Raw genomic sequence first — 144,179 nt, 5'->3', positions numbered from 1 at the left:
ATTGGATTACGGGGATAGGGTGGAAGTGAGGGCTTAAGTGGGTCGGTGCAGACTCAATGGGCCGAATGGCCTCCTTCGGCACTGTATGTTCTATGTTCCCCCGCCAAGATGCCTATAATTATCTCAGCGGTTGGTGGAATGGCTAAATTTGTAATACGAGTCTGCACCATTTCCTCAACAGATGAAGCTCTCGGAGCTCCCGAGTCTGACCACAAATCTTTTCTTGCCTGGTTTTGTACTTATTGGGCATTCCTTTTATGTGGGACTCTTATCCCATCAAACTAACTAAGTCCCTCCCCAAATCACCCCCCGGAAACCAGAAGGAAAGGGCCAGAATCAAGGTACTCTAGCAAGAGCCACTTCGTGTCCAACTGCTCTCTACATGTCACCACCGGAAGTCTTCATTTTTGTGAGATTTGATGTATCTAAATTTTGTCACTGAGCAGAGGTGAAATTTTATTTGAACCTGAACAAGTTTTTGAGGCAGTTGCAGAGGAGTTGTCCAGTTACTGTATGTTTCCCTCCAGAGATGTCAGAGCCATCGGGATGAGGGGAGAGGAAGGAGAGAAGGGCCAAACCAGCCCCTTGATCTAATGGTGACTCCCTGAGAGCTCTGTCCTACATGCAGCCTCTAACCAATGTGATCAGTTCATGCCATCCGGTGGGAAGAAGAGAAACCCGACAAAGCATTTGCTGCCTGGGAGGAGGTATCCGCAGAGGTCATCAGCATTGGGCTGGTCAGGCAAACATGGCCTCGCTGTCAGAAGAGGCTCAATGAGCTCATGAGGATGGAAAGGGTGCGTTTTTGTCATCTTGTATCAGTGTGCTACAGGGTGCTGTCACAAACGCAGGGGGAATGTGAGGTTGGCTGGAGCTCCAAACCAGCATGATGCAGCAAAGGCATTGCTGTTTTTTTTATACATTTAGAGTATCCAATTCTTTTTTTTCCCAATTAAGAGGCAATTTAGCATGGCCAATTCACCTACCCTGCACATCTCTTTGGAGGCACGGGAAGAATTTGCAAACTCCACTCGGCCAGTGCCCCCGGGCCGGGATTGAATCTGGGTCCTCAGCGCCATGAGGCAGCAGTGGTAACTACTGCACCACCGTCCTGCCCTTGCAAAGGAATTGCTGTCGGCGCCAATATCAGTGTGCTCTTCTAGCTTTGGTCCAATTGGCGTTGGGTGCTGTTGGCAGACTGCAGAGATGAGGGATGTGCACCGTACCTAGGTTAGCAAGTACTCTGCTAATAATGTGTCGGTGGCATGCCATCAGGTAAGCTGACAGTGCTAATGATTCTTATACAGCAATGTTATACAGGCAGTCCTCAGACTTACAACACATTGGTTCCTGTAAACCACATTGTAAGTCAAAACGTCGTAGGTTGGAACCGATTTTCCGATAGTAAAAGTGTTATAAATGGAGGATTGGTTCCTGAACCAAGTCTGGAAATCACTCAACTCTCACCCTGTCAATTTGCTGAAGCTACTGCTGATCCCTGCACACCTTAGCACAAGTTTCTCGGTTAATGTGGGGGATATAATTAAGCTATCAATCACTGTCAATTCCCTGTTTCACCTTGAATGTTTGTGAGTCCGAACACAATTAAATACATTTTCGTTGTTCAATAAACATTTTATTTTTTGTGGTAAAAGTTCATCAGCCGATTCCTGTGAATTTGCTCAGTAACTGCCTTCCACAGTTTCCAAAAAAATAAAGCTAGGATCTATAAAGACGGGTTTCACTCTGTAATCTGACTTGTCCAGCATTAATATCAGCTGAAATTATATCACTTCTCCTAAAGAGATATACAGGCAGTCCTCAAATTTACAACATTCGAGTCACAATGAACAGCATTTACAATGGTTATAAATTGACACCACATTTCAACTTTACAACGTAGGTTTTGACTTTACGATGCCACACCAGCATATTTATATTGTGTATTCTCTTTCTGCGCCATCCATCTGTACGACTGGATAGGTCAAACTGTCTTTAATAGGTTGGAAACAAGTATTTTATTCAGTTATATTACTCCTGTTCTTATCCCTTAACTGGACTGTCATTTGGGACCGCTTTCTGACCCACTCCCTGGTTTGCGATCTTTTCCCATTCCCCTCCCATGTCCTGCTTCTTGGAATACAGTCTCCTCAAGGGCACTCCTCTTGAAGATCTCCTGACCTCCTTAACATGCCGCTTCACTGATCTTCTTTTTTCCCCCTTCTGCGCAGGTGAATTACTGGTTTCCGATCGAAACGTTTGAAAGAAACAAACTGCACATGTACAGCCTGAAGATGCGAAATGAAACAAATGAGCCTGTGGGGCCATTCTCCAGCTGGTGCATGCACAGAAACTGGAAGATAGTTAAAAAACAATAACAGCGCATGTGGGGCCATTCTACAGCCAATGCATGCACAGAAATCCTGAGACCCACTGGGATATGGAATTCCAGTCTCTAAACACCCAATATAAGGTTTCGTTTTTTTCTTTCTCTTTGGGGTTTTGTCACAGAAATGTGTCCACAATGCCAAAACTGGCCGGGGGGGGGGGGGGGGGGGGGGGGGGGGGGGGGGGAGATCTAACTTTGTAGTGCTGACTCCATTTGAGGAGGAGCTTTTGATGTTGTTGAAGACATCCAAGACCTTTGGAAGAGGTGAGATTGGAGGAGCGAATGTGTCTGGTGAAATGGCAACAGTCACAGACTGATAGAAAAGTGGAAAGGGCAAATGGGAGGTGTATGGAGGTTTAGCATGATGCAACTAAACATGAAAATATCGAACTGAAAATAAAATGGAGGGAAGCTTCATACTGGGAAGTTTCATCTGTTGGTAAGTGTATATTGTGTTTACACAGGCTCATCGCTCATGTTGGACATGACTAATGTTGAAGTGCTTAGTGACATAGCGCAGATGTAGGAAGGTTTGCAATGAGCACTAACTCCCGTACTCCTGTCTCTCTGTCATAGGTGAAGCCTTTTTTGACAGGCCACCACTTCCTTATGAGGAGAAGGAAAACCCCTCAGAGGATGATTCCTTGGAGGATGCAGCATCACATCCTCTCTCTGTCCCAAGCATCAGTGCAGATACTGGCACCTTGATGGAGAAATGTGTCAGAATGGGGGCATGCACAATCTGGTGAGGGCATTTCACAGTCACATATGCAGCTGCTGGAGCATGCGATGGAGCATGCCTTGGCCTTGAGGAGTGTCCAGGGTGATCTAGAGTCTGATCCTGATTCAGATGATGAGCCCCTGGAGCCGCCTGTAAGGTAGCAGATGCTGGAGGTCCAACTTGGGTAAAGTGAAGATTCGATGTATATACCAGAGGGGTAACGTGCTCTGGCCTGGACTGTGGAGGTCTCCATCCAGCCCATGAACACTGTGATCTCCCACTGTTTAGAGTAGCGTTTTCAATCTTTTTCTCCGGGGACCCATTTTTGTCAACCTTCACGACTCATGCCGGTCGAATTTTCCAACCCACGCCAAACTGAGTCATGGCGCTGATGTCAGGAGGTGGTGGTGTTACTCTCTGGGCTCCGGGCATGTACACTGATGAGATGGCATGCATGCGCAGCGCGTCTGCATTTTTATAGTCGGTCGCGGCTGTCATTTTTAAAGCTGCTCGCAGCCGACATTTTTAAAAACCATCTGCTGCGGTCATTGCTTGTTAATTCCCGCAATCAGGAACGTCGCAAAGGATAGCTCCACGACCCTCCTGACACCACGACACTGACTTTGAAAATGACTGCTTTAGAGTCCCAAACTTCCTTCATGGACAGATAGACAGACGGCTGTTCTGGAGCGGGCAAAACGAATGGAGTGGAGACGCAATCATCGGTGTGCACTCCGACCTGCACACCATCACCCTTGCTCTGAGCTCATGGGCCGAGAACCAGGATGAAAGGGGGACTGGGAGCATAGGCACAGATCCGGGGACTGAATCAAACCCTGCGTCTCAGCACCGTTGGCAACAGTACCACCGTGCTGCCCATGAACCTCTTTCCCAAGGGACGGTGAATTGCTCAACGATGGCCTTGGTGCTTCCGTGGCCATCATAAAAAATCTCCTCTTTGCTTCTGTTTTGGCCACCATCATGATGTACCATCAATTCAACTCAAGACACATTTAGGATCCGAACTGTGGCTTTAATCAGCTAGTTGTTAGCCCGGTGGTCGACTACAGAGAATGGCTGACCGCCGGGAACTCTGGGTACTTATACCCCGCCTCGGAGGTGGGGCCTACTTGCCGCTCGACCAATTGGAGAGTAGTCACATGACTAGTCCCAACCAATCGGGTGAGAGGCACATGACCAGCCAGAGCCAATGGGAAGCCAGTGCTCTGCACCAATGGCAGTGCTCATATCCATACCACCACACATCATAGTCATCATGAGCCCCCTCTTCAATGGTAGGGCGGTACAGTAGCACAGTGGTTCGCACTGTTGCTTCACAGCTTTGGGATCCCAGGTTCGATTCCTGGCTTGGGTCACTGTCTGTGCGGAGTCTGCACGTTCTCCCAGTGTCTGCGTGGGTTTCCTCCGGGTGCTCCGGTTTCCTCCCACAAGTCCCGAAAGACATGCTTGTTAAGTGAATTGTACATTCTGAATTCTCCCTTTGTGTACCCGAACAGGTGCTGGAATGTGGCGACTAGGAGCTTTTCACAGTAACTTCATTGCAGTGTTAATGTAAGCCTACTTGTGACAATAATAAAGTTTATTATTATAACACTTGCCAAATATGAGCCATCCCACCAAAGAATCAGGGTTGCCGAATTGGCCTGGCATCTGTGAGTGTGAAGGGTGAAAGAGTCGTAGCCACTACCCAGGCACCTAGCACATACCTGCATGGTCCTCCAATAATGATCACAGACCAGCTGATTGTTCAATCAGTGGGGCCCTTCCTGCTGATGAAGGTGCAGGGCTCTCCAACAGGAGCCTTTATAATGATGTAAGTACAGTCAATGGCTCCCTTTACCCTAGGCAAACTATCATCACAAAACCTCTGGCTCTATCCAGTTGACTCTGCTCAACCAGTGTGTAGGAGATGTACTCCCTGCCCTTCAGAACATTGAAACAGTGAAGATATTGATGTAGTGGTGTGGAGGAAACTGCATTATGCCATGAGGTCTCCACAGGCTGCCTGAAAGGAGCCTGGCACGAGAATGATAAGTGCTACAGTGACCTTCAGAACTACAGGCACTGGGTGACCCTCAATATAGTTGGAGGAGATCTCCCCAGTGAGCATGTAATAGAATGACGAGACTGTGGGTCTTGAAAGCCTGAGCCTTCTCTTGCACTGTGTCTTCAATATCTGCAGATAGCTCAGTCTCTGCCTGTGTCCCCAAGGGGAAGGAGAAGCCCATCCCATGGTATCAGTAGATGAGAGTTTAGCTAAATTAAGGAGGAACTCAATATTCTCAAAATTAGATGCTAACAGTGGATGCAGTCAAATAGCCTCCAGAAGAGAAGTCCACGTTTCTCTTAATTGTCATAACACCGTTTGGAAGAATTTGTTTTTGGAATAACATTAGCACCAGGAATCTTTCAACGAAAAATGTCAAATCTTTTGGCCGGCTTACATTGTGTTGTTTACCACATGAATGAGTTGTTGATACGTAGATTCACTCAAGGTGAGCTTGACATGAGAGCAAGAGCAGTACTGAGAAGATTACAAGAGACAGAATTAACAATCAACAGTAAGTGTGGGTTTCACAGCCAACAATCAGGTTAGTGCATTGGGAATAAATATTGATCCACTGAAGACCAGAATCATTAAAGAATTTCCAGCTTCAAGCGACATCACAGAGTTCTAAAAGTTCATGGGAATAGTGAATCAAGTGGCAATATTTCTTTAAAAAATCTTAACAGAGCTCAACGAGCCACTATATTTGTTCTGCCGAGACAATGAATTGTGTCGGGAAGAAACACATCAGAAATCATTTGAAAAAACCAAGGGGACATTAGCACACTATGATCTGGAGTTATCTACACTAACAATGTACGCAGCCTCTACAGAATTGGTCACAATATTTTTCAGATACAAGCAGATGGAAAACAGATCATTCCATTATGCATCATGATCATTATCAGATACAGAGAAGAGATGCGCACAGAAAAGGAAGCATTAGCAATCATGTGGCTGTGCATGAATTGTGCTGATTATGTCTTAGACCTTCACATTACAATAGAAATAGATCATGGGCGGAATTCTCTGACAATGGGGCTATGTCCCCACACCAGCGAGAAAACGGACGCAAATCACTCTGGACTTTCGTGGAGAAAGTCCAGAGTGATTCTCCTTTTTGAAGGGGAGCAGCAAGGCCCCAGAGTCGTCCTCGCAGCTCCGGTTGCCAATACGGGGCCCTGCACTTCCGGCCGCGGGTCCGTGCAACATGGCAGACCCACACAGCGGGCCGGCTCCGACAATATAGGCCCTCCCCAGATCGCGCACCCGCCGATCAGTGGCCCCCGATCGCGAGCCTGGCCGTCCTGGAGGTCACCCTGGTATTGGATTCCTCCGGCCCCCACCAGGGCAGCCGTGGACTGGGTCCGTAGCCGCCACCATGAGCCCCAACAGGTGGAACCATGAGTGAACCACACCGACGGCAACTCGGCCAGTTGACAGCAGAGAATAACCGTGGGAGGGCAGCACGGTGGCGCAGTGGTTAGTGCTGCTGCCTCACGGCACCGAGGTCCCAGTTTCGATCCCGGCTCTGGGTCACTGTCTGTGTGGAGTTTGCACATTCTCCCCGTGCTTGCGTGGGTTTCACCCCCACAACCCAAAAGATGTGCAGGTTAGGTGGATCGGCCATGCTAAAATGCCACTTAATTGGACAAAATGAATTGGATAATCTAAATTTAAAAAAAAAAAGCGAATCACCAGGTGGACCTCTTTCAAGAGCCCCAACCGGCTGTGCGTCGACCACGCGTGCGTGACTGGCAGTGATTTTCCGGTCTTCGGAAGGCGTCGGACCCGATCATGGGTCTGACGCCCCATTCTACGCCCCCTCGCTGAGCGCGATTTCAGCACGGAGGCTCGGAGAATCCCACCCCATGACTTTCAGTCATGTTATTGAATTGAAAGAGCTTGAAGTGATGCTATCAAGAGTTCAAAATTTAAATGATGAATTAGGGGACGCAGTAGCATTGTGGGATTGTCACTAGATTAGTAATCCAGAGACCCAGGATAATGCTCTGGGGTCCTGGGTTCAAATCCCAACATGGCAGATGGTGAAATTTGAAATCAATAAAAATCTGGAACTAAAAGTATAATGATGATCATGAAACCATTGCTGATTGTCGTAAAATCCATTTGGTTCACTAATGTCCATCAGGGAGGAAATCTGGTGTCCTTACCTGGCCTACATGTGACTCCAGACCCACACAGTGATGCAGTTAACTCTTAGCTGCCCTATTTTGAAATGACCTAACCACTCAATTCAAGGGCAATTAGGAATGGGTAACAAATGCTGGCCCAGCCAGCGACACCCACATCCGAACAATTTCATAGTAAGTATAGTGGCACGGTAGCATAGTGGTTAGCACTGTTGCTTCATTGCACCAGCGACCTGGGTTTCATTCACGGCTTGGGTCACTTTCTGTGCGGAGTCTGCATGCGCGTGTCTGCGTGGGTTTCCTCCGGGCGCTCCGGTTCCCTTCCACAAGTCCCCAAAGTCGCGCTTGTTAGGTGAATTGGACATTCTGAATTCTCCCTCCGTGTACCCAAACAGGTGCCGGAGTGTGGCGACTGTGACATTATGATAAATTTAAAGAACTATGAGGATTAATGTTATGCCCAAATCAATCACTAGAGGGAGCTAGAGGCAGAACTATGTAAAACATCAATGCTATGCCTTCTGGGAGAGAGTGTTGAGGAGAAGGCTAGATGCCACGAATTTACAGTGCAGAAGGAGGCCATTCGGCCCATCGAGTCTGCACTGACCCTTGGAAAGAGCACCCTACATAAGCCCACACCTCCATCCCAACCCATTAACCCAGAAACCCCATCTAAACCTTTTGGACACTAAGGGCAATATTTAGCATGGCCAATCCACCTAACCTGCACATCTTTAGATTGTGGGAAGAAACCGGAGCACCCGGAGGAAACCCACGCAGAGACGGGGAGAACGTGCAGACTCTGCACAGACAGTGACCCAAGCCGGGAATCAAACCTGGGACCTTGGAGCTGTGAAGCAACTGTGCTAACCACTGTACTACCGGATCGAAGACAGACTGTATGAAAGATATTGTGAGTGAGAGCAGATCATAGTTATTGTATTAGTGTAGAGATTAGTAGTAGATGAGTGTCGATTGTATGTTTATTATCACCTGTTTATTATATAGGAGTAAGTGTTGAATCCAATTAAGTAGTGTAAATAAATCTTTAGCTTTGTTTAATATAAAAGCTAGTTCTGGTCTTTGTGAACACTACACCAACCATGATCGGATCAAAACCACAAATAACACTACAGCGTCTAGGGGATTTGCACAGTAACTTCATTGCAGTGTTAATGTAAGTCTAATGTAAGCCACACTGATAAAGATTATTATTATTATACATGAATGGTTTCAGGGATGACAAATTTCAGTTTTGAGGATAGATAGGAGAGTTTGGGACTGTTCTCCTTGGAGAGGAGATGGCTAAGAGGAGATTTGATAGAGGTGTTTCATATCACGAGGGACCTGGACTGAGTAGATAAAGAAAAACTGGTCCTGTTCGTAAAACAATTAAGAATGCAAGGGAACAGATTCAAAGTGATTTGCAAAAGAAGCAACTGAGGTGTGAGCAAAAACGTATTCACACAGCGAGTAGTTCGGATCTGGAATGCACTGCCAGGAAGAGGAAAGTTCAATCTAGGCATTCAAGGGGGCAGACATTAGGTGATTTTTTTTGAAGAGAAACAATGTGAAAGATTTATGGGGAAAAGGCAGGGGAATGGCACTAAGTCATGATGCTCATTTAGAGAGCCGATGCAGACACAATGCACCAAATGGCCTCCTTCTGCACCGTAACAATGCTGTGATTCTGTGATGGTCGAGGAAAACAACAGAGCACAACAGATGCATTATCACACAGAGAGACAGAGAATCCAGAAAAATGTGATGTTGAATTTATGGAAGACATCGAGGAGTTTGCTAAAATGACAGCCCATATATTACCAGCAACTACACAAAGATTGAGTGAAATCAAAGAGGCTCAAATAGCAGATGAGGAATGTCAGCAGATCAGAGAGCTTTGCATTAGAGAATGGCCAATATTTATACCACATAGTGCTGCCTGGAGACCATATTTCAAACAGTGAGTACTTCTGAAAGGGATTGATGATTTACTGGAATACGATGATAGAATAGTAATCCCAAGGGCACTGAGACTTGAAATCTTACAAAACCAACCACAGAGCCAGAGCATGATATTTGGTTTGGTGGCCGGGTCTCTCTAGGTCATTGGAAGAAACTATATCCAGATGGACCACATGTACAACTCACAGGCAGGAATCAAAAGAACCATTACTGTCATCTTTTCTTCCTAAAATAGCAACCTAGGAGTTATTTGAGCATAGAGGGAAATTTTTCATAATAATAATAAGAGGTTACTATTCAAGGTGGGCTGAAATGAAACAGTTACAGTGTCACACATCAGAGGCGATGATAGAGTCATTGAAATTGTTGTAGTCTCTGGGATTCTCGAGCACAGTGGTTAGCACTGTTGCTTCACAGCGCCAGGGTCCCCAGTTTGATCCCCGCATTGGGTCACTGTCTGCGCGGAGTTGCACGTTTTCCCCGTGTCTGCATCGATTTCCTCCGGGTGCTCCGGTTTCCTTCCAGAAGTCCTGAAAGATGAGCAGTGAGGTAATTTTTAAAAAAAATTTTAGTGTACCCAATTCATTTTTTCCAATTAAGAGGCAATTTTTAGTGTGGCCAGTCCACCTATCCTGCACATCTTTGGATTGTGGGGGTGAAATCCACGCAAACACGGGGAGAATGTGCAAACTCCACACGGACAGTGACCCAGAGCCGGGATCGAACCTGGGATTTCAGCACTGTGAGGCAGCAGTGCTAACCACTACACCTCCGTGCTGCCCTGCTGTGAGGTAATTTGGACATTCTGAATTCTCCCTCAGTGTACCCAAACAGGTGCCGGAATGTGGCGACTAGGGGATTTTCACAGTAACTTCATTGCAGTCTTAATATAACCCAACTTGTGATAATAATAAAGATTATTTCTTTAAAAATAATTTTTATTCAAGTTTTCACAAAGTTTTACCAACAAGAACAGAAAGAAATAAGAACAGTAACCCCCCCCCCCCCCCCCCACTATACACAGATAATAAATTAACAGAAATAATTAACATGAAAGCAAATATTCACACCCAATAAAGAAAAACAAACGAACGCCTGAAGAACCCTTGCACCGACCTCCTTAAGGCAAATTTGATCCTCTCTAGTTTGATAAACCCGGCCATATCGTTGACCCAGGCCTCCACGCCCGGGGGCCTCGCATCCTTCCACTGTAGAAGAGTCCTCCGCCGGGCTACCAGGAACACAAAGGCCAGAATACTGGCCTCTTTCGCCTCCTGCACTCCCGGCTCCACTGCTACCCCAAATACTGCGAGCCCCCAGCCCGGCTCAACCCTGGAACCAACCACCCTTGACAGCGTCTCCGCAACGCCCCTCCAAAAACCCTCCAGCGCAGGGCATGCCCAGAACATGTGGGTATGGTTTGCTGGGGTCCCTGAACACCTGACACACCTGTCCTCTCTCCCAAAGAACCGGCTCAGCCTTGCCCCAGTCATGTGCGCCCTATGCAGCAATTAAGCTGAGCCTTGCGCAAGAGGAGGAGGAATTCACCCTCCCCAGGGCATCCGCCCACGTCCCCTCGTCGATCTCCTCTCCTAGCTCCTCCTCCCACTTACCTTTCAGCTCTTCCAATGAGGCCTCCTCCCCCTCCTGCATCACTTGATAGGTTGCCGAGATCCTCCCCTCTCCAACCCACGTCCCTGAGAGCACCCTGTCCCGAACCCCTCTTGACGGCAACAGTGGAAACTCCGCCACCTGCCGCCTGACAAACGCCCTTACCTGCATGTATCTGAAGGTGTTCCCCGGGGGGGAGGCCAAACCTCCCATCCAACTCCCCCAGGGTTGCAAACTTCCCATACACAAATAGGTCCCCCAGCCGCCTAATACCTGCCCTGTGCAAGCTCAGAAACCCTCCGTCCATTCTCCCTGGGACAAACTGGTGGTTCCCCCGTATCGGGGACCACACTGAAGCCCTCACCTCCCCCATGCTGCCTCCATTGCCCCCAAATTTTGAGGGTAGCCGCCACCACCGGGCTCGTAGTATACCTCGTTGGGGTAAGTTATAGCGGCGCCGTCACCAGCGCCTCTAGACTCGTGCCTACACAGGTTGACACCTCCAATCTCTGCCATGCCGCCCCCTCGCCCTCCATTACCCACCTACGTATCATCGCCACGTTGGCGGCCCAGTAGTACCCACAGAGGTTAGGCAGCGCCAACCCCCCCCCCCCCATCCCTACCCCGCTCCAGGACCACCCTTCTCACCCTCAGGGTCTTCTGCGCCCACACAAACCCCATAACGCTCCTATTGACCTGCCTGAAAAAAGCCTTAGGAATCAGGATAGGGAGGCACTGGAACAAGAACAAAAACCTTGGGAGCACCGTCATTTTGACTGACTGGACCCTACCCGCTAGGGAGAGCGGCAGCGCATCCCACCTCTTAAACTCCTCCTCCATCTGCCCCACCAGCCTCGTGAAGTTAAGCCTATGTAAGGCCCCCCAGCTCCTAGCTACCTGCACCCCCAGCCACCCAAAACTCCCCCCCGCCCTCCTCAGCGGGAGCTCCCCAATTCCTCTCTCCTGGTCCCCTGGGTGTACTACAAACAGCTCACTCTTCCCCACATTGAGCTTATACCCGGAGAAATCCCCGAACTCCCTAAGGATCCTCATCACCTCCGGCATTCCCCCCCACTGTGTGGGCTACGTACAACAGTAGGTCATCCCCGTATAACGACAGCCGATGGCCCCCCCTCCCCCGCACTATCCCCCTCCAGTTCCTCGACTCGCTTAACCCCTGCCTCGTCCCCCGGTACAGTCGGAAATTCTCCGACCTCCTTCCATTCGTAGCCACACTCGCCACCACGGCCTCGTACAGCAGCCTCACCCACCTAACGAACCCCTCTCCAAACCCGAAACTTTTCAACACCTCCCATAGGTATCTCCATTCCACCCTATCAAAGGGCTTCTCCGCATCCATCACCGCCACTATCTCCGCCTCCCCTTCCACTGCCGGCATCATTATAACATTTAAGAGCCTCCGTACATTAGCATTCAACTGCCTCCCTTTCACAAAACCCGTTTGATCCTTGTGTATGACCTGCGTCACGGTGTCCTCAATCCTCATGGCCAATATCTTTGCCAGCAACTTGGCATCTACATTTAGGAGTGAAATCAGTCTATATGACCGACACTGTAGGGGATCCTTATCCCGCTTCAGGATCAAGGAGATCAGCGCCCTAGACATCGTCGGGAGCAGAGCCCCCCCCCCCCCCCCTTTCCCTTGCCTCGTTGAAGGTCCTAACTAGCAGCAGGCCCAGCAGGTCTGAATACTTCTTGTAGAATTCAACTGGGAACCCGTCAGGCCCCGGTGCCTTCCCCGTCTGCATGTTCCCTATCGCTTTGACCAGCTCCTCCAGTCCAACTGGCACCCCCAACCCCCCCCCCCCCCCCCCCCCCACCTGCTCCTCCTCCACTCTCGGAAACCCCAGCTTGTTAGGAAGCGACCCATCCCTCCCTCCTCCACTGCGGGCTCTGACTGGTACAGTTCCTCGTAAAAGCTCCTGAACACCCCGTTGATGCCCATCGCGCTTCGTACCATGCTCCCTCTTCCGTCCCTAACTCCCCCAATCTCCATAGCTGCCTCCCGCCTCCAGAACTGGTGCGCCAGCATCCGACTCACCTTTTCTCCGTATTCATATACCACCCCCTCCGCCCTCCTCCACTGCGTCTCCACTTTCCTGGCGGTCAATAAATCAAACTCAGCCTGGAGGCTACGCCGCTTCCTCAGCAATCCCTCCTCCGGGGCCTCCGCGTACCTCCTATCTACCCTCACCATCTCCCCCACCAACCTATCCCCCTCTCTCCTCTCCCCCTTTCCTTGTGCACCCTAATGGAGATCAGCTCTTCTCTGACTAACGCCTTCAGCACCTCCCAGACCACTCCTACTTGCACCTCCCCATTATCATTAGTCTCCAGGTACCTCTCTATACACCTCCGGACCTGCCTGCTCGCCTCCTCGTCCGCTAGCAACCCCACCTCTAGACGCCACAGCGGACGTTGGTCCCTGTCCTCCCCCAACTCAAGGTCCACCCAATGTGGAGCGTGGTCTGAAATGGCTATCGCCGAGTATTCCGCGTCCTCCACGCTCGGAATCAACGCCCTGCCCTAGACAAAAAAGTCAATCCGGGAGTAGGCCTTTGGACATGGGAGAAGAACGAGAATTCCCTAACCCCCGGCCTCATAAATCTCCAGGGGTCCACCCCTCCCATCTGGTCCATGAACCCCCTCAACACCTTGGCCGCCGCCAGCCTCCTACCCGTCCTGGACCTGGAGCGATCAAGTGCCGGGTCCAGCACCGTGTTGAAATCCCCTCCCATTATTAGACCACCTGTCTCAAGGTCTGGAATCCGGCCCAACATGCGCCGCACGAAGCCCGCATCATCCCAATTCAGGGCGATCACATTGACCAGCACCACCCGCTCCCCCTGGAGCTTACCACTTACCATCACATATCTGCCGCCACCACGCTCGATGCCACGAACGATACTCTCTTCCCCACCAAAATCGCCACCCCCCCGGTTCTTCGCATCTAAGCCCGAATGGAACACTTGCCCTACCCACCCCTTTCTCAACCTTACCTGATCCACCACCCTTAGCATCTCCTGGAGCATGGCCACATCCGCCCTCAGCCCCTTCAGATGCGCGAATACCCGGCCCCGTTTGACCGGCCCATTCAGTCCCCTCACATTCCAGGTTATCAGCCGGATCCGGGGGCTATTCACCCATCCCCCCCCCCCCCCCCCCCCCCCCCCCCCCCCCCCCCCCCCCCGCCGATCAGCTACAGCCCTTCTTAGACCAGCCACGTGCCCGTGTCCCCCGCACGGCCCATTCCCCACAGCGGCAGATCCCTGTCCCGACCCCCCCTGACAGCTCCAGTTCCCCCCTGGCCCTTTCAGCAGCAACCCGGTACACCCCCCCCCCCCCCTCCCCCCCCCCCCTAGCTAGGTCCCCCCTAGCTGCGTTGCTCCCGCCATTGTACACCCGTGAGTCAGCTGACTCCTGCTGACCCCGGCCACTCTCGCCGCACCAACGACCTCCCCCCCCCCCCCCCCCCCAAGTGTAACACTGCCCCTCCCCTCCCTGCCCACAAACAGGCTCATCTCCTTCCCCTTCCGGTCCCAGCACGGGAAGAAGCCTGCGCTTCCAACTTCAGCCCCACCCCTTTCAGCCCCGCTCGGCCGGCCCCGCCTCCTCTGGCGCTGCTCCCTTTTCAGGCCCAATCTCACTAGGGGCTGGTTTAGCTCACTGAGCTAAATCGCTGGCTTTTCAAGCAGACCAAGTCAGGCCAGCAGCACGGTTCGATTCCCGTACCAGCCTCCCCAAACAGGTGCCGGAATGTGGCGACTAGGGGCTTTTCACAGTAACTTCATTGAAGCCTACTCGTGACAATAAGCGATTTTCATTTTTTCATTTCACTAGCCCCCATCCCAGGCCACCCCACCCCCCATGAGGCCCCATCAACCCCTACTGACCATCAACCCCCCAGGCTAAGCGCCTACCCCCCCTTCACGAGCCCATCTGGCGGGCCTGAACAACACCCCATCAACTCCCCAAAGAACAAAGGAACAAAGTGTGGTGAATCACATTCCTAGTAATTCACACTGTTATATTGTATGTGTTGTGTTCTTGTAAGCTCGGTATATGAGCAGTTGCGCGACTCTGCCCATAGAACATAGAACAGTACAGCACAGAACAGGCCCTTCGGCCCTCGATGTTGTGCCGAGCAATGATCACCCTACTCAAACCCACGTATCCACCCTATACCCGTAACCCAACAACCCCCCCCTAACCTTACTTTTTAAGACACTACGGGCAATTTAGCATGGCCAATCCACCTAACCCGCACATCTTTTGGACTGTGGGAGGAAATCGGAGCACCCGGAGGAAACCCACGCACACACGGGGAGGACGTGCAGACTCCACACAGACAGTGACCCAGCCGGGAATCGAACCTGGGACCCTGGAGCTGTGAAGCTCCATAGGGGGAGATGAGGAGTTTGTACTGGGCTCCACCCTTGGCTCCGCCCATGGTTCCGCCCATAGCTCCTCCCACTTACTGGAAGTATAAAGATCTGCGGTTGTGAGCCTGCTGCCAGTTCATCTCGTCGCAGGCAGGCTCAGTTGTAAGACTATTAAAATCACTGTTCACTTCCAATCTCGTGTCTTGTGAATTGATGGTCACATCAATTTAATAGTCTTAGGAAACTTGAAGAAAATGACTATGGAATCAGCCCTCAAACCTGATGGACTAGAACTCGACCTGCAGGCTGCAGAGGCGAGAGAAATCTATCAACACTGGCCTACCTGGCTGAATCAAGCACTTCAGAAACTACGGAGGAGCAGAAACTCAGTCTACTGCATGCAAGGGTGAGCCACTCAACTCAACTCTATTCAACTGAACAGTACTAACTCGTATACGGGGGCCCTAGCCATGCTAGATTGAATGTACGTGAGGCCCATCAACGAGGTCTACGCTCGCCACATTTTTAAGACCCGCTGCCAGCAGCCCGCGGAGTCGTTGGAATAATTCCTGCGGGAATTAAAGACTTTAGCTCGGGACTGTAATTACCAAGCTGTATCAGCCGAACAGCATATGGAGCTTGCCGTCAGAGATGTGTACGTGGCAGGGCTCAGGTCAAACTATGTGCGCCAGCGGTTGCTTGAAAAAGGGGCCCAGAATTTGGAGGACACTGTTGAATTGGCTACTACCATGGAGGTCTCGTTCCGCAGCCTCACCTCATTCCCCGCGGACAAAGAGACCCCATCCTGGGCCCCCGACTAGCGACTGCCCCAGGCCTGCGCCGCGCGGCCACCCACCCACTACTCAGCTCCAGTGTGCCATTTTTGTTGACAGCCCCAGCACCCACGGCACTACTGCCCGGCCCGTAGCGCGACCTGCAGAAGCTGCGGTCGCAAAGGACACTATGCCCGGGTCTGCCTGGTGAAGAGATCCCCCTCTCCAAACTCTCCTGCAGCCCAGAGCACTCGTTTTCAAAATTCACAGGCCCCGAAATGCTGCGGCCTGTACTCCGAATCCGCCCCCAACCGACACGTGCGACTCATGGGGGCCACCATCTTGGCAAACCCCCTCCACGCGGCCGGCCACGTGTGACTCATGGGGGCCGCCATCTTGGGCGCCATCTTCCTCGCCGCCGCCACGTGCGATCCACGGGGCGGCCATCTTGGGATCTATCCTCTTCAAACTCAGGGATTCATCGCGAAGATTATGAACTCAGAGGGCAGTCATCATGGGGCCACTCCAGCATAGCTGATCGAGCCGCCGACTACCCGTAACTCAGCGCGGTTACGTTGGACCAGTCGCGTCCAAAACCCTCCGCAACTCAATGATGACCGTTCAAATCAATGGGTATAAGACACCGTGCCTCTTTGACTCCGGGAGCACCGAGAGCTTCATACACCCAGATCTGGTAAGACGCTGTTCGCTCCCTATCTTCCCTGCACGGTAAACTATCTCCCTCGCTTCGGGCTCTCACTCTGTTCACCTCCAACGGCGCACCGTCGCAACCCTAACAATCCAGGGCACTAGCTACTCGAACTTCCAGCTATATGTACTCCCCGAACTCTGCGCCCCACTCCTACTGGGACTTGATTTCTAGTGCAGCCTGAAAAGCTTTCCACTCAGCTTTGGCGGGCCCTTGCCCCCACTCACTATTTGCAGCCTCACTATGCTAAAAATCGACCTCCCTCTGCTTTTTGCCAATCTCACCCCGGACTGCAGACCCGTAGCCACTCGCAGCAGGCGGTACAGCCTGCAGGACAGGGTGTTTATCAGAACCGAGGTCCATAGGCTTCTACGTGAGGGGATCATAGAGGCCAGTAATAGCCCCTGGAGAGCTCAGGTGGTGGTCGTCAAGACCGGAGAAAAATCCTCGAATGGTAGTGGACTATAGCCAAACCATTAATCGGTTCACGCTCCTCGACGCGTACCCCCTCCCCCGGATTGCAGACATGGTGAATCAGATCGCCCACTATCGCGTCTTCTCCACGGTGGATCTGAAGTCTGCATACCACCAGCTCCCAATCCGCCCGGAGGACCGCCACTACACGGCGTTTGAGGCCGACGGCCGCCTCTTCCACTTCCTCCGGGTTACCTTTGGCGTCATGAATGGGGTCTCGGTGTTTCAACGAGCAATGGACCGAATGGTGGACCAGTGCGGGCTGCGGGCCACGTTTCCGTACTTGGATAACGTCACCATCTGCAGCCATGACCAGCAGGACCACGACGCCAACCTCAACCGATTTCTCCAGACTGCCCAGAAACTCAACCTCACGTATAACACGGAGAAATGCGTTTTCTGCATGACCAGGCTAGCCATCCTCGGCTATGTCGTGGAGAATGGAGTCCTAGGCCCCGACCCGGACCGTATGCGCCCCCTCTTACAACTCCCTCTTCCTCATTGTCCCAGGGCCCTCAAGAGGTGCCTGGGGTTTTTCTCATATTATGCCCAGTGGGTCCCTCAGTATGCGGACAAAGCCCGCCCACTCTTTAAGGCCACACTCTTTCCTCTATCAGATGACACTCGTCAGGGCTTCACCTGCATCAAGGAGGACATCGCCAAAGTGGCCATGCGGGCGGTGGATGAATCCGTCCCTTTTCAGGTAGAGAGCGATGCCTCTGAGGTAGCTCTCGCAGCCACACTAAATCAGGCAGGGAGACCAGTCGCCTTTTTCTCCCGGACCCCCTCCACTTCGGAACTTCGACACTCCTCGGTCGAAAAGGAAGCACAAGCCATCGTGGAAGCTATACGTCACTGGAGGCACTACCTCGCAGGTAGGAGGTTCACACTCATCACCGACCAAAGATCGGTTGCCTTTATGTTTGACAACTCACATAGGGGCAAAATTAAAAACGATAAGATCCTATGGTGGAGGATCGAACTCTCCACCTACAAGTACGATATTATGTACCGACCGGGGAAGCTCAATGAGCCCCCAGATGCCCTGTCCCGCGGCACGTGCGCCAGCGAGCAGGACGACCGTCTGAAAGCTATCCACAATAACCTCTGCCACCGGGGGGTCACCCGGCTCGCCCACTACGTCAAAGCCCGAAATCTGCCTTTCTCCACCGAGGAGGTAAAAGCGGTCACCAGGGATTTCCCGACCTGTGCGGAGTGCAAACTGCACTTCTATAGACCAGACAGGGCCCACCTGGTAAAGGCCTCCCGGCCCTTTGAGCATCGATTTCAAAGGGCCACTCCCCTCGACCAATCGGAATGTGTACTTCCTAAACATAATAGACGAGTTCTCCTGCTTCCCCTTTGCTATCCCGTGTCCCGATATGACCTCCCACACAGTCATTAGGGCCCTGCATAGTGTCTTCATCCTGTTCGGTTTCCCCAGCTACGTGCACAGCGACCGGGGTTCGTCCTTTATGAGTGACGAGCTGCGTCAGTACCTGCTCGACAAGGGCATTGCCTCGAGCAGGACTACCAGCTGTAACCCCAGGGGGAACGGACAGGTGGAGAGGGAGAACGCAACGGTCCGGAAGACCGTCCTACTGACACTTCGGTCCAGGAATCTCCCGACCTCTCACTGGCAGGAGGTCCTCCCCGACGCGCTCCATGCTATTAGGTCCCTCCTATGCACAGCCACCAACCAGACCCCTCACGAGCGGCTATTTTATTTTTCCAGGGGCACTACCACGGGGGTTTCGCTCCCAGCATAGGTGAAGACACCGGGCCCGGTTCTCCTCCGGACGCACGTCCGGACCCACAAAACTGACCCACTCGTGGAGAGAGTGCTCCTGCTCCATTCAAACCCCCAATACGCGTTCATTGAATACTCTGATGGCCGTCAGGACATTGTTTCCCTCCGGGACCTGGCACCTGCAGGATCCAACTCCGACATTACTACTGCCGAGGTACCCTTCAGACTATACCCCACCCACCCCCCCACGCCTACAGGTTCGTTGCCCGTGCTCCGCGCCCCCGGGTTTCCGGCGCTCCCCGTCACCAGTCGAACCAGTCGGATACGAAGCTCTGACCAAATCACCCCGGAGACCGCCATGGTACCCCCGCCGACCGCCACCACCCAGCCACCAGAAGAGGCTGCAACCCCAGTGCTTCGTAGATCTCAGAGGACGACTCGACCGCTGGACCGACTCAATTTGTAATTTGTAGACCCATCACCCCCCACTGGACTTGATTTTTTTTACAGGGGGTGAATGTGGTGAATCACATTCCTAGTAATTCACACTGTGTTATATTGTATGTGTTGTGTCTCTGTAAGCTCGGCATACGAGCAGTTGCGCGGCTCTGCCCATAGGGAGAGATGAGGAGTTTGTACTGGGCTCCACCTTTGGTTCCCCCCATGGTTCCTCCCACTAACTGGAAGTATAAAGATCTGCGGTTGTGAGCTGCTGCCAGTTCATCTCGTCGCAGGCAGGCTCAGTTGTAAGACTATTTAAACCACTGTTCACTTCCAATCTCGTGTCTTGTGAATCGAAGCACAACACAATCATCCCCGACCATCCCCCAAACCTCAGTCTAAGTCCAGTTTTTCGGCCTGAACAAAGGCCCATGCCTCCTCCGGGGACTCAAAATAGTGATGACGGTCTTTGTGGGTGACCCACAGGCGCGCCAGCTGTAGCATGCCAAACTTCACCCCTCTCCTGTGCAGCTCTGCTTTCGTACGATTATAAACTGCCCTCTTCCTCGCCACCTCCGCACTCCAATCTTGGTAGATTCGGACCTTCGCATTCTCCAATCTGCTGCTCCGCTCCTTCTTGGCCCACCTAAGCACCTACTCTCGATCAGCGAACCGGTGGAACCGCACCAGCACCGCCCTCGGCGGCTCGCTGGGCTTGGGCTTCCTCGCCAGCACCCAGTGGGCCCCCTCCAGCTCCAAGGGCCCATGGAAGGACCCCGCTTCCATCAGCGAATTCAATATGGTGACCACATAGGCCTCCATGTCCGATCACTCCAGCCCCACCAGGAGGCCCAGCATCCGCAGATTCTTCCGCCTTGACCGGTTCTCCATCACCTTGAACCTCGCCAGCCACTTCTTGTGGAGCACCTCGTGCGCCTCCACCTTCACCGCCAGGCCTAGGATCTCATCCTCGTTTTCCGAGACCTTTTGCCGGACCTCCCGGATCACCGCCCCTTGGGCCGTCTGGGTCTCCAGGAGCTTGTCAAATGAGGCCTTTAGAGGTTCCTGCAGCTCTGCCTTAAGCTCCCTAAAGCAGCGTTGGAGCCTGGTCCCCGCCCGCCGCCATCTTGGTCTTCCTCCCTCGCACCTTTCTCTGCTCCAATGCCACTTTTTTAATCGCCCCGCTCCTGGTCCAATCCATACACCAGCAGGGAAATTTTGCTGTTCCCTTTCCACACCGGGAAAAGTCAAACAAGCGCCGTAGCGGGCCCTAAAAAGAGCGCAAAATTCCTATGCTAGCGGGAGCTGCCGAATGTGCGACTTAGCTCTGCATAGCCGCAACCGGAAGCCAATAATAAAGATTATTGTTATTAATAAAGATTATCTTGATATTGTGATTTCAGATGACGGTCCTCAATTCACAAGTATAGAATTTCAAGAATTTACAGAATCATTTGATCGAAGTGTACAAGATTATGAGGGACATGTACAGTTGGATACAGAGCAGCTGTCCCCGTTAGTTAAAGGGTCAGTCATGAGGGAACATAAGAACATAAGAACTAGGAGCAGGAGTAGGCCATCTGGCCCCTCGAGCCTGCTCCGCCATTCAATGAGATCATGGCTGATCTTTTGTGGACTCAGCTCCACTTTCCGGCCCGAACACCATAACCCTTAATCCCTTTTTTCTTCAAAAAACTATCTCTCTTTACCTTAAAAACATTTAATGAAGGAGCCTCAACTGCTTCACTGGGCAAGGAATTCCATAGATTCACAACCCTTTGGGTGAAGAGGTTGCTCCTAAACTCAGTCCTAAATCTACTTCCCCTTATTTTGAGGCTATGTCCCCTAGTTCTGCTTTCATCTGCCAGTGGAAACAACCTGCCCGCATCTATCCTATCTAGTCCCTTCATAATTTTAAATGTTTCGATAAGATCCCCCCTCATCCTTCTAAATTCCAACGAGTACAGTCCCAGTCTACTCAACCTCTCCTCGTAATCCAACCCCTTCAACTCTGGGATTAACCTCGTGAATCTCCTCTGCACACCCTCCAGTGCCAGTACGTCCTTTCTCAAGTAAGGAGACCAAAACTGAACACAATACTCCAGGTGTGGCCTCACTAACACCTTATACAATTGCAGCATAACCTCCCTACTCTTAAACTCCATCCCTCTAGCAATGAAGGACAAAATTCCATTTGCTTTCTTAATCACCTGTTGCACCTGTAAACCAACTTTCTGTGACTCATGCACTAGCACACCCAAGTCTCTCTGAACAGCGGCATGCTTTAATATTTTATTGTTTAAATAATAATCCCGTTTGCTGTTATTCCTACCAAAATGGATAACCTCACATTTGTCAACATTGTATTCCATTTGCCAGATCCTAGCCCATTCACTTAACCTATCCAAATCCCTCTGCAGACTTCCAGTATCCTCTGCACTTTTCGCTTTACCACTCATCTTAGTGTCATCTCCAAACTTGGACACATTGCCCTTGTTCCCCAACTCCAAATCATCTATGTAGATTGTGAACAATTGTGGGCCCAACACGGATCCCTGAGGGACACCACTATCTACTGATCACCAACCAGAGAAGCACCCATTAATCCCCGCTCTTTGCTTTCTATTAATTAACCAATCCTCTATCCATGCTACTACTTTACCCTAATGCCATGCATTTTTTCTTATGCAGCAGCCTTTTGTGTGGCACCTTGTCAAAAGCTTTCTGGAAATCCAGATATACCACATCCATTGGCTCCCCGTTATCCACTGCACTGGTAATGTCCTCAAAAAATTCAACTAAATTAGTTAGGCACGACCTGCCCTTTATGAACCCATGCTGCGTATGCCCAATGGGACAATTTCTATCCAGATGCCTCGCTATTTCTTCCTTGATGATAAATTCCAGCATCTTCCCTACTACCGACGTTAAGCTCACTGGCCTATAATTTCCTGCTCTCTGCCTACCTCCTTTTTTAAACAGTGGCGTCACGTTTGCTAATTTCCAATCCACCCCAGAGTCTAGTGAATTTTGGTAAATCATCACTAGTGCATCTGCAATTTCCCTAGCCATCTCTTTTAGCACTCTGGGATGCATTCCATCAGGGCCAGGAGACTTGTCTACCTTTAGCTTGCCCATCACTACCTCCTTAGTGATAACAATCCTCTCAAGGTCATCACCTGTCATAACCTCATTTCTATCAGTCACTGGCATGTTATTTGTGTCTTCCACTGTGAAGACCGACCCAAAAAACCTGTTCAGTTCCTCAGCCATTTCCTCATCTCCCATTATTAAAACTCCCTTCTCAGTCTAAAGGACCAATATTTACCTTAGCCACTCTTTTTTGCTTTATATATTTGTAAAAACTTTTGCTATCTGCTATCTGCTTTTATATTCTGAGCAAGTTTACTCTCATACTCTATCTTACTCTTCTTTATAGCTTTTTAGTAGCTTTCTGTTGCACCTTAAATATTTCCCAGTCCTCTAGTCTCCCACCAATCTTTGCCACTTTGTATGCTCTTTCCTTCAATTTGATACTCTCCCTTATTTCCTTAGATATCCACGGTCGATTTTCCCTCTTTCTACCGTCTTTCCTTTTTGTGGGTATAAACCTTTGCTGAGCACTGAAAAATCGCTTGGAAGGTTCTCCACTGTTCCTCAACTGTTCCACCATAAAGTCTTTGCTCCCAGTCTACCTTAGCTAGTTCTTCTCTCATCCCATTGTAATCTCCTTTGTTTAAACACAAAACACTAGTATTTGATTTTACCTTCTCACCCTCCATCTGTATTTTAAATTCCACCATATTGTGATCGCTCCTTCTGAGAGGATCCCTAACTATGAGATCATGAATCAATCCTGTCTCATTACACAGGACAAGATCTAGGACCGCTTGTTCCCTCGTAGGTTCCATTACATACTGTTCTAGGAAACTATCGCGGATACATTCTATAAACTCCTCCTCAAGGTTGCCTTGGCCGATCTGGTTAAACCAATCGACATGTAGATTAAAATCCCCCATGATAATCGCTGTACCATTTCTACATGCATCAGTTATCTCTTTGTTTATTGTCTGCCCCACCATAATGTTACTATTTGGTGGCCGATAGACTACTCCTATCAGTGACTTTTTCGCCTTACTATTGCTGATTTCCACCCAAATGGATTCAACCTTATCCTCCATAGCCCCGATATCATCCCTAACTATTGCCCGGATGTCATCCTTAAATAACAGAGCTACACCACATCCCTTACCATCCACTCTGTCCTTCCGAATAGTTTGATACCCTCGGATATTTAACTCCCAGTCGTGACCATCCTTTAACCATGTTTCAGTAATGGCCACTAAATCATAGTCATTCACGATGATTTGCGCCATCAACTCATTTACTTTATTCCGAATACTACGAGCATTCAGGGAAAGTACACTTATGTTGATTTGTTTACTTCTGTTTTGAATCTTAACATCTCCAGTTTTACTCCTTCTAGTATTACTGGGCCTATTCACTGAGCTCCCCTCAGTCACTGTACCTTGTACTGTCGCCCTTTTTGATTTTTGACTATGTCTTCTCTGTCTTGCACTTTCCCCCTTACTTCCTTTTGCTTCTGTCCCTGTTTTACTACCTTGCAACTTCCTGCATCGGTTCCCATCCCCCTGCCACATTAGTTTAAACCCTCCCCAACAGCTCTAGCAAACACCCCCCCCTCGGACATCAGTTCCAGTCCTGCCCAGGTGCAGACCGTCCGGTTTGTACTGGTCCCACCTCCCCCAGAACCGGTCCCAATGCCCCAGGAATTTGAACCCCTCCCTCTTGCACCATCTCTCGAGCCACGCATTCATCCTATCTATCCTGACATTCCTACTCTGACTAGCTCGTGGCACTGGTAGCAATCCTGAGATTACTACCTTTGAGGTCCTACTTTTTAGATTAACTCCTAACTCCCTGAATTCAGCTTGTAGGACCTCATCCCGTTTTTTACCTATATCGTTGGTGCCTATGTGCACCACGACAGCTGGCTGTTCACCCTACCCCCCAGAATGTCCTGCAGCCGCTCCGAGACATCCTTGACCCTTGCACCAGGGAGGCAACATACCATCCTGGAGTCTCGATTGCGTCCACAGAACCGCCTGTCTATTCCCCTTATGATCGAGTCCCCTATCACTATAGCCCTGCCATTTTTCCTCCTGCCCTGCTGCGCAGCAGAGCCAGCCACGGTGCCATGAACCTGGCTTAAAACCACACAGATCGGGAGAAAGTGCAAACTCCAGTCACCCAAGGTCAGAGTCAAGCCCGGGAACATAAGTTCAAGGTGAGGAGGTTTACATAGAACATAGAGTGCAGAAGGAGGCCAGTCGGCCCATCGAGTCTGCACCGACCCACTTAAGCCCTCACTTCCACCCTATCCCCGTAACCCAATAACCCCTCCTAACTTTTTGGTCACTAAGGGCAATTTAGCATGGCCAATCCACCTAACCTGCACATCTTTGGACTGTGGGAGGAAACCGGAGCATCCGGAGGAAACCAACGCAGACACGGGGAGAGCGTGCAGACTCCGCACAGACAGTGACCCAGCGGGGAATCGAACCTGGGACCCTGGCGCTGTTAAGCCACAGTGCTATCCACTTATGCTACCGTGCTGCCCATCAAGGGTATGTGAGGAAAAACTTTTTCACCCAGAGGTTGGTGATGGTCTGGAACATACGGCCTGGGAGAGTGATAGAGGCAGTGTGCATCACATCCTTTTAAAAAGTAGGTGGATGAACACTTGGCACATCATAACATTCAAGACAAGTGTTGGCAAATATGATTAGGTCGGTAGGTCAGGTATTTTTCATGTGTCGATGGTAACTTGATGGGCCGAAGGACCTCTTTTGCACTTGTGTATTTCTGTTCAATGGGGTTTCCTCAGACTAATGGGGAGGCTGAGAGAGGGATCAGAACTGGAAGAATGAGGATTTTCAGCTGGCACGCTTGAGTTACCAATCCTCACCCTTGCAGATTGGATTGGTTCTATGTGAATTACACATGAGGAGAAGTTTGCGGACATAGATTCCTACTCGTCCACATATATTGATGCAACAGGCCATAGACACAGACTTAGAGATAGAACATAGAACATACAGTGCAGAAGGAGGCTATTCGGCCCATCGAGTCTGCACCGACCCACTTAAGCCCTCACTTCCATCCTATCCCCGTAACCCGATACCCAATAACCCTTCCTAACCTTTTTGGTCACTAAGGGCAATTTAGCATGGCCAATCCACCTAACTTGCACATCTTTGGACTGTGGGAGGAAACCGGAGCACCCGGAGGAAACCCACGCAGACACGGGGAGAACGTGCAGACTCCGCACAGGCAGTGACCCTGCGGGGTATCGAACCTGGGACGCTGGCGCTGGCCACAGTGCTAACCACTTGTGCTGCCCATAGATAGGATGAGGAAGAGAGGAAACTTACCAAAATAAACAGATGGAATGCCATGACATTTGGTACAGAGCAAGAATGTCATCAGATCGTGACAGGGCGATTAGGTTTGGATCAGAAGTCAATTGCGATTTGAAGAAATGGTGGAGAAATCATCACACCTGAGATCTTACAGTGTCCTGAGGAAACAATGCATCGTAAAAAAAACAGAAGAACTTTGATTGCGGTTGAACACCAGTGTGAAAATCGGAGAACAGGTTGCAATCATCACAAATGAAAGAAGACACTGAAGCAGGTGACCCACAAACATGGACTAGTTTGAATTCTGTTCAGCAGCTTCCAGAAGAACAACAGCAGAATGATGGAATGCCTTATTCCCTACAAACAAGAGGAGAATGAGGTCTAGTAGATTAGTCAAGGCACCACAATGCTTATCTGTGTAAGAGAGGTGAGAATCTCAGAAAAGCAGGAGAGAGAAGAAAGAACAAGGGAACATGGAGAGAGAAAAAAAAACATTTACCTAAAATTCTACCCTTGGTATAACATAAAGGCAAGGTAAATTTGCCATTGTCTCAGATGACCATAAGCTGCTTTCTCCTTTGAGGGGAGAGCTGACCAGTGGTAATTTAACCTGAGGATCACCACACCTCAGGCGAGGGTTGAGAAGGCACGGCCTTTATGAATATCCTCAGCTGATATGTAAATTGAACCCATGCTGCTGGCTTTTCACTGTATTATGAACCAGCTGTCTAGCCACCTGCGGTAAACCAGCCCCGGGTATAACAAAGTATGTTAGACTAAGTCCCATAAAGGATTAACTGTAATAGTCTGTGACTTTGTAGAAGGAAGTGATACAATCTCCTGATCTGAGAGTCGAGGAGAAAGCAGTATGGAGAGAATCTAGTGTAAGGGGGTGTTTTCATAACTATAAATATGTTACAATTAAGTTAGTGTTTGCAGCTAACAATCTTATTGATGTTTCTTAAATCCAAGCACACAAACAACCTCACTTCCATTACACGATGGGGCTATTCCTCATCTTCTGGCTCCACTCAGTCCCACCTTCCTGATCTTTGGCCACCCATGCAGTCCAGGGGTTGGTGAGCAAGTTTTTGTTGGTCTACTGTTTGTCTGACCAATTGGCAACCACCTACAGGTTTAGTTGGACGCAGCCTGTGTGAATGGTTACTCTAGCCGCCTACAGATTTGTCAGTGAATGACCCTGGAGAGGGAGCACATTGAGAGGGTGGCACAGTGGCAAAGTGGTTTGCACTGGTACTTCTTACTCCAGGGACCCAAGTTCAATTCAGGCCTTGGTGACTGTATGGTGTCTGCACTTCCTACCTGTGTCTGCATGGGTTTCATCCGGGTGCTACGGTTTCCTCCCACAATCCAAAGATGTGCAGGATAGGTGGATTCACCATGCTAAATTGCAACTTAATGCCCAAAAAGGTTAGGTGGGTTATAGGGATAGGGTGGAGGCGTGGGCCAAAGTAGGGTGCTCTTTCTGAGGGTCAGTGCAGATTTGATGGGCCAAATAGTTCCTTCTGCACTGTAGAGATTCTACGTGTCAGCCAGTTCGTTTACTGCAGTGCCTGATAACCAACCCGGGACTGGAGTGGACATTAGTTACATTACTATTTAAATATATAGATTCATTTTCTATGGTTTTGTTATTTATTAGTTATGGCCCTTTTTCTGTTTACTGACACTATAGGCCTACCCAGTGTCTCCTTACTGACTTATTTTGAAAACTAACCCACCCAAATCCTCATGATGCAACTTTTGGCTGAACAAGCCTATTCACTGCCCAGATGCATCACTTGGAATTCCCCTCATATTGTTCAGATGTGAGGATAACAACATGATTGACTTCTTGCAGAACTTATCCGCAAATGCAAACTCGCACTAAATAAACCAATCTAGAGGGAGCAGAGGCGGGATTTCCAGCAATGGTGCAAAGCTGCAGGAAGGCAGTAGGTTGATGTGGCAGAGGGCGGTCAGGCGCCTGTTGCTGAGCGCTGTAGTTCCCCGGCTCCGGTTTGATGTGTAGCAGAGAGCAGAAGGAGGGCTGCAGGAACTACACTACCCAGGGGAGGCACTGCACCTCCCGCAGTTCCGGTTACCTGATGTCATTTTTGCCCAGTTGGAATCTGTTGCCGGAGAGAAACATCCCCGTCGGAGAGCAGAGCAGGTCGGACAGCCAGGACCCAGGGTAAGACAACAGAGCCAGGACCCAGGGTAAGATAACAGAGCCAGGACCCAGGGTAAGACAGCACGGCCAGGACCCGGGGTAAGACAGTACAGCCAGGACCCAGGGTAAGACAACAGAGCCGGGACCCAGGGTAAGACAGAGCCAGGACCCAGGGTAAGACAGTACAGCCAGGACCCAGGGTAAGATAGCACAGTCAGGACCCAGGGTAAGACAGTACAGCCAGGACCCAGGGTAAGACAGCACAGCCAGGACCCAGGGTAAGACAGTACAGCCAGGATCCAGGGTAAGACAGTACAGCCAGGACCCAGGGTAAGGCAGTACAGCCAGGACCCAGGGTAAGGCAGCACAGCCAGGACCCAGGGTAAGACAGTACAGCCAGGACCCAGGGTAAGACAGTACAGCCAGGACCCAGGGTAAGACAGTACAGCCAGGACCCAGGGTAAGACAGTACAGCCAGGACCCAGGGTAAGGCAGCACCGCCAGGACCAGGACCCAGGGTAAGACAGCATGGCCAGGACCCAGGGTAAGGCAGCACCGCCAGGACCCAGGGTAAGACAGCACAGCCAGGACCCATGGTAAGACAACAGAGCAAGGACCCAGGGTAAGACAGCATGGCCAGGACCCATGGTAAGAGCACGGCCAGGACCCAGGGTAATGCAGCACAGCCAGGACCCAGGGTAAGACAGCACGGCCAGGACCCAGGGTAAGACAGCACATCAGGACCCAGGGTAAGACAACAGAGCCAGGACCCAGGGTAAGACAACACAGCCGGGACCCAGGGTAAGACAACAGAGCCAGGACCCAGGGTAAGACAACAGAGCCAGGACCCAGGGTAAGACAACAGAGCCAGGACCCAGGGTAAGACAGCACAGCCAGGACCCAGGGTAAGACAGCACAGCCAGGACCCAGGGTAAGACAACAGAGCCAGGACCCAGGGTAAGACAACACAGCCAGGACCCAGGGTAAGACAGTACGGCCAGGACCCAGGGTAAGACAACAGAGCCAGGACCCAGGGTAAGACAGCACAGCCAGGACCCAGGGTAAGACAACAGAGCCAGGACCCAGGGTAAGACAACACAGCCAGGACCCAGGGTAAGACAGTACGGCCAGGACCCAGGGTAAGACAACAGAGCCAGGACCCAGGGTAAGACAACACAGCCAGGACCCAGGGTAAGACAGCACAGCCAGGACCCAGGGTAAGACAACAGAGCCAGGACCCAGGGTAAGGCAGCACAGCCAGGACCCAGGGTAAGACAACAGAGCCAGGACCCAGGGTAAGACAACACAGCCAGGACCCAGGGTAAGACAGTACGGCCAGGACCCAGGGTAAGGCAGCACAGCCAGGACCCAGGGTAAGACAACAGAGCCAGGACCCAGGGTAAGACAGCACAGCCAGGACCCAGGGTAAGACAACACAGCCAGGACCCTGGGTAAGGCAGCACCGCCAGGACCCAGGGTAAGACAGCATGACCAGGACCCAGGGTAAGACAGCACAGCCAGGACCCAGGGTAAGACAACAGAGCCAGGACCCAGGGTAAGACAGCTCGGCCAGGACCCAGGGTAAGGCCGTACAGCCAGGACCCAGGGTAAGGCAGCACATCAGGACCCAGGGTAAGACAACAGAGCCAGGACCCAGGATAAGACAGCACAGCCAGGACCCAGGGTAAGACAACAGAGCCAGGACCCAGGGTAAGACAGCACAGCCAGGACCCAGGGTAAGACAGCACAGCCAGGACCCAGGGTAAGAGCACAGCCAGGACCCAGGGTAAGACAACACAGCCAGGACCCAGGGTAAGACAACACAGCCAGGACCCAGGGTAAGGCAGCACAGCCAGGACCCAGGGTAAGACAACAGAGCCAGGACCCAGGGTAAGACAACAGAGCCAGGACCCAGGGTAAGACAGCACGGCCAGGACCCAGGGTAAGACAGCACAGCCAGGACCCAGGGTAAGACAGCACAGCCAGGACCCAGGGTAAGGCAACACAGCCAGGACCCAGGGTAAGACAGCACAGCCAGGACCCAGGGTAAGAGCACAGCCAGGACCCAGGGTAAGAGCACAGCCAGGACCCAGGGTAAGACAGTACAGCCAGGACCCAGGGTAAGACAGCACGGCCAGGACCCAGGGTAAGGCCGTACAGCCAGGACCCAGGGTAAGACAACAGAGCCAGGACCCAGGGTAAGACAGCACGGCCAGGACCCAGGGTAAGACAACAGAGCCAGGACCCAGGGTAAGACAGCACGGCCAGGACCCAGGGTAAGACAACAGAGCCAGGACCCAGGGTAAGACAACACAGCCAGGACCCAGGGTATGACAGCATGGCCAGGACCCAGGGTAAGACAGCATGGCCAGGACCCAGGGTAAGACAGTACAGCAAAGACCCAGGGTAAGACAACAGAGCCAGGACCCAGGGTAAGACAGCACAGCCAGGACCCAGGGTAAGACAGCACAGCCAGGACCCAGGGTAAGACAGCACAGCCAGGACCCAGGGTAAGACAACAGAGCCAGGACCCAGGGTAAGGCAGCACAGCCAGGACCCAGGGTAAGACAACAGAGCCAGGACCCAGGGTAAGGCATCACAGCCAGGACCCAGGGTAAGACAGCACAGCCAGGACCCAGGGTAAGACAACAGAGTCAGGACCCAGGGTAAGGCAGCACCTTCAGGACCCAGCGTAAGACAGTACAGCCAGGACTCATGGTAAGACAGTACAGCCAGGACCCAGGGTAAGACAGTACAGCCAGGACCCAGGGTAAGACAGTACAGCCAGGACCCAGGGTAAGAGCACAGCCAGGACCCAGGGTAAGGCAGCACAGCCAGGACCCAGGGTAAGGCAGTACAGCCAGGACCCAGGGTAAGACAGCTCGGCCAGGACTCAGGGTAAGAGCACAGCCAGGACCCAGGGTAAGACAGTACAGCCAGGACCCAGGGTAAGACAGCACAGCCAGAACCCAGGGTAAGACAGTACAGCCAGGACCCAGGGTAAGGCAGTACAGCCAGGACCCAGGGTAAGGCAGCACAGCCAGGACCCAGGGTACGACAACAGAGCCAGGACCCAGGGTAAGACAGTACAGCCAGGACCCAGGGTAAGACAGTACAGCCAGGACCCAGGGTAAGACAGTACAGCCAGGACCCAGGGTAAGACAGTACAGCCAGGACCCAGGGTAAGACAGCGCAGCCAGGACCCAGGGTACGACAACAGAGCCAGGATCCAGGGTAAGACAGTACAGCCAGGACCCAGGGTAAGACAGCACAGGCAGGACCCAGGGTAAGACAGCACAGGCAGGACCCAGGGTAAGGCAGCACAGCCAGGACCCAGGGTAAGGCAGCACAGCCAGGACCCAGGGTAAGACAGCACAGCCATGATCCAGGGTAAGATAGCATGGCCAGGACCCAGGGTAAGACAACAGAGCCAGGACCCAGGGTAAGACAGCACAGCCAGGACCCAGGGTAAGACAGCACAGCCAGGACCCAGGGTAAGGCAGCACAGCCAGGACCCAGGGTAAGGCAGCACAGCCAGGACCCAGGGTAAGGCAGTACAGCCAGGACCCAGGGTAAGGCAGCACAGCCAGGACCCAGGGTAAGACAGCACAGCCAGGACCAGGACCCAGGGTAAGACAGTACAGCCAGGACCCAGGGTAAGACAGTACAGCCAGGACCCAGGGTAAGGCAGCACAGGCAGGACCCAGGGTAAGACAACAGAGTCAGGACCCAGGGTAAGATAGCACAGCCAGGACCCAGGGTAAGACAGCACATCAGGACCCATGGTAAGACAGCACATCAGGACCCATGGGGGATATCTTCTCACTGCTGTTGCCTGTTTGAAATGGGAGCTGCACTGAATCATGCTCATGGTGTTAGGTGCTGAGGGTGGAGAGGGAAATGTGCAGTCGCAGCAGTTGTCATTCGTTTGGTTCTTAATATATAAAAAAAACAAATTGATACGCGTCTCCTTTTCAGGATGCGTATTAAAAGCAGAGTCGTTGATTGGGCTTCCAATCTCTGTTCAGCTCAATAAACACTTCAGTAGCTTTGGTAATTTCAAGTTTAAAACTTGATCTTCCTGCAGGAGATTGTGCGGTGCTGATTCCAGGAAGCAATCCTGCTCGAAATTCTTGAAGGAATGAGAAGTTTCTCCTTTGCTTTCAAATGGAGTTTTAATCTATTCAGAGTATTTTGAAATCCGAACTCTGCTGTGTAATTTGATAAAAGGGTTTGCAGCGTTGAAATACTTGCAGGTGAACCATACTCTGATGGACCTGTAATATTTGGGTTATAGGTTGCTTCACATCCTTGCAAAAGGAATGGCAATGAAATCTATTTGGTTCTGCGGTCATTGAACACATAATTATTTTTCACTCGTAATTAACATTTGGTTCCACAGTTGTGTAATAGTGTGGTCTGCGACTCTATCAATGAAACACCATTGTCAAAGTAATTGTAAGGTAATTAAATTGTGTACAATACAAATTTACAATGTTTCACCATCTCTTGGGTTTTCATTGAGTCGAACCTGTTTCTGCAATAGAGTACTGCATGCTTTGAGGGATGGAATCCTGCCTTGTGACAGAAGATTGCCTCTGCAATCCCCTCCTGGTTTTTAAACATTGTACTGCCCTGTTTCATAACTTTGGGATCTTTTAAATAAAGGAGAAGGTATTTGTAGAATGCTGCATGGAAGACTTAGTTTATTAAAAAGGATTAGCTTCAAAGCATTTTTCCAGCATAGATGGTGGGGCCTAACATTACAACTGTATTTGTTCAGCTGTTATGCTTTCTTGTTGCTGTACTTAGTTTTTAAAAAGTGTTATTTTTTTCTTTGTTCAAAGTAAATTCCTACCAACTCGAGGATCGTCTTAGCAATGTCAGGCAAAAAAGCATCAGCATGTCCTATAGAATATTAGAATCATAGAACGCAGTGGGGGCATCAGGACATGTCCTTTGCACAGTGGACTTCTCCATGCAAGAGGAGTTGTTGGGTAACAATCATAGTGTGGGTCCTCTGCATGGTTCTACAATAACAGAAACAAATTTGACCTTCCAGCTGTAACTAATAACCCAGCTCAAACGTCAAGACATGCTTCCTAATTCCTTTTACCCCTTCTTTCCCCTTCTACTCCCTCATGCCCTCTACTCCCCCATGCCTTCCTTGGCTGAGGAGGAGCAAAAGTCTGTTGTAAAATTGCAGATAGCTCCATCCACAGTAACGGCATTCACTGCTACCTCTAACAGATCTACCCAGATCTCTTTGGCATTCAAATGGCAGCAAAAGAATTGCAGCGATTTGAGAATGGCAGTAGCTGGAGCTTGAAGGAAGGCTGGGACTCCCACAAAGAGGTTAAGGCAGCTCAGCCTCTGGTGCATGAAGTTACAGCCCTTCAGCTTCAAGGAAGTAGTCATGTGTTTGTCAAGCTGCTTATTTCTAAGAATCAACTAATAGTTCAGATTACTCACTTCAGAAAAGGGGCACAGCAGTTGCTTCTTATGGTTTGCATATATTCAGGTGCAAGAACATAGAACAGTACAGCACAGAACAGGCCCTTCGGCCCTCGATGTTGTGCGGAGCCTTGTCCGAAACCAAGATCAAGCTGTCCTACTCCCTGTCATTAGTTCCGGATTATTTGATTATTTTATATCTTCACACCCAAAGATTTTTGTTTATGTGCCATATCTGTTAATATGCAGCAATTAATTATAAGTCGAGTTTTGCATAAACAAGTGTAGGTACCTCCCTTGAAAGTAAAACTGGTTGCGGCAAGTGTTATCTAAGGTGACGGATGTATTCTGGTCTATGCAAATGTTCTGCATATTTCTCATTAGCCTTGTAATCTTAATATTTGTGTGATACACATAAGGTCATGGGTCTTATTATAGTAGAACTGCATTTATGAACAGTTTAAATTTCTTGTTAAAGTATATCCTTCTTCTCTCTTCCCCCTCCCCTTAGATGTCTCTTAGCAATGCCCTTGACCTTGATAATGAGCTGCTAGAGTTGCTGTTGCAGCAGCAACAGTCTGGACCACTTCCACATGAGGAGTTTGGTGATGGCACCAATTTCATGAAGGAGTGGGGACTGTGTGAACATGATGTAAGTGTTTAGTCATTATCTCCTTTTTTTTTCCCCGTCCTCTTCATTTGAAGGTGTTTTTGTATAGTTCCTCAGGTGTACTGGTTGTCCTTCAGTTCATAAATGCCAGTTCTTTGTGTGTGTCATATTGAACTACTAACCCTCCTAAGAACTACTGAGATTGTAGCACACGCTAACTGAGAGCAGATAATGGGGGAGACGGCGGTGTGGTGGTAATACCACTGAACACCCAGTGTGGATGGGGGCGGGGGAAGGAGTAGGACCTGCTCAAGAACCTACTCCTGGGCCTGGCCGAATTAGCCATCAACAAGTCCAGGCAGCAGGCAACCAAGGGGGGGGGGGGGGGGGTGTCCAGCCTGACTGTCTGCCCCTCTACCGCAGCTACATTCATTGCTGGGTGTCCTTGAAGAGGGAGCATGTGGTGTCCACCAGCACCGCTGTGGCACTCCATGCCCAAAAGGAACCTCGGGGATTAAGGTGCGTTATCGACTCTCTAAATTATGTTTTGGTTTGATGCTTTAAGTTTCATTTGTGATTTGTTTATGGCAGCATCACTTTAAGGGGCTGTCCCTTTGATTTGTCCCTCAGTTTATTTGATTTATTTTAATTGGTTAGTTGGGTAATACCATTGGACTACTCGTAACCCAGAGGCCCCAGGCTAAGGATTTGGGGACACAGGTTCACATCCCACCATGGCAGCTGGTGGAATTTAAATGTAATTAATAAAATAAATCTGGAATTAAAAGCCAACGGTACTTGATCCTGACTCCAGACCCACAACATTGTGGTTGACATTTAACTGTCTTCTGAAACGGCCCAGCAAATCACTCAGTTCTAAGGCAATTAGGGATGGCCAACAAATGCTGGCCTTGCCTGTGATGCTCACATCCCATAAAAGAATAAATAAAAACAACAATATACAAACATAATGGGTTTGTATTCTCTTCCAAAAGGAGAAGCTTTGTATTAGCAAAAAGGGGCAGCACGGTAGCATGGTGGTTAGCACAATGGCTGCACGGCGCCAGGGTCCCAGGTTCGATTTGCGGCTTGGGTCATTGTCTGTGCGGAGTCTTCACATTCTCTCCGCGTCGACGTGGGTTTCCTCCGGGTGCTCCGGTTTCCTCCCACAGTCCAGATTTGTGCAGGAGTAGGTGGATTGACCATGCTAAATTGCCTTTAGTGTCCAAAAAAATAAAAGGTAAGGTGGGGTTACGGGGATAGGGTGGAAGTGTGGGGATAGGGTGGAGGTGTGGGCTTAGGTAGGGTGATCTTTCCAAGGGCCGGTGCAGACTCAATGGGCCGAATGGCCTCCTTCTGCACTGTAAATTTGTGTGAAATTCTGTGTGTGAAGTGGTTCATTTATCTAGGCCAGGATTTTAGGGTTCCACCACTATCTGTCTCCAGCCAGCAGATGGAGTAGGCCATTTAAATTGCCATTTTGTTCGGAAGGGACTGTATTTTGCAATCAGGTGGGAGGGGCTGGAAAATCCTGGCCCAAGAGGTAATAGGTATTCAGGATAGTAATCACAATTAATTAATTTCACACACTAAAGCAAAGTACAGGCAATTTTTAAAAAGGAAACGGGTTGTGGCCAATTGTTAAGACTGCCAGCCATGCTTCATTGCAGAAAGCTCAGACATGCTACAGCCATTCTGCACCTCCTGTTCCCATGCTGGCTCCTTGAAACGTGATGGGAATGCTTCTGGGAGCCCACTGACAATGTTTACATGACCATTTTCTTTGGGAAATCAGCCATGGGTTGGACTATTGGGATGGGCAGCACTCCCTGCCTGCCAAAGCTGTGGTAGAAATTTGCAAAGCTCGAATATTCAAAAGCTTAATGTCTAAATTTGTTTGGTCACATGCTTCCTTTGGTTCAAATATCAGTTTGCCATCATTGGAACTAAAACTTGCACAAGCTGGTCTGGAACAAAACAGCAGTAAAGATCCAATTATGGATAATGTGGAAAAGCAATGGGCGGAATTTTCTGGCCCTGTCTCGGCAGGGGTGGGGCCAGAAAATGTGGCGAGCTGTTTAAAAATTCATTGCCTTCACCACGACTGGAAATCCCATCCCATCTGCCCAATGTTTTCTTTTTCTCTCCAGCTAGTCCTAATGATCTGTCAGAATTTATCCAAAGGGCGGTTTATATTTATCCAATGGGATGTTATTTTGTCAGCATTTATCCAGTGGGCTGTCTGTAGTTATCCAATGGGCAGTTAGTATTTATCCATGCTCTACCAATTGTCTTTTTGGTACAAACTTAAATTCCCTGCACCTCCCTATTGCATTTACAGATGTTGAATGACCACGACACTGAGGATTTCTTCAACTCTATCATCGGTCCTTTTGAGGATGAGGCCCCTAACACAATGTCCTGGTCTCCATTGGGCAGTGACAGTGGAATATCAGAAGACAACAACAACTGCAGCCAGGAAGATAGTCCATCAGGCAATGACGTTGCACCGTCTGATAGCCCATCCTTTTTTGAAGTCATACATTCAGATCATAATTATTCACTTCATCAGAACTCTCAGAATGAAGACGATTGTTTGTACAGTGTAAGGACTGAGAACCCTTCAGTAGAAGCAGACATCTCGATTGATTTAGGTTGGTGTCTACAGTTTTTATATTGTAAATATCTAGCCGTGCATTGCTGTGGGCTTGTCTTTTTGTTTACAGATCATCGAGGAACATACAAGATTGTGGTGAGTGGTTGGACGAACGTTGCTTTGAACCAAATGCTTTAACATGTATGATAACAGTTGGTGCTGACTCCACTTCTTTTGCGTCTTTTTATTCTTCTGTCTCCTTTCTAATCCACCAGCTCATCTCTCTGAGGTTGCGGTGATATTGGCAACTTTACACTATGCAATTTGACTAGGTGTTACAACATACTGTGCTGCCCCAGTATGCTATAGTTTCTCATAACTTTTATTTGTGGTAATGATACTATGTGCGGAATTCAAGGTGTCAGGCTCTGACAGGCGTGTCGCTCTCCAGCTGCACAGACCACTTTTCACTCCAGACCTCGAGACTCTCTGAAGCAAAAGAATGAGTGGGTGAGGGTTTCGCATGGTGGGGCCATATGGAGGCAGCAAGCTCGGCTCCACACAAATCACTCTTCCACCACCCCCCCCCCCCCCCCCCCCCCCCCCCACACACACACACACGCACAGGCCCGCCGCTGCCAGGACCAGCCCCTGGCATTGCCCTGCCACAGGTTAGCACAATGCCAGCCTGTGACAGGGGGCAATGCCAGGGCTTTTCCCTTGCATGTTCCCTTTCCTCTGGGAGCTATGTTACTTTAGCGGTCACAGAAGAGTCCAAATAGGAAGCGTAGTGAAGAAAACTGTTTTATTATGAAGTAAGCTATATTCGCACAGTACACTTCGGGTCCCAGCCGGGATTCCTCATGCTCGGTTCCCGTCTGGGCTGGCTTTTATGCAAGAGTCCATTCACCCCGCTGATGAGTGCCGACCCCTCTGCAGGGAAGCTCGTATTCACCGAGCGTCGAGGGGAGGCTAATTGGTCCATCTCCGTAGATTTCGTGCTACTTATGACACTTAGAATTGCGCCTCTAGCGGGATCCCCTCGAATTAATCTTGTTTTTAAAAGGCTGTTGTCAGTCACGTTGGTGAGGTTTGAATATTCAGTAAGGGGCGAATCATGTTGAGCTGGGGGAAGCAAGGTAATGATATTAAAATCTATTGAAGTGAGGGCTTAAGTGGGTCGGTGCTGACTCAATGGACCGAGTGGCCTCCTTCAACACTGTATGTTCTATGTTCTGTATGAAATCCATTAAAGTGAGGCTCTCTTCCTTTGTGGGTGTGAATCTCGCGATGTCACCGGCGAGGGGTGGGGAAAATCGGGGAATGCAATCTCTCCTGCAAATCGCTTCTATATGTTAACCCTCAAAAAGAGCTAACTGTTGAACTTGTATACTAACTTCAAGAGGAGCCTGTCATTCATTAAACAGGTGTAAAGGCATGCATTATTACGTATAGAATTACATAAAATCTACACCATAGAAACAGGCTGTTTGGCCCAACTGTTCTGTACCAGGCTCTCTCTTGTTTATATCAGATCGCCTCACAATCTTTTACTTTTGTGATGATAAAAGTCCTAGTTTGTTCAAATTTTCCTAATACTTCTAGACTCTCTGTCCTGGTATTATCTTTACAATTTTTTTATGCGTCCTCTCCTGTTCGTCTATTTCCTTGTGGTAATATGGAGGCCAGAACTGTACACTGTATTCTAAGTGTGGCTCTATAAATGTATCTATTAGTTTAACATAGCTTTTTTGCTTTTTTAATTTTATTCCTTTTGGTCTTTTCATTTTTTGTTATAAATTTAGAGTACCCAATAATTTTTTTGTAATGAAGGGGCAATTTAGCATGGCCAATTCATCCACCCTGCACATCTTTTTGGGTTGTGGGGTGAGACCCACGCAGACACAGGGAGAATGTGCAAATTCCACACGGACAGTGCCCCAGGGCCAGGATCATGCTGGGTTCTCAACGCAGTGAGGCGGCAGTGCTAACCACTGCGCCGCCATGTCGCCCTTGGTCTTTTCACTTTCACTGCCTTTGTTAATCTGTATTGCTGCGCTGAATGTTTTGTCAAGCTATAAATTTTGATCCCTATGCAACCTTTAGACCGCTAATTTCCAAGGAGTAGGTGGTTTTAAAAAATTCCTCCTACCAATGCACAGCCACAAATATATATGACCAGGCCTGTCAATTTGTTAGGCACTATAGAACCTGAAATTGCTCAATGGATTTCAAATGGAATAGTAAAGATTCTATTATAGCTATTGTGAGTGATCCAACAGGTTTTCTGCTATTTTAAAGGTATGCTTCCTGCTTAATTGTTTACTCAGTTTCTTTCAGGGGAACAGTTTATTTAATTTCTCCTTCCAAGTCCCAAATTGGAATAGCGGCAAATCCCTTTCCTAACCTCAAAAATATCCAAATTCTCATTTCAGTAAAGACAGTATTTGTCTTTTAAATGCATAAACATGTTTTATTAATGAGCTGTGCTTCACGTCTTTTTGATGGTCCATGACGAACAACACGGGACCAGTATTATCTAAATTTTGAAAGGAGCAGTGAGGAAGAGTAGGTTAAAGTGTTTCCTTCTCAGTGAAAGTTAATTGTCGAAGTCTAAACAAAATGAATTACCACTTGCTACAGAGGGCATTTGCAAAGATTTTATTTTGTCACCACCTCCAACTTTATTTTATAAATTTCAGTTATGCAGGTTTTGAAGATTATATTTTTTAAATTAAGTTGTGAAATGGAAAAGGTGTATTTTGAAAGCTTTAGCACAAGCCCCATAAGACAGCTGAAGGGGTAAAATGGCAAATATATGGTTATTGGTTTGGTGTTTTCAGCATTCGCTTTGTAATATTGGCTACCACATAACTTCTCTTCATCATAAGGTCAGAAGTGAGGGTGGTCGCTGATCATTTCACAATGTTCAGTGCCATTCACCACTCCTCGGATTCTCAAGCAGCCTGTACAAACACAGCAAGAGCTGGCCAACATTCAAGCTTGGCATGATAGGTGGCAGAAATTATTACTTGCTGGCTCAGTGATGGGCAATGGCCATCTCTAGCAGGAGAGAATATAACCATTTCCCATGACATTTAGCAGCATCACCAGCATGGAATCCCCCATTATCAACATTCTGGGGCTTGCCATTGACCAGAAACTAAATTAGACTAGCTATGTAAATACTGGAGCAGCCAGAGCAAGCCAGAGGCTGAGAATTCAGTAAGCAATACATTTCCTGACTTCCCAAAGTTCGTCCGTCCACCATTTACAAGGAATATGAAGGAATATACTCCCCTTTCCTGGGTGAGTGCTGCTCCAACAACACTGAAAATGCTCAATACCTTGCAGAACAAAACCGCACACTTGATCAACACCCCATCCACCAACTTAAGCATTCACTCCCTCCATCTCTGATGCACAGTGCTAGCGGTGTGTACCATCTACAAGATTCACTGAGGCCCCTTCAACATCACCTTCCAAGCCCACGACCTCTACCACCTAGAAGGACAAGGGCATCAGATGCATGGGAAGACCCATCACCTGCAAGTTCCCCTCCAAACCACACACCGTCTTGACTTGGAGCTATATTGCCATTCCTTCACTGTCACCGGATCAAAATCTCCACTCCTAACAGCACTGTGGAAATACCCACACCAGATGAACTGCAGAGGTTCAAGAAAGCTGCTCATTGCCACCTTCTTGAGAGAAATTAAGGATGAGCAACAAATTCTGGCCAGACCGTGATGTTCACATTTCATGAAAGAATGAAAAAAAAGGCGAACCTGTTACGTGTTAGCAATCTATGTTCAGTCTGGTCAAGTAGTGAATGGTCTCACTTCCTCCTTGGAGAGAAGGGTCCAAGTAATGGGCAGCCCATGGGTCCAAAATGGCAAAATCTTCCTGTCTGCTCCCCATGCAACCCTTCACCCGTGCAAAATATCTATTGTTTTTTCCACCGAAGTTTTGAAGTTTGTCAAATTGTCCTTCCATTTGTCAAGTTATTTAATTGGTGTTTATTTAGTGTGTAACAATTATTTGAACACAACATATATCATTATTTTTCACAATAGAAGACTGGGAACCTGACTTTCTGGCTGAAAACCCACAAGTAATTCCTGCAGAAGAAAGCACTGGCCTTGTAACCCTCACCATTGAAGATCTGCAGCAAAACCATAACACAAGTCAAGTAAGGGAATATTGAAATTAATTTTCACAAACACTTACTTTGAATTGAGGTTTGTGTAAAAAAAAAAAAAAGTAATTTATTTGGTGGGAGTAGAGAAGTGTGGGCCCTTACAGGATTGAGCTACATGGTTTTCCTCTCCCACTTCCAGATGACATCAATAAGGTGCTCATCAATAAGGTGCTCATCAATAAGGTGCTCATCAATAAGGTGCTCATCAATAAGGTGCTCATCAATAAGGTGCTCATCAATAAGGTGCTCATCAATAAGGTGCTCATCAATAAGGTGCTCATCAATAAGGTGCTCATCAATAAGGTGCTCATCAATAAGGTGCTCATCAATAAGGTGCTCATCAATAAGGTGCTCATCAATAAGGTGCTCATCAATAAGGTGCTCATCAATAAGGTGCTCATCAATAAGGTGCTCATCAATAAGGTGCTCATCAATAAGGTGGGTCAAGTCCCTCTGTAAAGAGGTGAAGGCGGCATCATGTGACTACAGGGTATTATTGAAAGTTACACACTTTGCTCGTCCTGGTGTTTTAATTCAATTTACTCCACTCCTCGAAGAAATATTGGGCGGGATTTTCCTGTGGCGGAGGCAGCTTGCTATTGGCTGCCGGCGGGATCTTCCGGTCCTGCCCAATGTCTGCGGCATTTTGCATGGCTCGCCTGTCCTGTTGCCGGGGAACCCACCGTGTGGGGTTCGCCTTTGGAGAGACCAGAAGATCCCACCGGTGGGAACATCTGGAAGATCCCGCCCATTGTTTCAAGTGAATATTCACCTCCACCCTCAGTCCAGATGAGATGCAAACTATCCCCTGTATTCTTTTATTAGTGCAACCCAGTGTATTACATTGGTATGTGAATGGGGCAACAGGGGCACTTTTCACCAGTTAGAACATAGAACAGTACAGCACAGAACAGGCCCTTCGGCCCTCGATGTTGTGCCGAGCAATGATCACCCTACTCAAACCCACGTATCCACCCTATACCCGTAACCCAACAACCCCCCCCCCCCCTTAACCTTACGTTTTAGGACACTACGGGCAATTTAGCATGGCCAATCCACCTAACCCGCACATCTTTGGATTGTGGGAGGAAACCGGAGCACCCGGAGGAAACCCACGCACACACGGGGAGGACGTGCAGACTCCACACAGACAGTGACCCAGCCGGGAATCGAACCTGGGACCCTGGAGCTGTGAAGCATTTATGCTAACCACCATGCTACCGTGCTGCCTATTGTGCCTGTTGTGTAGGCACATGCGTGCGCGCGCACACACACAAATGAAGTAGCACCACAAGCAGTTTGGAAACAAGCTGTCGTCTTTATTGGATGATGGCAGCGCACAGCCTGGAAGTCTTGGTAGCTATTTCAAGAGTGGTGTTGACTTAGGCCTGGGAACAAGCTTCCTGGCCAACTCTACGTACATGACATAGTCTGAGAGTTGCATGGTGTAGATTAAAACTAAAAATGAATTCAGCCAAGAGACAATCGAGTAGCAGAAACTTTCTTTGGAATAAAATGATCCTCTTTCTCACTGCAATGTGGAATTTTCTGAATTGTGCAAAGTTGACGGGGATCAGCTTGAAGCTGATATTAGTAAATTTTTGCAATTCAACCCAAACTAGCTACAAATTAGCCTAACGTACAGTTTAACCGTATGGGTGAGCAAATTACATTTAAATAAGACTTGTTGCTTGGATTTTTGGAGCCATTTAAATTGAATTAAAATGAGCCTGAGGTCCTGCTGCGAACCTTGGCAGCACCTCTTGTTCCTGGCTGCTCTGCAGATAAGGCAGAAGTTTGGGAAACACAAACTTTGCAGTGTCTACGTCCTGGAAATTATCCTGTGATATATTTGTAAATTGTCAGAAACATGTTTTCACTTATCAAAAACATTTGATTGAAGTGTGTGTCAGACATGGTCTCTTAATATTTTCCTATTCTTTATCCAGTTTTGCTTTGATGAATTGGTTCTGACTGATGAGGAAAAAAGACTTTTAGCCAAAGATGGTGTGGATTTACCTTCAAACCTACCCCTCACAAAGGTCAGAGCAACTTTATTGTGGTTTACCTACTCAGAGAGAATTTGATTTTTTTGTTGCATTAATCTTCCATCTAAGGCGTTCCCTCTGGATCAAGAATAACTTGTTTGCCCTCTGGTGCGATGGGTTCTGAGATTGCCGATAAGTCCAATTTTGTTTTTTTAATAATTTTTATTGTCACAAGTAGGCTTACATTAACACTACAATGAAGTTACTGTGAAAATCCCCTAGTCACCACATTCCGCTGCCTGTTCGGGTACACTGAGGGGGAATTCAGAATGTCCAAATTACCTAATAGCATGTCTTTTGGGAATTGTGTGAGGAAACCGGAGCACCCGGAGGAAATCCACACAGACATGGGGAGAACGTGCAGACTCCACACAGACAGTGACCCAAGCCAGGAATCACACCTGGGACCCTGGCACTGTGAAGCCATAGTGGTACCACAATGCTACCGTATTCTCGCCCTGCAGAATTTGCTACATAATAATAATAAACTTTATTATTGTCACAAGTCGGCTTACATTAACACTGCAATGAAGTTACTGTGAAAATCCCACATTCTGGCACCTGTTTGGGTACACTGAGGGAGAATTCTGAATGTCCAATGCCAGGCAGCTGCTATTTGAAGTGTCGGGTAAATGGGTAGTTTGGGGATTTGCGTGCTCCCTCTGATGTCTCGACTTCACCTCTGCACGTTCCCACTAAAATTCCCACTAAAATCTCTTGATGTCTTTGGTGCCTTCCCAAATGAGCCTTGTCTATTTTGCTCGGTCACAAGCTAGGGTCTCCTGTGAGTTGGCATGGGTTTGTGACCTCTTGAAGGATGCTTTGAGGACCAAACTTCCTGCTGTTGGGGGGGGGGCATTGATGTAGCTGCCACTGGATTTGGAGGTTCTTTGCAAAGGCCCCACTTTGCTGCAACCATATACTGCAGGGATGAACAATGAAACCCTTAACAATCCACTCACCACTGATTGGTCCAACACATTTGAGCCACTTGGCGTAGATTTGAAATGGGAAGGCACTGTCTGTCAGTTTGGTGGATGAGAGACAGTGTCTTGAATTGTTTCATGGAAAGTATAATTCTGAAAATGAGACGATCTAAATTGGTGGATAAAACAAACAATGTAGTCCCTCAGTAATTTAGGTGGCTTTTATTTCACAAACTTTCATTCAATTGCAGTCAGAGGAACGAGCTTTAAAAAGAATCAGAAGGAAGATTAGAAACAAACAGTCAGCGCAGGAGAGTCGCAAAAAGAAAAAGAATTATATTGATGGTCTGGAGAGCAGGTACGATTGAATAAATAATTTTTTAAACAAATATTTGTATTGAATTTTATATTTGTATCAGGACTCTCCCTTCAACTGTGGATATTCTAATACAATGATTGTGTTTCTTTGTATTATAGAGTTGTGGCATGCACCATCCAAAACCAGGAACTGCAGAGGAAGGTGCAGCATCTTGAAAACCAAAACATGTATGTAGCGCCATGCAGATAAGATTAAGATATTGATATACTGGGGAATGCAATGTTTACTTCTGCTGTACCTACTATAGGAGTGCCTGAAACTGACATGAGGTTGCTGCCAACAATTGTAAAAATGAGTAATTCACTGCATGAGTACTCGTTACCTTGACCAGAGAAATTTGGCTTTTGTGAAAAGAAACTTAGAAGGAGATGGTAATTGGCATCGAGGGGATTACATGGCAAACCGGTGGAGTGAAGTCGTGAGTGAATCTAAGAGCAGCTGAACTCCTTCATAAACTGCTGGAAATTACCTCCAGAGAGCATTTTTATCCTGGCTTCTGTTTCGATTTTAGTTCTCTCTACATAATGCCTATATGAGAAATGTAGGTCCATAACGAGTGTCTTAAATGTAAACATGGGCCTGAAGACAGAGTTAACTAAAGTAACTGGTAAATGGATTAAAACTAAGGTGGTGGAGATGCAGTGGGAGACATGTAAGAAGATATTTTGTAACTCGTAACAAAGATATATTCCATTGAGGAAGAAAGACTGCACTAGAAGAATGCACCATCTATAGATAACTAAGGAAGTTAAGGATGGTATCAAATTGAATCAAAAGTGTACAACGCAGCAACATTTAGTGATAAGGCAGAAGTTTGGGAAAGGTTTAGAAATCAACAAAGAATTACTTAAAAAAAAACAAAAAGGGAGAAATTGGAATAAGAGAGAAAATTAACAAGAAATATAAAAACAGGCAGTATGGTGTCGGAGGGGGGGGGGGGGGGGGGGAAAGATAAACTAGGTGTTTAGGGATTATTATAAGTAGCTGTCCAGGGCGGACCTGAAGAAGGGGATGTAGAGCGGTTCTTAGATGAACTGGAGTTTCCACAGTTGGAGGAGGCGAAGAGGCAGGTGCTAGAAGAGCCCCTGGGGCTGAGGGAGATATTGGACAATATAAGGGGTACAAAGTCGGGGAAGCCCCGGGACCCGATGGTTACCCGGCGGAATTCTATAAGGAGTTGAAGACCTAGCACCACATCTCCTGGAGGCGTTTAATGAGGCTTTGGAGAAGAGGGAGCTGCGGGAGACACAGGCAACGGGTTTAGGTACCTGCAGGTAAGGGACTTCACGTGGAAGGTTTGGAAAGAGTTCCCCAGGTTGCTGAGGTACACCATATTGGAGTGACTGCTACTTCCGGATGTTGAAGGGGAGGGCAGGATTCGAGACATATACAGGTGGCTGGGAGAACAGGGAGGTGAGCAGGTGATGAAGATTAAGGAGAAGTGGGGGTAGGGGGATGGGTGGGTTGTTGGGAAGGGAGATAAACTGGCGAGTATGGAGTGAAGCGCTACGAAGGGTAAATGCGACCTAATGCGCAAAGGTGAGCCTGATACAGTTCAAGGTGGTTCACCGGGTACACATGACTCGGACAAGAATGAGTTGGTTCTTCCAGGGAGTGAAAGATGAGTGTGAGAAGTGTGGGCGAGGACCAACAAATTATGTCCATATGTTCTGGGGCTGCGAAAGGTTGAGGAGATTTTGGGTGTGAGTGTTCATGGCGCTAACAACGATAGTGGGGGTGGAGGTTGAGCCAGACCCATTGTTGGCGATATTTGGGATATCGGAGAAGCCGGAGCTGATGGAGGGCAGGAAGGCCGATGCTGTGGCCTTCGCCTCTCTGATTGCCCGGCGAAGAATTTTGCTGGCGTGGAGGTCGGCAACGCCCCCAGGGTGGCGACTTGCCTGGGGGACTTGTATGACTTTCTTTGGTTGGAAAATATTAAGTCTGAATTAAGGGATTCAGCGGAGGGCTTCGGGGTAAGTTGGGAGATGTTAATTGCTGTGTTTGAGGAGCTGTTTGTAACGGGAGGGTGAGGGGGGCCGGAGGAGGGGGTAAAAAACGGGAGAATTTGTACAAACTGTATAGTGTGTTGGGGAGTTTGTTCTCCGAATTGTTTATGTTTTGTAACCTTTTATACATGTGTGGAATAAAATGCATTAAAAAAAAAAGACAGTAAAAGGTTTTACAATTACATAAGCAAAAGAGTAGCGAAGGTGAGCATTCGTTAAGGCAGTGTTTGGTGGGGGTCGCGGGTATAAAATGGGTGCATGGTGTAAAATGGGTTGCCTAAAGGTCAGCAAAATACCGTACCAGCCTCCCCGACCAGGTGCCGGAATGTGGCGACTAGGGGCTTTTCACAGTAACTTTATTGAGGCCTACTCGTGACAATAAGCGATTTTCATTTTTCATTTTTTTTCAAATGATCCCCAAAGGTGGCCAGCGATTTTTTTTTTTTTTTTTTTTTTTTTTTTTTTTTTTTTTTTTTTTTTTTTTCTCTCTGGATAAATTCTCACTGCAATACAGTGTATGGCCACATAAGGCTGATGTACCAGCTGGTGCCATGGCCCCTCTGGGCCACAGTGTAGTTGGGGGAGTTTGCAGTCAGAGACCTGGAAAATTCTCTTTGGGTGGCATTTCTTGCTATGTGTTCAGCGTCAGGATCTGTATTATTTCTGAGTTCAGTGCGTCACTAAAAAAACCCTGCTGTCCCTTATCGTTCTCTTGGTTAACCCTGAGGTAGAGCCTCCTCCACCCTACAAGTCCCAATGTCCTCTCCCTCCACACCGGCGCTTCCTGTCCTTCAAGAACAATTCTCTTTTTCATCACTTCCCCACCACTATTCACCCGTCGTCCCCAAGCATCCATCACTGCCGTGGACCCAATCAGCTTAATTGGTTCCGGTACCTCAAAACCTTTGCATCTACCTTTATTGGGTCTTCAATTGTACATAAAGGATGACATTAGCTGGTGAGTAAACTACACTCATGTATACAGGAGCCAGTAAAATGTTGCAGGTATATGAAATGGAATGTGTCTACAAATTGCATATTGGTCGGCTGAGTTGTGCCCAGCAATGTTTTTTTTTCAGCATGTTTTCTGTCTTTTACCTATTTACCTGGGAATTGGTGCTGACTGGCGCCCAGAGGCATTCTCTCTGACCGTGTTACTGGTTCAGCAGTTAGGGCTCCTTTTTCTGAAGTGGAGGTTTTGAATTTCCTATCCAGGTCGTGTTAGATTTTGAAAAAATGAATATGACGTTGTTGAGCCTCTTAATCTTTCCAGCGCTTGCACGCAATTATCCAAACGCTAACAATGGTTGTGAAGATATAAAATAATCAAATAATCCGGAACTAATGACAGGGAGTAGGATAGCTTGATCTTGGTTTCGGACAAGGCTCCGCACAACATCGAGGGCCGAAGGGCCTGTTCTGTGCTGTAATGTTCTATGTACATTCTTCAGCAAGGTGTCAGAATAGAGCTTTCCTTTCAGATGAAACAGCAGCTCCATTTACAATTTTTACATTTAATAATACAAAAGTGCCAACAATGAATGTGACATCTTTATAAGTAACTATAAAGAATCTATTGTGAGTCGCGAGAGTCAGCCATTTTGTAAAAGTGGATTGCCGGGAAAAAGGTTTGAAAAACACTGTGTTAGGGAATTAATAATGGGAAACAAGGAAAGGACAGAGACTTTGAACAAGTATTCTGTATCCGCCTTCAAAGTAGAGGACATAAGAATAGTGAAAATCAAGATACAAAGGAGGGAACGATCACTAGACAAAAAAATACTGGGAATACTGGATAAAAGTTAGCATCTCATCTTCCGGTTAGGCACGCTATAGCCTTCCGGTCTCAGCATCGAATTCAACAACTTCAGATGATTAGCTCAACCCCACCTCGATCCCTTATTTTCATTCCATTTCATTTTAACTGTCTTTTACCTTTTATTTCTTTCTTGTCTTCCATTATTTATATATATATATTAGAACATAGAACATACAGTGCAGAAGGAGGCCATTTGGCCCATCGCGTCTGCACCGACCCACTTAAGCCCTCACTTCCACCCTATCCCCGTAACCTAATAACCCCTCCTAACCTTTTTGGACACTAAGAGCAATTTAGCATAGCCAATCCCCCTAACCTGCACGTCTTTGGACTGTGGGAGGAAACCGGAGCACCCGGAGGATACCCACGCAGACACGGGGAGAATATGCAAACTCTACACACAGTAACCCAGCGGGGAATCAAACCTGGGACCCTGGCGCTGTGAAGCCACAGTGCTAGCCACTTGTGCTACCGTGCTGCCCACTGTATTATCCCCCCTTTTCTTATCTTTTCTCTCCTTTGCTTCCCCCTTTCCCCCTCTTTACCTCTCTCCCACCCATTCCCCCCCCCCCCCCCCCCCCACGTCTACATCAGTCACAGCTTACCCTCTGATTTTAGTTTCTCTGCGGTTTGGCCTTTCACACCTTTTATTCTCTCTGGTACTGCCATTAGCACTCTTTTCCGTTGGTTTCTGTGGTTATGACTCGTCTTTCATTCCCTCACCCTAGAGTATAAATATTTCCCACTTTCTATGTCTTTTAGCTTTGACAAAGGCTCACCTGGACTCGAAAAGTTAGCTCTTTTATCTCCCTACAGATGCTACCAGACCTGCTGAGATTTTCCAGCATTTTCTCTCTTTGGGCACTGGGAATACTACTAAGACTTAAGCCCCCTGGACCTGATGGATGGCCTTCATAATAATAATAATCTTTAGTAGCCTCACAAGTAGGCTCACATTGCAATGAAGTTACTACGAAAATCCTAGGGTCTTAAAAGAAGTGGCTGCAGAGAAAGTGGGCGCTTTGGTTGAAATCTTCCAAAGTTGCAAATGCAACACCTTGGATTAAGAGGGAGGAAGAAAGCAGGAAACTATAGGCCAGTTAGCCAAACATCTATCATTGGGAAAATGCTCGAATCCATTATTAAAGAGGTAGCAACAGGACATTTAGAACATCGTAATACCAAGAGGCAGAGTCAGCATGGTTTTGTGAAAAGGAAATCATGTTTGACAAATTTATTGAAGCTCTTTGAGGATGTGGCAGGCTGGATAAAGGGGAACCAGTAGTTGTCGGACAGAATTTTGTGTTTCCCCCAATGGCTTTCCTCAGGTGGCCTTCCCACCAAGCTCAATCTTTTACTGTGGGATAGGCAAGGCCTAGACCAGCTGCCCACCCTTCCCCAACTGAGGCCCTTGAGACCTCTTGAGGGCCATTTCCTGCCCAGCCTCAATTTTCAGGCTGACTGGAGGAGCACAGGGGCAGTAGGGAGGCTCTGAAAGTGACTGCGCTCAGTCCTCGGGCAAGAATGAGGTGGGCACCTCCATCAACAGTCTCCTTTCAACATCAGGAATGCCCCCACCTCCCTCTCTGCCAAATCTCCAGGCCTCTCCACCCGTACCCACTCTGCGCTCCCAGACTGGCCTGATCCTGGGCTCCCATGGCTTGAAGGCTGAGGTCTACTTCTCCTTCCACTGCAGGTTCTGGCACTGCTGGGACAATCAGATTGGCTAGCAACTCTCAGAGGTGGAACTTCTCACCAGTGAGGGACAGAAATCCCACCTATTGCCAATTAATGCTCATTGGAATTTTAAATGGCAGGGGGAACAGCCAGTGTTGGTGGGGATGCGTTCTCCGCTGACTCTTCAGAAGAGAAACCCCGCCATCTTGGAAGTCCTGGTCATATGTATTCAGATTTTCAAAAGGCATTCAATAAGATGTAACGTGAAAAGTTACAACACCAGACAAAAGCTTATTGTGATGGGGTAATATACTAGCATGGATAGGGGATTGGCTAACTAACAAGAAACGAAAGAGTCGGGGAAAATGGGTCATTTTCAGGTTAACGACTTACGAAGTGTTGCAGCGACTCAATTATTTATGATCCATATAAATGACTTGGTTGAAGGGGCGAACTGTATTGTCAGATTTGCTGATGATTTGAATATAGGTAGGCGAGCGAGTTGTGAGGAAGATACAAAGAGTCTGCACAGGGATTTAGATAGATTAAATGAGTGGGCAAAAATTGACATTGGGAGTATAACTTTGAAAAATGTGAACTAATCCACTTTTAGCAGGAAGAATAGAAAAGTAGAATGATATTTAAGTGGAGAGAGACTGCAGGCTGCGACAGTACAGAGAGACCAGGATATCCTTGTATATGAATCACAAAGTCAGCACGTAGGTGCAGCAAGCAATTAAGAAGTCAAATTGAGTGTTGACCTTTATTGCATAGGGACTGGAGTATAAAAGAATTGAAGTCTCGCTACAACTGTACTCAGTACCAGTGAGACCACACCCGAGTACTCTATACAGGTTTGGTCACTTTACTTCAGGAGAGATATTCTTGCTTTGGAGGCAGATCAGAGAAGATTCATTAGGCTGATTCCTGGGATAAGAGATTTGTCTTATGAGGAAAGGTTGAGTAGGTTAGGCCTATACAATGGGAGATTAGAAGATGGCAAGATGATCTGATTGACAGATATAAAATTCTGAGGGGGCTTGATAGGTTGGAAGCTGAGAGGCTGTTTCCTCTCATGGGGGACGGAGTGTAAAATAAGGGATCTCCCATTTAAGACACAGAGGAGGAGGATTTTTTTCCTCCGGGCCGTTAGTATTTGGAATTCCCTCCCCCAGCAGCTGTGGAGGCTGGATCACGGAATATGTTCAAGGCTGAGTTAGACAGATTTTTGATTTGAGAAGGGAGTTGGGTGTTATGGGGGAACAGGCAGGGAGGTGGAGTTAAGGCCACATCAGATCAGCCAGGAGCTTATTAACTGGTGGAGCAGGCCGGAGGGGCCAAATGGGCAGCTGGGGTTCCAGTGTACATTAGTTAGAAATCTCTGTGTGGCTGGTTGACTGCACTACCCCATTGTTAATTGCAGTCTTGTTATAATCCATGGCAGGTTCCAGACTAGCGATCAACAGTTGATTGTTGGGAAATAACATTTTAGGTACTTTGTTTGGCTTATAAACCCATTGCAAAACTGTTTGTTTTATCTTGTGTATATTTTTAATAGAAATATTCAAGCCGTGTATTAATGAAGATGAATGAAATGAAATGAAAATCGCTTATTGTCACGAGTAGGCTTCAATGAAGTTACTGTGAAAAGCCCTTAGTCGCCATGTTCCGGCGCCTGTCCGGGGAGGCTGGTACGGGAATCGAACCGTGCTGCTGGCCTGCCTTGGTCTGCTTTAAAAGCCAGCGATTTAGCCAAGTGAGCTAAACCAATGTACATAACATTAAGATGATCAAATAAAGCAGAAATACAGTATAAAAGATAGATAAAGCAACATCTATTTTATCACCCACCTAGAATCTTATGGTATGTTAATGAGGAACTTAATTTTTAATTTATTTTATGATAGGTCCCTAATTGAACAGTTAAGGAAGCTGCAAGCATTGGTCAAGCAAACCACCACCAAAAGTGCTAACATCAGCACTTGCATAATGGTAAGAATAAGCTATCAAACAGTCAGACTCTGTGTCGTGTGTGTCTAGGGTGTGATTTGCTGTGCTATTTGCTCTCTGGGTGGCTTAAAATAAATGCAAGGTAAAGGTTAATACTTGCAATGCCATGCCGTTTAAAGGCATCAAAATCTCTGCAAAGGTTTTGCACAATGGGGAGATGTTTGCAGGCCCCCAGTGGTGGGGTTTGCAGGTGTGAGGTGGGGGTGCTGTACAATTCCTGGGTAGCCTTCCTGCTGCCTACTCGCCCGCCCACCCCTTGTGTGTGTGTGTGCGTGAGAATAGTCAAGTCTTGAGGTAACAGAGGCATGAATGAGGGTTTCAGCAGAAGATAAGCTGAGAAGAAAGAGGTTTGTGATGTGATAGAGGTGGAAATAGTGATGACGCAAATGTGTGATCAGAAGGGAACGCCCCGCCGAGGTCGTACTTAGTCCCAGTTCCTGCACTGAAGAGTTCCGGCGAGCAGAACGCGGAGATTTTTAAATGGTGTCCCGATCTTTGACAGGTGATTTGATGGAGGGAGGGACAACACCTGAAGCGAGAAAACTGTTAACGTCATTGGCTAACGTGAGGACCAGGAGGGGAATTTGAGTGGTTGGCAGTTTAGCGGGAGTAGGAAGCGCTTGGACAAGCTGAGCTTGGAGAGGGCATGAGGGGAGATAGGAGAGAAACTAGAACAAGGTGTGAATCCAGGGCCAGGACAACAGGGAATTTTGGAGAAGGTTTGGCCAGGTGGGCTAGTGGAAAAGAGGGATGCAGGAGTGGCAACTGATAGAAGGTCTTGGTCACAAAGGAGTCCATGAACTCCAGTGGAGGGGACAGGGGAAAGGGATTTAAAAGATTGTTTGTAGTAAAGAAGCTGGAGGGGGATTTCATTGCATTCCAGGATGAGAGAGGAAATGGCTGGGGTGAGGGAAAGTAATGGTTTTAATGGGGACTAAGATATCAAAGCTCCATTGCGATTGAGCAGATCAATAGCTGCAGGCAGAAGTATTGCAGGAAATGGAGAGGCAAAGGTTGACAACTGGGATTTTGAAACTGCATAAGCTATGTAAATTGGTGGTGGCGGGTTGTTTTTTGGGTGGAGACAAGAGGAGGGTGGGGGTGTGTAAGCGAGACGCGAGTGGAAAGTTACATGTGGAAGTGATCAGATGGCGCAATCTGTGGTTGATACAATGGGAATAAAAAAGCCATGTTAGATGACAAGGTTGATCGCAATAAGGGAGTTGCAGGTGTTTTCTTGACTAGGATAAGGATCAGACAGCTCATGTCTCTGTGCAGAGATCTGATAATGACAGAATCAGTACAGCTGTGATACTGGCTGTACAATCATGGATATTTTCCCACGTGAAGTATGGCACTGGGATGAAGTTCTGGATGACAGCTGGAATTGTGGAACTAACTTAATCAGGATTCAGTGTCAAAAGAGAGGACAAAAAATTGAAATGGGAAATAATTCTGTATTTTAAAGTGCGATCTGTTCAACAATTTCTTGCTGACCATTTTATTTTAAACATACCCAGCTGTTGTCAATATTGGGCTATGCTGGAGGATATATTCAGAGGACTTTAAAATATTTTTTCAGTTTCATTCATCTATCTTTCCATGTTATTCTCCACCCATTGATTAAACAGGGCATTGTGGGTTCCTCGTGGATGTCTCCTCATGGTGCCCTTAGGCATGTGCAAGCTATCACTGAAGCATGTTTTCATTTGTTAATAACCAGTAAAGTTAATTGCCAATTTTTTTTCTAGGTGTTCCTGTTGTCGTTTACACTTATCATTTTCCCAAGTATCAACCCTTTTGGTGCAAAGCTGGGGGCCCAGGATGAGTCATACAGTGGTGAGAAAATATTTTTAAAAATACATATAAAAAGCATCAACCGTGGATCTAAAATCCGAGGCAAGATCAATGCTTTCCTGCTTAAATATTCCCATACATACCTTTCCTGGTTTTTAAGGTACAGAGTAAAATAAATGTTAAGCTTCAAAAAAAGATAAATTTTAAGAATTGGGAGCAGCAAAGTTGCACTTCATACAGATATAAATTGCTATGTATGTGATATTAAATTGTATATATGAGCTAGTAATTTGCTGATGAACACCTTGCAGTTTCACAATACATTTCATTTGATTCATGCCTTTTGAGTTGGACATTAGAATCGAAGAACAGTTTCAACAGCAACATCTCCCATTTTATAAAGCCCTGTCAATGCCGAATAAAACATCTTGAGGTGCTTCAGAGACTTGAGGAGAAAATTGCCTTCCGAGCCAGAGAAGGGCTTATTAAGTGGGATGGCCAAAAGAGACTGGGTTTAAAAAAAAATACATTTAGAGTACTCAATTCATTTTTTTCAACTAAAGGGGCAATTTAACGTGGCCAATCCACCTACTCTGCACATCTTTGGGTTGTGGGGGCGAAACCCACGCAAACACGGGGAGAATGTGCAAACTCCGCACTGACAGTGACCCAGAGCCAGGATCGAACCTGAGACCTCGCTGCCGTGAGGCAGAAGTGCTAACCATTGCACCACCCTGCTGTCCAGAGACTGGGTTTTAAGGAAGATCGCCAAAGAGGATAGAAGTATATGGATTAAGTTCCAAAGAGTTGTTTGAGATAATGAATCAGAAGCAGGAGTAGGCTATTCGGTTTCTCGCGCCTGCGCCATTTGTTAAGACCATACTGATCTGATTGTGGCCTCTACTTTTCTGCCTACCCCCAATACCCATTGACTGCCTTGTCAGTTAGGAGTCTATCTAACTCAGCCGTACAAATATTCAATGACCCTACCTCCACTGCACTCTGGGGATGAGAATTCCACAGACCACCAATGCTTTTGAGAGAATAAAACCTCTGCTCATTTCCATCTTAAGTGGGAGTCCCCTTATTTTAATAAGTGTCCCCTAGTCTAGTCTCTCCCACAGGGGAAATATCCATTCAGCATCCACCCTGCCAGGTTCCCTCAGAATCTGATACATTTCAATAAGATCTCCTCTCTTCTAAACTCTCGTGGATACTGGGCCAACACTCCGATTGAAATTTCCTAGTTTGGAAATGATGAATAGGAAGTACCCACAAACCAATCACCTACCCGCTTTCCTGTTGCACCATGATTTTTGTTTCCAAACGCAGGCTCTGAATCTACAGATAGGCAGTAGCGGCAGCTAACGCCACTCTGCTCTTGATGTTTCCTGAAATAAAGTCTTCCTCGCTCTGCTGTTCGTTATGCCCTGCTCTACCCATGCTGTTTCCCCCCCAGTCTCAGTGGCTGAAGGCCTGAGGGGTGAAAGGAGAGTGGAGGGTGCTATTGAACAGGTATCACAAGTGGCTGAAGTTAGAGGATTGGACAGCATGGGGATCTGGCACTGGAGAGATACAAAGTATGGAATGGGTGAGGCCATGCAGGGATTTGAACACAGGCAGGGGAATTTTGGATTAGATGCATTCACTTGTTGCAACCCTTCCACCTCTGAACTGCACTAATTCTGCTACAAACCAAAAAGTTTTTTTTTACCCCCACCCCCGATATGTGTCCAGAAAAACCCCAGATATTTAGATGTCCAAATAGTTTCTTTAATTTGAAAAGTATGAGTTTGAAAGACTTTAATTCTGTTTATAACAAACTGCTTGAGTAGTACTTTTTCTGCTAACATCATAAACAATTTAAATTGTAATATTGTAGTTTCGTAAACATAGTTTACAACCTTTTTTAAAAAAAAGTCTATGGCGCTTATAGCTATTCTGTAAGAATGATTCTGTTCGTATTTTCACAATCTACAAAACTAAATTTAGTGCACAAGTATTTTTTCTCAAAGGTACATACATAGAGTGTAGTACATAGAACAGACAGTGCAGAAGGAGGCCATTCGGCCCATCGAGTCTGCACCGTCCCACTTAAGCCCTCACTTCCGCCCTATCCCCGTAACCCAATAACCCCTCCTGACCTTTTTGGTCGCTAAGGACAATTTATCATGGCCAATTCACCTAAGGTAAGTGAGAAGCAATTTGTTTTAGGATTAATCTGCTAAGGAATGGATATTTTAGATGCTCTAGTGAATTGCTCAAGGAAGACATTTGGAATTTCAGTAACTAATTAGCTGTAGTATAGAAAAATAGCAGATAAGACGCATTGCTGACTTTGTGTTGACAAGGGATTGGAGTACGAATATATCTCGAATAACGAGTACGAATTTAAAGTTAAATTTAAAGGTGAAACACAAAGAAATGTGGACTCCTTTTACTTGGAAAAGTAACTACTCCAATTGAAGTATTCAAAATTATGAATGGAATTGTCACAGTTGATGCAGGCAAATTACTGATAATGGGTTCAAAGTTTTAATAATAAGAGAAACGTTCTATGGATGCTAACAATCTTAAATAAAATCAGAAAATTTTGTAAAATTTCAACAGCTCGGGCAGCATCTGTGGAGAAATTAGAATTAGAACAGTACAGCACAGAACAGGCCCTTCGGCCCTCGATGTTGTGCCGAGCAATGATCACCCTACTCAAACCCACGTATCCACCCTATACCCGTAACCCAACAACCCCCCCCCAACCTTACTTTTTAAGGACACTAAGGGCAATTTAGCATGCCAATCCACCTAACCCGCACATCTTTGGACTGTGGGAGGAAACCGGAGCACCCGGAGGAAACCCATGCACACACGGGGAGGATGTGCAGACTGCGCACAGACAGTGACCCAGCCGGGAATCGAACCTGGGACCCTGGGGCTGTGAAGCATTTATGCTAACCACCATGCTACCGTGCTGCCCTCAAAATAAACAATAGCGGGCTGAATTTTTAATCCGTGCCAGAGGCAGACAGGCCTAGAACTTTCTGTAGGTGCCGACACGCCACCGGACCACTTTCCAGGAGACTGGTCAAGGGTAAGGCAGCTATCTACCTGAAAGCAGCAGGTAAATACATCAGCCAATTAAGGGGCTTATTAAAGCTTCTCCTCTGCACTGACTCGAAGTGGTCAAAGTACAGACAAAGGAGGCAGTCCCTTGGCAGCAGACAGCCAGCGCTCCCTTCCACTATTCACTCCCGCAGTCAACGTACAAATGGCTGCAGGCCTCACTGCGGAGGCTGTCTCTCTTCCCCCCACAAGGAGAGTTTGACAGCTGTGACCATTTTAAAGTTACAATTAAAAGTGCTGCATGGGCAACTCTAGCTTCTGGCCCCTCTCTGTCCCTTACCTGTAATTGCAGGCTGAAGCAAGCATGCCCACTTTCAAAATTGGAACGTGCAGGACCTAGAAGTTATCTCAACGTCACGGACCCGACCCCAGAACAAAAATTCTTCCAATATTTCAGATCAATAAAAGGTCATAAACTTGAAATGTTCACTCACTTTATCTCTCCACACATGCTGCCAGGCATGCTGAGTTTTCCTGCAATTTTCAACTTTCATTAACACTTAGGGAGTCAGAATTAAGATTGGGAATTGTTCTTTCAGCATTGTAATTCACTGAAATAATTCCCAAGTTATCATCAACTGTGTCAGAGGAGCTCTTTTCAGATCTGAGCCCTCGTTTGCAATTTGTTAATGTCAGCCACAGTCATTGATTCTCCTTTGATGAATCAGAAGGGATTGCTATACTTTTATAGAAGCTACTCTATGACTGAGCGCTATATGTTCATCATAGGAGGAGGAGTAGACCATTCAGCCCATCAAGCCTGCTCTGCCATTCAATATGATCATGGCTGATCATCCATTTCATTGCCTTCTTCCCACACTGTCCCCATATCCCTTTATGTATTTAGAAATCTGTCAATCGATGCTTTAAACATGCTCAATGACTGAGCTTCCACAGCCTTCTGGGGTGGAGAATCCCAAAGATTTACAACCCTCTGAATGGATAAAAATATTTCTCCTCATCTCGGTCCTAAGTGGATTCGAAGATCCCCTGCTTCTAGACTCCCCAACCAGGGTAAACATCTTACCTCCAACTACCCTGTCTATCTCTTAGTTTTGAATTAAATCACCTCCTTCTTTGAAACTGTAGGGAATACAGGCCCAGTTTCCCCAATCTCTCTCGATTGGACAGTCCTGCCATCCCCAGAACAAGTCTGGTTGCAGTCCCTCTATGGCAATAATATCCTTCCTGGGGTAAGAGGAACAAAACTGCACACAGTATTCCAACTGTAGTCTAACCAAGCTTTTATACAATTGAAGCAAGTTTTCGTGCCTCCTGTACTCAAGTCCTCTCGCAGTTGAGGCCCACATTCCATCAGCCTTCTTGAGAGTTTCAAAGTTGGTCTCAGAAGATGCACTATTATCCCAAATAAGAAATTTGCTTTAAACTGGCTGTTGCTCATTGTGTTATGGATTGTGACGCTAGTTCCTTTGTTCTTTTGCAGTACTTTCCCGGACTCTGCTTGACAGAGATTCATCCCATGTACGCTTGGTGGTAAACACCCACAATCCGGAGGCTGATCCAGAGATAATGGAAAAGGATCATGGGCTGGATCAAGAAACTCCTCGAGCATTATTGTCAGGAAATCTGAACAGCACACCGGAAGCTTCAGACTTGGAAAAGGCAGAATCCACGTCAATGCTAAACACAAATTCCTCTTCAGACATGGATGGAATAGTGAAGGCTCCTGTCTCAGAGGATACAAGCCTGGGAAGAGCACCTTCAGGAAATGACAAGGGGGGCTATGGCATTTCCACTTCACCAGTCAACAAGTCAAACTGGACTGAACACACTGCAACAGTAATAATAAAAGCACATCCACGGTCAGACGAAATGTAACTGGTGTTTGGGGCATTTTCTAGCAGTGAATTATAAATTGTACGTCATTTGTTTTTGAGACTTAAGAGCAAAATAAGCATATGTTTTTCAAATACACAGATACCATAGGGCTGTTCTTTGAATTATTTATCCAGTAATATAAACTCGGCATCATTTGTGGGAGTGGGCTGGCATAAAGAAATTTGATTACTTTTTAAATTGTTATAGTCTCATTTTTGTGAAAACCTCACCGTTACCAAAATCAAGTATTTTAAACCAGCACAAATTATTGGAACTCTGAAATATCATGTAATGAGTTTATATGTTTGGCCAATCGGTTTAGAAACACAACTCCATATTTTGCATATATTGCTCCCAATTGCTTCCCTCCTTGGGTTCCTCATAAAAGTACCCTCTCCAGTCCTGGTTCTGTTGAATCACCTTGTTCCATTAATCTAGTTAAGTGTAGAGTATATTAAAGATGTTTCTTTAGCATTAGATTGTGCAGCTGGAACTGCATTTGGTTAAAGGAGTCAGATTTCTCAACCAAACCTCCTTGCCTTTGTTACTTTTCTCTTTGTCTATTTGTCTCTTTTGCTTCAGAAGCTCGACACCATCCAGGACAAAGCAGCCCACTTGATTACTCCCCTTCCACAAACACTCAAACCCTCCACCACCGACAAACACTGACAACCGTGTGTACCGTCTACAAGTTGCACTGCAGTAACTCACCACGGTTCCTTAGACAACACCTTTCAAACCCACAACCGTTACCATCTAGAAGGACAAGAACAGCAGTTAGGGAGGTGGTGGCGTAGTGGTATTGTCACTGGACCAGTAAATCAGAAACCTCTGGGGACCCGGGTTCGAATCCCGTCACTGCAGTTGGTGAAATTAAAAGTCTAATGATGACCATGAAACCATTGCTGATTGTCATAAAAACTCATCTGGTTCACTAATGTCCTTTAGGGAAGGAAATCTGCCATACTTACCCGGCCTGGCCTACATGTGACCACAATGTGGTTGACTCTTGACTGCTGGCCCAGCCAGTGATGGCCACATCTCATGAACAAAAAAAAAGCAGATACCTGGAACACCCCCATCACCTGGAGGCTACCTGCCAAGTCACTCACCACTCTGACCTGGAAATATGTCACTGTTCCTTCACTGTTGCTGGAGCAAAATCCTGGAACTCCCCCTCTTACAGCACTGTGGGCGTACCTCAGTAACTGCAGCAGTTGAAGAAGGCAACTCACCACCACCTTCTGTTGGGTAATATAAACTGGCCTAACCAGCGACACCCACTTCCCGTAAATTATTTTTTTTAAAGTTATAAACACAGGGCTTTGTGAAGCATGTCCCTATAAAACATTATTCTTCTCCTTTTATTCTGACAAAGATTTTTATTCTGTCATATTTTCATTCCTGTTCATCATCTGGCTCGTGTGATGGCTGGTGCTGGAGAAGGCAAGCTTGTTGTCTGTTATTGATAGTTTTAACCAAGCCTCTTGTAATTATTAATACATTGCGCCAGACATTACCAAGACATAACTCCTGTCTGTTTTCCTCTTTCACCTACTGGGATCAGCTTTGTATCTTATGTTTGAGGTGGCTCAAACCTCAATTCCTGTCTCTCCATATCAGTTTGCTTACCAGTGCCCCCTTTTTATTGTTAAGCGTGCTGTGTTGTAGAACAGTCCAGCATACAACTTGATGGCTGTTCACATGGTTAGTTAACTGTTGAGAAATGTGACAGTTGGCCAACTGGCTGCTAGAAAGAGGAGTTGACCATTCAGCCCCTCAAGCCCTTAGGCACCACTCAGTTAGATCAAATCTGGCCCATGTTTTGACGGCATTTACCCACCTTGGTTTCATAATCCTCAGCACCCTGACCTAACAAAAATATATCCATTTCAATTTTGAAATTCCTCATTCATCTAGTCTCCCAGCTGTTTAAGGAAAAGTGTTCTAGCGAACCACAATCCATGGTGACTAATGACTCAAATGTGGTGTTGAGGGATGGATGAGTCACAAGTAATTTTAAAACATTTTGAAATAGACTTTTTGAGACAACAGGGTCCATACCGACCTTCAAATCCCACTTTCTCATTTTGGTTGCCCTTCAGCTTTTCCGTTGCATACGACTGGAGACTCTGCTCGATGTTCCCAACCTCTGGTAACTGCCAACCTCTGGTAACTAGCAACTGCCAGATGGGTAAGATTGCAGCAACTAATGTCTCCATTTTGCAGTTAATGATGAATGTACTCTTGGTTACACCCATTTTAAGATTGCACCCATGGCAAACATGCAATACAAAGCTTCTGGTTTTCTAGAAAAATGAATTTGGTGCTGGTAGTAAAACTGCCTCTCGAGGTGGTTTTGGGCCACTAAAATTACAGTTCACGCTACCAACTTTAATATTTTTAGATTAAGCTACCTACTGCTCCTCATTAGATTTCTTCATGAAAGAGATGATTATCCTGTAATTCTTTTTTGGTCTTTAGGAATTTTAAGGGGCTGGTTTAGCGCAGTGGGCTAAACAGCTGGTTTGTAATGCAGATGCCGCGGGTTCAATCCACGTACCGGCTTCCCCGAACAGGTGCCGGAATGTGGCGACTAGGGGTATTACACAGTAACTTCATTGAAGCCTATTTGTGACATTAAGCGATTATTATTATTATTTGAAGTCCGAGGTAAGTATTCAGCACCCCCTGTCTCCTGGCGCCCCCGTCCCTCAGTGTTCTTGAAATCTCTTGGGCAATAAACCACATTTCCCAGTTTGTGGCTTCCCTTTTGTTTTAAGATCTTTTCCTGGCTAGTGTGGTTTAATTTGAAACATTTGTCCCTTGCTGAATGTTTCCTTGACCCACCTCAAAGATGCTGATTGTTATTTTCCTGTGAGATTCCCATTTTTCATTACATTGAACTGGCAATTTGATTTTGTAATTTAAGACTTGCATGCTCCCACTCCCAGGCCAAATCATTTCCTCCCCGAGGCGGCACACCCACCTCATGTCGGAACCCACATTCCTCCTCCTCCTTTTTCTCCCTCATGCCCCGCCAACACGCTGTTTGCCATCAAACTGTAGTCCAATCTCATCAATTCCCCACTTCATTCTTGCATCATGTAACCTTGCCCCTTAACAAGCCACATTCCAGCCTCCGTGCCCTCTTGAACTACTGCCCCACCTTTCTGCTTGGTTCCTGCTATGAAGTACCACGGGATGCTTTGTTCTGCTAAAAGCACTATATAAATATTAGTTGCTCTGGACGTGTATGTAGGAGAAGTATCACGTGGATGGTTCTAGAGCACACTGGATAAACGTTCAGTGGAGAAGTATTCAGAATCATTAGGTATCAGGACTTGATGACTGGCAATGCCCATGATTGAGTTCTGATTAACCTGTGCCCCTAAAACAATTATTTTGTTGCGGATTTATCTTGATTACACAAGGAAGGGTGATTAGGTGTAGGTGAATGGGAGATAAACATCTCAAAGTTTCACTCCTTGCTTGCTGGCAGCTATTTAGCATGTAAATATATTGTGCATCTGTAAATAACTTTTACACTTTGTGAAAAGCACTGGATAGAAATGCAGCATACAGTTAGTTAAAGGCACACGAGAAGTGCGCAAGTTGAAAATCTAAATAAATAAACTGTTACAGCCATATATTTATTTACGATCTGTTATAGCTGTCTCAATTGAAATATCTGAACGTTTTTAAAGAAAGTTTAAAGTTTTACACACACAACTCTTTCAGTTAGCTTTCATTATGTATAGACATGTCATGCCGCTGACCACTTCCCACTCCATCATATTGGATATTGTGGAATGTTAAAATGCTTTAAAAACTGCATAACAATAGTTACTAATTACTTCAAACTCAATGAATGAAATGCAGCACTTAAAATGTTATTCTCAGTTTTTAAACCTAGTTTACTTGTTCAAAGGTGTATTGTAACTGCAGGGATTATTTCTGTAATTTTGTAGTCCTGCTGCACTGATGTCTTTCCTACAATTGCAATAATTCCTGCCAGAAGCTTTTGCTCAGCCTATTGAATATGCAGTAGTTTTAGATTCTATTAGCATTGTTGTTCTCAGATGATGAGAACTCTGTATATATTAGAATGTAGTAATTTTAAGTAACTCTCTTGTGTTATTAAATATTTGAATTGCTTTATAATTTGTACTGTTCACATACAATGAACTATTTCCCAAAAAAAAGCATCACGTGTTGTGGTTTCCTATTAGTATTATTCTGAATTGCAGCTTTCATCATTGGCTACTGCCCATTCTGTGATCACCAAAACAGCCTTGCTTCAAGTTGGTGTCATTCTCCACATATAGAACTGATCCTACAGTGCATCACTACGTTTTATCAAAATAAACACTAACTTGCAGAAATAATATGAATGCCATAATTGGCCATAGCACCTTGGGAAATATCAGCCAGGCTCCTATTTCTAACTGTTATCCAATGACCCTTGATTGAAATTAATGCTTATGAATATTAAGTGGGGTGGGATTGGATTCAGCTGTAAAGCGCTACAATAACAACATGTTGTCATTTCTTATTTCAGATCTATCTCTATTCTGATTACCCTTCAATTATGCTCTCTGATTAACAGAACACCCGATCAATTTCCGCTCGTGATTTCCTCCCAGATTATTCCCTCCTGCTTTTTGAAAAATATTTCTATTCAATTTTTTTTACATATATACACAAAATATCAGAAGAGCCACACATCAATCTAACTTCTGTTTCTTTTTAAATATAAAATATCATGGACTTTTTTTTCCCTTACTTTAATCTTTTATTTAAACAATGTCTGCCTGAAATTAGGCAAGGGGAAGTGGAATTCCAGTCAGAAAAGCAATAGGATCTGTACAAGTCAGGAATGTGATTGAATATTCTCCACTTGCCTGGATGAGTGCAACTCCAACAACACTCAAGAATCTGGCTCCAAAGGCCAAGAAGGAAGCTGTCCCTCCCAAGACGGAGGCTTAATCCAGTGCTTTAAAAGCAAAGAAGTCAATTTTGAAGGGAGTTCATAGTCACAGGCAGACGAAAATAAGGGCAACACCTACCTTCAGAATACCAAAGACACTCTTAACTGAGGAAGCAACCCAAGTATCCCAGAATAAGTACAGGATGAACAAATTGGCCCGTTGTGCTATCATTAAATTCCCTCTGATCGGGCAGCACGGTGGCACAGTGGTTAGCATTGCTGCCTACGGCGCTGAGGACCCGGGTTCGAATCCCGGCCCTGGGTCACTGTCCGTGAGGAGTTTGCACATTCTCCCCGTGTCTGCGTGGGTTTCACCCCCACAACCCAAAGCTGTGTAGGATAGGTGGATTGGCCACGCTAAATTGCCCCTTAATTGGAAAAAATAATTGGGTACTCTAAATTTAAAAAAAAAAATTCCCTCTGATCAACTTCTTGTGACGGTCATGTGCTGAGCGGATGCATGTCAGATGGCTCTCCTCTGAACGAGAACAAAAAAAGGCACTTTTCGTTGAATTTTGTCCAAATTTCAAAGAAACAAAATCCCTCAACAATTAAAGGAGAGTAACCAAGAAAAGATGCCAGCAAATGAGAGTTTGAGGGGCCGAAGAGATGGCAGAAAGAGCCACGACCAGCAGGTGGACGACACAGCGGACCCACGAGGCGAAGGGGCTCCGGCCACCCAGGAGAGGGTGGCACATCCCCCCCCCCCCCCACCTACATCACTTGGAGACAGATGGAAGAGCTTCCTGATGAAGGAGCTGACTGCCATGAAGAGATGATCAGGATAGAGATCCAAGTGTCGGTCTAATTGGCGGGTGGCGGTGGTCACCATGCAGAAGGCAATCGACAGGCTGGGGTAAAAAGTGGCAACTCAGGAGAAGGACGATCGTTGACCTGGAAAAGGCCTCGATGGACCAGATCGACAGAATCGTCACCCTGGAGGCGGAGGTAAAAAGGTTGTTGGCAACCGAGGGGAACCTAAGGGGAAAAGTTAAGGACTGGGAGAACAGGACTCGACGACAAAACATCAGGATTGTGGGCCTGCCAGAAGGCATTGTGGATAACTTAGTCGGGAGAGACAGCTTCCCCAAACCCCCCAGAGCTCGACGGAGTGCACAGGTCATTCAGACTGAAACCTAAGGCCGGGGAACAGCTGAGGGTGATTATCGAAAAGTTCCACCGATACCAGGACCATGAGAGGATCCTGCGGTGGGCACGGCAGACAAAAGCAAGCACTTGGGAAGGACATCAAATCAGAATTTAACAGGACATTGGGGTAAAGCTAGCAAAATGCAGGGCCAAGTTCAATCAGGCGAAATCAGCCTGTACAAGAACGGGGTATGTTTCGGTCTGCTGTTCCCAGCTAGGCACTGGGTCACATACTTTAAAAAAAGCATTATTTTAACTCCCCAGCGGAAGCGAATGAGTTTGTCAGAACCAAAGGCCTGGTCAAGGGACGGGCATGGCAACGATGAGAGTTGTACAAAGAAAGACTGAAAGATAGCAGAGGCAGACTGGTAATCAAGTAAAGGGCGGTCACCTGAACGTTTGAGACCTTCTACTGAACACTGTCCAAACCCCCGATGGGTGCACGGAGGTGAAACGGTTCTCGATGGACTGGACATGCCAGTTGTAGGGGATGATAGGCGGTTGGAGCTGGAAGCACCAATAGGTCTGGCAGAAATCATGGAGAGTATCAGCTCCATGCAGGTGGGGAAGGCACTGGGGCCGATGGGTTCCTGGGGGACTTCTAGAAGAAATTCACACCAGCCCTGACCCTGCACCTATGGGACATGTTCGCAGAGGGGCACCCTGCCTCCTACGCTAACACAGGCCACGATATCGGTAATATCCAAAAAAGACAAGGACCCGATGGAATGTGAATCATATAGCTGAATCACTGCTGAATGTAGACGCAAAGATACTCGCAAACGTCCTGGCCAAAAGACTGGAGAACTGCATACCAGAGGTGGTCGTGGAGGACCAGACGGGCTTTGTCAAGGGTAGGCAGCTAACTGCGAACATCAGGCGGCTGCTGAATTTAATAATGACCCTCCCCCAGGGAGAGAACACCTGAGGTGATTGTCTCCCTGGACACAGAAAGGGCCTTCGACCGAGTCGAGTGGAATTACCCCATCGATGTGCTGGAGCGGTTTGAGCTGGGAACAGTATTCACCTTGTGGATGAAACTCTTGTACAACACCCCGAAGGTGAGCGTTCGGACCAAATGCCCACTATCCGCACTCTTATTCGCTCTAGCAATTTAACCACTGGTAATCGCTCTGTGAGATGCAGAAAGCTGGAAGGGTATACAAAGAAGGGGCAGAGAGCAGAGTTTCACTTTATGCGGCCTGCATGAATGGCCTGAAAGCAATCAAGCAGCTCCTGGAAGAGTTCAGAACCTTCTCGTGCCGCAAACCCAGCCTGTGCAAGAGCGAGGCTTTCCCGGTGAACCCAAATGGGGGAGGGACAGAGCTGGAAGGACAACATTCAAACGAGCTCAAAGCAAATTCCCACTATCTGGGGATCCAGATAACCCATAACTGGACACAGGTCCACAAGTGGAACCTGACCAGTCTGGCGGAGGAAGTGAAAAAGGACCTACACCATCCGAGGGTGGGACGAGGGCTTCCACAAAATTTAGGGGCCATTCATCAGCCTGTTCCAAAACCTGTTTGAGGCAAACAATGGCGAGGACACTACCTTGGTTTTCATTGTTGACATTGAAGCCAATAAACAGTTGACATTAAAGCCAATAAACATCAGATAAAATGGGTTATCAAGAAACTATATGATTTTGATGTAGCTAAAGTTCACACTCTTATCAGGCCTGATGGTGAGAAGAAAGGCTATGTCTGGTTGGTCCCAGACTATGATGCATTGGATATTGCTGATAAGATTGGTATCATCTAAACTGGTTTCAAGAATATTTGGATAAATATTTAACCACCACCTGGAGATTCCTTTCCAAGTCACTCACCACCCTAACTTGAAATATATCGCCGTTCTTTCACTGTCGCTGAGGTCAGAATCCTGGATTTCCTTCCCTAACTGCATTGTAGGTGTAGCTACACCTCAGGAACTGCAATGGTTCAAGAAGATGACAACCATCTTTTGAAGGACAACCATGGATGGACAATAAATGCTGAAGTAGCCGTGACACTCACATCCCATTAAATTATTTTTTTAAAAGCTGGAGTGCTGATTTGGCTGCAGTTGAGTGCTTAAGTTGGAGTTTGGTAACTGAAGGAATTTAAGGGCTAAATTAAGTGGTTAATTTCTATCTTAAGTCTAGTGGGCGCGATTCTCCCAAACAGGGAGAAATCGTAAGGCTGGCGTCAAAAACGGGCGGGTTTGACGCCAGCCTCCCCCCTCCCGACCGGGAACCGATTCTGGTCCCCGGTCGGGGCTAGCATGCCGCGGCCGTAAACTCCGGCATCGCGGGCTTACCGAATTTCGTTAAGCCCGCTTGCCAGAGTTTGCGACGGCTGACGCGTCACATGACGTCAGCCGCGCATGCGCGGATTGGAAGACTCCAACCCGCGCATGCGCGGATGACGTCATCGCGCATTTGCGCGAAACCCGCGCATGCGCGGGCCGGGATGCCCCTCAGCCGCCCCGCGAATTGATACAGCGGGGCGGCGGAAGGACAAAGAGTGCGCGGGAATCGGACCCGCTGCCCGCGATCGGTGGGCACCGATCGCGGGCCCATGGCACCCTTGGCACAGCCATGGTACTGCCGTGCCAATCGGTGCCATGGTTGCCAAGATCGGAACTTTACGGCCGTTTTTACAAACGGTCAGACCAGGTGTGTTTGCCGTTCGTAAAAACGGCCGTAAAGGGCTTGGACTTCGGCCCATCGGCCAGCTGAGAATCGCTGCTCGCCATAAAAAACGGCGGCAGCGATTCGTGTCGGGAGTCGGGCGTGGGGGGGGGGAGAATAGCAGGAGGGCGTCAGACTAGCGTGGCCATAAAAATTTACGACCCCCGCTATTCTCCGCACCGTCGTGAGTGCGGAGAATTGCGTGTTACTTTAGTTTACAATTAACTAAAGACTGCTGTTTAGGTTGGAAGAATGTGAGTATTAGTCCAGCTTTAAAACAGGGTTCATACAGTCTCTGCATGCAGCTGCAACTAATTAATTAGACAACTGGCTTCAACAGGTTTTTGGATAATGGATTCATAGCAGACCATCTCACAGTGCTGACTTTTTCTGCACTGGAGTGCTCTTTAGGCTGCGATAGAGTGCTTATGTTGGAGGTTGGTGGCTGAGAGGTGAAGAAGGAATGAGTTGATCCTTTCAGTTTCAACCATTCCGCCAGAGGAAGAGGAGAGGGGGGGGGGGAGGAGGAAGAGTGAGAGAACAATAACATTTAAAAAAATAAAATTTAGAGTACCCAATTTATTTTTCCAATTAAGGGGCAATTTAGCAAAACCCACGCAAACACGGGGAGAATGTGCAAACACCACATGGACAACGACCCAGAGCCGGGATCAAACCTGGGACCTCGGCGCCGTGAGACTGCAGGGCTAACCCACTGCGCCACTGTGTTGCCCTGAGAGAACAATAATGATAGGGTACTGCCCAGGCATGGCCCTCCTCCCGCCCCCCCGGGGCTGTATTTGCCTGTGCGCGCCTGACCGGTTCTGTCTGCCTTTCCCCATTTTTCAAAACCTGTTGTAAATCCCACCAATGTAACTTCACACCAGCGGGGAGGGGAGCATTTCCTCTGTGACAGGATATACAGCAGGGACGCCCACCAACTATATGGCAAGGTATTGTAATGAAGTTCCCAGCATTGCATGGTAGGAACTCTGTTCCATCATGGGTGGGACAATCGAGCAGGGAAATTCTGTCATTTTGGGACTTCCCCTCGATTCTCTGAAAATGGGATGGAAAATCCCCCCCCCCCCCATTAGATCCAAAGTGGAGTCATATAAAGTTGTTAGAAAAAGTAGCAAGCCAGAGAATTGGGAGCAGTTTCGAATTCACCAAAGGAGGACCTAGAGATTGATTAAAAGGGGGAAAATAGAATATGAGAGTAAACTTGCAAGGAACATAAAAGCGGACTGTAATAGCTTCTGTAAATCTGTAAAAAGAAAGAAATTAAAGAAGACAAATGAATATGCCTTACAGTCTGAAATGAGAGAATTTATAATGGAGAATAAGGAAATGACAGAGCACTTAAATAATTACTTTAGTTCTGTCTTCACGGTGGAAGACAGCATTACTAAAAAATAGTGATTGGGGAGATCACATGATGTGAGAGTGGGAGCAACTATTTCTGCGAGTTCTCGTTTTGTTCATCTTTCAATCTTTGTTTATACTTGTGCACATCTTTTATGTCTTTTCTCGGTTTACCTTGTACCAAAATTTGATGGTCAATGTTTCAGCACTTCTCAATCAAGACAATGTGCTTTAATCCTTGTTGATTCGTGGCAGCTGGAGGGAGTTGGAGTGGGGCCTTGTTTTTACTGGCACAGCTGCCTTTGATAGATTTCCCACCCTGATGATGGCTGTTAGCGAGGAAGATGATCCACCTGATGGTCTTGGCTCTGAGGTATAGGACTTAAAAGTCCGATTTCAAGAGTTGCAAAGCGCCTTTATGGAGGTGGTGGCAGTGCATGAGGAGGTTTGGGCTAGCAGAGGGAAGACTGTATTTGGTAGAAGCCCTCCTCTGCACGGTCGATTCCCATTGCTTGGCCTGTTGTCCATCCCGAGGAATTCGGGTGAGGCCAAAGGGGAACCGGTGAGGAGCTCGGTGGTGCCTGGAGTCTCTGCTGAGGGGCCCGGTGTCTCCGCTGAAGAGCCCGGTGGTGCCTGGCGTCTCCGGTGAGGGGCCCGGTGGTGCCTGGCGTCTCCGCTGAGGGGCCCGGTGGTGCCTGGTGTCTCCGGTGAGGGGCCCGGTGGTGCCTGGCGTCTCCGGTGAAGAGCCCGCTCGTGTCTGGCGTCTCCGGTGAGGGGCCCGCTCGTGCCTGGCGTCTCAGGTGAAGGGCCCGCTCGTGCCTGGCATCTGCGGTGAGGAGCCCGGTGGTGCCTGGCATCTCCGGTGAGGGGCCCGGTGGTGCCTGGCGTCTCCGCTGAGGGGCCCGGTGGTGCCTGGCATCTGCGGTGAGGAGCCCGGTGGTGCCTGGCGTTTCCGCGGAAGAGCCCGGTGGTGCCTGGCGTCTCCGCTGAGGGGCCCGGTGGTGCCTGGCGTCTCCGGTGAGGGGCCCGGTGGTGCCTGGCGTCTCCGGTGAGGGGCCCGGTGGTGCCTGGCGTCTCCGGTGAGGGGCCCGGTGGTGCCTGGTGTCTCAGGTGAGGTGCCTGGTAGTGCCTGGCGTCTCCGGTGAGGGGCCCACTCGTGCCTGGCATCTGCGGTGAGGAGCCCGGTGGTGCCTGGCGTCTCCAGTGAGGGGCCCGGTGGTGCCTGGCGTCTCCAGTGAGGGGCCCGGTGGTGCCTGGCATCTCCGGTGAGGGGCCCGGTGGTGCCTGGCGTCCCCAGTGAGGGGCCCGGTGGTGCCTGGTGTCTCAGGTGAGGAGCCCGGTGGTGCCTGGCGTCTCCGGTGAGGAGCCCGGTGGTGCCTGGTGTCTCAGGTGAGGAGCCCGGTGGTGCCTGGCGTCTCCGGTGAGGGGCCCGGTGGTGCCTGGCGTCGCTGCTGAGGGGCCCGGTGGTGCCTGGTGTCGCTGCTGAGGGGCCCGCTCGTGCCTGGCATCTCCAGTGAGGGCCCCTTGGTGCCTGGCGTCGCTGCTGAGCGGCCCGGTGGTGCCTGGTGTCTCCGGTGAGGGGCCCGGTGGTGCCTGGCGTCGCTGCTGAGGGGCCCGCTCGTGCCTGGCATCTCCAGTGAGGGGCCCGGTGGTGCCTGGCATCTCCGGTGAGGGGCCCGGTGGTGCCTGGCGTCCCCAGTGAGGGGCCCGGTGGTGCCTGGTGTCTCAGGTGAGGAGCCCGGTGGTGCCTGGCGTCTCCGGTGAGGGGCCCGGTGGTGCCTGGCGTCGCTGCTGAGGGGCCCGGTGGTGCCTGGCGTCGCTGCTGAGGGGCCCGCTCGTGCCTGGCATCTCCAGTGAGGGCCCCTTGGTGCCTGGCGTCGCTGCTGAGCGGCCCGGTGGTGCCTGGTGTCTCCGGTGAGGGGCCCGGTGGTGCCTGGCGTCGCTGCTGAGGGGCCCGCTCGTGCCTGGCATCTCCAGTGAGGGGCCCGGTGGTGCCTGGCATCTCCGGTGAGGGGCCCGGTGGTGCCTGGCGTCTCCGGTGAGGGGCCCGGTGGTGCCCGGTGTCTCCGGTGAGGGGCCCGGTGGTGTCTGGCGTCTCCGGTGAGGAGCCCGCTCACGCCTGGCGTCTCCGCTGAGGAGCCCGGTGGTGCCTGGCGTCTCCGGTGAGGGGCCCGGTGGTGCCTGGCGTCACCCCTGAGGAGCCCACTCATGCCTGGCGTCTCCGGTTAGGTGGTGAAGTTCCCTCCCGAGTTTGAGAAATGGCTGTCATGTTTCAGAAATTTCTACCTGGCGGCTGAGTACCTCAACTTCAATGGAACACATTTAATCCAGTCTCTGAATCTCGGGGTTGAGTTGGCCTTCCAACCTCTGGATCTGTGTGGTTTTGATCCTGTTGTTGGTTGAGGGGGGTTGCCTGATCCGGCTGGTCCGGAGCTCGGTCGAGTCAGCATTCTGGAAGTAAAAGATCCTGAGAAGTAATCTCCCTTTCAGATGCTGTGTTATCCTCAATGTCTACCGTCTTCATGAGCCAGTGGACTGGTCTTTATCCTGATGACTGCCTCATTCCTCAGTTGTTATCCTGGACTTTACTCCCTGATAATCATGCTGTTGTCGGTTAAACTTGCCAATTTATGTGTTCATGGAGTAGTAAATATTTTGGGTGTGTTGTCCTGCACTGTTGGGTATCCTGATTTAATAAGGTTTTATCATGTTTGGCTGAATATTGATTTCCTCCCTTGGGGGAGGATGAACAGAGTTGGTGCGGGTGGAGGGTTGGGTGATAAGGTTAGTTCTGTCCTCCCTACATCTGACGAATGTCCCTCACAGTCAGAGGCAGAGTTATAGATTTTTTTTGCTGCACCTTTTTCTTCTTCATGCCCAGACGGACTGTGTGTTATCCTGTTGAGGACTGGGATTTGGTTGGATTGCCCTTTAAGGGGAAGTCAGTCATTTCCCCTGATGTGGGTCTCCTTCTTTGACTGTTTTAACTGCTGTCACAGCTCTTGTAAGTGAGACGGTCTGAATATCATTTATTTGGTAGTAGGTGGTGTGTCTAGTGATGTTGTCCTCCCAAGAGGGTTTGGCTTTTCTCTTGTTGGGACTTGGGGTATTGGTCCTGTGGTTGGAAAGTGTATTGGAATGTTTTGAGGGGTGTGGGGGGAGGAGAGGCGTTGTGTCCTGTACACAACCAAACTGGCTTAGCTTCAGTGGGATGCAGGGACTGGGGTGTCATGGGAGTCCTTAGAACCAGTTCTGCGATCGTTCTTTTTTCTTTGTGGTGGTGCTGGGCGAGGCCAGGCTCGGTATCGCAGTCAATATCCTGTTGCTCTTTGGACAGCGGGACCTCCCTTGGGGGTGCCGTGGGGGAGTCTGATGTGGCTAGGTCCACATCTGGAGAGGTAAGATAGGAGAAGGGTCCGAAGGTTGTGTCCAGTAATTATCCTTATTCATTTCGCCTTCAGAGTTGGAAGGGGCCCACTTGGCGGTTGTTTGGCCTTGCTCGAGAGGATCTTATTCTGCTCTGGTTTGGAGGTAGCCAACACATTGTGTATATACCAGCGGATAGTGGGGGAGGAGACATGCTCTGCTGAAGGTGTGAAGGCAAAGTGGGCGGAGGAGCTGGAAGGGTGAACTCGACCTCGTCCTGTGCGGGGCTGAATCACATCCAGTGGTGTCCCAAGCACACCTCATGAAGGCTACAATGAGTCGGTGTTTTGAAGAGGTGGATGAGGCGATCGGTGTTTAGGGGGAGTGGTGCTTCATGCGCTCATGTTCTGGCCATTCTCAAAGCTGGAGGACTTCTGGAGGTCCTTTATTGAGAATGTGTTGGCAATCCTGAACATTGGGTACAACAACCATGCCCATTAATAGGTTTCGGTGTGCAGGCACTTTGGACAAGGGCGGGGGCAGATGTCCTGGTGTTTGCTTCACTGGTGGCAAGGAGGCGGATCCTCCTGGGCTGAAGGTTGACTACACCACCAAGTGCCTCGGTGTGGCTGGGTGACTTGGTGGAGCTTTTACATCTCAAGAAGGTTAAGTTTACCGTGAGAAGGTCAGCGGAAGGGTGTTACCATCGATGGCGCCTGTTCATATTGTTCTTTTAAAGAGCCATGCTCGCTGTTAGGAGGGGAGATAGGTGGGAAGCGGGGATCTTAGTAACTAGGTTTTACTGTTGTAAGGGAATTTGGGAGATGGGAGAGGAGGCTTTTACTATTTAATTGTTATTCTGTGCTTTTGTATGTTTTGTATTAAAATTGTTAAAAATTATAATAAAAATATTTCTAGAAAGGGCAAGAACCTGATGAATCGACTTTGCATTCATTTTAATATCATTAGCGAGATTAAAGTTGAATACGGCAGCTTCCCACGAGTCACCTGCCAAGGGATTAACCTTGTTAGTTGTGTTAGCAATTCACAGTCCCTGAACTCACAAGTGCTTCCTCAAAAGATCAGGTTGCCTGTCTGAGACGATGGTTTGGATTGGATTGGATTTGTTTATTGTCGCGTGTATCGAGGTACAGTGAAAAGTATTGTTCTGCGTACAGTCCAGACAAATCGTTCCATACATGAAAAAACCATAGGGCTTACATAAATATACAACGTAAATGCAGACACAGGCATCGAGTGAAGTACTACTCAATAGAGAAGATGTGTGAAGAGATCAGATCAGTCCATAAGAGGGTCATTTAGGAGTCTGGTAACAGCGGGGAAGAAGCTGTTAGTGTGTGTTCTCATCTCTGCCCGATGGAAGACGTTGGAAGAGTGAATAAGGGTGTTGGTTGGGGTCTTTGATTATGCTGCCCGCTTTCCCCAGGCAGCGGGAGGTGTAGATGGAGTCAATGGATGGGAGGCAGGTTCACGAGATGGACTGGGCTGTGTTCACGACTCTCTGTAGGTCCTTGCGTCTTGCACCGAGCAGCTGCCATACCAGGCTGTGATGCAGCAAAATAGGGTGGTTTGTATGGTGCATGTGGACATGCCGAATTTCCTTAGTTTCCTGAGGAAGTATAGACGCTGTTGTGCTTTCTTGGTTGTAGGGCTGACGTGGATGGACCAGGACAGATTGTTGGTGATGTGCAGACCTAGGGATTTGAAGCTGTCAACCGTCTCCACCTCGGCCCCGTTGATGCAGACAGGGGTGTGTACAGTACTTTGCTTCCTGATCAATGACCAGCTCTTTGATCTTGCTGACATTGAGGGAGAGATTGTTATTGTTGCACCATGCCACTAAGTTCTCGATCTCCCTCTTGCATTCTGACTCATTGGTGTTTGACATCCGATCCACTACGATCGTGTCATTAGCAAACGTGTAAATGGAGTTGGAGCCAAATTTTGCCACACAGTCCTGTGTGTATAGGGAGTATAGGAGGGGGCCACATACGCAGCCTTGTGGGACCCCGGTATTGAGGACTATCTTGGAGGAGGTGTTGTTGTTTATTCTTACTGATTGAGGTCTGTGGGTCAGAAAGTTGACGATCAGGTTACAGAGGGAGGAGCCGAGTCTAAGGTTTTGTAGCTTTGATATGAGCTTGGCTGGGATTATGGTGTTGAAGGCGGAGCTGTAGTCAATGAATAGGAGTCTGATGCAGGAGTCCTTTTTGTTGAGATGCTCCAGGGATGAGTGTAGAGCCAGGGAGATAACGTCTGCTGTGGACTGGTTGTGGCGATATGCAAATTGCAGTGGATCAAGGCATTCTGGAAATATAGAGCTGATGTGTCTCATGACAAAACTCTCGAAACAGTTTATGATAATCGATATCAAGGCAGCCATTGAGGCAGGTTGCCTGGTTCTTCTTTGGCACTGACCTGATGGTGGTCTTCTTGAAGCAGGTGGGAACCTCAGGATGGAGTAGGGAGAGGTTGAAGATGTCCGCGAACACATCTGCCAGTTTGGCCGTGCAGGATCTGAGTGCATGTCCAGGGATCCCGTCAGGACCCATCACTTTCCGAGGGTTCACTTTCAAGAAGGCCGATCTGACTTCGGAAGCTGTGATGGTGGGTATGGGTGCATCCAGGGCTGCTGGGTCAGTTGACAACAGTTTGATAGTTTCCTGCTCGAACCGAGCTTAGAATGCATTGAGTTCATCAGGGAGGGTTGTGCTGCAAGGCGATTCTATTCGGCTTCGCTTTGTAGCCTGCTATGTTATTTAAGCCTTGCAACAACTGACGAGAGTCCGTGATGTTAGTCTGTCACTCTAGTTTAGTCTGATATTATGTCTTGGCAACCCTGAAGACTTTGCGGAGGTCGTACCTGGATTTCCTGTATAGGGAAGGGTTGCCTGTCTTGAACTCCGCAGACCTATCTTCTGTAGGGAGTCAATCTCCCGATTTAAGCCACTGTGGACTAGTTGTCCTGCAATCTTTGATGCCTGAACAGAGTGCCTGTACTCCAGGTGCATCAGCACCCTGGAGGCAGCTGCCAACAACCAAACAGTAAAGAGCGAGGGCTCACCACTGAGAAGCCCCTCCAGGCCAAAGGATAACTATCTGGATGAGCAGATGTCAGCTGAGCACGACCTCCCTAATGTTGCTGGTAGAGATTTGAGGTCTCGGTGCTCCTGATCTAGCCGGGAGTGAGTGTGCAGAGCAAAGGTTGCCAGCACAACTGGCTCGCTGGATGGCACTGTGGGAGAAGGCGGAACAGTCATGGCAAGAAGGCTTGGGGGATTTGAGGATCCTGGGATGGAAGACCTAACTGATTGTTGGTCACTCTCCTCCTCCAAATCTTTCCAGGTACAAAGATGAATGTTGGCGTTTATCCTGCGGTATTTGCCCTTTACTGACTGTTGCAGCTGAGGCAGGCAGACCTCGCCAATCTGGAGCCTGCACCACATCTGCAGGTGGTGGTCGCACAGGCTTAAGACCCGGCCACCCATCTGCCTGAGGAAGAGGCCAGAAGGGAAGACCACAAGTGATGTGTTGGGTGCTCTGGATCCGTAAAACACATACAGGCTACCAACACTTAAAATAGTACACTATTTTATTAAACTATAACCTGCTGAACATACTATAACTGTGGGCTAACACGATGTTAGATTAACTAAAGACCTGTGCCTATCCTAACCAGTCAAATCACTCAGCACATGGTGAGGATCTGTGCTGCAAGCTGTGAGCTCTGTCCTTCTGAGCGGCTGCATCCCGAATGAGCGGGAAAACTGATGCCCTCTGTCTTTATAGTGAGTGTGCTCTAACTGGTGATTGGCTGCGGTGTAATGCATGTTGATTGGTCCTATTGTATGTCCATTAGTGTGTGCCTGCACCATGATATACTGGTGTATATTATGACATTCCCCCCCCTTTTTAAAAAAAAATTGTATGTATGTGTCAATAAATAGTGTGAGCGTGTGGACAATGTTCCTAACTATATGTATGGTGCGAAGACATTTTTACAGGACTATGTACAGGAAAACTAAGCTATATACAAGGGAAGGTGCCTGGTGCAGAGAAGCAGGCAGCATAATCAAGGATCCCTCCCACCGGGCTTACTCACTTTTCCAACTTCTTCCATCGGGCAGGAGATACAGAAGTCTGAGAACACGGACGAACAGACTCAAAAACAGCTTCTTCCCCACTGTCACCAGACTCCTAAATGACCCTCTTATGGACTGACCTCATTAACACTACACCCATGTCTGCTTCATCCGATGCCGATGCTTATGTAGTACATTGTATATATTGTGTTGCCCTATTATGTATTCTCATGTATTTTCTTGAATTCTGTTTAATTCCCTTTTCTTCCCATGTACTGAATGATCTGTTGAGCTGCTTGCAGAAAAATACTTTTCACTGTACCTCGGTACACGTGACAATAAACAAACAAATCCAAATCCAAATCCAACTAGTATGCAACAAAATGAGCGAGAATAATACTATATACAAACCAAGAAAACGATCAAACAAGGCAGGGAAACAACTCAGAGAGTCCATAAATTTGTAAAGTTCATAAATCCAGTCTCTGAGGTGGGCGACGAATTCTGGCTGATCGCCTCAAGGGTGGGTCGAGAGCCACATAGTCAGGAGCAGGTTGGCCTGCATCACAGTCAGGAGGAGGCAGAGTGACCGGAGGCTCTGCACAGTCCATGGCAGGGTCAGCAGGAGGGCGAGGCAACACCGGAGGATCACCTGGCGATCGTGGAACAAGGCGAAGGGCACGTCGATTGCGGAACAGAATGGATCCATCTGGTAGCCAAACCAGGAATGAGCAGGGGGCCACCTGCCTGAGGACAACAGCAGTTGCAGACCAGCCACCATCCGGGAGATGGACGCGAACATTGTCGTCCGGAGTGAGAGCGGGGAGATCAGCAGCACGGGAATCATGTGTCGCCTTGTGCTGCGCCTGAGACATCTGCATTTTGCGAAGAACTGGAACATGGTCGAGATTTGGTACATGGATAGACGGCACCGTCGTCCTCGGGGTGCGATTCATTAACAACTGTGCGGGCGACAGACCAGTGGACAGCAGGGCAGAGCGATAGGCCAGCAAGGCAAGATAGAAGTCTGACCCGGCATCGGCAGCCTTGCATCGTAGCCTCTTGACTATGTGAACCCCCTTTTCTGCTTTGCCATTGGGCTGAGGGTACAGGGGACTGGATGTCACATGGGTGAAATTGTAAGGCCGGGCGAAGCTGGCCCATTCCTGGCTGGTGAAGCAGGGGCCATTGTCCGACATCACCACGAGTGGGATGCTGGGCCGAGCAAATGTTTCTTTGCACGCGCGAATGGCTGCGGACGAAGTGAGGTCGTGCAATCTTATCACCTCCAGGTAGTTTGAAAAGTAGTCGACATAGTCCCTACCCAATGCGCGGAACAGGTCGATGCCCATCTTGGTCCAAGGCGACGTGACCAACTCATGGGGGCAGCAGAGTCTCCCGTGATTGGGCCGGCTTAAAGCGCTGGCAGATGGGGCAGTTGAGTACTGTGTTGGCAATGTCGTCATTGATACCGGGCCAGTACACAGCCTCACGGGTCCATCGGCGACACTTTTCAACGCCCAGATGGCCCTCGTGTAATTGTTCCAGGACAAGCTGGCGCATGCTATGCGGGATGAGAATGCGGTCTAGTTTGAGAAGAACCCCGTCTACTACCGCCAGATCGTCTCTTACGTTACAGAACTGCGGGTATTGGCCCTTGAGCCACCCGTCCGTCATGTGGCGCATGACACGCTGTAGCAGGGGGTCAGCCGCCGTTTTGTGCCGAATTTGGATCAGGCATTCATCCGATGCAGGTAGATGGGAGGCTGCGAACTCAACCTGGGCGTCGACCTGGCAAACGAACCCCTCTGGGTCACACGGAGTGGTGACTGACCTGGAGAGGGTGTCCGCAACGATGAGGTCCTTGCCTGGGGTGTACATCAGTTGGAAAACATATCGCCGGAGCTTGAGCAGGATGCGCTGGAGGCGAGGCGTCATGTTGTTCAAGTCCTTCTGTATTATATTGACGAGCGGGCGATGGTCGGTCTCGACACTGAATTGGGGAAGCCCATAGACATCGTCGTGAAACTTCACAACACTTGTCAGAAGGCCCAGGCACTCCTTTTCTATCTGTGCGCAGCGCTGCTCTGTGGGGGTCATTGCCCATGACGCATACGCAACGGGGGCCCATGACGAGGCCTCATCACGTTGCAGAAGCACGGCTCCAATGCCAGACTGACTGGAGTCCGTAGAGATTTTTATCAATTTGCCGGATCAAAGAAGGCCAGAACTGGGGCCATGGTTAGTTTAGCCTTGAGCTCACTCCATTCGAGCTCGTGGGCAGGGAGCCACTGGATGTCCGTCGTCTTCCTGACCATGTTCCTGAGAGCCGTGGTATGCGAGGCGAGGTTAGGGATGAACATCCCGAAAAAATTTACCATCCCCAAGAACCGGAGGACCGCTTTCTTATCTTCTGGCGTTTTCATGGCTGTGATTGCAGCAACTTTGTCCTCATCCAGCCACACACCCAAATGGGAGATGTGGTCCCCTAGGAATTTGATAACTGTCTGACCGAAAGAGCATTTAGCTCTATTGAGGCGGAGGTCATGTTCGTGTATGCGTCTGAAAACGAGCTTGAGGTGATTGATATGCTCCTGCGGGGTGGTGGATCAGATTATTAAGTCATCGACATAGACGCGAACACCTTCAATTCCCTCCATCATTTGTTCCATGATCCTATGAAACGCTTCGGACACCGAGATGATGCTAAATGACATTCTGTTGTAGCAATGTCTTCCTAAGGGGGTATTGAATGTGCATAGCTTTCTGCTAGATTCATCTAGCTGGATTTGCCAGAAGCCTTTTGAGGCGTCAAGCTTTGTGAAGAGCTTGGCGTGAGCCATTTCACATGTGAGTTCTTCACGCTTAGGAATTGGGTAGTGCTCCCTCATGATATTGCGATTAAGATCCTTGGGATCGATACAAATTTTTTATTTGCCCGTCGGCTTCTTTACACATACCATGGAACTGACCCAGTCGGTTGGTTCCGTGACCCTGGAGATCACTCCTTCGTCCTGGAGGCTTGAGGCGGTCCTTAAGGGGCGCTGGGACCCTGCGAGGTGCGTGTACCACAGGCATGGCGTTCGGCTTTAGTAGAATCTTGTATGTATACGGGAGCGTGCCCATGCCCTCGAAGACGTTGTGGAACTGTCGGATAATGGCGTTGAGTTGCACCCTGAAGTCGGTGTTTGGATAGGCAGACGCATCAATAGGAGAGAGAGAGCGAACCCTCTGCACTAGGTTCAACAGCTTGCATGCCTGCGCGCCAAGCAAGGAGGCTTTCGAGGAACCTACGATTTCAAATGACAAGATGGCTCTGTGTGCACGATGCGTCACTTCCAGGTGGCATGAGCCGCTGGCAGCAATGGCATTTCCATTGTAATCAAGTAATTGGCAGGATGGCAGGTTTGACACGAAGGCTTTGGATGTCAGACCACACAATGAGATTGGCGGAGACACCGGTGTCCAGGCGGAATCGTACTTGGGACCGGTTGGCTGTAAGGGTGGCACAGCACTCATCACCCGGATCGATGCTGTGTCTCGGAAAGGGCTTGGTGCTGTGCTTTGGAGACATCCTGTTCTTTGTTATGATGCCGACTTGAAAAGGCGCCTTTGGGTCGTTGCTGTCAAAATCGGAGGACAGGTCTGGATCAGGCTCGTTGACTGTGGGTTGAATGACCCGGACATCCCTGCGAGGCTGGCTGGAGCGACGAAGGCTAGCAGGCTGAGTTGTTCTGCATAAGGCAGCATAGTGGCCAAGTTTGCCACACTGCAAACATCGTCAGGATTTGGCAGGACACTGCCGCTTTAAATGGGCGGAGCCACAGTTGCCGCGCGCCGTTGCGTCAGTGCGTTCGTTGTGCCACCGCGCATGCGCGGTGTGATCCGGCGTGGTGCATGCCTGTGCATTACGTTCGTCGACGTTTCCGTCCCCTCGTTCGGTGCGCCAAAGCGTGGGAGCCCGCGAAAAGCACGCAAAATGGCTGCCCTCATCCAGGCTGAGGCCCTGGAGTGGTTTGATGACTTGGACCCGTTCTGCATCATGGGAAGCTTGCCGTTTCAGCCGCCTGTATGTAGGAATACCGACTGGTGGCGTGTTCGTGGAGCACGCAGGTTTCAATGGCAATCGCTAGGGTGAACTGCTTGACCCTAAGAAACTGCTGGCGAAGGGGGTCCGTCTGAACACTGAAAACGATCTGGTCGCATATCATGGAGTCGGAGGTGGACCTATAGTTGCAGGACTGCGCAAGGATACGGAGGTGGGTGATAAAGGACTGGAAAGGTTTGTCCTTACCCTGTAAGCGCTGCTGGAAGATATAGCGCTCGAAGCTTTCATTCACCTCGATGCCGCAGTGACTGTCAAACTTGAGGAGGACCGTCTTGAATTTAGATTTATCTTCACCATCGGTGAAGATGAGAGAATTGAAGATGTGGTTGGCATGGTCGCCGGCTGTGGAGAGGAAGAGAGCAATCTTCCTGGCGTCTGAAGCAGCTTCCAGGTCTGTGGCTTCAAGGTAGAGCTGGAAGTGCTGTTTGAAGATCTTCCAGTTGGCCCCTAGGTTACCGGTGATGCGGAGCGGCGGCGGCGGGCGGGCGCTCTCCATTTTGCAGGATGGCTGTCGACTGGTGGAAGGCAGATCACCTGCAGGTAGGTCTAAGAAGTTCTAACATCAACTACGGTACCATGATGTATTGGGTGCTCTGGATCCGTGAAACACATACAGGCTACCAACACTTAAAATAGTACAACACTATTTTATTAAATTATAAACTGCTAAACATACTATTACTGTGGGTTAACACGATTTTAGATTAACTAAAGACCTGTGCCTATCCTAACCAGTCTAATCACTCAGCACATGGTGAGGATCTGTGCTGTAAACTATAAGCTGTTGTGCTTCTGAGAGGCTGCATCCCGAATGAGCGGGAAAACTGATGCCCTCTGTCTTTATAGTGAGTGTGCTCTAACTGGTGATTGGCTGCGGTGTTTGTGCATGTTGATTGGTCCTATTTTATGTCCATCAGTGTGTGTGTCTGCACCATGATATACTGGTGTATATTATGACAACTAGTATGTTAAGGTGGACAGTATTCAGTGGTCCTACGATGAGCTGAAGAGCATCATGTGCCGCAGAAGACTGGATCTCAGCAGGCACCTGTGCCAAATCCTTGCAGACATGACACCCAGTGGAGGAGGAGGACACCTGCTCCTGGTGGCCGTGAAGGTCATGGCAGTCCTCAATTTTTATGCCATTGTGTCATTTCAGGGCTCGAGCAGGGGTCTGTGTTACATCTTGATGCGCTATCAATTGCACTTAAAAGACTCGAATCGGTACAAGAGAGGCTTTATTACAGTGAGATGTTAATGCTTCGACTGCAGCTGGTAGAATGGCAGCTCAGTAGATCTCATACATATTTATACGGCTCCCTGTGGGCAGAGCTAGCCGGCAGGGGCTACCGACGAACCTGTAATACAGGTACTACTGTACATCCCCTAATATAGGCACACACACACGTACACAGTGGATCACCACACATCTCACAGTTGTCAGCCCACATGTGCATCCTGGATGGATGCTCTATATCCCCGGCATCCAGCTATATTACCGTTGACCTGGACCAGGCCCACCAAGATGCCCGGCTGCAGGATTTGCCAGCATCGCCGGGATTCTCCAGATCCAGGGAGCCATTGGTGGCACACATGTTGCCCTGTTAGCACCGGGTATCAGGGAGTGTCCGATATTAACAGGAAGGAGTTCCACTCCCTGAATGTACATATCCTGTGCGACCACCACCTCCGGATCATGCACGTGTGTGCATGCTATCATTGGAGAGTGCATGGCAGCTACATCTTGGGGCACTTAGAGATCCCCAGCAACCTGAAGGACCACCTCAGGATGATGAGTTGGCTTGTGGGGGACAACCCCTTGAGGCTATGATTGAGGACGCCAGAGTGGAGGCCTGCGACCGAGGCGGAGACCCAAAATAATGAGACCCACGATGCCACCCATTCTGTCATTGAACAGTGCATCGGGCTGCTGCAAATGTGACTCCACTGCCTGGACTGCTCTGGTGGTGTGTTGCAGTACAGCCCCTAGAGGGTGTCCCACTTTCTGGTGGTCTGTTGTGCCCTCCGCAGTAAGAATTCGACTGGCCAGGAGGACCAGGGAGGCCCTCATTGTCTTCAGATTTGCAGGAGCCAAAGCTGTGTATCCATCAGCTCTACACCCTGCCCCCACCCATCACGCCACACCTTCCCCATTCTCCCCCACCCCCCAAGGGTATTTGTTACATGACACCAGGGTGATGGGCCTGTGTTGGAACTGTCAGCGGGTCACTATTTAAGGCAGGACGGTCATGATCGCTCGCTGTGAGGAAAGTGTCATAATATACATCTATGTATATAATGGAGTGCAGACAGGCAGTGATTGACACACAGGATGACCAGTAAGCACACAGAACAGAGCAGCCAATCACCAGACAGGACACTACCACTATAAAGACAGAGGGCACCAGTTTTCCCGCGCTCTCTGGACCCAGCCACTGAGACAGTCAGAGTTCGTGAGCTAGCCAGTGCAAACACCATGTGGTAGCTAATAATTCTGGTCAGGCTAGTACTAGGTCTCCAGTCAAGTCAGCATAGTGTCAACCCACAGTTGAACATGTATAGTAGTTAAGACGTTAAATAAAATCGTGTTACATCTTATCAAGTGTTGGAGGTCTGTCTCTTGCTACACTGCATCAAGTGCAGTCCACATCGACCCAGCCTGCCCAACACATCATGGTACGAGTGAGTGATGCTGCAATTTGATGGACCTACCTTGAGTGAATCAGCGTTGACCAGCAAACAGCCATCCGGTGACATGGAAAACGTCCGCCCTCCTCTGCAGGCCCACATCACCGGCAACCTCGGTGCAAATTGGAAGATCTTCAAACAAAAGTTCCAGCTCTATCTCGAAGCCACCGACCTTGAGGCCGCATCGGACGCCAGGAAGATCGCACTTTTCCTCTCCACAGCCGGGGACCACACCATCCACATCTACAACTCCCTTGCTGAAGGTGAAGACAAGACGAAATTTAAAACAGTCCTGCTGAAGTTCGACAGCCATTGTGACATTGAGGTGAATGAGAGCTTTGAAGGGTACATTTTCCAACAGAGGTTTCAGGGTAAGGATGAACCTTTTCAGTCCTTTTTGACCCATCTCCGCATCCTCGCGCAGTCATGTAACTATAACTCGACAACTGATTCCATGATCCGGGATCAGATCGTTTTCGGGGTCCACTCCGATTCCCTTTGCCAGCAGCTACTGAAAGTCAAGCAGCTCATCCTCACCATTGCCATCGAAACGTGCGTTCTCCACGAGCATGCTAACAATCGGTACTCCCACATCAGGGCGAAACTACAAAGCTAGCCTCCCACGAGGCGGAACGGGTGCAGGCTATCTCACAAATGCAGGGCCTAAATATCAATGAGAGTGGCCATTTCGCGCGCTTTTCCCGGGCCCCTGCGCATGCGCGGCAAGACCGAGGGGACGGCGAGGCAGACGACCAGCCTGCGCAGATGCGTGCATCGTTCGACCGCACTGTGCATGCGCGATGGCGCACGGAACGCGCTGACGTTGGCGTCATGACGTGTCCGAATTGTGGCTCCGCCCATTTAAAGTGGCAATGTCCGGCAAAATCACGACGGTGTCTACAGTGTGGCAAGCTTGGCCACTACGCAGCCCTTTGCAGATCTGCTCCACTGCCCAGCATCCAGCGATCCCAGCCACGGCGCAGAAGTGTCTGTTCAATACAGCAGGGCATGCCAGATTCTGATCCCGACAGCCCAACAGATCCTGATGCTGAGTGCCTCAAATCCCCATTCCGGGTGGGCATCATTACAAAGCATGCGCTGCCTCTCTCCAAGATAGTGAAGCACCTCCCGATCTTCAGCGTGGATCCCGACGACGAGTGGTGTGCTGTCCTCACAGTCAACAAGGTTCGCATCCGGTTCAAACTGGACACCGGTGCATCGGCAAACCTCATCTCGAAATCCAATCTCGACACCATCCGCGTCAGACCAAGCATTCTTCCACTGGCCTGCCAGCTACTTGACTACAATGGCAATGCCATAGCTGCCAGTGGCCCATGCCAACTTGGAGTGTCCAATAAGTCGATTAAAGCGACGCTGCGGTTTGAGATTGTAGGACCTGACAGAGCATCCCTGCTCGGTTCTCGGGCCTGCAAACTCCTGAACCTGGTTTAGCGAGTCCACACCATGTCATCCTCACAGGCGACGTCCTCACCTGATGAAAACTTCCAGGCTGAAATTGATGACATCGTAGCGCAGTACCATAGCGTGTTCGACGGAATGGGCACGCTCCCATACCGATACAAAATTCTGCTCAAACCAAACACCACCCCTGTAATTCACGCACCACGCCGGTGCCGGCACCCCTCAAGGATCGCCTCAAGCAGCAATAACAGGACCTCCAGGACCAGGGCATCATATCAACGGTCACAGAACCCACGGACTGGGTCAGCTCCATGGTCTGCACCAAGAAGCCGTCAGGGGAGCTTCGGATCTGCATCTACCCCAAGGATCTAAACCGCAACATCATGCGGGAGCATTATCCGATACTAAAACGTGAAGAGTTGACCAGTGAGATGACTCATGCCAAATTCTTTACAAAGCTGGACGCCTCCAAGGGGTTCTGGCAAATACAGCTGGACGCATCCAGTTGCAAGCTGTGCACATTCAATACCCCGTTCGGTCGCTACTGCTACAACCGGATGCCTTTTGGCATCATCTCTGCCTCAGAGATATTTCACCACATCATTGAACAGATGTGGTGAAATCATTGGAGGATATCGAGGGGGTGCGAGTGTATGTTGACGATGTCATAATCTGGTCCACAACTCCTCAAGAACACATCGCTCGCCTCAAGCAGGTATTCCACAGAATCCATGAGCATGGTTTCCAGCTCAACAGGGCCAAGTGCTCGTTCGGTCAATCAGACATCAAATTCCTTGGTGACCACATCTCGCAGCAAGGCGTGCGGCCAGATGCTGACAAGGTTTTGGCGATCAACGCCATGAAGACGCCAGAGGACAAGAAGGCGGTCCTCCGCTTTCTCAGGATGGTCAACTTCCTCGGGAAGTTCATTCCAAACATGGCGTCCCACACCAGAGCCCTCCGCCATCTCGTCAGAAAGTCGACGGAATTCCAGTGGCTGCCCGCCCATGAAAAAGAATGGCGTGAGCTGAGGGCAAAGGTCACCACAGCCCCAGTTTCTGGCGTTTTTCGACCCAACCAAGGAGACCAAGATTTCCACTGATGCAAGCCAGGACGGCATTGGGGTGGTGCTCCTCCAAAGGGATGACTCCTCGTCCTGGGCTCCAGTGGCGTATGCCTCCAGAGCCATGACGCCCACTGAGCAACGGTACGCTCAGATTGAGAAGGAATGTCTGGTCCTCCTCACGGGAATCGACAAGTTTCACGACTATGTTTATGGCCTCCCAAAATTCATGGTAGAGACGGACCACAGACCACTAGTCCACATAATCCAGAAGGATTTAAATGGCATGACGCCTCGGTTACAGTGAATCCTTCTCAAGCTACACCACTATGATTTTGAACTTGTCTACACGCCAGGCAAAGAACTAATTGTTGCAGATGCCCTTTCCAGGCCTATCACCACACCCTGTGAACAAACGGACTTCGTCTGCCAAATCGACGCGCAGATACAATTGTGTGCTTCCAACCTTCCGGCCTCTGATGAGAGGGTCATCCAAATTCGTGAGGAAACGGCCAAGGATCCTCTGCTACAGCGTGTGATGCAGCACCTTAGAAATGGCTGGCGGAAAGGACAGTGTCCCCAGTTCTACGTCATCAAGGACGACATGACGGTGGTGGACGGCATCCTCATGAAGCTTGACAGAATCGTGATTCCTCAGAGCATGCGAGCTATGGTGCTCGGCCAGCTCCATGAGGATCACCTGGGGGTTGAGAAATGCCGACGCAGAGCTCTGGAGGCAGTCTATTGGCTGGGCATCAGCCAGGACATTGCCAACACGATCTTCAACTGCCCTACATGTGAGAAATTTCAGCCAACTCAACCTAAAGAAACTCTGCAGCAACATGAGATAGTGACCTCCCCATGGTCCAAAGTCGGTGTCGACCTTTTCCACGCCAAGGGGCGTGATTATGTCCTCCTGGTCGACTACTTTTCCAATTACCCCGAAGCGGTGAGACTGTCCGACCTCACGTTGGTGGCGGTGATTAAGGCATGCAAAGAAACATTTGCCAGACATGGGATACCACTCACGGTGATGAGTGACAACGGCCCCTGTTTTTCCAGCCAGGTGTGGTCTGATTTTGCCCGGCTTTACAACTTTCGTCATGTCACATCCAGACCCCACTTGGGCAACATCTTCCTTGGTAAAGATAGATGTAGTGTATCCATTTGCTACCACAGCCATGCCTGCTACCTCCTTTTTGGTCCATATTCGGTCTCACTTCTCCGATTACCTCCTTTTTAGTATTTATATGCCGATAGAGGACTTTGGGATCCCCTTTTATGTTAACTGTCAATCTCTTCACATAATCTGTTTACTTCTCTTACTTGTTTTTTCAATTCCCCTCTGAACCTTCTATATTGTGCCTACTTCTCAATTATTTTATCCACCTGACACCTGTCATATGCACCCTTTTTCTGTTTCATTTTACTCTCTCTCCTTTGTTGTCCAGGAAGCTCTGCAGTTGTTTGTTCTACCCTACCCCTCGTGGGAATGTACCTTGACTGGACCCAGTTACAGTGTTGTCCGCCAATCTTTGATTCCAATTTACCTGGGTCAGATTTGGTCTCACTCCATTGAGGGTTTCTCACCTCCAATTAACTATTCATATCCTGGATTGCTCCTTGACCTTTTCCATAGCCAACTTAAACCTTAAGGTAAAAATGATCACTGTCCCCTAAATACCCCAGCACTGATAATTGATCCACTTGTCCCATTGAAACCAATAGTCCTTGAACTGAACCTTGGGGAATGCCACTGTCATCCTCTGCTCTGAAAAAACAACCATTCAGCCTAATTCGCTGTTTTCTATCCTTAAGCCAATTTCTTATCCAAGCTGACAAGGGCCATCTTATTTCATAAACCTCCGTTTTGTTGATCAACTTTTTACTTGTTAGGCATTTATATCAAAGGTTATGGATCAAAGATGATGCACATGGAGTTGAGGTACAGGGAAACCATAATCTATTTGAATGGTGGGACAGGACTACTCCGAGACAAAAATGATAAATTCCAGTTGCAGAAAAGAAGCCAGTTCCTGATTTGATTTTTCTGTCAGCAGCACCTAACAGTCCCGGTACAGTCTGTGGTGGTGAGATTATTAACTTGGCAGCAATCTGCTGGTATGTAATTACTGCCCCCATTCCCAATGGCTGCAGTCAAAAGTTTCTGAAGCAGGATGCAGGCAGGGAGTGGATGGGCTAGCAGTGGTGCTGAGTTTTTATCTGATTTTCCTGGCTGACTTCCAGTAATATTTTGCTTTCGTCCCTTTTTGTCTATGCTCCTCCCCCTCACCCCTTCCCCCCCATCTTCCCTACTTTACTGAACATGCTGACTTCAGTGGTACAGCTCCAAAAGTGGTATCTTGATTAGCCATTCTTCATGTCTGAATCATGGCGGTGAACGCTGGTGGGTCTTTCAGCTAAGGAAGGCATTATAACTGATGTTATCAAGCATATTTTCCAGGAAGAATTATTGGGTAGTGATGAGCTGCAGGGATACTGGCTAATTTGTTTCCCTCTGTAGCCTGAGAGAATGCTTACTCTATTGTGGAAGAGCATAACGAGAGGCTGTCAACATAATAGTCACTAAGCTTGTCAAGCATTTGAGGGAGAAGGCAATAGATGGTTACGATGGTAGATTTAGACAAGAAAAAGTGGGAAGAGGCTTAAGTGGACCATAAACACTAGCATGGACTGGTTGGGCTGAATGGCCTAATTCTGTGCCACATAACCGATGTAATGTAATTCCGGGAAAGCTAAAGTTGCTTTTATTCCCCATTGAAGTGAAAACTCTCCAGAACACCTTAATGGTTGAGATGCATTTGTTTAATCATCAATGTCCTTGAGCAATTTAAACTGGGATGAGCATGTTGAATGCCATAGCAAACTAGGCTATGGACCAAAGTGCTGGAAAGTGGGTTTAGACTTGGTTCTAGATAGGTTGATGGCCAGTGCAGATTCGATGGACCGAAGGGCCTCCTTTTGTGCTGTAAAACTCCATGACTAATACAAATTACATAGTGAAATAATCCACACGATGGCATGCTCAAAGCATAAGGAATGTGATTTTAAAATTATTTGGTCTTTTATATATGTTTTAAAGCAACTTTGAAATTACTTTCACCATCTTTGCATCAGAAATAATAACTGTACAATCTTTCAATTCGAGTTAAATGATTGTGATTGGTAAACATGATATTGCTCTCTAAATATTGATTATATTTTGGACAACTTTGATTTTCAATCTGATGGAAATCTGTTCGTTCAGATTTTCAATCCATAGCTTGTTTCTGGATGGTGCTCATTCCTAATGCATCATGTGTAAGGTGTCCAAAAGTGTGGCCAAACTGATACTTGTGTCCTGGAAGTCAAATCAGAACAGGACAGAATTTACATTACACTCATTAAATCTATTAAATCTTTGTTAAGAAATGCATTAAACTGTTCAACCAAAATTGCAATGATAAAATGCTACAATTGCTTCAAACCTTCAACTTCGTCTCAATAGCAAAGCCCAATGGGCAACACAAATATATACTTTTACTTTAGAGTTCTGCAATACTCTCTATTCAGCATTTATATAGATGGGGGCAGTGTGACACATTTAGAAAATTAAAACATGGCGATACTGGAAGTCTGAAACCAAAACCGGAAATGCTGGAAATACCCAGCAGGTCTGACAGCCTGTGGAGAGAGAAACAGAGTTTGGGTGGGATTCTCTATCCAGCGACACTGGAATTGCGAAGCATGATCAGGCGGAGAATCGCCTGTCAGCTGAAAATAGAGACTGGTGTGGGGCGCCAAACAAAATGCCATGCGCTGGTACCTCGACAGCGGCATGAATGTGTTCTACGCTGCACGCCGGCATGGGCATGCAAATTGTATTGCATATCATTAATGGGCCCGACCCAGCATTCTCCGGGCCTCCGCGATGCTCCGCTTCCGCCAGGAGGAATTCCCGATGGCGAGGTTCACTTGTGGTATTTAAAATTGGAGAACAGGCGGGGAGGAGGTATGAACAGTGTCCAACAGCACACATAGTGTGCTGACAGTTGTGCCGGTGGCAGGGGGGCGGCTAGGAGGTGGGCCGTGGGAGCCGGGACTACCATTGCTGAAACCTGCAAGGCGGCCATCCATCTGCACACGCTGACTGCCCAACGTGAACTACGCACCACAGGTCGTATGGGTGCCTCCCCAGGCCACTTCCCCCACCCCAGGTACCATCTGGCCCCAGCCGACCCATCAATGGGATGGACGTGCACTTCTTGGCTGGGATGACGGTGTGTGGGGAGTGGAGTGGAGCGCTTAAATGCAGGTCCTGTTTGTCAGGCTCTCCAGCGCTGATCTCGACCCCGTTGTACCACACGGCGGCGTTTGTTGGAATTACACTAGTTCCATGTGGTGCTAGTGCTAGCACATTACCGTGGCCTGCATTGCTCCGGGACCAGCTCTGCTTTTGGGGCCGTAGAATACTCGCGATTCAGTCTCGGCATCTGCACTCTCAAAAAGAGAATTCTGCTGATTTTTGTTTCTGGTTATGACCCTTTCAAGCATTTTCTGTTCGAAGTTGGCTATTGAGTCAGCCCAGACAACTGCTTAGTGGTCCTGTGAGTACAAGAATGACAATAAAAATTCTCACAAGTTCTGCCGTAAGTCAAAGTGGGCACAAGAGTGCAAAGGTCATGTCAAAACTGGGGACAGTCATGGTGGCAACTCTGGAGTTGGAGATTTGAGGGAGAAGAAGAGCAAATGGAGCTGTAATTTGTGTTTAGAACATACAGTGCAGAATGAGGCCATTCGGCCCATCGAGTCTGCACCGACCCACTTAAGCCCTCACTTCCACATTATCCCTGTAACCCAAAAACCCCTCCTAATCTTTTTAGTCATTAAGGAAAATTTATCATGGCCAATCCACCTAACCTGCACTTCTTTGGACTGTGGGAGGAAACTGGAGCACCCGGAGGAAACCCACACAGACACGGGGAGAACGTGCAGACTCCGCACAGACAGTGACCCATGGGGAATCGAACCTGGGACCCTGGCACTGTGAAGCCACAGTGCTATCCACTTGTGCTGCCCTAAATATCTGACCTTAGCAACAGAGTGGCTTCATTATACTTCGCCTTGATGGATTTAGGTTACAACAATTTAACTGGAGCAGTTGACTTGGAATACAGGAAAGTGAATGTTGTCACCAAGAGACTAATGGATAAAGTTATTTAGGGACAGAGTCACTGTGTGGTGTACATTGACGATTTAATGGTATTTAGTCGAAGTTCTGAAGAACATCGGCAACATCTAAAAGAACTGTTTGAACGCTTAAAAGAAGCTGATCTAGTCATAAATTTGGCAAAAAGTGAATTTGCTAAAGCTGAAGTTTCATATTTAGGACATAGTTGAGCATGGTCTGATGGTTCTATCAGATGTAAAAATACAGGCAGCATGGTGGCACGGTGGTTAGCATTGCTGCCTCACAGCACCAGGTACCCAGGTTTGCTTCCGGCCTTGGGCGACTGCGTGGAGTTTGCACGTTCTCACCATGTCTGCATGGGTTTCCATCGGGGGCTCCGGGTTCCTCCCACAGTCCAAAGTTGAGCAAGTTACATGGATTGGCCATGTTAAAAAAATTACCCCTTAGTTTTCAAAGGTTAGATTGGTTATAGGGATTGCGGGAGAGGTGGAGTGGGCCTATGGAGGGTGCTCTTTCAGAGGGTCGATGCCAGAACCTACAACAAGAAAATAGATTTAAGATTTCTGATTGGAACAGATTTTAAGATTTCTGGGACTGAGTGGATTTTATCATAAGTTTGTGCCAACATTTAGCAGTATGGTAGCACCACTAACAGAACTCTTAAAGAAGAAGAAATTAACTTGACTGAGGACTGCCAAACTACATTCCAACATTTAGAAACTGTGTTGACAATAGCTCCAGTGTTCCCGCACCAAATTATGACAGTTTAAACTGGCTGTGGATGCTAGCGATATTGGATGGGGCTGTGTTGTTACTGGAAGATGAACTTGGAATTGAGAAATCTGTGATGTATTGCTCAAGAAAATTAAATCCTCATCAATAGAAGTATCCTACAATTGAAATAGAGACTTTGGCTGTTCGAGGGGGTGGGGGATGACTGTTAGGGATGTGGGAGGGGCCCTTCAAACCAAACCATGTTCAAATGTTTTGGTCCTGCCCAAAGCTGTAAAGGTTTTGGAGGATGGTGTTGAGTACAATCTCAGGGGGTATTGCATGTGGAGCCAGGTCCCCTAGAAGCCATATTCAGGGTGTCAGACCAGCCGGAGCTGCAGGCGGGTGCGGAGGCAGATGTCTTAGCCTTCGCCTCGCTGATCTCCCATAGGCAGGTGTTGTTGGGGTGGAGGTCAGCTTCTCCATCCAGTGCCTCGGCGTGGTGGGGGGACCTGCTAGAGTCTTTGACCCTGGAGGAGGTGAAGTTTGAGCTGAGGGGGCTGAAGGAGGGGTTCTACAATTGTTGGAGTTTGTTCATCAGGCACCTTCGGGAATTGGTTTCCGTTGATTGATGAAGCGGGGTTCGGGAGTCGAAGGGGCTTTTTTGTTTGGTTGGGTTGTTTTGTGTTATGAAAATGGTGAAAATCTGTTGAATAAAAATACTTAAAAACAAAAAGAGACTTTAAGTTTGGTATTGACATTACAACATTTTGAAATTTATGTTGCCAGTAATTCAGAAGAAACAACCATTTAAACAGACCATAATCCCCCAAAATATCTGGAGAGGTGTTTAAATTGGAACATTTAGATGGAGTTTTGTTACTACAACCATTTAATTTGTAAATCATTCATGTGACTGACTGGGTGATAAAACATAATTGCTGATGCATTGTCATGACTGCAAAAAAAGAGACTAGTGGGAACCTTGTGTATAAATATTTTGGGGTATATTTTATGTTAATGCATTATTTAAATTTTTGTAATGTTAGAAAAGGTAGAACTTGACTTCCGGTGGCGGCAATGTCCGAGTGAGCCGCACATTCGGCGGGCTCTCACTCCGGCGGGCGTTTAGGGGCTGATTCCCCGCGATAGCGGGACCACGGAGCTGAAGGAAGGCGGCAGTGAAACTGCGGAGGAGCGGCCTGCGGCACATGGAACAGCGGGAGTCCAGGAGGCAGAAGAAAAGAGAGAAAAAGGGACAGAGACAAGGACCTGAAGAAACTTACCTGGAACCTAAGATGGCGGACACACGGACCCCGGACTCAGCAATCCAGCAGGCGCTGGATAACATGCTCCAGGTAATGAAGTCCAGTTTTGAAGCGCTGAAGCGGGACAGCTTGGACCCAATCCAGAAAGCGGTGGATCAGCTGAACCAGAGGCTGAATGCGCAAGATGTTAAAGTTAAGGAGCTGGGAGAGGCGGTGGAGGAGCAGGTGGATGTGCAGACGGTTGCGGCGCTAGAAGTTGTCGGGCTGAAGGAGCGGCAGAGAAGACTGCTAGACAGAGTGGAGGAGCTGGAGAATAGAACCCGCAGGAACAATCTGAGGATGGTCGGCCTCCCGGAGGGGGCTGAGGGAGCTGATGCCGTAGCGTTTGTAGCAGACCTATTGATGCAGCTGATGGGGGCCAAAGCCTTTCCGCGACCGCCGGAGCTGGAGGGGGCCTACAGAGTGCAGGCGAGGCAGGGGCGCGCCCCCCCCCCCCCCCCCCACCCGATGGTGATTAGGTTCCACAGGTTCGTGGACAAGGAGCGGGGGTGGGCAAAGAACGCCAGGAGCAGCACGTGGAACAACAGTGTCCTCTGCATTTACCAGGACCTAAGCCAGGAGGTGGCTTGGCGGCGAGCAGCCTTTAAGAATGTCAAGGAGGTGCCGTTCAAGAAGCGCATGAAGTTTGGTCTGCTGTTCCCGGCTCGTTTATGGGTCACGCACCAGGGTCAACACCACTACCTCTCCGAGCCTGAAGAAGCGATGGACTTTGCGAGGGATCAGGGGCTGGTCCCGAAAAGAGGCCCCACGGAGGCCCGAGGACTACCATAGGAAGGTACGCCGAATGGGCCTGGACTGCTGGTCAACGGTTTGCTGGGTCAAAGGTGCCAAGCGGAACATTTGGGACTCTTTCCTTTGTTCATGGACATTGGTTTGGGGTTTTTTTTGTTGTTGTTTGTTTTGTTTTTTCTCTTATGTTTTTGTTTTTTCCTCTTTTTTCTGTTTTTTCCTTTTTGGGCGGATTTGTACTTTTTGTGCAGCTCGCGGAGGACACTGGAACCGGCACGGCAACAAAGGGGGGCCGGTCAGCAAGGGGGGCCAAGGACGTGGGTTGGGGTTTTTTTTTTGTTTTGTTGATGTCCATGCCTTCCTGTGCCAGTGAGTTTGCTCCAGTGGGTTGGAGAGGGGGATGGGGCGCTGGGGAGTGGGGAGGAGGACAGGGAAACAATGGGAATGAGACAGGAAGGCGCCAGAGTATTGAGTCACCGGGCTAGCAGATTGGCTAGTCAGGGAGTCAGGTGGGGGGGGGGAGGAGATCACAGCCAGTGGATGGCAGGGGTGGGGGTATCGGGGGATGTTGTTAGGTGGGGGGGGGGGGGGGGGTTGTTCTGCTGATGTGGGAGGGACTTGAAATAGGCACTGGAAAGGAGGGGCACTATCCACGAGTAGGGCCGTGGAACAGCTTAGGAAGGCGAGGGGCGTGGTGTACGAGCATGGGGAAAAGGCTAGCAGACTGTTAGCGCAGCAACTTAGGAAGAGGGAGGCGGCCAGGGAAATAAGTAGAGTGATGGATGGGGAGGGGCGCAAAGTGGAGGACCCGGCAGGATTGAATAAGGTATTCCGGGACTTCTATCGCAAGCTGTATACTCCGGAGCCGCCGGAAGAACCGGAGGAGATGAAAAGGCTTCTGGACGGGTTAACATTCCCAACAGTAGATGGGGGGCGAGTGGATGAGCTGGGGCCCCCGATTAGAGTGGAGGAGGTATTGGGGGCCTAAAGGCCATGCAGTCGGGGAAAGCCCCAGGGCCGGATGGATACCTAGTAGAGTTCTATAGGAAGTTTTCTGAGCTGGTGGGCCCGGTCTTGGCGAGGGTTTTCAACGAGGCAAGGGACAGAGGGACCCTGCCGCCGACAATGTCGCAAGCCACTATATCACTGATATTGAAGCAGGGTAAAGACCCGGAGGCGTGCGGGTCCTACAGGCCAATCTCACTGATTAATGTTGACGCCAAGCTCCTGGCAACGGTACTGCCGGTTAGAATGGAGGACTGCGTACCGGAGGTGATTGGGGAGGACCAAACTGGGTTCGTGAAAGGTAGGCAGCTGGCGGCCAACCTGAGAAGATTACTTAATGTGATAATGATGCCCCCGGCGGGCAGGGAGGTGGAGGTAGTGGTGGCGATGGACGCCGAGAAGTCTTTGACCGGGTGGAGTGGGACTATCTGTGGGAGGTGCTCGGACGGTTTGGGTTCGGGGAGGGACTGGTGGATTGGATCAAATTATTATATCAGGCCCCGAAGGCCAGCGTCAGGACTAACAGAGAAGTGTCGGAGTACTTTAGGCTGTACAGAGGGACCAGACAGGGCTGCCTGCTCTCCCCGCTGCTGTTTGCGCTGGCCATAGAGCCGCTGGCGATTGCGCTGAGAGCCGCAGAGGGATGGAAGGGGATGGTGAGGGGCGGGGTAGAACATAGGGTCTCTCTTTACGCAGACGACCTGCTCCTGTACGTGTCGGACCCAGTGGCTGGGATGGGAAGTATACTGGGAATGTTGAGGAAGTTCGGCCAGTTTTCAGGATACAAATTAAATACGGCCAAGAATGAAACATTTGTGGTACAGGCAAGGGGCCAGCAGAACAGATTGAGAGGGCTACCATTTACGCTGGTTGAGGAAAATTTCCTGTATTTGGGAATCCAGGTGGCACGAGACTGGGGCAGGCTGTACAAGTTAAATTTAGCCAGGGTGGTGGAGCAAATGAAGGGAGAGTTTCGGAGATGGGATGCACTCCTGCTGTCGCTGGCAGGGAGGGTGCAGACTGTAAAGATGACAATCCTCCCTAGATTTCTGTTTGTTTTTCAGTGCCTCCCAATCTTTGTCCCACAGTCCTTCTTCAAAAGAGTTAACAGGATGATCATGAACTTTGTCTGGGCGGGAAAATCCCCGCGGGTGAAGAAGGCGATGCTGGAGAGGAACCGTAGCGAGGGGGGGCTGGCTTTGCCGAGTCTGATTAATTATTACTGGGCGGCCAACATCGCTATGATAAGGAAGTGGATGGTGGGTACGGGGTCTATCTGGGAGCGGGTGGAGGCGGCTTCGTGCAGGGGCTCCAGCTTGGCAGCCCTGGTCACGGCTCCTCTACCGCTGCCGCCGGCCAGGTACTCAACCAGCCTGGTAGTGGTGGCGACCCTGCGGATATGGGGCCAGTGGAGGAGGCATGTAGGGGAGACGGGGGCATCGGTTTGGGAGCCAATCTGCGACAACCATCGGTTTGCCCCCGGGAGTATGGATGGGGGGTTCCGAGTATGGCGGCGGGCGGGGCTGGGAAGGGTGGGCGATATGTTCCTGGAAAGGAGCTTTGCGAGTTTGAGGAGCTTGGAGGAAAAATTTGGGCTGGTAAGGGGAAATTATTTTAGGTACCTACAATTGTGGGACTTTGTTCGTAGACAGGTCCCATCTTTCCCACGCCTCCCACCAATGGGGATCCAAGACAGAATAGTCTCTAGGGGGGAAGAAGGGGAGGGTAGAGTCTCTGATATTTATAAGGTGCTCATGAGGGAGGAAGGGTCCCAGATGGAGGAACTGAAACTTAAATGGGAGTAGGAGCTAGGCGAGGAAATGGAGGACGGGCTGTGGGCAGAGGCCCTGAGTAGGGTAAATTCGACCGCAGCATGTGCCAGGCTCGGGCTGATTTAATTTAAGGTCGTTCACCGGGCCCACATGACGGTGGCTCGGATGAGCAAATTCTTTGGGATAGAGGACAAATGCGCTAGGTGCGCGGGAGGGCCAGCGAACCACGTTCACATGTTTTGGGCATGCCCTAAACTTAGGGGGTACTGGGAGGGATTTGTGGGCGTCATGTCCCGGGTGCTAAAAACAAGGGTGGCGACGGGTCCAGGGGTGGCAATTTTTGGGGTTTGGGAAGATCCGGGCGTCCAGGGGGAGAAAGAGGCCGATGTTTTGGCCTTTGCTTCCCTGATAGCCCGACGATGAATACTATTGGCGTGGAGGGACTCAAAGCCCCCGGAGACTGAGTTGTGGCTTGCGGACATGTCGAGTTTCCTGGGTATGGAAAAAATTAAGTTCGCCTTGAGGGGATCTGTTCAGGGGTTCGCCTGGAGGTGGGCAACCATTTATTGATTTCTTTGCTGGAGAGTGAGCGTCAGCAGGGGCCGGGGGGGGGGGGGGGGGGGGGGGGGGGGGGGGGGGTAGAGTAGGAGGGATAAAATGGTGGGTAGCACCGGTGGGAGAGGAGCGGGCTTGTGCAGTATGTTACGATTGAAGTATTGAATGTACGTGGATGTTTGCACATTTTTGCCTTTTTTGCTTTCTTTCTGTTGATGTCTGTAACTGTTTACAAGTCAAAAACTACCTCAATAAAATTGTTTATTTAAAAATAAGAAAAGGTAGAACTTATAATAATAACCTTTTATTAGTGTCACAAGGAGGCTTACATTAACACTGCAATGATGTTACTGTGAAAATACCCCATTCATCATACTCTGGCACCTGTCAGGTATACTGAGGGAGGATTCGACTTCCGGGCGGCGAGCGAGGAGGTCGCAGGGAGAGGGGCTCCCGCAAGCGCCAGACAAGAACAACCCCCCCCCCCGACAGGCCGGACGGCGGAAGAGGAGAAGCGGCAGCGGCAGCAGAGGAGGAGCGCCGGCAGCGGAGGAGGAGCGCCGGCAGAGGAGCGGCAGAGGAGCGGCAGCGGAGGAGCGACAGCGACAGCAGAGGAGCGGTGACGGCGGCGGCAGAGAAGAGGCAGCGACAGGGGGGCCCAGCAGCAGCAGGTCCAACCCCTCTCCCTCCCCCCCCCCCCCCCACGCGGGCCAGGAGCGGTGCGGCGGCGGCGGGCCCTCTTCTCTCTCCCCCCCCCCCCCCCCACGCAGGCCAGGAGCGGTGCGGCGGGCCCTCTTCTCTTTCCCCCCCCCCCCACGCGGGCCAGGAGCGGTGCGGCGGCGGGCCCTCTTCTCTCTCCCCCCCCCCCAAACCAGCAGCGGGGACCCCCCCCAAACCAGCAGCGGGGACCCCCCCCCCCAACCAGCAGCGGGGACCCCCCCCCCAACCAGCAGCGGGGACCCCCCCCCCCAACCTACCAGCAGCGGGACCCCCCCCCCCCCTCCCAACCAGCAGCGGGACCCCCCCCCCCTCCCAACCAGCAGCGGGGACCCCCCCCCCTCCCAACCAGCAGCGGGACCCCCCCCCCCCCACTCCCAACCAGCAGCGGGGACACCCCCTCCCCAACCAGCAGCGGGGACACCCCCCCCCCCCCAACCAGCAGCGGGGACACCCTCCCCCCCCCCAACCGGCAGCGACCACCGGCCCACTCGCCCCTCCCCCCCCCCCCTCCCCCAACTGCAGTGACCACCACGTGGCAAGGACAAAGAGACAAAGGGACTCTCTCTCTCTCTCCTGGTTGAGTGGGGAGAGAAGACAAAAGAAAAAAGAGACTTGTATTTCTGTTCTTTTTTTAAAAAAAAAACCCAAAAGAAAACTTGTAAAGAGAAAAGGGGTAAAGGAAAGGGGGGCAATAAATTAAAAAAAAAAAAATATATATATATATATATATATATAGATATATAATAATAAATAAAATAAAAATAGGGTGCGGAAAAGGGGGAAAAGAAGAACAAGGAGAGAAGAAAAGATGAAGGGGAAGGGGGAGAAAAAAATGCCAGAAGGGAGCCAAGAGAAAGGGGGCACCGGAAGTAGACGGGGCAAAGGGCAAGCCAGCTCGGGCGAACGAGTCAACACGCGAAGCGGCGGGAAGGATGTTTCGCCGCGTCCAGAAGAGCTGGACGGGCGGGCAACCTCTCCCCTGGGGTTAGAGGGGGGCGTGAATTGGAAGGAAGCCTTTGCCGAGGTGGTGAGGGAGCAGCTGCAGGCAATCAAGGCAGAGTTAAAAGCAGACGCAGAGGCCGCAGCACAGGCAGCAGTGACCAGGGCCATGTCAGGGGTGCAGCAGGTTCTGACCAGATTGGAGAAGAAAGTGGATGCCCAAGGGAAGATACTGGAAGCCCAGGGGGCAACCATTAAAGAGCTGGAGAAGGCAGCGACTGACGCGAGCGACCGGGTCATATCCCTGGAGAGGGGAATGGTGAAACTGAGTGCAACACAGGGGAGCCTGAAGGGCAGGGTAGACGACCAGGAGACCAGCTCGAGAAGGCAAAATATTAAGATAGTGGGCCTGCCAGAGGGGATAGAGGGTAGAAATCCCACAACATTCGTGGCTGCGATGCTGGGCTCCTTAGTGGGGCGGGAAACTTTTCCCACCCCACCGGAAATGGACAGAGCTCATCGGTCACTGCGCCCGAAGCCCAAGGAAGGGAAAAAACCGAGAGCAGTTATAGCCAAACTGCACCGGTACCGGGATAGGGAGACAATCCTGCGCTGGGCCAAGGAGAATAGAGCCTGCAATTGGGACGGGCACGCCATCCGAATCTACGAGGATTTTGGAGCGGACATAGCTAAGAGACGGGCGGAGTTCAACAGAGCGAAAGCAGCTCTCTATAAGAACAAAGTACGTTTTGGTATGCTGTACCCAGCAAAACTCTGGGTCACATACCAACACAAGGAATATTTCTTTACAGCCCCTGCCGAGGCGAATAGATTCGTCGAGGAGCACGGGCTGGAAAAACGCCATGGGAAGTAGGGACGAGGGGCCCATGGCAAGGAGATACGTCATGCCGACGGGGGGGTGGGGAGGGGCGAGGCAAAGCCAGCCCCCTCCCCCCTGGCAGGAACACCCAGAACGAAAAACAACCCAATGCCCAAGGGCCCGCTCCAGGTGGGAGGCCAGGCCCCGGCACGAGGGAACGGGAAGTACTGGAGAGGGGAGAGGAGAAGCGGGACAGCAACCTCCGAGAGGGGAGCCACCGTGCTAGCAGGAAAGCTAGCGAAGGGGGCGCGCAACAGAGCAGGGCCGCAGCGCACCCCCAACAGGGGGGAAGGCGCCAGGCAGGGGAGGGGGGGGATCACCCATCAAAGGTGGGAGAGCAAATGGGGACAGGAATGGGGGAGAGAGGGGCAATGGAGGGGTATACAGGGGTATCCCCGAAAGGGATAGAGCGGGGGGGGGGGGGCACTCGGGGGGAGAGAGACCAGGGAGGGGAAATGCAGGGACGAAGGGACAAAAGAGGCCAGAAAGGGAATAGGGCCACAAAGTGCCACAGACAAGGGCTCGAAACAGGGAACTGCTGCAAGCACCCACCCAGTACGGTCTGTGGGTGAAGGGGCCCCCCGGAGTGCAGGGGACTACCCGCGTGGCGGACACACAGTGGACGGCCATGGCGGGTGTCCCCGGGACAAGGGGGAACCCCGGAGCGCAGGGACCCGACCGCATGGGGAGAGCAGTGATAGTGGACATCCTGGACGGCCCTCTAACAAAGGGAAACCCCAGAGGGCAGGGGCGCGTCCACCGGACAAATATGGTTAACCCCACAGGAGCAAGGGGGCAGAAGCCCCCCACCAGAATAGTCACCTGGAACGTAAGGGGACTTAACGGCCCAGTGAAGAGATCTAGAGTCCTCACCCACCTTAGAAACATGAGGGCCGACATAGTCTTCCTCCAAGAGACGCACTTGAGGGAGCAGGACCAACTGCGGGTAAGAAAGGGCTGGGTGGGACAAACCTATCATTCCTGTTATGGGGCAAGGGCCAGGGGGGTGGCGATCCTGATTGGCAAGAGGACAATGTTTAGGGCGACAAAGACGGTTACGGACCCAGGGGGACGGTATGTCATGGTCAGCGGGGCCCTGGATGGGGCGCCGGTAGTTCTAGTTAACGTGTACGCGCCCAACTGGGACGACACGAGCTTCATCCAAAAGACCATGGCAGAAATCCCGGACATAGCGACGCACCGACTAATCATGGGGGGGGACTTCAACTGTGTACAGGACCCCAACGACGGACAGATCAAACCCCAGAACGGGGAAAACCTCAAACTTGGCAAGGGAACTCAGTCACTATATGGAGCAGATGGGAGCAGTAGACCCCTGGAGATTCGCCCACCCGGGGGAGAAAGAATTCTCTTTCTTCTCCCCAGTACACAACGTGTACACCAGAATTGACTTCTTTGTGGTGGGGAAAACGGTGCTTCCAGAGATAGACAAGGTGGAATACTCCGCAATTGTGATATCAGACCACGCTCCACACTACATGGATGTGCGGCTAGAGACGGGAAGGGCCCAGCGCCCCAAATGGAGGTTGGACGGTGCCTTACTAGCTGACAAGGCCTTCAGCGAAAGGATAGCGCAGGCCATAGCGGAGTACACGGAGATCAACCAAAACGGGGAGGTCTCACCCTCCACGTTCTGGGAAGCGCTTAAGGCCGTACTAAGGAGGGGAAATCATAGCCTACAAAGCGCAAAGAGATAGGGAGGAAAGGGTGGCTAGGCAGAAGCTGGTCGACTCCATACTGGAGGTAGACCATAAATACTCCGAGGCCCCGACTGTAGAACTCCTGGCGGAGAGAAAAGAATTACAAAGGAACTTTGACCTGCTCTCCACCAGGAAAGCAGTACATCAACTCCGCCAGGCACGCGGGGCCCTATACGAACACGGAGACAAAGCCAGCCGCCTGTTGGCCCACCAGCTGAGAAAGCAGGCAGCCAGCAGAGAAATTGCACAAATCAGAGATACCAGAGGCACGTTGGAAACAGAACCAGAGAGGATTAACAAAACTTTCAAGGCCTTCTACCAAGAGCTGTACACCTCAGAGCCCCCAACGGGGAAGGCTGGGATGAACCGGTTTCTTGACGGACTGGACATACCAGTTGTGGGAGAGGGCAGAAAACGGGATCTGGAAGCACCACTAGCACTGGGAGAGATCATGGAGAGCATTAGCTCTATGCAGGCGGGGAAGGCGCCGGGACCGGACGGATTCCCGGCGGACTTCTACAAAAAATTTGCGACAGCGCTGGCCCCGCACCTGCGGGAGATGTTCACAGACTCGCTAGCTAGGGGCACGTTGCCACCCACGTTAGCACAGGCCTCAATCTCGCTGATACCTAAGAAAGACAAAGACCCAACGGAATGTGGGTCATACAGACCCATATCTCTGCTGAATGCAGACGCCAAAATACTGGCCAAAATCCTAGCCAAAAGGCTAGAAGACTGTGTACCTGAGGTGGTCACAGAGGACCAGACGGGCTTTGTCAAAGGTAGACAGCTTACCGCGAACATCAGGCGCCTGCTGAACGTGATAATGACCCCCTCCGGGGAGAGAACACAAGAGGTGATCGTCTCCCTGGACGCAGAAAAGGCCTTCGACAGAGTCGAGTGGAAATACCTCATAGAGGTACTGGAGCGGTTCGGGCTTGGAACAGGGTTCACCGCTTGGGTAAAGCTCCTGTACAACGCTCCCATGGCGAGTGTACAGACCAACAATACCAACTCCCAATACTTCCAGCTGCACAGGGGCACCAGACAAGGATGCCCACTGTCCCCGCTGCTGTTCGCACTAGCAATTGAACCGCTAGCAATCGCGCTCAGGGCAGCAAAAAATTGGAGGGGGATCCGAAGGGGAGGTAGAGAGCACAGAGTCTCACTCTATGCGGATGATCTGCTCCTCTATATCTCGGACCCACAAAGCAGCATGGACGGAATCATCGCGCTCCTGAAAGAGTTTGGAGCCTTCTCGGGCTACAAACTCAACATGAGCAAAAGTGAGATCTTCCCAGTACACCCGCAAGGGGGGGGGGGGGGGGGGGGGGGCAGCACTAAAGGGGCTGCCGTTCAAACAAGCCCGACATAAATTCCGCTACCTGGGGATCCAAATAGCCCATGACTGGAAAGGGATCCACAAATGGAACCTCACCAGCCTGACGGAGGAAGTTAAAAAGGACCTGCAAAGATGGAACACACTCCCGCTCTCCCTCGCGGGGAGAGTTCAGACGATCAAAATGAACGTACTGCCCAGGTTCCTCTTCCTGTTTAGATCCATTCCGATCTACATCCCCAAGGCCTTTTTCAAAGCGCTGGACAAACTCATCATGGCGTTCGTATGGGGGGTTAAAAATGCTAGGATCCCAAAGAAGGTCTTACAAAAAACAAAAACCAGGGGAGGGTTAGCCCTCCCGAATCTACAATTCTACCACTGGGCAGCAACAGCCGAGCGAGTAAGGGGATGGATCCAGGAGCCAGAAGCTGAGTGGGTGCGTGCGGAGGAGGCCTCCTGCGTGGGAACCTCCCTCCGGGCCCTCGCCACGGCAGCACTCCCATCCCCACCCAAAAAAACACTCCAGCAGCCCAGTGGTGACAGCCACCCTCCAATCCTGGAACCAACTGCGGCAGCAACTTGGCCTGACCAAAATGTCGAACAGGGCTCCCATCTGCAACAACCATAGGTTCACACCAGCACTGACTGACGCCACCTTCAAAAGGTGGAGACAGGACGGGGGGACACTGACAGTCAGGGACCTATACACGGACGACAGGATCGCAACACTGGACGAACTGACAGAGAAATTTCAGCTAGCTGGGGGGAACGAGCTACGGTACCTGCAGCTCAAAAACTTCCTACGAAAGGAGACAAGGACGTACCCACAACCGCCACGACAGACACTACTGGAAGACCTACTGGACGCAAGTATCCTAGAGAAAGGGAACTGTAGTGACATGTATGACCAACTGGTAGATAGGGACGACACCGTACTGGACGCAACAAGGAGGAAATGGGAGGACGACCTGGGGATGGAGATAGGGTGAGGACTCTGGAGCGAAGCACTGCATAGGGTCAACTCCACCTCCACGTGCGCAAGGCTCAGCCTGACGCAACTAAAAGTGGTACATAGAGCCCACTTAACAAGAACCCGTATGAGTAGGTTCTTCCCGGAGGTGGAAGACAGATGTGAACGGTGCCAAAGAGGCCCGGCCAACCACGCCCACATGTTCTGGTCTTGCCCCAGACTCGTGGAGTACTGGACAGCCTTCTTCGAGGTTATGTCCAAAGTGGTGGGAGTGAGGGTGGAGCCATGCCCGATAGTGGCGGTCTTCGGGGTTTCAGAACAGCCAGATCTATTCCTGGGGAGGAGGGCGGACGCCCTTGCCTTTGCCTCCCTGATCGCCCGCCGTAGAATCCTGTTTGGCTGGCGGTCAGCAGCACCGCCCAGAGCTGCGGACTGGCTGTCCGACCTCTCGGAATCTCTCCAAATGGAGAAAATCAAATTTGCCATCCGAGGGTCGGACGATGGCTTCCACAGAACGTGGGAGCCATTCATGCAACTGTTCCGGGACCTATTTGTGGCCAATGTACAAGAGGAAGAATAGTCGGGGGAAGGTAGCGGGAGGGGGGGGGGGGGGGCTACAGGTTCGTTACGGGGGTTCGATGGCTAGCCAAGGCCCAAAACCAAACTAAATAACATGTTGAGGGGGGGGGGGGGGGGGGGGGGGGGCGCAGTTACTACTACGAAGATGCTTACCTGTAAATATGTATGTTAATTTTTGCGTGTTTGTTTTTTTTTCTCTCCTAACAATTTGTAATTTGTTCAATATAAAATATGAAAACTGAATAAAAACATTTAAAAAAAAAAAGGTATACTGAGGGAGAATTCAAAAATGGTTGAGAAATGAAATAGTCAGGGAAGGTGTTAGGAATTGAGGAAAATATTAAGATTAAAAAATGAAATTGGGATCAAATAAAATAAAATGAAAGGAGATTGATAAATGCAACTGTGTGAAAGGATGAGAACAAAGAATAATACAGAACAAGAATAGGCCCTTCGGCCCTCCAAACCTGCACCGATCACGTGTCCTATCTAGACCTGCCTGTATCCTTCTATACCCAGTCTGTTCATCCAGATAAGTCTTAAAGGTCGCTAACATATCTGCCTCAACCACTTCACTTGGTAGTGCATTCCAGGCCACCACCACCCTGTGTAAAAAGCTTCCCCCGCACATCTCTATTGAGCCTGTCCCCCCTCACCTTGAACTTGTGCCCCCTTGTAATTATCATTTCCGCCCTGGGAAAAAGCCTCCAACTGTTTACCCTATTGACACCCCTTATTATTTTATAAACTTCTATCAGGTAACCCCTCCGCCTCCGTCTCTTTAGGGAGAACAATCCCAGTTTATTCAATCTCTCCTCATAGCTAATACCCTCCATACCAGGTAAACCATTTCTATACTCTCTCCAAAGCCTCCAGGTCGTTCTGGTAGTGTGGTGACCAGAATTGGACACGGTATTCCAAATGTAGCCTAACCAATGTTCTATATAATTGTAACATAATTTGAGCTTTTATACTCTATACCCTGTCATAGTCATAGAGTCATAGAATTTACAGTGCAGAAGGAGGCCATTCAGCCCATCGAGTCTGCACCGGCCCTTACAAAGAGCACCCTACTGATGCCCACGTACCTCCCCAATCCCCATAACCCAGTAACCCCCACTTAACATGTTTTGGACACTCAGGGCAATTTAGCATGACCAATCCACGTAACCCGCACATCTTTGGACTGTGGAAGGAAACCGGAGCACCCGGAGGAAACCCACGCAGATACGGGGAGAACGTGCAGACTCCGCACAGTGACCCAGCCAGGAATTGAACCTGGAGCTGTGAGGCAACTGTGCTAACCACTATGCTACCATGCTGCCCTTGTATAGTCCTATAAAGGCAAGCATGCCATATGCTTTCTTTACCACCATTTCCATTTGTGCTGCCATTTTAAGGATCTGCGGACCTGCACGCCGAGATCTCTCTTGAGAAGACTTGAGATGTGAATACTGGTGAGAAAAGCAAGTATTTACCTATGTTCTTGGGGGGAAACAATGGTGTGTAAAACAGGTGACTTCAAAGTTGAGAGATAAGGGAATTGGCACTTATATGCTAACAGTCGTATCCAGAGGGTGGGTAACATCAAGGGGAAAAATGATATGTCCATAATATGTTTAATAGTATAATGAAAAACTGAAATGAAAATCGCTTATTGTCACGAGTAGGCTTCAATTAAGTTACTGTGAAAAGCCCCTAGTCGCCACATTCCGGCGCCTGTCCGGGGAGGCTGGTACGGGAATTAATTTTAAAATTAATTAATTTTTATATAGAAAAAGATAATGGTGTTGTCACACAGGGAGCCTGTGGAATTTTAAAACACAGGAGGTGGGGCTCGATAGGTTGAGAACCCTTGCCTTATAACTAAACAACAGAACACAACTGATCCCAGAGGCTGACAATCACTCAGCTCCATGGGTTAGAACAAAGACAAATATCCTGGAACTTGTCAACTGGTCACTTCCTCGGCAATGTTTAAGGACAATTTAAGGGACTTAAAAGAGTCTGCATTTGAGTCGGGCTGGAGGGAGTGGTTGCAGCTATAAGACAGGATTTCCCTCTTGAATGCCTCTGGTTTGCAGGCAGGATTAAGCCTTTTAGTGTGTTAGTCCCCTAGCAGCAGGAATTTCCTTCACCTACCACCCTTGGCACTGACAAAAATCTTCTTGCGATCCTGCAAACAATATTCAAATTAGACTGACCCTGGGAAACCTGGTAAGTGGAGATGATTCCAAATTTTTATTTCCTAAATCTATGTTGTCTTTATTTGTTTAACTTGAACTATCTAATAATGTACAACCCAGTGTGGCGGTGGTGAGGTGAGTGGGATATACATAAGCCAGCTGCATGCTGAGGCATCACACACACTGATGACCACCAGAACGTAATTGGAACAGGAGTAGGCCATTTAACCCCTCATGTTTGTTCCACCATTCAATGTCATCATGGCTTATATCTCCATGGACCCACCTTTGCCCCAGAAATCTATCAATCAACCAACCTCTGTTTTCAAATTAACAATCGATCGGGCAGTGGAGCACTATTGCCTCCCAATCCCAGGTCACTGTCTGTGTGGAGTTTGTATGTTCTCCCCATGACTGCGTGGGTCACCCCCACAACACAAAAAGATGTGCAAGATAGGTGAATTGGCCACGCTAATTTGCCCCTTAATTGGAAAAAAGAATTGGGTACTCTAAATTTTTCTTTTAATTAACCATCAATTGAGCATTAATTGCCATTTATAGAAGGGAGCACTAAACTTCCACCACCCTTTGTGTAGGAAGGTTCCCAAACTTTACTCCTGAAAGGTCTGACTATATCCCATGCATTACACTCTGTATCTATGGGAAATGATTTATTTTTATTGCCTTATCTGCTCTCTTTAATATCTCAAATTTTGATCAAATCACTCCTTGGCTTTCTAAATTCTTGCCCATACAAACCTAACTTGCAATCTCGCCTCATAATTCAACACTTTAAGTTGAGGTATCATTCTGGTAAATGTACTCTGCTCTCTCTGAAAGACCAATATAGCTTTCGCAGCATGTGGCTCCCAAAACTGATCACAGTCATCCAAGCCTGGTCTCTTACCTGGTATATGGCCTGTATACTGAGGCATCATTCCCATTTCTGAGGGATAAATGTGCCTAATCCGGGGCAGGGTTTCACCCTCTGATACTGAGTTCCCAGTCAGACATTTTGACTTATTACCCATCTGATTGAATTCGATCAAGGCACAGTTAGTAATGGTCGGATAGTTGCTTCCAAGCAAAAATTGCACACGGGGAACATGTCCTTTATACCCTGTAAAGCACACAATGGGCAGCTTAAACACAGTAGTTAAGTGAGCAATTAATAAATTGTCTGTCCTTAAAACAGTCTTGTAGTATCTTGGAAGACCTTATGGCTTATTGTTTGAGTGAAGTAGTGCACAGTCTTACTGGAGCATTCTGAAATACAATGTTTATATTCAGAATTTTTGAAGCTCATTCATTTTACGTATATGCATAATTTAAATAAAATTATAGATTTTGAGGGAAGTTTTAAAGAAGTCTAGGATCATAGCAATCGAGGGCCAAGGTAAGTGGGAATCTGTCGAACTCTGGCACATGAAACTTGATAACTCCCAGGCTTCAGCTACAAGATCAGAGTCAGTCTTTGGCCCAAACTTATCAATACAACTGATGCAGTTGGTGGACAGGTGTGGGATTTTAGGTGGCAGGAGGTAAATGTTTGTGTGTCATTTGTTTGGCGTTGCAATTTAAAATGACACGAAGCAAGGCAGAGATCTGAGGCAAATTCCCCTGTTCCATTACCTTCATTTCCATTGGGTGGAGGGAGGTGTTAAAATCCCCCCCATTATTTCTGTACGCATTTCCTGCACTCATGTTGTTAAATTTTTATCACATTCCTGTGTCAGATTTTCACCATTATACTGTAATACCGTCCACACTTACAATGTTTTTCTCCTATGTAAACCTGTCACAATAATCAACTGCAAAACCGAGGTCCACTGGCCCTCTGTGGCCAATCTTGAACAGTTTCTTCCAGTTTGGCCACATTGATTTCTGTACAGGTACATTTTTAAATTATTTTTTCAGATTATTTAGATAGTTTTTGGAGTTCATTTTGAAATGTTTTGTATTTTTTCTCCTTTTATGGATCCATTTTCCACCTCTTACGCTGCCAAAATTACAGTAAAAGAGTTGGAGATACTCTGGCAAAATGCATCATTACTACTTTACTGACTCTGAAACCCCTGACTCTTAACGGAAAAGCGTGCTGATGGATTATTGCTAGTGTCCATCCAGTAAAGCTGCCCGAGGGACAGCAGAACCCTATTTCTTAGGTTGTTAGTCTTTTCCTTCATCCACCCTTGCTCGTCAACTCCTTGTCCATCCCCATCTATTTGTCATAATATACATCCAGGTATATGATGGTGTGCAGACAGGCAGTGACTGACACACAGGACGACCAGTGAGCACACAGAACACAGCAGCCAATCACCAGACAGGACACGACTACTATAAAGCCAGAGGGCACCAGTTTTCCCGCTCTCTCGGGATCCAGCCTCTGAGACAGTCAGAGCTCGTGAGCAGCAACTAGAACAAACACCATATGGTAGTAAAACAGTCTGGTCAGGTTAGCCTCAGGTCTCCAGTCAAGTCAGCATAGTGTCAACCCACAGTTAAGCATGTTTTATAGTTAGTTGTTCAATAAAATCGTGTTGCATTTCTTCAAGTGTTGGAAGCCTGTCTCTCTCTCTCTACTGCATCAAATGCAGTCCACGTAGACCCAGCTTACCCAACACATCACTATTGACCATTAACCTCTTCTCCTTCACATCCACACCTCACCCTCTCTCTAACCTCCTGCTCACCCCCACCTTTTCTGTGGCCTATTCATCCATTCACTCTATTCTGTCCCCGGGCCCTCACATCTCTCTGGTTCTTACCCGCTCTCTGCTTTTCCACCTTTGTTTAGTTGATGATTAGCTCATCGCTTATACGTGCGAGACAGAGGGAGCGACAAGGAGATGAAAGTGAAAAATGACAGTCAGATTGTTTCCTCTCTCATGGTAATTGGATTTTATAGAAAGAAAGTTGAACATTGAAATCAAAATGACCGGGAGGTAAATTTTACTCTCATCTATATCAAATCATCTGCCATTATATATCTGAAATTAAAAGCCTAAAGATAACCACAAAACCATAGTCGATTGTCGTAAAAACCTCTGGTTCACTATTGTCATTTTAGGGAAGGAAATGTCATCCTTTCCCAGTCAGGCCTTCATGTGATTACAGATCCACAGCAATGTGGTTAACTGCCCTCTGGCCTAGCAAGTCGCTCAGTTCAAGGGCAATTAGGGATGGACAAATGCTGGCCCAGCCAGTGACCCCCACATCTTATAAATGAGCAAAAGAAAGATCCACACCAATGTGGTTGACTCTAAGCTGCCCTCTGAAGTAGCCCAGCAAGCCATTTAATTCAAGGACAGATAAGGATGAACAATAAATGCTGGGATGGGACATCAATGCTGAGAAAGAATGGCATTGCAAATGTCAGCACAGGGGGCAGCATGGTAGCATAGTGGTTAGCACAGTTACTTCACAGCTCCAGGGTCCCAGGTTCGATTCCCGGCTGGGTCACTGTCTGTGCGGAGCTCTGCACGTTCTCCCCGTGTCTGCATGGGTTTCCTCCAGGTGCTCTGGTTTCCTCCCACTGTCCAAAGATGTGCGAGTTAGGTGGATTGGCCCATGCCCCTTAGTGTCCAAAAAACGTTAAGTAGGGGTTACTTAACATAGCCTCTCCCTGTTCCTCACCTCGCTATTAAGTGCCACGTGCTAGCGAGGTAAGGAACAGGGAGAGAGTGCAGTTAAACATGTGGCTACAGGGAGGGTGTAGGAGGGAGGGTTTCAGTTACTTGGATAATTGGAGCACATTCTGGGGAAGGTGGGACCTGTACAAACAGGACGGGTTACACCTGAACCAGAGGGGCACCAATATCCTGGGAGGGAAAATTGCTACAGCTCTTCGGGGGGGTGGGGGGTGGTTTAAACTAATTTGGCCGGGAGGTGGGAAACTGATTTGTAGTCCAGGAGATGGTGTTCCTGGAGTTCAGGAAGTTGAGGGTAGTGCATTACTGAGGAAGGTACCAAGCTCACAAGAGTGGACCTGCAGGCATGAAGGTGGTTTGCAGCGTGTCTACTTCAATGCGAGGAGCATCAGGAATAAGGTGAGCTTGAAGCATGGATTGGTACCTGGGACTACGATGTTGTGGCCATTACGGAGACGTAGATAGAACAGGGGCATGAATGGTTGTAGGAGGTTCCGGGGTTTAGATGTTTCTGTAAACTTAGGGAAGGTGTAAAAGAGGTGGAGGAGTAGCATTGTTAATCAAGGATAGTATCATGGCTGCAGAAAGGCAGTTTGAGGAGGATCTGTCTACTGAGGTATTGTGGGCTGAAGTTAGAAATAGAAAAGGAGCGGTCACTTTGTTAGGAGTTTTCTATAGGCCCCCAAACAGTAACAGAGATGTGGAGGAAAAGATTGCAATGCAGATTTTGGCTAGGTGCGGTAGTCACAGGGTAGTTGCCATGGGTGACTTTATCTTTCCAAATATTAATATGAACCACTATAATTCGAATAGTTTGAATGGGGCTGTTTTCATCCAGTGTGTGCAGAAGGGTTTCCTCACACAATATGTGGATAGACCGACAAGAGGCAGGGCAACATTGGATTTGGTACTGGGTAATTAACCGGGCCAAGTGTTAGATTTGGTTGTGGGAGAGCACTTTGGAGATAGTGGCCACAAATCGGTGACTTTCACTATAGCAATGGAGAGGGATAGGAACATATGGCAGGGCAAGGTTTATAACTGGGGGAAGGGTAATTACAATGCGATTAGGCAAGAATTGGGGAGCATAAGATGGAAACAGCAACTGTCAGGGATAGGCACAATTGAGATGTGGAGCTTGTTCAAGGAGCAAATACTGCGTGTCCTTGATATGTATGTCCCTGTCAGGCAGGGAGGAAATGGTCGAGTGAGGGAACCATGGTTTACAAAAGAGGTTGAATGTCTTGTCAAGAGGAAGAAGGGGGCTTATGTAAGGATGAGAAAACAAGGTTCAGTTAGGGCACTTGAGGGATACAGGATAGCTAGGAAGGAGCTCAAGAAAGGGTTTAGGAGAGCTAGAAGGGGGCTTGAGAAGTCCTTGGTGGGTAGGATCAAGGAAAACCTCAAGGCTTTTCACACTTATGTGAGGAATAAAAGAATGACCAAGGTGAAGTTAGGGCCGGCCAAGGGCAGTAGTGGGAACGTGTGCATGGAATCAGAAGATATAGGAGAGGCCCTAAATGAATACTTTTCTTCAGTGTTCACAAAGGAGAGGGGCCATGTTGTTGAGGAGGACAGTGTAATACAGGGTGGTAGGCTGGAGGAGGTAGATATTCGGAAGGAAGTTGTGTCAGAAATTTTGAGAAGCCTGAGGATAGATAAGTCCCCTGGGCATGATGGGATTGTGGTGAATGTATTCACCTAAGTATGAACTGTCTGTATAGTGCTGTGACTTATGACCTGGAAATGATAATACGGTCTACTTCCAGGTACTGTACTGGAACATCGGTGGACTCCGTCTCTGGCTCTGCCCTCCCCGGGGCGATATATAGACCGGCCATCTGTGGGAAGGATGTGGAACTGCTGTACAGTTCTATGTTCTACTGGGTTAAGGGGATGGGGTAGATACGTGGGCTTCAGTAGGTTGCTCTTTGTAAGAGCTGGTGCAGACTCGATGGACCGAATGGCCTCCTTCTGCACTGTAAATTTTATGATTCTATGATCTATGATAAGTTTTCAAAATTCTAAAACGTTAAGATCCTCCCCTTCCCTCCTGCTCTCACAGCCACCAGCAGTGCCTGACCCCTCCCTGGATGAAGTGTCCCTTATTTTATTTCATAAGAGCTGGTCACCCTGGAGATGGGAAATGAGGGAAAGAGGGTAACAGGTTGAAGGTAGTGAAACATAGAAAATAGGAGCAGAAGGCCATTCGGCCCTTCGAACCTGCTCCGCCATTCATTGTGGTCCTGGATGATCATCCAACTCAATAGCCTGATCCCACATTCCCCAATATCCTTTGGTCCCCTTCGCCCCATGAATTATATCTAATTCTTGAAAACATGCAATGTTTTGGCCTCAAATGCTTTGTGTGGTAGCAATTTCCACAGGCTCACCACTCTGGGTGAAGGACATGTCTCTCACCAGCCATCCCTGAGGAATGAGTGGTAGGGGCTGGTTTAGCTCACTGAGCTAAATCGCTGGTTTTAAAAGCAGGCCAGCAGCACGGTTCGATTCCCGTACCAGCCTCCCCGGACAGGCACTGGAATGTGGCGACTAGGGGCTTTTCACAGTAACTTCATTGAAGCCTACTCGTGACAATAAGCGATTTTCATTTCATTTCATTCCAGAGTGGAGGAATGGGTGGAAGGTTAAAGCTGAGAGATGAATCAAGGTGATGGAGGATACAAGGTAGAGCAGGTACAGAGATGAGAGAAAATAAAGGGAATGGGTGGCAGGGGTACGGGTAGGTTCCATGTTGATGGAAGGAAGCATGAGGGATTTGGTGAGGGGATGGATAAGGAACCATCACTCACTGAGTGCAACATTTTACCTGTGGCCCTGCACTCCAAATCGACTCTGCAGCCAAAGTGGCTCCTTTCCCCGCCACATCATGCCTGGAGTACCAAATAGTGAGTTAAAGAGGGAAAGCAGCATAAGAGAAAAGAGAGACATGAGCAGAAAAGAGAGAAACATAAACAACAGAAGGATCTAAGAATTGCAACAGTTCCCATGCAGCCGAATCTCCAAGAGGGGGGAGTGTATGGAAAAAGTAATGCTATACTGAGGCATCTTGTACTGTGTCTAACACAGTCCTGTTTTAGACCAGCTCACTTAAGTTAGCCCATGGGCCCTACTTCCAGGGACAGTAGAGTCCAGTGCCACATTAGGTGGTGAATCTATCCAATAGGTTATCAGGACAGTCTCTAAAGGTTCAATGCCACTTCAATCCTCAGTACCACACTAATGTTGCACTGATCAATATAACACAAATGCTTACTTATACTTACTATTACGATTGTGCAAATATGAACCTTTCATACTCACCTGAAATAAAATGTTTATTCGGGTCTTCATTTTGCATGAAGTATGGAGAGGTCAGTACTTTGTACGGATGCAACGAGTGATAAGGAACAGGATTGGCAGTAATTACCTTAAGAGGTGTCTTATAATTGACTGTTAAAAGCTGAGAAGAGAGAAGAAAATATTAGTTCCAAGTGAAAACCCCATCAAAAGAACACCTGGCGAACTGGGTGTTACTGCAAACAAACCATCAGCCTCCAGCCTACTTATGTGCATCAGTTACTAAAGATAGTAAATATAAAAGTTATCAAAGCAATAAGAAGTTCGCTAAATTTGGAAGCACTTTCTGAGAAATGGATAAACGGTTCAATCATTTCAATAGGTCAAAAGACGATCAAGAAGTCTATGAGATGGCAGAGCTCATTAAGGGGCCGTTAAAGAGTATTCAAGAAGGGGAAATCATGATTAAAGGACCAGCTGGAGCTTTTGATACTATCATGGTGAATAAATGGATAACAATGTGTGTCAAAATAAAGAAAAGCTGTAAATTTGAAACAAAACTGTCATGATATACACTCATGCACATAATGAGATACAGACAGGCAGTGGCAGACACCCAGTACAGCCAATCAACACACAGGACAGGACACAACCAATCACCAGACAGAACACTGGAGGGTGGTCTCCCACTATAAAACACACGAGGCATCAACACTCTGCCTCTTTCCACTGGTGACAACTGTAGTGACAGTCAGGGTGTATATATCAGTTAGCACCTTCTACACGTGGCTCAGAGCTAGTCTGGTCTAGTTAGTTATAGTAAGCACGCTTAGATTAGTAGTGTCAAACCCACAGCGAACTGTGTGCTCCGCTTAACAAGTTCAATAAAGCGTATTGAACTTACATCAAAGTTTGGAGTCTACTTTCAAGTACAACTGCATCCAGTTGCAGTCCGTGTTATCCCAGGGGGATTAACACGGCAAAAACCAGAAAATATCCAGGTCAAGCATCTTCTGTACTGAGCAAAGGCATATTAATGTTTCAAATTTCCTCTGCTCAAAACCTTAGAGCGGAATCTAAATTTAGTGATGGGCTTGGAAGTCGGAGTGATTCCTGTTGGCACTGTTCAGCTCATCGCTGATGCATCCGTGGGGAGCATGGTGAATCCTATGGTAGGGGTGAGCAGCAAGTAGCCTCCCTCCCAGTACCTCAAGGGATTGAAGGTTAGAATTATCTATTTAAAGGGTTTCTGGACTTCATCCCTTAGCCTGCCTCTCATGTCTAGCCTCTGCTTGACCTTTCCACCCTACCTCCCTCTTCCAACCTTGGTGCAGTTAGTACTACCGGCACCCAATATTAGTGAAGTATTGAGTGGTCGCAAGAAGGCGAAAGCAGCATCTACGGACTACAAAATTGTGGAAGAAATGAAACTGGACAGGTGCACATCACTTTTATATACAATTGTAAAACTAAATGCTATAATTTCCTGCCGTCAGAGAACATGGGCGGGATTCTCTGATCCTGAGGCTAAGTGTTGACGCCGTCGTAAATGCCGTTGCGTTTTACGACGGTGTCAACAGGCTCCCAGGAGCAGCGATTCTTCGCCATACAGGGGGCCAGCGAGGCACTGGAGCAACTCGCGCAGCTCCAGCTGCTGATACCGGCGTCAAATGGGTACCGCGGGTCTGCGCATGCGCGCTGCGACCGGCCCGAACTCGCTCATGCGCGCTAGTATCCTTCTCCACGTCGGCCCCAACGCAACATGGCGTAGAGCTACAGGGGCCCGGCGCAGAATAAAAAAGGCCCCCACCAGAAGCCAGCCTGCCGATCGGTAGGCCCCGATCGCGGGCCAGGCCACGGTGGAGGACCCCCCGGGTCGAACCCCCCTCCCCCCCACAGGTTGGACGCCGAGATCCCACCAGGTAGGACCACATGTGAATGGCGCCGGTTGGACTTGGCCTATCTCGGCGGCCACTCGGCCCATCCCGTGCAAAGAAATGCTAGGGGGGACTGCGTAGAGTGGCCCCCGACCAGCGCCGCGCCGACCACGCCGGCGCCAATGGCACCAATTCTCCGGTCACTGGAGAATCGGCAGACTGGCGTCGGTGTGGCGTCCCGTGAATCCCCCCCCCCCCCCCCCCCCCCCCCCCCCCCCCCCCCCCCCCCCCCCCCCCCCGGCGATTCTTTGACCCAGCCCGGGATTAGAGAATCCCGTCCCATAATTTTGCAGGGGAACTTAATTCCCACAAAGTGTCCTTTTTATGAGCATGCACGACATGCTAATCCATGCAAAAGAACTTCCTGAAATTGTTTGTTGGAAATCTCAACTCTCCTTTAATCTGCCTTGAAAGTCCCAAGAACAAAATTCCCACAGTTTATTCTAATGTCGGTTAACTGATTTTTGGCCTCACACCAAATTACGATCCTTCTCCCAACATGCTTCCTGCTGCTGGCAGAATCGAAATAATCCCCCCTTATTCATTTCTCTTCACTGCAAGAATGTTATCAATTTAAACTTTCCAAATGCTTTTGATAGCATTCCACATTAGAGATTAGTGGCTAATCATTTGATAGGGTAAAATACAAATGGAAATTTGAATCACAAATTGGAATGTGTATCCACATTCCAATTTGTATCCACAAATAAGAAATGTTTAAGCATATAGGAGTGTCGTAGCCAAAGCCATCAATCCATTTTTAAAATATTTTTTAAATTCTCCTCCTTTTTCACATTTTCTCCCAAATGTACACCCAACAATAATCAGTAACGAGTGTAATGTCAATCCCCATATCAATAAAACGATTGGCCCGCATGTTAACGTAAACAAATGACAAAAATGAATCAGGAATGCCTCATAGTCACTATTAACACATACAGTCCCCAGCCCCCAACCCCCCCCTAATGTTCGATGTGATCCAATTCTCGAAAGTGCATAATGAATATCGCCCATGAATTGTAGAACCCCTGCATCCTTCAACTCAGTTCAAATTTGACCTTTTCAAGCGTCAAGAATTCCAACAGTTCCCCCCGCCATGTCAGGGCACAGGGTGGAGAGGTTGATCTCCACCCTAACAGGATCCGCCTTCGGGCGATCAACGAGGTGAAGGCTACAACATCTGCCTCCTCGCCAGTTTCCAACCCCGGCTGGTCCGACACCCTAAATAAGGCCTCCTGAGGGCCTGGGTCCAGTTTCACATGCACCACTTTAGAGATTACCCTAAAAATCTCCTTCCAGTGATCCTCCAGCTTTGGACAGGACCAAAACATATGAACGTGGTTTGCGGGGCCTTCCCCGCAACGTTCACACACATCTTTTACCCCCTCAAAGAACCGGCTCATCCTCGCCCTTGTAAGGTGCGGTCTATACACCACCTTCAGCTGTATCAGCCCCAACCTCGCACACGAGGTGGAAGCATTCACCCTCCGGAGCACCTCACACCAGAACCCCTCCTCCATACCCTCTCCCAACTCTTCCTCCCACTTTGCCTTGATCCCTTCTAATGGCACCTTCTCCTCCTCCAAATTAGCCCCGTAAACCGCCGATACTACCCCCTTCTCCAGTCCCCCTCTCGTCAGCACAAAGCCATCAATCTTTATACCAATCTTGATACCAGGGGCTGGTTTAGCACACTGGGCTAAACTGCTGGCTTTTAAAGCAGACCAAAGCAGGCCAGCAGCATGGTTCAATTCCCGTACCAGCCTCTCCGAACAGGTGCCGGAATGTGGCGACTAGGGGCTTTTCACAGTAACTTAATTGAAGCCTACTCGTGACAATAAGCGATTTTCATTTCATTTTCAATTTGGTTTATGCCAATGTCTCAAATGAGGGCACTGATATTAAAATAAAATGGGAGATAGAAGGACTAATGTGGGAAATTGCAGCCATGGATACAGTCAAGACTGAATCATTAGAAGACAGATCAAACCTAATGTACCCAAATTGTGGAGGTGGATGCAATGGGGCACAGGGGGTGGGAAGGAGACTAAATGTTTTTTTCATTGATGTTGAAGTCCAGTGCCTATAGGCTAACAGGAATATTTATATTCTGTTCAAGCAGATAGAGATGAACAGAGATACTGTTACTTTCTTCTCTTGCTCTGTCTGTGCCCTGGTTTTCCCAGTCTGTAATGCATTTATCAATTCCATCTCTTGCTTCTTTGCAGCAATCTTAAGCTGCTGTCTCTGAAAATCTCCAACAGCATCTGCACAGGTTTCTCTGTAGGTTTTTGAAAAATAGATTTTTCTTCTGGGAACAAAGCCTGTGTTCAAATATGCAAGGAAAAAAAAACATATATTAGCTAAAGCTCAGTATAAATTCTTAAGGTGCACAGTTTAATAAAAACTGAAATGAGTAACTGTGAAAGAATAATCACATCAGAAACACAATATTGGAATTAACAAGTTATCATTTGTACTCTAGACAGTGATGTATGAGTTTCCCTTCATCACCTTTCACTTCAAACATATTTTTCCATCTTATTATTCACTTCCAATTCTGTGTTGGGCAACCGGGGTGGGTGGGGGGCTCCTGGGTTTTAGCTGGGTAGGGATTTCAGGTGAAAAAACAGTAGTGCTTGGAAATGCCTGTTACTGGTCCATACTGAAGTTCCATTTTAAGGTAGACAGACATACATCACCAGTGTGGACCAGTAAGAGTAATTTCCAAGTTTCACCATTTTTGCCTTCTGGTTGGGTGGGGATAGGCAAGAATTAAACCAGACCAACAAGATCCATTTTAGACTGGGGTGATTTTAAACCCTTGGGTTTCATTTACATCCTGAAATGGATATAAAGAGAGAGCTGCCTGGCTGCAGACAGAGGGAGATGAAGCAGCCCAAAGTTCACTCTCTGCCACTCAGTTATACTCTGGCACAGTGTCACAGCTGGGGAGATGGAGGGAGGATCCTGGGGCAGCAGGGAGTTGTGAGACTTGGAGGAGCACCTGCTCCTTCTGCCCCACTATATAAATCTTTATGGTCTCCATCTCTCCTGTGGTAGGATTTATTGAGGTGGCAACCAGTGGTTTAAAATGCATTTGGGGTCCAATCACAGGACCTTGATTCCGACACAATAATGAGATTGAGTCTGAGTCAGCAGAAGCCACGGCCACCTAAATAAAGGGCCCAGTTAAAACAGCAGTGACTGTGAATGGAGCGGGGACTAGGTGCTGAGTTCTCACAGGCCACCGTAACCACATTACTGTCATATGAGGAGAGACTAAGTCGCTCAGGATTATATTCATTGTCGTTTAGAAGAGGGAGAGGGGATCGCAAAGAAACTTTGAAAATTCTAACAGGATTAGACCGGGTTGATTCAGAAAGAATGTTCCGATGATGGGGGAGCCCAGAACTAGAGGTCATAGTTTGAGGATAAGGGGTAAACCTTTTTGGACTGAGGTGAGGAGAAATTTCTTTACTCAGAGTGGTGAATCTGTGAAATTCACTACCACAAAAAGTAGATGAGGCCAAAACGTTGTGTAATTCAAGAAGGAATTGGGGCCGGGCCGGAGAATTCCCGCGACCGGCGCGAATCGCACCACGCCGCCCCAACGCCGTCACGTGATTCTCCCCAGGGCGGAGAATTGGCGCCATTGGTGCTGGCATGGTTGGCGTGGCGCCGGTCCCGTGCTACTCTATGCAGCCGGCCTGCTGATTCTCGGGCCGGGATGGGCCGAGTGACCATTGTGGAATCGCCAAGTCCCGCTGCCGCCGTCCACACCTGCTCTCAGCCGACGGGAACTCAGCGTTGAAGGGTCAGGTGGCGGCATGTGGGAGGGGGGGGGGCCTCTGATGTGGCCGATCGGCAGGCTGGCTTCTCTGTCTCCTGACCTCCTGTGCCATGTTGGGTCCGGGCCGGCGCGGACAAGGGAGACACCGCGCATGTGCGGATATCGCGCATGCACGGGTTCACGCCAGACCCACTGCGCATGCGTGCATCCCCCGGCACCCATTCCACGGCCAGATCAGCAGCTGGAGTGGCGTGAACAGCTCCAGCGCAGTGCTGTCCCCCTATAGGGGCCAGAATTGCTGATCCTGGGACGCGACGGCATTTCCGACGGCGCCAACACTTAGCCTCAGGATCAGAGAATCCCGCCCTAGATATAGCTCTTGGGGCTAAAGGGATCAAGGGAATTGGGGGGGGGGGGGGGGGGGGGAGTAGGGTCAGGGGGCGGGATTCTCCCTTCTGGGGACCAAATCCCCATGCCGGCGGGAAAACCGGCGCCAACCACTCCGGCCTCCCTGAAAGTTAGGCATTCTCCTGACTTTCGGGGGCTAGGTGGGCATCGGAGGGGTTGGCGCCGCTCCAGCTGGCATCGAAGGGACAGCGCGAGTTTGCGCATGCGTGGAATGGCCGGCACGATCTCGTGCATGCGCAGACCCGCCACCATATTTCCGCGCATGCCAGATCGGGCCGGTGTATTTCTGCACATGCGTGGGGGTTCTCTTCTCCGCGCCAGCCCCCGGGCAATATGGCGGAGCCCTAGAGGGGCCCGGTGCAGAGGAATGAAGTCCCCCCATGGAACAAGCCCGCCCTCAGATCGGTGGGCCCCGAACGCGGGCCAGGCCACCATGGGGGGGCGCCCCCGGGTCGGATCCCCTCGCAACTCCCCGAGGATCGCCCCCACATACTTACCTGCCAGGTCCAACCGTACGTGAGGTGAGTAATTCATGCCAGCGGGACTAGCCAAGAATGGATGGCCAGTTGGCCCTTTGGGTCCCGGGGTCAGAGAATCCCGGCCAGGGTACAGAACTTGATGATCAGCCATGATCATAATGAATGGTGAAGCAGGCCTGAAGGGCCGAATGGCCTCCTTCCGCTCCGATTTTCCATGTATGTGTCACCATTGGTTACCTAGCCCCCATAATTTCTTAACTGACATGTTATAGCAGTGTCATACTCTTGGGCTTTTGCTAATGTTGCCTAGTGACTATTTTATGAGGCAAGTAAAAATGGCCCACGATAGCCTCCTCTGATTTTTCCACTCACTCTTAACATCAGGCATCGAGTAAACCAATGATAAAGGGGATTCTCCACAGCAGCATTTAGAATCATAGAATGTCTACAGTGCAGAAGGAGGCCATTCGGCCCATCGAGTCTGCACCAACCGTCGGAAAAGCACCCCACCCAGGCCTAATCCCTGGCTCATCCCCTTTACCCTATCTAACCAACACATCTTTGGATACGAAGGGGAAATTGTAACATGTCCAATCCACCTAACCTGCATATCTTTGGATTGTGTGAGGAAACCCTGGTGTTGTGAGGCGGCATTGCTAACTACTTGAGCCCTTAGTGTTTGGGCGTATATTGTGCACATGAGTTGAATGGAAATGTAAAATCCTATCAAATATTGCAGAGATGTGGAGCCAGAATCTGGTGGATGATGGCGTCTAGCGAAATGTAATTTATATATCCAAGCTGAATGATCTGGGGAGAAAGCTTTTGTTTTGATAGGCACCAGTATTGCCAGTGAATCGGAGGTGAAGATAGGATGATGATTGATGGACTTAACATCCTGTCACATTTTTCAGTAACCTAGTCTATCCTTAATTTCTTAAGGCAAGAAACAGACAGGAAAACTGTTGAATCATGAATTTACTTGTCAAGCTAATTTGTCATAAACTTATACCGTTAAATGTTGCCTGAATAGCTCACTCAGCTAAATCGCTGGCTTTTAAAGCAGACCAAGCAGGCCAGCAGCACGGTTCGATTCCCGTACCAGCCTCCCCGGACAGGCGCCGGAATGTGGTGACTAGGGGCTTTTCACAGTAACTTCATTTGAAGCCTACTCGTGACAATAAGCGATTTTCATTTTTCATTTCATTTCATTTGCCTACAGAATTAAACCATGAACTCCCATCATCGAAATATAGCAGGTTACCAACCAGTGTATCCGGAGACCATTAAGTCAGTCAGTTTCTGGCCTTTCTTGTTGACTTTGTGACTCTGATGCAGATTTTGATGTTGCTCAGTTCCCATATTATTGATGGTTTCTTGATCCTGGTTTGGACGGAGAAGCAATTGTCCAGAACGTGCTATTGGAGGATCTGTGAGCAGTTTAGAGGTCAGCTTGCCATAGCAATGCCCAACAGTGTATTTATACTGCGGACAATAGCCAGCATATCTATAAACATATCATAAAGCAGCTGTTACTTTTCCAGAAAGAAAGTATATTTTTGTTGCAAATTATATCTCATTATAGTTGGACTGCAGAACCCACACGGCTGTCCACCAGAAACATTGAGCTGAGTCTTGAATCTAAAAAAATGGGTGGGCGGGGGCTGTGTCACAAGCTAAAATTCAAAATATCTGGGACCGGAATCCAACCCGCCTTAACTTCCAGTTTTAACAAGGGAAGGACAAGATGCAGGTGGCCAATTCACTACCGGAATGCAGGTTGGTCAATCAAACGTGATCATGGGCCTGTCTGTCTTCATTTTATCAGCCAGTTATTTTTAACACACGCTAGCTAGGTTTCTCGGGCCTTCGCAAAAGCTGCGGGTAAAAGAAGGCAAGAAGGGCTGGATCCAGGAGGAAAGTGCCTTTTATAGCACTGTATGCGGATCAGGTGGAACAGGAATGTTTCCTCCAGGATTAGCAAGCTACCTGCCAAACAGCATACATGCAATATTTCTGCTTCCCCCTCACCACCAGATCACACCCAGAACCCAACACCTGAATACCATTGAACTCCTCACGCCCACCATACGCACCTCTCGCTCAGGAATTCCCAGAGAATGGGAAAAACAGATCCTCACCAGATCCCTACAACTGGGGATCTCCGACTCTGATCGGGATTTCCAACAAAATCGATTTGCCCCCCCCACTACAGCTATCAGATTTCCCCGGCACTGGCCTTGTTCTCCAGGGTTCCTGGCCAGCAGGCCTCCAGCCTGTCAAACAGGTTGCCTGTGGGTGGGAATCCGACATTATAAATGTAAAGGAACATTTGCCTAGATGAGTGCAGTTACAACAACACTCAAGAGGCTTGACAACACCCAGGACGAAGCAGCCCACATCATTGGCACCTCATCCACAAACATTCACTCCCTCCACACCATCTCCATCTCCAGGGTGCACTGCAGGAACTCACCTAGTGTCCTAAGACAGCACTCTCCAAATCCATGACTGCTACCATCTAGAAGGAAAAAGGGCAGCAGACACACGGGAGACCACCACATGGAGGTTCCCATCCAAGCCACACATTACCCTGACTTGGAACTATATCGCTGTTCGTTCACTGTCACTGGGTCAAAATACTGGAACTGCAACCCCCCACTAACTGCACTGTGGGTGCACGTACATCACAATGGTTCAAGAAGGCAGCTCACCATCACCTTCTCAAGGGTAATTAGGAAGGGCCATAAATGCTGACCTAGCAGTGAAGCCCACACCCATGAATGAATAAATAAAAATGTCTGCACTCGCATGACAATTGAAAGAAACTGAACTCTATGGCACTTTAATATTAATAATAATATTAAGTATGAAATTTATGTTATGCACTTTTACAAATGTTATGAATAAGATTTTTGAAAAAAGCATTACTATAAAGTTCTTCCATGTTTCTCACCACACACAGGTTGCAGTATAATTAAAAACTACGCTGAATGCACATTTTAAACTATAATTAAGTCAACCATACATTTTTATTATTAGTCCAAAATAACTAAGCCTTGATACTTCTTGGCATTTTACTGTCTTGAAATGTATTCTCAAAGGTCTGTTACACATTCTAAAAAGAATTAGGTAATTTTATACCCTCTCTGAAATGTATTCCATGTGGATATTCCATTGAGTGTTAACATTCTGGTGAACTGCAATTCATACAAATGAAATGCACGCATAAATCTGTCTCGCTCACAATGCACAGACTTTAGTTAAAGTCTCAGAAGAGAAATAGTTTAGTGTTATGCAATATATCAGGTGAACCAAGGGGCAGAATTTAAGGGGTCAAAGAGTAACCCCGCTGATATTGGCTGCCCCTCATCCATTTAATGCTCTGAGGAATGTTGATTGGCTGGACAGAGGATTGCCACCCCTCACTCGGAAGAAAGTCCTGCCTCAGAGAGCTGCTGGCGAATCTGATTGGTCAGTAGCCCTGTAGTCCAAACAGTGCCACCAGGCGCGGTGGCCACAGTTGGGAGTACAGGCAGTTGCAAAAGTCAAAATCCCAGAGCCAAGATTCAGGGAGTGTCACAGCAGAGATTGTTTGGGGGTTGGATGGATGTGGGGCCTTGACGGAGAGGTCAAAGGTGGAGGGAGATCTTGGGCCCCAATTGAAATAGAGGGTCCACGAGGGAGGCTTTTCCCCATTTCTGCCGAGACCTGAGCAGGATGTGTAAAATCTGGCAATATGTCAATGCATAACAGGGCAAGTCAGCATTAATTAATTCTTTGATATGCCAGTGATCTACTTAATTTTGTTCTGTGATTATCTGTTATGTTCTCCTGAATTTCATTGGATCCATTGTTGCAATAACATTTTATTTAGAGGCATGGTGGCACAGTGGTTAGCATTGCTGCCTCACGGCACCGAGGACCCAGGTTCCATCCCAGCCCCAGGTCACTGTCCGTGTGGAGATTGCACATTCTCCCCGTGTCTGTTTGGGCCCCACCCCCACAACTCAATGATGTGCAGGGTAGGTGGATTGGCCATGCTAAATTGCCCCTTAATTGGAAAACAAAATAATTGGGTACTCTCTAAATTTAAAAAAAAATTCAGTTAGAAGGCAGCGCTGTCCTGTTCTGTAACGGCAATACAGTAGCTCCCCACTTAAAATTACTGATTTACTGAAAGTCGCAAAGTTAAGTGAAACAACTTTAAGTGAATTATAGATTCCTTTGGGAATCTATGTTAAAACCAGAGTTAGCTTGTTCCAGATGTTTCTCACCCAGATAAACCAATGTACAAGTTGAAATACTGTATCCTACATGCATTCCTATTTGAAATATCTTACAATTGTCATTTGAAATACTTTACAAAATAAACAAAATCACCTAAATTTAAAGGAAATATAGTATAAATTCAAATGAGGTAACACTTTGCAATTTCTCTTTCTTGTCCTTGGTTGGGGGGTGACTTCACTCCGGCTCCATGTGTTCTGAGGTGGCTGTTAACTCTACAGACTCTGCCATATGTGGGAGGTCAATTAGATGAGTTGTTTTGAGGTTCTTGTACTCACTCTGCTACCTTGGGCGTTATCTTCACAAAAGGGAACAAAGTCCTCCAGCGAGCACATTTAGCCACGTGTTTCCCAGCACTCGCAGAGCCGAGAAACACATGACTATTCAACGCAACTTGCTTTCAATAAGAGGCCTGAACAGGGAATGCGTGGCTGAGGCTTCACATAGCCCTATTTTTTTCAATGGGAAGCTCTGAGGCCCCCAAAGTGATCCCCCGACCTCCCCCACCACCCGAATGCAATATGGGAGAGTCCCTGCCCCGCCCAACACCATTGTCAGGCATTCCTGCCCCGATCGCGCGCATGTAAAAAATGCCAGCTTGACCATGCTAACCTAGCGTCCTGGCAATGCCCAGAACAGCTGGCAGTGCCAACTGGGTGCATTGCAGTGCCAGACTGGCACCCAGGTGGATCTTCACTGCCAAGGTGCCCAGGTGGCACTGCCAATGTACCCAGATAGCACCAGGAGTCTCAGGGTACCACCCTGCCCAAAGGGCATGCAGCTGGGGGCCTCTGATCCCCTTGGAGATCCCCATTAGTGCCATTCCATCTGGTTCCCGTTTGTGGTGATGACTCGCCCAAGGTCTCTGAGGGGAAGGGATGAATCCCAAAATCCCAGTGACCTCCGGAATCTGCACATTCGTGTGAGGCTTACTGCCATTGTGGGGGGAATTCACCTCGCAACAGCTCGCGAGTTTGCGTTGAATCTCATAATAATAATCTTTATTGTCACAAGTAGGTTTACATTAACACTGCAATGAAGTTCCTGTGAAAATCCCCTAATCGCCACATTCCAGCGCCTGTTCGGTTACAGTGAGGGAGAATTCAAAATGTCCAAATTTCTCGTGAGGCATTGCAAGCTGGGTAGATCCCGGGAGCGGAGTGTCCTGGCTTTTGAAGGCCATGTTGTGCCGCGGCAAGCTGCTTTTCCGGCTCAGCATGGCCGTAGGATTGTGTCCTTTGATTTTGCCTCAGGATATTCCTGAAAAAGTCTCTGGGCGAGATTCTCCGTCGGCCGACGTCGAAATCGGGGAAGGTGATTGGGCGGACAATCGGTCTTGTCGCTGAAATAGTGGCAGGCATGTGGTTCACGCAAAATCGCAATTCTCCAGTCCGTCAATGCGTTCTACTCTGCATGTACAGTAAACGCCGCTTGCATATCATTAGCGGGCCTGATCCGGTATTCTGCACCCCACTGACCACCCACCTTGGCCCGTGGTTCTGCATAGTGCCCCCCCCCCCCCGACCCACCCTCCACTCCACCACACCACCCTCTGCAATACTTGCCCCCCAACCGCCCACCACCATATGCATCTCATGGTCACAGACCATGTGGGGCATCAAGCAGCTCACCCAAGGGCAACACCCACGATAGCTCCTGCAGAGGGCAGTACCGGACGGGGGCCATGGAGGGTACCACTAGCAAGGAATGCGCCAGCCAATGCGGGGCAGAATCCACAGTGCCACAGTGTTTTTCCGAACACCCATTTTTACCAACCGGCCAACATTCGGAACCCAACCTGGCCGACGTTCGGGACTCAACCTGGCCGACCTTCACGACCCACGCAGGCTGACCTTCGTGACCCATGCCGGCTGACCTGAGCAACCCACCATTTTCTCTTACCTTGTTTGCTGCTGATAAAAATGCAGGAAATGGTTTTGGGTCCCTTTGGCCCTCGTACATGCTCCTCCAATGGAACCTGTTGGATGAAGATAAAGCCTTCCAGTGTCGGAAAGTATGGAGTCTCCATCTGTCCAAAGTTCTGAATTTTTTTCCTGTAAAATTTTATGAAACAAACCCCCCCAAACTTGTAAAAGAAAAAGAAAAATAAAATGAATAAAATAAATGAAAAAAAATAAAAATTAAATGAATAAAAAATGGTTACAGAGGAACAGTACACAGATGAGCATGGAAATACCATTGTGAAAAAGGTAATGCAAGAATGAGTATGACTAATCATGATTTGCATTCCTTTTATTCTCATATAGATGGAGACAGGAACATTACACACATAAACTACTTACTTCATTGCACCTTCTAAAATTACTCCAGGTAATCAAGGAACAATGAAGTGAAATGATAAATTGTGCATGCACAAGTGAGCGATTAAGCTGAGACGCCTTTAAAAAAATAGCGGCTGCACTGTGCATGCGCGCCCGATCATTGGTGCACATGCGCAGTTTTGCGCATGCACGCGCATGTGCAATGCGGCCAAATTTTGTTTTACATGTTCGCTGCCATTTAAAGGTCATTTGCAGCCGGTATTATTAAAAGCCGGCTGCTGCGCGGGGATTTGCGGCTCTGCGACCCTCCCGACACCCGCCTGCGACCCATCCGTGGGTCACGCCGCCGAGTCTGAAGAACACTGCTGTAGCCTGTTGGGCCTGGTTGAGCACGGGGTTACGCACCATGCTGACATGTCAGCCTTTCACCCCCTGCAGACAATGGATATTGGAATTCAACCAACAATGGTGGCCTTCCTTCTAGTCATCGCAGCCCTGGAAGGTGCACTGAGGCTATACGAGCTGGAACCGCTCGAGGAGGAGGAAGCTACAGCATCGGAGCCTGTCCAGAGCAACAGGAGGCAGCCACTGAGGATGGAGAGCCAGCCGCCCAACAGGCCGAGGAGGAGGTGGGAAGGAAGCACCACATGAGGCCTCGTGTGTACCAGCACCGCCTGTCATTCGACGACCTACTGGACCGGGCATGCCATCTGGCTGAGCAGGGAGACAGTGTGACATATTTGCTGGATCATGGTGCGCCTGACACCACAGGGTTATTGGGGGGGGGCGCTCCCAGTGGCCGTCAAGGTGGCAGTCGCCCTGAACTTCTATGCCACAGGGTCCTTCTAGGCATGTGGGGACCTGTCCAGCGTTTCACAGAGTTTGGGGGTTATCACGGGGCCTTGTATGCTTAGTTGGCACAAAACATCCATTTCAATGTGGACTGAGCCCACCAGGATGCCCGGGCAGCGGGGTTCGCCACCATCACCAAGATGCCCCAGGTCCAGGGGGTGATCGATAGGAAACATGTTGCCCTACGAGCATCTTCAGATGACAGGCCGCTCTTCACAAACCGAAAGGGGTTCCACTCGATGAATATTCAGCTGGTGTGTGACCATGAGATGCGCATCATGCATGTCTGTGCCCGATACCCTGGCAGTGGGCACAATGTCTTCATCCTGGCACACTCAACTGTTCCTGGCCTCTTCGAGGTGCACCCCCAGCTGGGGGGTTCGCTCCTGGGCAACAGGGGTTATCCGCTGCCTTTGTGGCTCATGATGCCTATCCGGAGGCCACAAACCAATGCGAAGACCCACTACAATAACACCCAGGGGTGTGATCGAGCAGTGCTTTGGCATCCTGAAGATGCTGTTCAGGTGCCTGGACCGCTGTAGCGGGGCCCTCCATATAGCGCTGGGAGGGTCTCCCACATTGTGGTGGCCTGCTGTGTCCTCCACAACATCACGCAGCAGAGGGATGACGTGCTGGAGGAGGAGGATGAACGCCAGTCCTCTCCCGACGAGGAGGATGCGGGGGAGGGCGGGGATGGGCAGGTCATGGGGCCCAAGCAGGCACGGGAGACCATGCAATGTGTGCACCAACCGCCACCCCCCCCCCCCCCCCCCCCCCCCCCCCCCACCCAAACCCCCTGCGTTCCCTCCTGTGGCAAGCCCAGACCAGCCCATCTCTCACATCCACTTGATGGAGCACGGAGGCAGGCAGGTTGTAGATTGTGCACAGGTATTTAATGTGCACAAGTATATAGAGGTTTGTGCCCTAGCCATCTAATGCTATACAAAGCCCTGCTCCCGTTCCAATTTATTTGGTGACTAATTTTCTCGCCTTATGAGCCCTAGAGCTCCGTCTAGGTGGACCCCCAGGCGCTACATCAGGAATGAAGGCAGCCTGATGTGGCCTGGGTCCCCTGTTGCTGCTTGAATGTTCCAGGTGGCATCCTACTGTCCTGTTCTGCCTGCTGCCCATGTGAGGTGCCAGGGCCAGGTGGAAGGAGTCTGAGGCACTCTGCTGTTCTGGAACTTCCCTGCAGGTGCCACCGGCACGGGCCTCATCATCTCCTCCTCCCTCAAGGTGCCCAATGGTCCCCCGGGCTACTCCATGGGACCGGGGTGCGAGCGGGGCTAGCCCCTGAGGCTCCCCCACCACCTGCTGCTGCCAGTCCTGGAGGCTCACTCTGTCTCGACTAGGTCTATAAGCTAGTGGCCATGGAGCACAGGGAGTAGACCATCTCCGTCTGGGACAGTGCCACATCACCCAGTGACTGTGCCACCACCTTCTGGGTCTGCGCCACATCACCCAATGGCCACATCAGCCAGAGACTGCGCCATCTACCTCTGGGACTGGGCCACCTCTCTCTGTGTCTGTGCCACGTCGGCCGACTCCTGGACAATGCTGCAAACACTCTCATTCATGGCCCGTCGTGACTGGGCCACGCTATGGAGTGCCGCTGCAATGTCCAGGTGGTTCTGGTACATGGCTGCCTGTGATAGGTCAGCCCTGTCCTGGGCCTTGACCACTACCTGCACATAATTTCCCAATGCCTGGGACATGTTGGCCCATGGCCGAAACCTTTGCCCCTCCCCCCAATGCCTCCACCGTGCACACCACCCATGCGGTGTTGGTCTGGGTAACATGTATGGTCGGCACGACCTCCTGCACGCAGTTGGATTCCTCCAACTGCACCTACAGGTACTGGATGCTCACTGACAATCCCTCATGTAGTTCTTGGGTCTGCGACTGCATCTCCACAAATCGATGGGACTGTCTGTTCCAGAAGTCCGGAACACGTCTATACTGCAGTTAGTACTGTAGCTAGTCGCTGGGGTCGGCCCACCTCAGAACGTCCGCCTCATCCGCCCCGGTGACTGCCCTTTCTTCGGGCCCTCCGATCATGTCCAGTGCCCTCTGCTATGGCGAGGGGGCGAGGGGCTGCAGGTCCGACAGTCCCCCTCCAGTCTTCTCCCTCTCTCAGCGGTTCTCCTGAGGGTGGACGGGGAACAGAACACGCAGTATTAGACAGTCCGACGCATGCAGCTCAGGGGGTGGGCAGCTGGTGGCTTCAGTGGCCAGGGCAGCCTGTATGGGTGCCGGTATGTGGTGCAGCGTGCTGGTTTGGCTGGCCGCCACGTTGGAGGAAGTGGCTTACGGGTGTGTGGAATTGGGGTTGGTGCCAGGGGCAAACAATACGAGGCAAACAGAAGGAGAGACAATGGAAACCCTGCCCCGTATTCCTACTTGGTTGAAAGTAATCTGAGCTCAAGTCATTTGTGCGAACTCCAGCAGTGGGAGCCCTGTACAACAAACTGAAATTTCATTTCATCAGGGGGATCACAAATTTCTGATAGAATTCGATGGGAAACCCATCCTGACCGGGATCTTTACCCGACTGCCTTGAACTAATACACTTCATCACCTCCTCGGAGACACCAAGTCCTCCCTTCTCTCCCTCTCCACCACCAGGAAGGGCAACCCATCCAAAACCTTAATCACGGAAGGGCCTCTCCTCCGGGTCTCCAAACTGTACAGACTAAAACTAAAACGATAAAAATGCTGCATTAACCTTCAGTGGGGTGGTACCTAGCCTGCCACCCGAGTCCGTAACCTGCAAAATCTCACGGAAGGCAGCCTGTGTGCTAAAAGGTGACTGGCCTTGTCTCTGTACTCAGAAAATATCCCCCTCGAGAATCGTAGCTGGCTTACCACCTTATCCGTTGCAAGTAGGTGGAATTGTGTCTGTAACATTTTCCTACTCGCCAACAACTCGATTGCAGAGGCATGCAAGTACTGGCAGCCCACTTCCAGGATGGCATCCACCAGCCTCTACCGCTCCACCCTATTAGTCTTGTCCCTGTGTGACTTATAGGAAATTATCTCTCTCCTAATGACCACATCAAGGGTCTCCCACAACCTAGAAGGTGGGATAGACTCACATTTGTTAAACCTAATGTACTCCACAATGGTGGAAGATATACGCTCACAAAAACTTTTAACTGCCAACAACGTCGTGTCCAATCTCCATGACAGGCATTGAGAAGGACCCAGCTCCAACACCACACCAACAAATGCAGGGTATGATATGAGATAACAATTGTTGAGTACCCCACCCTCTTCACCCAGGAAGGAGTTACCTATCCACCACAGAAAAGTAAATCTGAGAATACACTGATGGACGTGGGGAAAAAGAAAATGCCTCGTTACTCAGATGCAAAAACCGCCAGGGATCAGCCCCTCCCTCCCCATCTGCTCCATAAAAGCCAATAATGCTTTTGCCACCCCTGATGGAATTGGAGATATAGACCTAGATCAGTCCAATCGAGGACAATTTAAGTCCCCCTCCTGTTGTGTTATGCTTCTTCATGTAGCATAAGGTGCTTCCTTGATGTATACTCTGACAAAGGAAGGTTCGGACTTGGAGATGGCTTTAATACATTTATTGAACAGTTAACAATTCTCTTACTTGAGTTCGACTCTCCTGCTGATCATGCTACAGTAACTCAATCTAACTAACCAGTCTGCTCTAATCCATGCGGTGGGTGTGATGCTTCCGATCTGCCCCTATGTCGCCTGTGGAAAGAGAAAGATCATGTGTGCCCTGTCCTTATATATGGGTTGCCTCCTTGTGGTAGTGTCACCTCTGGGTGTCTTGACTGCCCATTGGCCGTGTCCTAGTCTATGTGTTGATTAGCTGTATGTCTGCATGTCATGATGTCTCTGGTGCTCCCTCTAGTGTTTACTCAGCTTAGTGTATCTACATTAACCCCTTGTGTATTTACAGTGCCTATCACCACATCCCCCCTTTTTTATGTTACATATTTTCTGTACAGTGTTCAAGAAAATTGAACAAACTAGGTAGATAAGTGATGACATGTACAAATCATGATAACAGTGATGATTATACAATACCAAATAATATGTATGAGTCCAAAGTTCATGAATTTATATGGTCGAGTGGCTTTCATGTATTGTTATTGAAGTGTCAACGTTGATGTTGTCAGTCCCTGGTAAAAGCCGTCAGTGTCCCTGTGCTTAAGGAACGAAGAAATGGTCAAATCACTTTGTTGTCTGTGCTTGCGGTAGCGATGCAGTATGTCATCTGTGTTGTAAGCTGATTTGCTTGTTCGTAGTGGAGCAAACTCATCTGCCTTGAAAGCTGGTTTGCTGGTTTGCAATGGAGCAAACTTGGATCGGTGAGATTTGCTATCATACCATGGGATAGCTGTACTCTTGCCAGTGTTAGGAGCTGTGCTGTTACATTGTCCTGCATTTGCAGAGTTGTACCATGTCGTACCAGTGTTGTTGTTTTTGTAGGTTTTGTTGTTGTGTTTGTTGCACTCAACAACAACACCGATTGGAGAATTTGAGCCCTTCACAAAGTTACTTGTGTCAGTGTCCTTTGTGGCATCTGCTGTTTCAAAGATCGTGCCGTCTCTGATTCCTCGGCACTCCCCGTCTGGAGTCATGTCCGGTTCACTAGAATCATCTTTGGCTTGCCGATGCTCCCCATCTGGAGTCCTTTCTGGTTCACCTGAATCAGCTTTGGTTTCTTGACACTCCATGTCTGGAGTAATTTCAGGTTCACTTGAATCATCTGAAGTGTCTTGATGCTGTAGCCATCTGGGATGGCCACTTCCAGAATACAAAATGGACGCTCGCAAAGAATATAGGGAACTGTGGACAATGCTAGAAAGCAAGCAGGCACAGAAGCCTGAATGTATATTTGGGAAACAGCTCCCAGACGGAATTGAAACTATAGGTCGATTAGCATATTGATGGCCCATTTCCGGGAACAAAGGAATGACACTCAAGTAACCGATACTATTGCAGACATCCCAGCGCCAGAAAGACACAAACAAAGCCAGGTCAATGGCCACCTAAGACACGCCCAGACACCAGGGCACCCACCCCTTTATTGGTCAAGATTGATAACAATGATCGAGAAGCGACCCAATTAATTGGGGCCAAGTTTAAGGTCCGCCTAAAAGCGCGTGAAGCCCCTCCAGGTGTAAGAAGGAACCCCCACGAGAGAATCGTTCTCTTGGACTTGGCTCTCAAAGCGGAGAGACCCATCCACCAGAAGCAAGTAAGGTCAAGGTCAACGCTCGCTACCAGACGAACGACCTTAGCTGTTCTCCTGTACCTGTCGAACCCAACGACCTCAGATCCGAACAACGGCCATTGTTCCTCTGACTGAGTGGGCACCCTAAGTTAAGTATAGGCGTTGGCGTTAGAGATAGTTTAGTTTGTCGTACTTTGTGCATGTGTAGATCCTACAGTGTGTGTAAATGAATAGTATTGACTTTGAACTAACTAACTGGTGTATTGGCTCTTTGATCGGTATTCATGTTTGAACCTTGTGGCGGTATCGAGAGATACCTGGCGACTCTAAATCTAAACATAATTAGGATTAAGGAAGGCGACCATATTGATTGCTATATTTATAGCAAGTAAACAGAGCAACAATGCTCCCCGTCTGGAGTCAAAACGTTCAGGAATGCATTTTCCTGTGGAGTGGCTCGAGGGGATGAGGTGTGAATTAACGTGGTGTCACTGGAGTCATTAGTAGTCTCACTTTGACTGTCGAGGACCTCTGCACATACTAGCGGAGAACAGTCAGTCTCACTGTCATGTTGCACATCTTGTATGGGAATTGTGGTGCCTTCATCACTTGTCGCACATACAGTGTATAGACCTTCAGTGTCTTCTTGCTGTTAAGTGAGCTGGGTAGACTGTCAGAGTCTTCTTCTGGTGGCTCAAATAATCTGGGTAGACTGTCATAGTCTTTTTGTTGTTCACATAAGCGTGGTAGACTGTCATAGTCGTCTTGCTGTGAACTTGAGCGTGGCAGACTTGCACCGTCTGCTGCTGGTTGCTCAGATGAGGTTGCTAGACCTTCATGGTCTTGTTCATGCAAGGACTGCGCTCTGGAGTCTTGCGTTGCTTCCATTGTGGAGTCTGTCAATGAGGCTCGCCGTGGAGGCTTGTACCACTCTCTCTCTGGAGTCTGGCATCGTCTCTTGTGTGGAGTCATGCAGTGGTCTCGCTGTGGAGTCGATCTGTGCGCTCTCAACAGAGCCATGCAGTGGTCTTGTTGTGGAGTCTCTCATCGCTTTCTGTGTGGACTCAGGGACTCTTCGTGGTGCGTGGACCACTCTCTGTGTGGAGTCGGGGACTCTTTGTGGTGCGTGGATCACTGTTCGTGGTGCGTGGACCACTGGTGTGGCATCAGGCTGCTCTCTGTGGGCTTGGACCTCTCTCTGTCTCTTGGCGTCTGGCCACTCTCTGTGGGCTTGTACCGCTCTCTCTCTCTTGGGTCAGGCCGCTCTCTGTGGGCTTGTACCGCTCTCTCTCTCTTGGTGTCAGGCTGCTCTCTGTGGGCTTGTATCGCTCTCTCTCTCTTGGTGTCAGGCCACAGCAGAATCCTGTACTTCTGGGTTAGGATGTCGTCTGTGCTGGGCTGAGGATCCTCAAATCCGAAGAACTCGTCCATGTCTGTGTCGGATTCTTCACTGTACAACACATCTCGTTGCGGTTCGGATTTGGTACTGAGGTCACCACGTCCAATGATGAAATCATCATCTGAGTCGTAGTCTTCAAGGACCATATCATTTCTTAGGGCGGTGCTAACTGTTTGTTGCAGGGTTCTGCGGCGGTTACTTTCAGCTACTGGTCGAAGTTCAGGCATTGTGCTGTCATTCCAGGTGAAAGAATTGTGTTTTCCGGCTTTAACATTTATTTTTACTATTTTGGGACATTTCCCCTTTAAGTGGGCGTAGTCCGGGGCCTCTGACGTCATGACGCTGGTGACGTAGAGCGTAGGAATGGATCGCGCATGCGCAGATCGTTTTTCCTTTACTGTGCGCTCTTTGCGCAACTGCGCATGCGCGGTTTCTCGCCCCTGCGCAAAACGCTGTTTTGCCGGTTCTCGTCTTCTGGGGAACTGTGCATGTGCAGCTCCTTTCTCAAGATGGCTGCCAATCAAAACTGCCCTTTTCTGCATTTGCAGGCCTACCTTTGCCTCATGGTGAGTATTGGCACCTCTTTTACCGTTCTCTCTCTTGTGTTTTCCTCGCTGTATGTCTTGAAACTTTTCTAGGACTGTCTGGAAGACTCTCTTGTCTTGCCCTTTGGAGTACTTGAAGGTCATGAAGATTTCTGCTGCACTTGCATCCGCAATGGTGAGCAGGAGCTTTATTTTCTCTGTATCCACCACGCCATCTAGGTCAGACGCTACCAGGTAGATCTCAAATCTCTGCCTGAATGCATGCCAGTTTGCACTGAGATTGCCGTGGTACCTGAGCTGCTGTGGAACTCGGACCTGAGCTGCTGTGGAACTCGGAATCTCGAACATCTTGCCTAGGTGCTGTTGCTGGTCGTCCTGGATTTGTTGAGTTGAACTATAGAGATTCAATAGGGCACTCCTGGAACCATGTTGTGTTATGCTTCTTCATGTAGCATAAACTGCTTCCTTGATGTATACTCTGACAAAGGAAGGTTCGGACTTGGAGATAGCTTTAATACATTTATTGAACAGTTAACAATTCTCCTACTTGAGTTTGACTCTCCTGCTAATCTTGCTACAGTAATGATGTGGAGATGCCGGCGTTGGACTGGGGTGAGCACAGTAAGAAGTCTTACCACACCAGGTTAAAGTCCAACAGGTTTGTTTCAAACACTAGCTTTCAGAGCACTGCTCCTTCCTCAGGTGAACATACCTCTTCATTCACCTGAGGAAGGAGCAGTGCTCCGAAAGCTAGTGTTTGAAACAAACCTGTTGGACTTTAACCTGGTGTTGTAAGACTTGCTACAGTAACTCAGTCTAACTAACCAGTCTGCTCTAATCCATGCGGTGGGTGTGATGCTTCCGATCTGCCCTTGTGTCGCCTGTGGAAAGAGAAAGAGCATGTGTGCCCTGTCCTTTTATATGGGTTGCCCCCTTGTAGTAGTGTCACCTCTGGGTGTCTTGACTGCCCATTGGTCGTGTCCTATTCTGTGTGTTGATTAGCTGTATGTCTGCATGTCATGATGTCACTGGTGCTCCCTCTAGTGTTTACTCAGCTTAGTGTACCTACATTAACCCCTTGTGTATTTACAGTGATGCATATCCCTCCCAACACCACCTCCCAACGAACAGCCAAAGGTGAAAAAATACCCCCAACCCCTACCTCAACTGCCCCAACCCTAAATAAAACCCCGAAGCTCATTATCTAAACCTACCCTAAAAGCTGCAGTTACCCCCGCCACTATGCTCCTGTTAGCTACCTTTTTCAGCTGGCATGACAGTCCCTGCCTGAAATAAAGATAAATAAAAAGCCTTAACAACAGCCCATGTCCAACTTTAATAAGCATAGAAAAAGTAACACACCTATCCACACAAGAACAGTAAACAAACAAACTGGTACAAGAAATCACAACAAATCCTCATAACACATGGTCTTCCCAGTAACAACAAGTCCCTATACAAATAACAATTAACTCGCCTCCGGTCCATGCTTCCTAACAAAAGCATCAGCCTCCTCGGGCCCGTCAAAATAATAGTCTTTTGAGTCAAAAGTCACTGGAAGGCGTGCAGGATATACCACCCCAAACCGCACTCCACTTTTATATAACACAGCCTTGGCCTTGTTAAATGCAGCATGCCTTTTTGCTAGCTGAAATGAAATGGAAATGAAATGAAATGAAAATGAAATGAAAATCGCTTATTGTCATGAGTAGGCTTCAAATTAAGTTACTGTGAAAAGCCCCTAGTCGCCACATTCCAGTGCTTGTTCGGGGAGGCTGGTATGCTAGAGCCTGATGGGTGGCCCTCCCATCTGTAATCTCAGTGCTCCTTCGCCCACCTCAGGACTTGTTCCGTCTCTAAGATGGTAGCTGTGGAGCCTGACAATGATTGCCCGTTGTGGTTCGCCTGAACGGGGTTTCAGCTCAGGAGGGGGTGACAATCCGCCCTCCCCCACTATCTTCCCAAACATCTTTGACATATAATCAGTCAGATTTGGGCCCTCTATTCCTTCCCGCAGCCCCACAACTCTTAGGTTCTGCCTCTTGGAACGGTTGTCTAACTAATCCACTTTAGAACGGAGTGTTTTATAAACACCGGCCAACAGCGCCATCGCAACCTCCAAAGACACAATCCGATCACTTTGGTCTGAGAGAACCACTTCCCCACACTGTAACACTGCGCACTGCGCCTTTACCATTTCATCCTTCTTTGCTAGCGTTGAACGAATTGGAGCTAGGTCTACCTCAATTGAGTTATTCAGATCTTTGGATACAGCCTGCTGCTGTTTCGTAACTTCCGCAGCCAAGGTGCCAACAAAGTGACCTGAGTCACGTCAGCAGCCTCCGCCATTTTCTCGCCAGACCAGCCTCGAGCGGCTTCTGAATCGGTTGATGAGTCTTTATTTGCTGGCTAATTTGACCTAGTTCTTCTGGCAATTTCTCTTGCGTGGGACCCTTATCCCATTGAATTATTCAAATTTCAACCTAGACATCCTCCAAAAAACTGGGCGAAAAGGGCCAATAGCAAAGCACCCAGACGGGAGTTACCTCCTGTGCCAGTAATCCCGACATGCCGTCACTGGACGACTCGAGTTCCAGGCACCCACTACCCTCTGTGTAAAAAAACTTACCTCGTACATCTCCTTTAAACCTTGTCCCTCGCACCTTAAACCTACGCCCCCTAGTAATTGACCCCTCTACCCTGGGAAAACGTCTCTGACTATCAACTCTGTCTATGCCCCTCATAATTTTGTAGACCTCTATCAGATCACCCCTCAACCTCCTTCGTTCCAGTGAGAACAAACCAAGTTTATTCAACCGCTCCTCATAGCTAATGCCCTCCATACCAGGCAACATCCTGGTAAATCTCTTCTGCACCCTCTCTAAAGCCTCCACATCCTTCTGGTAGTGTGGCAAACAGAATTGAGCACTATACTCCAAGTGTGGCCTAACTAAGGTTCTATACAGCTGCAACATGACTTGCCAATTTTTATACTGAATGCCCCGGCCAATGAAGGCAAGCATGCCATATGCCTTCTTGACTACCTTCTCCACCTGTGTTGCCCCTTTCAGTGACCTGTGGACCTGTACACCAAGATCTCTTTGACTGTCAATACACTTGAGGGTTCTACCATTCACTGTATATTCCCTGCCTGTATTAGACCTTCCAAAATGCATTACCTCACATTTGTCCGGATTAAACTCCATCTGCCATCTCGCCATCCAAGTCTCCAAACGATCTAAATCCTGCTGTATCCTCTGACAGTCCTCATCGCTAGCCACAATTTCACCAACCATTGTGTCGTCCGCAAACTTACTAATCAGAGCAGTTACATTTTCCTCCAAATCATTTATATATACTATGAACAGCAAAGGTCCCAGCACTGATCCCTGCGGAACACCACTAGTCACAGCCCTCCAATCAGAAAAGCACCCTTCCATTGCCACTCTCTGCCGTCTATGACCTAGCCAGTTCTGTATCCATCTTGCCAGCTCACCTCTGATCCCGTGTAACTTCACCTTTTGTACCAGTCTGCCATGAGGGACCCTGTCAAAAGCCTTACTGAAGTCCATGTAGACAACATCCACTGCCCTACCTGCATCAATCATCTTTGTGACCTCCTCAAAAAATTCTATCAAGTTAGTGAGACACAACCTCCCCTTCACAAAACCGTGCTGCCTCTCGCTAATATGACCACTTGCTTCCAAATAGAAGTAGATCCTGTCTCAAATAATTCTCTCCAGTAATTTCTCTACCACTGATGTAAGGCTCACAGGCCTGTAGTTCCCTGGATTATCCTTGCTACCCTTCTTAAACAAAGGAACAACATTGGCTATTCTCCAGTCCTCTGGGACATCGCCTGAAGACAGTGAGGATCTAAAGATTTCTGTCAAGGCCTGAGCAGGTCCCCATTAGGCCCTGGGGACTTATCCACCTTAATATTTTTCAAAACGCCCAACACCTCGTCTTTTTGGATCTCAATGTGACCCAGGCTATCTACAACCCTTCTCCAGTACTAACGAGGCAAATCTCTTTAAAAGAGGGCAATATTTTATTTGAGTGACATTGTCACAATATATCACTCAATCATTTGTGTGTAATGTTACTGAATAATCAGTGATAAAACTTTGTAATCTCCTAATAAGTTCCCAAATGCCATATAAGGAGCACAAGAGTGGTGTCGGCCACTCAGGCCCTGAAGTTAGTATGCTGTTTAATTAGATCATGGCTGATCTGTATCTTAACTCTCTCTGCACACTGGTTTGTACATTGTGACAGTAACCAAACTTCAAAACCAAATGTACCTAATTGACTGAGGTTGTGAAACAAGTTATATAGCTGTAAGGGACTAAAGATTTATATATATATATTAAATGCTCAGAAGTAGTTCTAAGATTTCAAAACTGGACAAAGATCTTAAAATGGCTGAATCTATGTCTGTCTGTGACCCCCAAACAAAGCAGCTACTTGGCAGTTTTGGGAAAGCTCGCACCTCGTTATCTCTGGGATGCCATTATCAACCACCTGTGGACGGTACAGCCCAACTTCCAAGAGAGCTCTCCAAAGCCATCTGCAATTAATAACCCAGGCTGAAAAGATTTTTGATTTGATTTATTGTCACGTGTACCAAAGTACAGTGAAAAGTATTTTTCTGCAGCCAAGGGAACGTACGCAGTACACGAAGTAGAATAATCAACAGAGTACATTGGCAAATGGTACATCACCATCGATTGGTTACAGTGCAGAACAAGAGGCCAAAAAAGCAATACAAAAAAGCAAGTGCAGCATAGGGCATCGTGAATAGTGTTCTTACAGAGAACAGATCAGTCCGAGGGGGAGTCGTTGAGGAGTCTAGTAGCTGTGGAGAAGAAGCTGTTCCTATGTCTGGATGTGTGGTCTTCAAACTTCTGTGCCATCTGCCTGATGGAAGGGTCAGGAAGAAGGCAATGCCTGGGTGGGAGGGGTCGCTGATAATGCTGTCTGCCTTCCTGAGGCAGCGGGAGGTGTATACAGAATCAATGTGGGGGTGGCAAGCTTGTGTGATGCGTTGGGCTGAGTTCACCACACTTTTCAGTTTCTTGTGATCTTGGGCCGAGCAGTTGCCATACCAAGCTGTGATGGAGCTGGATAGGATGCTCTCTATGGCACATCTGTAGAAGTTTGTGAGAGCCAGACGGATGGATCTACAGATGGATGATCCGCTAAACCAGAGGCCCTGAAACCTTAATTTCAATTCCTAATGGCTGAGACATTTAACAGTCTTTGGAATCCAGGTGATGGATACATATCCTGTCAAAGATCTGGTGAAGAGGTGAGAGTCATGTGACATGGGCCTCTGGCTTGTGGAACAAGTAATATTGCCTTGCTGAACAGCACAGCTCAGCCTGTTGTTTACCATCTGACTGGCAGTCTCACAGGCAAGGTCCTTCTTCACATCATCCCTGGATGAACTAGTTCTAATTTTTGGGCGATGCTCCCTTGTTCTGGAACAAATAATTTACCCTGACCTGCCCTTCCAACCATTAATTAGAAACTCCTTCAATCTGCAAGGGAATACAACCCAACCAATGCAATCTGTCCCCATTATTTTACCCTTTTAGCCGTGGGATCATTCTGGTCAATATGGGCAGCGTCTCTTCCAAGGTCAACATATCATTCCTGAGCTGCAGATTGCACAAATCAATGCAGTACTCTCCAGATGTGATCTAAACAAAGTTTTGCGCAACTTCCGCCCCTCTACATTCCAGCCTCCTTAAGATTCAGGACAGCATTCCATTAGCCTAACTCCGTGCAGTCAGCAAACCTGGAACTCTCTTGTCTAAAGCTGACACCCCAGTTATAATGAGGACTATGTTCCTTTAGAACAAAGAACAAAGAAAAGTACAGCACAGGAACAGGCCCTTCAGCCCTCCAAGCCTGTGCCGACCATGCTACTCGTCTGAACTAAAATCTTCTACATTTCCGGGGTCTGTATCCGTCTATTCCCATCCTATTCATGTATTTGTCAAGATGCCCCTTAAACATCACTATCGCCCCTGCTTCCACCACCTCCTCCGTCAGCGAGTTCCAGACACCCACTACCCTCTGTGTAAAAAACTTCCCTCCTACATCTCCTCTAAACCTTACCCCTCGCACCTTAAACCTATGCCCCTAGTAATTGACCCCTCTACCCTGGGAAAAAATCTCTGATCATCCACTCTGTCTATGCCCGTCATAAATTTGTAGACCTCTTTACCCATTCCCATTGCAATGTTAATATAAGACTACTGTGACATTAATAAAAATTATTATTATAGTGAAGGAATCCCTTCATTGTTTTGATCCGTACGCGTCCCGCCAGACTAGTTGCCATAGGAACGTTAAACACAGTATCGCCTCTGTTGTTGGGAATCAAAAGGGAGATAAATTCGTGCAGGAATGGTTCATATTAGCTAAGAAATAAAACCCACCTGTTATCCTGTACCTATTCTCAGCCCGCGGAATGAAGAACAATTTAAAACAAACTTACCCTGAGTGTAGGTTGAAAGCACACTCGGTTAAACTCACTCACCCAGGTATATAGTGCGGCTCCGGGGTCATCAACAGGGGGCTCAGTTTGGGCGGGTAAATATTCGCCATCCCGCAGCACTCTGGTTAATAAGGGGACAATGTCAGTGCGGGTGCTGGCTCAGGGCGGCTGGTTCCCCGGGTGCCGGCCTGGCAATGGGGCGGAGATCAGGATCTCTCAGGAGGCGGGGTCATGTCGCACACCAGCCTTCTGCACGGAGCCTGTTCCAGAGGGAAAGTGAAGGCTGGCTCGGAAGGGCATGGACATTCCATTGAACAGGCACCGGAATCCCACCAGAGGGATGGGAGGGCATTCAAACATCATTGCACGCTACCAGCAGGTGACCTGACTAGGGTTAGGAACATTTGGCCCAGCTAGCCAGCTCTGTCATTCTATTAGCCATGAACTGCTGCCTCTTTTAACACCGATTTCCTTAAATCACACCTTTAGACCAAACGTGTAGCCACTTTCCTAATTTCGCCGCCTTTGTCTCCATATCTAATTTTGTCTGATTACTCTTCTGTGTTCTCACCTTGGGACATGTTCTACATTAAAAGCGCTGCCGATATTGTTTCACTGTATGACCTGTGTTTTCATAATTGGATAGTTTAGAGCAGTTGTATTGCCGTTGCTGGGTGTTAACTTGTCAATGTTAACAACATTCTACAAAACAATAAATGCCTTTTGGAATGGAGCATTTTAGAAAATATTTAAAGTTTTTGCAACAATGCAATCCCCCATCCCTCAGCAATGTATTTCAATACTGTTTCAGAACTGTTTCTCCTACACTTCAAATGGACTTTATTGACTGTAAAAAGCTTTGTGGAACACCAAGGCATTATATAAATGCAAGTCTTTCTTTTCAGCATCAGAAACAAGCACACCTATCTTTTGGAGATAATTCCTTTAATTGTGCAGAGTGTGTGTATTTCATTTTCATTTTTTGTGTGTGCTTTCTGCTGAAGTTTGTTCAAGTAGCATGTCAATTGCTGACTGTAAATGAGCTGCCATAAAAATGTACATCTTCCACAAAGTACTTCAGGTTGTGCCTGCTGCTGCTTCTTTAAGAACAAAGAACAAATAGAAGTACAGCACAGGAACAAGCCCTTCGGTCCTCCAAGCCCGTGCCGACCATACTGCCCGCCTAAACTAAAATCTTCTACACTTCCGGGGTCCGTATCCCTCTATTCCCATCCTATTCATGTATTTGTCAAGATGCCTCTTAAATGTCACTATCGTCCCTGCTTCCACCACCTCCTCCAGCAGCGAGTTCCAGGCACCCACTACCCTCTGTGTAAAAAAACTTGCCTCGTACATCTCCTCTAAACCTTGCCCCTCGCACCTTAAACCTATCCCCCCTAGTAATTGATCCACCTACCCTGGGGAAAAACCTCTGACTACCCACTCTGTCTATGCCCCTTAGGGGCTGGTTTAGCTCACCGAGCTAAATCGCTGGCTTTTGAAGCAGACCAAGCAGGCCAGCAGCATGGTTCGATTCCCGTACCAGCCTCCCCGGACAGGCGCCGGAATGTGGCGACTCGGGGCTTTTCACAGTAACTTCATTGAAGCCTACTCGTGACAATAAGCGATTTTCATTTTTTTTTCATATAAAATTTAACGGAATGCACCGTCTGATTTTCCTCAGCTGCATCGCTATCATTAAAAAGTTTGGCAAGGTCTAACTCCCAATCATCTGACTAACCCTGCTATACTTCGTGAGACATTTCATTTACAATATTGTAGGCAAGCTCCAGCAAATGAAAATGTTGCCACCTTCCACAGAACTTCAGTTTAAAAAACATATTTTTGATGGGATGTAGGTGTCACTGACAAGGCCAGCATTTATTACCCATTCCTAATTGCCCTTGAACTGAGTGGCTTGCTGGGCCATTCAGACGGCAGTTAAGTGTCAACCAAATCGTTGTGGATCTGGAGTCACATCTAGGCCAGACCAGATGAGGACAGCAGATTTCCTTCCCTAGAGGACAGTAGTGAACCAGATGGGTCTTTATGATAATCAATGATTATGGTCACTGTTACGGAGACTAACTTTCAGCTCCAGATTTTTATTGATTTCTTATTAATTTAATTTGAAATCCACCAGCTGCCGTGGTTGGTGAATAAAATATACTCACCCTGTTTACTGGGCAAAATCCTGCCGACTTCATCAAATTGTCGTGGCGGACTTCTTCAAACTATCCTCAGGCGACTTAAGGATAGGTCACAATAATTTATTCATGATTCAAGCATAGAGAGTACTACCGCAGAGAAACCTCCGGAGCAACACTCTCCTGCAGGGAAGATGTTCCGGATGGTGGGTGTGTCCAGAACCAGGGGTCACAGTCTGAGGATTCAGGGTAAACCATTTTGGACAGAGATGAGGAGCCATTTTTTCACCCAAAGATTGGTGAGCCTCTGGAATTCATTACCACAGGAAGTAGTTCATGCTAAAACATTGAATATCTTCAAGAGGCAGATCTGCTATCTGCTCCTAGCGAGAGACTATCTGCTCTAACGTAAACAACCAATGTCTTCCTCGAGGGTTCTCACTGATCTCAGGACTGTGAGGGTGTGTAAAGTTCACTTGGGCTATAAGATCTTTACTCTTGGTTCTAACCCTCTTTTCATTAAATCTATTCATTTACCCTAACAGTGGTAAACCATGAGATTGTTTGAAAAATACCAGATAAATCAGCCAGAGGGTACAGAGCAACTGCTTCACAGATGTTGATTTGAAAGTGCTCCGCCGAGAGGTTGGGGTCTAGAGGGAGACATTCTTCCACACTGGAAATAGGTATACCTCCAAAAAAGCAGAGAAGTGGAAGTAATGTGTTACTTTCATTATTAGGTACATTTCATGCTGCAAAAAAAATAAAGCAACATGACAGAACCGTAAATTTTGTTGTTAATTTTAGATGTATTTTCAAAGCACTAATAAATAATTAGCCAGGGAATGTGTGATGCTTGCACGACCACATTTACTGCCAAAACTAAATATCAGAGATGGAGGTTGTGCAAGCCCTTGAACTACTGCAGTTCTTGTTTTAAAGCTTCTTACACAACGTTGTTGGTGGAAAATTCCTAAGTCTTGAACCAGTGTCAATTATGGAATGTTTATAAAAGTCCAAGTCAGAAGTTTTGGGTATCTAGGAATACAAGTGGCGAGCGACTGGGGTAAGATGCATAATTTGAACTTGTCCAGGCTGGTGGAGCAAATGAGGAGCGAGTTTCGGAGATGGGATGCACTCCCGCTATCTCTAGCAGGGAGAGTACAGACGGTGAAGATGACGATCCTCCCGAGATTCCTGTTTATTTTTCAGTGTCTCCCTATTTTCATTCCACGGTCCTTCTTTAAAAGAATC

The 144,179-nt window shown here is 48.7% G+C and overlaps 2 protein-coding genes across 7 annotated transcripts; one reads left to right on the top strand and one right to left on the bottom strand.

Annotated features, from left to right (window-relative positions):
- The first annotated feature begins 27,947 nt into the window (after positions 1–27,947).
- Positions 27,948–58,756, top strand: LOC119962734 (cyclic AMP-responsive element-binding protein 3-like protein 3). Of its 6 annotated transcripts, none has more exons than XM_038790723.1 (10): positions 27,948–28,094; positions 34,039–34,179; positions 36,479–36,791; positions 40,810–40,925; positions 42,884–42,976; positions 44,160–44,266; positions 44,386–44,454; positions 51,700–51,784; positions 53,554–53,641; positions 58,164–58,756. In XM_038790723.1, exons 2-10 carry the CDS (start codon positions 34,039–34,041, stop codon positions 58,556–58,558), a joined length of 1,407 nt encoding a protein of 468 aa, XP_038646651.1. In that variant the 5' UTR covers positions 27,948–28,094; the 3' UTR covers positions 58,559–58,756. The 6 variants fall into 6 exon arrangements, with proteins under 6 accessions (XP_038646651.1, XP_038646652.1, XP_038646655.1 ...); XM_038790724.1 differs by having other exon boundaries at positions 27,948–28,120; XM_038790727.1 differs by lacking the exon at positions 27,948–28,094 and adding an exon at positions 28,340–28,351.
- Positions 58,757–88,684: 29,928 nt separating this feature from the next.
- Positions 88,685–141,004, bottom strand: LOC119962733 (protein FAM166B-like). The gene is made up of 6 exons (XM_038790722.1): positions 140,821–141,004; positions 120,950–121,188; positions 117,150–117,325; positions 113,089–113,227; positions 107,019–107,231; positions 88,685–88,847 (listed from the first exon to the last, which is right to left on the bottom strand). Exons 1-6 carry the CDS (start codon positions 140,886–140,888, stop codon positions 88,759–88,761), a joined length of 924 nt encoding a protein of 307 aa, XP_038646650.1. The 5' UTR covers positions 140,889–141,004; the 3' UTR covers positions 88,685–88,758.
- Positions 141,005–144,179: the final 3,175 nt, after the last annotated feature.

This window comes from Scyliorhinus canicula, chromosome 3, assembly GCF_902713615.1.
Source record: "Scyliorhinus canicula chromosome 3, sScyCan1.1, whole genome shotgun sequence".
Classification (NCBI taxonomy): domain Eukaryota; kingdom Metazoa; phylum Chordata; class Chondrichthyes; order Carcharhiniformes; family Scyliorhinidae; genus Scyliorhinus; species Scyliorhinus canicula.
This window is presented reverse-complemented; position numbering and strand designations above follow the sequence as displayed.

Bases quoted from the DNA above. Each gene is read 5' to 3' on its own strand.
- LOC119962733 (XM_038790722.1), bottom strand. From the start codon at position 140,888: ATGGCGAATATTTACCCGCCCAAACTGAGCCCCCTGTTGATGACCCCG. The intron at 107,232-113,088 runs GTGAGTATGAAA...TGTGCTTTACAG, and splicing joins GAATAAACATTTTATTTCAG to GGTATAAAGGACATGTTCCC. The intron at 88,848-107,018 runs GTAAGAGACCAG...TTTGACTTCCAG, and splicing joins GTATACAGGCCATATACCAG to GACACAAGTATCAGTTTGGC.
- LOC119962734 (XM_038790723.1), top strand. From the start codon at position 34,039: ATGTCTCTTAGCAATGCCCTTGACCTTGATAATGAGCTGCTAGAGTTG. The intron at 36,792-40,809 runs GTTGGTGTCTAC...TTTTCACAATAG, and splicing joins AGACATCTCGATTGATTTAG to AAGACTGGGAACCTGACTTT. The intron at 44,455-51,699 runs GTATGTAGCGCC...ATTTTATGATAG, and splicing joins CATCTTGAAAACCAAAACAT to GTCCCTAATTGAACAGTTAA.